Genomic DNA, 144,179 nt, shown 5'->3' with positions numbered 1-144,179 from the left:
GATGTTTTCAGTGGAGGTATGATGAGGGTTGCCCCCACCTGTGACATTATCTTCTCAATTTGGAACCCCTTGTCAGCCATTACTCCATCTTCTGGTTGAAGTAACTGCAAGATCTGTGATTGGCGAGTTATTTCTATATCGGAGATGGAGCCTGTGTACAATTTAGATACAAATGTGATAACCCCACATGGGGCAATGCTAATTAGACCTTTAAAGGTGGTGTGGTTTTTATAGTTGGAAAATGTTTCCGACTGTAGTAAGAGAGAAGATGCTGTTTCACAACGGATCTCGGTGCAGTCTATTATCACTATCACCTGAGGGCAGTAGAGCTTAAACTTGTCAGGCATTGTGGCCTGCACTTGCTCTCTCGTCATCCACAATGGTAGCGAGCCAAGAACCTGGTAAAGGTAGCTTGTCCATGTTAAGATGATGCGACTAACCGTAGACAAGCTGACCTCGAAGATGGATGACAGGGTTTTCTCCTGAAGCCCAGCTGCAACACGACAGAGAAACATGAACAGTTCATCAATGAGCGGAAGTTTTCGCTGAGGGCTCGGTGTCTCTTGTGCTGTTCGCTGTGCCTTGGACCAGTACAAAAGCCTTGAAGCAGAAGGGTAAACTGACTCCCAAAACAGAGTGAAGACCTCCTTTGAGCTGAACCTAGTGTAATAACGAAAGTCCTCATCTGTGACACAGAACTTGAAAATCAGAGGCTGCTGCTGCTGCTTAACTGTCAGCTGCTGGATTTCACGTTCTAGTGACAAAACCTGAAGCTCCAACTCTTGAATTCTCCTTGTGGCAGCATCCAGTTTACCTTTAAAGCAAGAAAAAACATACACCTTAATGTTTATCATTGAGTCATATACTAGTTTTCACTTCGTCTTCATTATTGGATGTTATTTGTTAGTGAGCTTGACAGTAATTCTTGGCTTTTATGAAATGAAGAGACTACAATAACTAAGATTACAATGTAATTTCTGTAATGGTTCTCAATCATCCAAATCATTATCATATTGTGTGGTATTATTCAGAGTAACTGAGTTTCCTGTAAAAGCATTTTACAGTAAGCACAGCTGTTCTGCCGATGAACCCTATAGTTACAAAGTAATTTATTGCCACATAGAAAAACCTGTTAATCTGTTTTTGAATTACTAACCAGGAGAAGGATGGTAGGCATAGTCATGATCTTTTGCTAATCCACCCACAGGCAGTGCCTCCTCTGTGAAGTCTCCTACAGGCATCTCCTGAGATTCATCTAGGACTGCAGCCCTAAAATGCTTCCTTGCTCTCTGGTAAACCGGCTGTCGAGCTTGTGAGGCTCTTCCTAGAGATGTGAAATAGATACACATAAATGTCAAAATGGATATTTAGTAATCATTTCTCAGAACCCAAAAAGTATGTATAATACCACCACAAATGCAATTATAACAAATGGCAATTTAAATGCCAACAGGATGATTTATTATAGTTTTTATATTTATATTTAATACTAAAAAGTTGTATAAAAAAAAAAATGTACACAATTTTTTTTTCTTCGTTTATTTCATACAAGCATAATTGTATGTAAACTGTAAATAATGTAATAAATGATGATTTATTGTTATTTTAAAGAACTACCAGGCTTAATAGTGTCCTACCTTTACCCCAGTCATTCCAGGGGAATCTAGACGGCGTTGCTCCTTTCTTAATCCTGGTTCGTCCACTGGCTGATGTACTTATAACCTCTGGGGTAAAGTGCTGACTACACATGTAGGTGCTCCCACGGAGGATTTTAAAACTTGGTCCCTCGTCTCTTTTAATTGCCCTAACCCAACGGGCACGCATTTCAGCGTCCACTGGAAAATCGTGGAAACTTAAATAGGGAAATTTATGTTTGTTGTTTGAACAACAAGGAACACTACAATAGCGTCTACAAGATGACTGTGCCATGCTTACTGAATGGGAAACTGTTGAAAAATTAAAACAGGAAGAAATAAATGATAAATCACATACAAAAATGTAATATATGGCCATATATGTACTTATATTTTAAATAGCATGACATATATCTATACACATATTTGACTTATCTGAGAACACAATATATGACTGCAACATATATCTATACATATATTTGACTTATCTGAGAACACAATATATGCCTGCAACATATATCTATACATATATTTGACTTATCTGAGAACACAATATATGCCTGCAACATATATCTATACATATATTTGACTTATCTGAGAACACAATATATGCCTGCAACATATATCTATACATATATTTGACTTATCTGAGAACACAATATATGCCTGCAACATATATGAACATTTATGTGTCCAAACATGTGAAGAAAATATTTGAGTTCATCCATATATGATACCATATATCTGCATATATTACAGTATAGTATTGGTTTCTCGCATATATGGACAACATTAATTATAAATATGTGACATACATATTTGTTTTCAACATATTTAATAAATGTATGTAAACATACACTGTAACCCTTTACTGTAAATTTACAACGAATATCTTACAGAATTGTACTGTATTTCCATAATACAGTATTAAGCTGTATCTTTTACAGAACAGCTGTAAATATACAGCACATTTCTGTTTTCGTCCTGATAAATTCGTTACCATCATACATAGTTCCCACATGACGTCACAACATACGGGCATTTGCCGACCCGGCGCCATTTCTGAGGGCAGAACACAACATTCTTACAATGCAGAACATGAGAAGAAGAAGCTGAAACGGAAATTTTGTGATTAAAAAGTGAAAATGGTCATCTCCTGCTGGGTCAATGGATGTTCCAATCGTGCCGGAGGTTCAGTTAAATTTAGTTTTTTAGCATTTGCCGACCCGGCGCCATTTCTGTGGGCAGAACAATAGTAGAAGAAGCTGAAGCGAGTTAATTTCGTGATAAAAAGTGAAAATGGTGATCTCCTGCTGGGTCAATGGATGTTTAAATCGTGTCGGAGGTTCAGTTAAATTTGGATTTTACAGTATACCGTCATTAGACTTCATGAATGTGAGAAGACTAACGTCAAGCTTTTGTCAGAACAACGACGGAGGTTATGGCTGGCGAGGATAAACAGGAAAGAAACTCCCTCAAAACACGCAAGAATTTGTTGTTTTTTATTGCGAGTGTACACAAATATAAGTTAACACTTTGCAGTTTGAATTATGTCCTGTGAACAAAATGACGAGATATTAAAAACATACAAAAACAACATTGTTTCCACTGTTCGATCGCGCCCGCGACTCTCTCACTCTCTCTCACACACACACATTCCAGCACGGCAATCTCAGATTATGTCCCTAAAGAACCCGCGTATAAAGTAATTCCACATTACATTAATTAATTTGCACGCGAGTTTTATTTATTTTCATACCGTGTATATTACCGTGTATTCATGCACATATTTCCAGGCTCGGAATTGCTCACATGTATTAAAACTCCTAGCCAATACCAGATAATGATACACATGATAATACTGTATCTGCTGCATAATCAGTGCTCAGTGCTTCCTTTGTTAGCGCATACGTATCCACACCATTTATGACTGAAATTTTCGCATTGTACCTCTCTCTGTCTTGTGTTAATAGAGTCTCTTTATAATCCCTGTCACTTTGTCTCTTCATGATTTTCGTAACATTATAAATGGAAAGAAATATTCAAAATTTGCTTGTAAAACTCATAGACAGTATGGTAAAACATTGTAAACACAGCAGCTTTTGCCCTCAAAATGGCGTCTCCGGGGAGGTCACGTGACATTAATTGGCCTGTGGGAACTATGTATACTGACTGAAAAGGCATTGCATTGTGGGATTGATTTCTTTCGCGCTCAATTCAGTTCAAATGTGACGCGTCATGCGAGCAGACAGTAACGTTAGGCAGCTACAACAGGCAAACTCGTTTTGTCAGCGGGATTCAACTGAACAAATAATCATTCCTGTTATCAAGATAAACAATGTCTGCGAATCTGTGAGCAATTTTAAAGCTTTTTTGAGGTTCGGTTCGTGTTTCAAACATTAGTTGCCTGTGACGCAGCAGAAAATGGACGATGTTAACGGTAGCAGCTACCTGAAGACAGATGGAAGAATTTGTCATTGAATAATCTAACCTGCGCGTGACGATAAGTGGGATTTAGAGTTTGAGAAGATGGAGAGTGATATGGTAAGCCAATATATAAGTTTTTTTTTTTTTTTTTTTCGTTCGCATTTCTACATTGTTTTCACGTATTTGGTTTGATTTTGCGAACGCGGTTTACTACCGTGGCCGCGCAAGCAATTCATTGACTCTGTTCACCTGTTTACCAAGTAACGTTAAATTCGACATTTCATATAATAGGCAACCTTTACCATGCTATTTGAATGACGTGCATTTGATATATATTTTTTTCGTTTTAGGCTTTGTAATCTGATGGCCATTGTTAATGTAAGTGCTTTTAAGTAGTGTTACAGTTATAGTCTATGTGGTAAAAAAAAAAAATGCTGTCAAATTCTGTCAGTTCTGTGATCGTGCTTTTGAATCGTTGTCAGAATTTTGCTAGCACATGAAAATCCATGTTCCTAATGCTGTTTTCAAATGTAGTAGGCCTATTCCTGATTGCCATCCCATGGTCCTACAACTACTCCCTAATTCAAAGAAGTTAGACGGTGTTATCCTTCAAGCAGATAAGTAGAGATTATTCAGCAAATCTCATTAATTTGTAATATGTTTTATGTTTTGGTTCTGTTGATCAAGGTTGTGCTGTCCTTTTTAAAAATTGTTTCAGGAATTTGCATCGCTGATGTCCAGCAATCTACATTTGCCAGAAAGTCCACGACTTATTTCCTGGTATGTAAACATTAAAGGGGTAGATGAAACCTAAAATGAAAAGCCATCATTTACTCACCCCACTGCAAAATATGTTTTTCTTAATTAGTGTTTTTATTTTGTTTCCAGTCCAGATATCTACAATTCTTACATGAAGAAGCATTTAATAGACACGTAAAAATTGTCTTGTTTTCTGAAAGATTAAGTCAAAATTAAGTGAGTTTATGCTTAAAACAAACAAAATTATATGCCAGAGCATTTTAGCATTCTAACCAATTTTAATTTTTAGTTGAAAAATTTAATTCATAGAACTATGAATAGACAACTACATCGAACCACAGTGGAACCCACAGTAGTTATTTTAATTATTAATATTATTTATTTATTATTTTATTTTTTATTTTTTTATTCCATTACAGGTCAATCTCTAAGCAACCAGTGCTGGATATTAAGTTTGGAAGGTCAAGGTGTGTGTGAAGGATCACAGCCTCTTCATCACTGGCCTGGCAGCGCTGTTTGCCTCCTCCAGCTTGCAGTACCAGGAAGAGGCAGCACCTTGAGTTTGTTCAGAGGTTAGTCATTGGTATATTTGCCATTCATATATATATATATATATATATATATTAGACTGAATTGTGTCACTAACCTTGACTTGACAGTATTTATTATGTTGACTACTGGTATGAACAATATGGCCCTGGTTTCCATACAGGGCTTAGCTTAAGCCAGGTCTAGGCCTTAATAAAATTTGGGTATTTAAGCAGCTTTTATAATAATGTATCATTAAAAAAAAAAACATTACTGGTGTGCATCTTGAGATAAAACAGTGGCAGTCATATATTTTAAGATATGTCAGTGCAAGTTGTTTTCAGTTGAAGGATTAGTGAAAATTCTGTCATTAATTACTCACCCTCATGTCGTTCCAAATCTGTAAGACCTTCGTTCATCTTCAGAACACAAATTAAGATATTTTTGATGAAATCTGAGAGGTTTCTGAACCACCCCTAGACAGCAATGTCTTTGCAACTTTTAAGGCTCAGAAAGCTAGTAAAAACATTGTTTAAATAACCGCGGGGTTGTTTCCGCGGGGTCTTAAAAAGTCTAAAATTCTGAACTTTAAATTTAAGGCCTTAAAAAGTCTTAAAAACGGCCAGATTTTCATCCTAGGTCTTAAATTTCATTTAGTCAGGTCTTAAAAAGTGTTTACCCTCGTTTATTTCCAGAAACGCTGGCCGCAGAAAGTTATTACAAAGTAGCAAAAAAGTATCGAGTTGTAGCCTACAAAGCGGAGCCCTAGAGCAGGGGTCTCCAACACGTCGCTCGCGTGCTACCAATAGCTCATGGCTTGATATGAGCTAGCTCATCAGAGGCCGTTCACATATCGCGTCTTTTGCACGCTCAAGTTTGTTCAAATGTAGGTGCGCGGCAAGCGCGCTCATAATTGAAGCGACGCGCTAATTTTTTTAACAGACGCAACGAGATGAAAAAAAATCTAAACTTTTCAGAATGCCGCACCGCAGGTCATGTGACAGGAACCAACCAATCACCCCTTTCCATAATAACATTGAAAGCTCAGTCAACATGAAGGATGGGGGTGCACCCAAACACTACTAATAAATATAAGCTAATGTATAAATGTCAGTCAGTAATTTATCTTTTTTGACTCATTCTTTTTATAAAAAAAAATATTTAAAGGCTGAAATATGAGGTTTATCTTTGTATAAAACCTTTTTTGTCAAAACTTTATTTGAACTTGTACATATTAGTAGATAACATGTTGCAAGACACTCTTTTAAAATCTGGCCATCACTTTTAATGGTATTTTAATGTTCATGTAAACAAAGTGCATATTGATGCTAATCAATTTGTTGTTTGCTGTTTTTCGACATAAAACTTGTTGAATTGACTTCATTCTGTAGTATTAGTACTTTTTGAACAGGATTCTGTGATAACTGTGATCATTTTGGTCACTTTAAACATCTCATTATTTCATCTCTAGTTATGATCAACTATGATCAACTAAAATCAACAATAATTGTGTTTTTACAGTATAATATGCAAAAGTACAATTTTCTATTAAAAAAAATCTACCTCTCCCTCTCTCTCTCACACACACATCAGATAATCCTAGATAGATAGAAAGATAGATAGATAGATAGATACTCTAATGATCCCGAGGTAACTATCTAACTTGGATAATGTGTCGTGTAGGTCTTAAATTTCAATCTTTATGGTCTTAAAAAGGTCTTAAATTTGACTTACTGAAACCTGCAGAAACCCTGTCCATGTAACTAGTGCAACCTTAAAGGAGAACTTTTTTTGTAAATTTGGAGTGCTGTCAATACAGAGAACAACGACAAAAATCGGTGTTGCCTACACCGTGCTATCCTCTTTTTAAAATTTGCACCCTGTTGACTTCAATGGGGCAAGTTTTAAACCTGCTTTTAGCCTCTTAACATCCTTGATGTGTCATACAAGTGCCCAGCCATGTGAGTGATTCCTTCAGAGTGAACACGGGTGAATCTGACTGCAGTAGATGTGAAAGATCTTGTTGAAACATCTACAAATGTCCGTATATAGGTGAAAATGCCCCTTGAAATCAATTTAAGGTGGCAAATATTACCCCTTAATAAAAAATGTTAATTTCTGTCACTGCTGTAAACTGACCACTGCATAGAATATGAAAAATATGAATATCTTTGTCAGTCAGCTGTCAACAGGCCTAAACAAGCCATGGCACCAAGCACAGAAACACAATCAGTAAAATGTTATCTAATTATTATCAAGAAAACTTGGAAAATATCGATCGAGACATATTTTGTCAATATTGCACACCCCTAATGCATGGTATTAATTTTGATTTCTTCGGGTCTTAAAAAGCCTTAAATTTGACTTTAAAAAATGTGCAGAAACCCTGCTTCATAATATTTAGGTTGAACCACTGTAGCTATATATTTACCAATGTTTTTACCACTTTTCTGGGCTTTGACAGTTGCAATGATATTGATATCAATGGAAGGACAAAACTATTAGATTTCATCAAAAATATCTTCATTTGTGTCCCGAAGATGAACAAAAGTCTTGAGGGTGAGTAATAATGACAGAATTTAAATTTTTGGGTGCAAACTAGGGCTGGGCAAAAAAATCGATTTTTCGATTAATCGTTTTTTAAAATGTGGTCGATTCAAAATCGATTCTCAAACGCCAAGAATCGATTTTTTTCCATCTTTATTTATCTATTACCCAAGTATTAGTTTTCCTCCACTGTTCATAGGCTTGCAAACTCCATTTTATAGCTAATGCTGTGAGATTTTATGTTAGTTTTATCTAAATCATAAAATAACCTCAACTAGTGCTGCACGTTTAATCATATCGCAATCGCGATGTCAAGCCTATATGCAATTAGGCTATATGACGCAAAATGCTGCGATTTTATATGAAATAAACAAATTTGGTTGTTTAACGCAATTAATGCAGCATCTGTTCATTTTTTGTCATCCTTTGGCAAGTGTTACATGACCCCGCTCTTATTCACGCAAATGCTTTTAAACCATTCATGCACGACAAGACAAAAAAGAGCTCGCTGCCTGTGAATGTCGTGACTGTGACACAGAAAAAGTTGCGATGATATCGTGCGTGCAAACAAGACAGCCCAGAATAGAGTTATCTTTCGCGCTTGAACGAACAATAACACACACAATTATGTCAAAATGTCTTTTTGTTGAGTATTTTCATAACATAAGAGCAGTCTTGTGATGAACGTGAAGAGTTGTGACTCGTGAGAGAATGAGGCGCGTGTGAGATCCGCGTCTCTGTCAACAGCGACTGGTCTTAAAGTAGCCACTAATTATCTCTGTCGTTAAAGTTAATCAAAGAACAAAGGGAACAGAGAAAAACACTCACTGCTCTTGACTAAAGAACTTTTGTAACTTTGATTAGTCTATATATAATTTATAATTAATGCAGCGCAGACTGTTTGATAACTTTATTCAATTTCTGTATATTGCCTAGTTGTTAGACAGGAAGGGCACAGATAAAAATTACATGCAATGTTTTTATATGGGTTTATTTGAGGATTGTTAACCTGTTTGATTAAGACATGCGACTGTTCTGACTTGTCCAATTTTCAGCATCAATAGTTCATCTTGCATCAAAATCCTGTCTATTCATTGTATGCATTTAAAATATAGAGTTGGGTTCTGTTTTAATGTACCCCAATTGTACCTAAAATAAAAAGTTTAATATACAGGTTTGTAGCTCTTAATTTCTTTTTATTAATTAAACACTTGAAAACTTATGTTCACTTTTCTTTTCTTTTTCTTTTTTTAATAAATATAGGATTTGTATTAAATATTCATTGAGTCGAATCGAAATCTAATTTAGAATCGAAATCGAAAAATCGAATCGAGAATCGAAATCGAAAATCGAATCGAGAATCGAAATCGAATCGAATTGAGAGCTTGTGAATCGAAATCGAATCGAATTGTAACATCTGAATCGATACCCAGCCCTAGTGCAAACATGCATTTTAGTCTGGTAACTCATGTTGTCATATATGCAATAAACATTGCAAGGCTTGCAATTAAGTTAAATTATTTCTGTCACAAAGGTTTGGGCTGGATTCTGGCAGTGTGTGCTCTATATAAACGGAGAGTCTAAAGACTGCCTTTCCACTGATACTCTGATGGGACCTGATGAGGGGATGATATTGTTAATGAGCTGGGTGATGAGTAGACAAAAGTTGTAGAATAAAACTTTAAATCCGGCAACCCCACTTCCAAAAATTTAGTTAGTTGACAGTGTGCATGTAAACAGACACATTGAGTTGATGTATTTTACCAGGGCAGAAAAAATATCAGTTATTGATCACAACATCCAACATTGCATTTTTTTTTCACAACATCCAACATTGCATTTTTTTTTTTCATGTTGTTCAGTTTTAGACAGCTTTTGTGCTCTCTCTTTGTCAAAATATATACACTCAGTTAATAATATTTAATTGTTGTTTTTTTCTGCCTTTTAGACGCTTTCTTGACATCAATCCTGAACGTGGATCAAAAACAAAGAAAGGACAAGTAACTTCAAAGAAAACTGGCCAAGTTGTGCAGAACAAGAACACCACTGTAAGCCTACAGGTGTCCTCACTTCTGCGAAACCTTGCAGACTTTGAATGGGATTTCGTTTGCACTTTTATGGACTTCAAAAAAGAAACAGCATTTCACTGTCGTTATAAAGCTGACAGTGGAAGAGCCAGGACATTTTTTAATAGAACTCTGATTGTATTCGTCTGAAAGAAGAATGTCATATACAGTGCCCTCCACAATTATTGAACCCCCTGGTAAATATGATCAAAATTGGCTGTAAAAAATAAATCTGCATCGATTATCCTTGTGATCTTTCATTCAAAAAATGTGCAAAATTCTAACCTTTCATTGAAGTAAAAGAATTGAAAGTGGGGGGAAAATCACATTATGAAATAAATGTTTTTCTCCAAAACACGTTGGCCACAATTATTGAAACCCTTTTATTAAATACTTTTTGCAATCTCCTTTTGCCAAGATAACAGCTCTGAGTCTTCTCCTATAATGCCTGATGAGTTTGGAGAATAACTGACAAGAGATCAGAGACCATTCCTCCACACAGAATCTCTCCAGATTCCCAGATCCATGTTGGTGCTTCTCCTCTTCAGTTCAGCCCACTCATCAGGTCAGGGGACTGAGACGGTCATGGCAGAAGCTTCATTTTGTGCTCCACAACAAATTTTTGTTTTGATTTTGATGTTTGTTTTGGATCGTTGTCCTGATGGAAGATCCAACCACGGCCCATTATAAGATTTCTAGCAGAAGGCGTCAGGTTTTGATTTTTTATCTGTTGATATTTGATAGAATCCACAATGCCATGTATCTGAACAAGAAGTCCAGGACCTCCAGCAGAAAAATATGCCCACAACATTAAAGATCCAATGGTATATTAAATTGTACACATGGGGTACTTTTTATCCTTGTGTTCACCAAACCCATCTAGTGTGTTTGCTGCCAAAAAGCTCTGTTTTAGTCTCATCTGACCACAGAACCCTGTTGTTTGAAGATCCAGTCGTGTCTGACAATTAAATTTGCTGGAATTTGTTTTTGGATGAGCGAGGAGTTTTTTTTTTAAACCCTCCCAAACAACATGTGGGGATGTAGGGGTTGTTTGATAATTTTTTTTTTAGGGTTTCTGACCCTAAGACTCAACTAATCTCTGCAATTCTCCATCTGTGATCCTTGGAGAGTCTTTGGCCACTCAAACTTTCATCCTCATCATCCATTAAGACAGTATAGACACACGTCCTTTTCCTGGCAGATTCATAACATCTTTAGTTGGTTATAACTTCTTAATTATTGCCCTGATGGTCAAAATGGGGATTTTCAATTTTTAGCTTTAGCTATTGTCTTACAGCCACTTTCTAGTTTGTGATGCTCAACAATCTTTTGCTACGCATCAGAACTGTATTCTGTGGTTTTACTCATTGTGATGGATGATTAAGGGGATTTGGCCTTTGTGTTTCCTCATATTTAAACTCCTGTGAAACACGAAGTCATAGCTGGACAGTTTCATGTTCCTAGTCACCCTGGTGTACTAAAAAAGGTAAATATTAATGGGAATATACTTCAGAGATATTTTACTCGTAAAAAATTCTAGGGGTTTCAATAATTGTGGCCAACATGTTTTGGAGAAAAACATTTATTTCATAATGTGATTTCCCCCCACTTTCAATTCTTTTACTTCAATGAAAGGTTAGAATTTTGCACATTTTTTGAATGAAAGATCACAAGGATAATCGATGCAGATTTATTTTTTACAGCCAATTTTGATCATATTTACCAGGGGGTTCAATAATTGTGGAGGGCACTGTATATGCATGTATACATATATGCGTCATATATGCATGTATACATATATGCGTCTTACATATATTTCACATTTATGTGCATATACGGGAAAATATATGGCACTTACATGAAAACGGCCATTTTTGATATATTTTGAAATATATGTTTCATATATGTATATGTGTTTTACATATATGAATTTTGCATATATTCTCATATATGCAGCAGACATACATGGGCACTAACATTATATATGTAATTTACATATATTGACATATATTACATTTCTGTATGGAAATGGTTTGACATTTAGCTTTGATAAAAATTGAACACTTGTTAGTAAACTTGTGGCAACACAGGCTGACCGCAATTTATCTTGCTAGTCTAACTTTCCCCTCCACGACAGTTACACGTTAAAGAATGCTATAAGTTACTGGAAATTATCATTAACGTTATCAAAATACGCTAAATATAAGAACCAATAACGCTAAATACGTAAACATTATTATTATAAACTTTACCTTTCGTGTTGTTAGTTATCACCTTTTGTATTCTCCTGAAGTAACGTTAACCAGCGCTCGCAAGTTAAAACGGAAGTACGTATACCCTGCTTTGCGGAAAAGCGGAAGATCCCCTTCGTTACGGGGAACTCCCGCTGCGTCTAATATAAACGCTACGGGGAATGCCTTCGGCATGCGTTATCTGAAGTCACTATACAACTATTCCAATCTGGATTGGTGTGCGTCATCGTGCGTCATGACGTTGCATGTGACGGTGACCCGGACGCTATATAAGGGTCACAGGAACAAGGAAATGACAGCTTCTGTTCTTCAGCAGCGTTCTATGTCAAACTGTACGTCTTATTTGGTGTTGTCTGTGAAATCTACTATGGCGAAGGCAGTGTGCGTCTCCTTGATTTAAGAAAAATTAAAGAAGCAAGGATGGCGCACACTTGCTTTGTGGTGTTGGGTTGTGAGCGGAGCTTGCACGGACAGTTCTCGAGGGCACTGTCTATTTTGTGCAAACTGAAAGGATTCTGTGACTGGGATCTCGCGTTTGCCGAGGCAGCGCGTAGGTTTATGTCTGCATTGCAATACAGAATCTATAGTGGCTCGGATCTCGCGTTTGCCGAGGCAGCGCGTAGATTACGGCTACTCTGCAATAAAGATTCTGTGACTAATCTCGCGTTTGCCGAGGCAGCGCGTAGATTAATGTCTGCATTGCAATACAGAATCTATAGTGGCTCGGATCTCGCGTTTGCCGAGGCAGCGCGTAGATTACAGGTCTGCAGGGTGTAGACTCTGAGTTTACTCTTCCGCTCCCGCCTGAGCCTGTTTAAAAAGAATAAAATAGGCTTGCGTTCCTAGTGCATCAGCTCGCGTCTGTCGAGGCAGCGCGTTGTCTGTTTGCATTGGGTTCGCATGTGGAGCAGTGTTTACAGGTCTCGCGCACGGTTCGGAAGCCCGCATCACTGCGGCTTCTTCCGACCGTGTTAAAGACCCGGTGTTTGATTTATCTGATTCTGAGGAGTCAGATACTATCAACACTGAACCACGAATATTCACCACATTATGAGGAGTTGCTGGAGAAAGACTGGGGCTGTAATGAAATTAAATGTTTGGTAATTTAATAAGAAGGAAGCATCTAAAAAGAGTGCTTCCTGCAAACCCAGTCAAAATCCTTGTGTCAGAGTCTTCCTTTTTCAAACGATCTCCATACTGAGGTACTGAGATTGTGGAATAATTGAAGAAGAAAATTAAAGGGGAATTTAATGATGCAGGGGGTAGAAGAATATTTCTCCCAGATATCGTATTACCTCTGATGACTCAGACACGTCCCTCCAAAATTAAAGTGGAGCTAATATAAATATTATCTCGAATTTGGTAGGGAAGGCTTATATGGCGGCATGTCAAAAAAAAAAAAAAAAAAATGCATACCTACATATGGTAGTCCAGGTCCCCCGGGGACAGTCACCAGCTCCTCATATTCTGGGAAGTCACCTCTTCCCCTCCCCTTCCCCCTGTACAGGGCTCGGGGTCAGAGGAGACGTTCTCATAAAAAAAATAAAAAAAAGCCCCGAAGTCAGGTCTGAGGACTGCCTTTCGGGCTAAGAAAAAATAAATAAATAAACTATGAGGTCCTGGCGTAAAAACGCGGACCCTTATGGGCACTTTATATTATTTTCGGTTAGTTCCTGCCGATCTATCACTTCAGGTCACCGAATCTCAAAACCTGAGGTCAGTCTCGAGGGACTGATCTCCTTATTAGATTATTCATCGGTTACGTCCTGCCAGTAAACTGCTTCAGACCACCGATAAGCACATTATATCAGCTGAGACTAACCCAGAGAAATTGATTCCTCTTGTAGATTGTTTAGACGCCTGGTCAGGCCTTCCGAATAAATGGACCCTGGGTATAGTTAAAGGATATAGAATCCAGTTTAAAGTAAGACCACCCGATTTTAACGGGGTATTTCACACACTGGTTTTCTCACATCAGCGCCAGGTGATGGAAAATAAAGTTGAATCTCTTTTAGCAAAAGCAATAGAAATTGCCCCTAATCAGGAGAGGGATTCAGGTTTTTACAGCCGTTACTTCATTGTTCCGAAAAAGGATGGTGGACTTCATCCTATTGTAGATCTTAGAGTATTGAATAAATCTTTGAGGAGATTTAGTTTCAATATGCTCACTATACCCAGTATCATTCAGCAAATCAGATCTGAAGACTGGTTTGTGACAATAGATCTCATGGATGCTTATTTTCATAACTTCATCATCCATTATCATAGGAAGTTCCTTAGGTTCGCTTTTGGGGGGAAAAGCTTACCAATATAGGGTTCTTCCTTTCGGCCTAACTCTATCCCCTTGCACTTTCTGTATGGATGCTGCCCTTGCTCCACTGAGACTTCAGGGGAACCGCATCCTAAATTATTAGATGACTGGCTTATTCTGGCAGAACCAGAGACGCTAGCAATCCAACATCGAGATGTTGTTTTGCGTCATCTTCAGTGCTTGGGGCTAAGGCTCAATGTCAAGAAAAGTTCTCTGTCTCCTCTTCAAAGAATAAAATTTCTTGGAGCTGAGTGGGACTCGCAATCTATGCAAGTTCACTTGACCCAGCCACGTATTTAAAGTATCGTGGCTGCAGTTAGAGCTATCAGGTTAGGCCAGGCCATCACTGTCAAACATTTTCAAGGAATTTTGGGCCTTATGGGGCCCTACAGTGGTGGCTCGGGACCAGGGGGTTTTCCCCAAGGGGCAACCCCTTCCATATGATTAGAGTTACGTCCAGGTACCTTTGTTCTCTAGTCATATGGAAAGACATACGGTTCCTGTCCCAAGGCCAGGTGCTTGGAGCTTCGTGTCCCAGAAAAATTCTGACCACGGATGCTTCCCGCAGGGGCTGGGGTGCGGTCATGGAGGGCCGGTACACCCGCGGGGTCTGGAAGGACCATCACCTCTCATGGCACATCAGTTGCCTGGAGATGCTGGCAGTATTCTTTGCCCTCAGGCATTTCCCTCCAGACCTCAGAGGCCATCAGGTCCTTATTGGGTCTGATAATATATCGGTGGTTTTCTATATCAACCATCAGGGGGGCTTGAGGTCTCGTCCTCTGTGCAAATTGGCCCATCATATTCTATTTTTGTCTAAGGACAAATTTCTCTCTGTGAGGGCTATGTATATACCTGTGGTTGATAATGTGGGAGCAGACACCCTGTCGAGGCAGGGGCCCAGGCCAGGGGAATGGAGGCTCCACCCCGAGGTGGTGGAGCTTATATGGGAGAAGTTCGGCCAGGCGGAGGTAGATTTATTCGCTTCTCATGAGAATTCTCATTGCCCGCTCTGGTTCTCTCTCTCGCATCCAGCCCCGTTGGGTCTGGAGGCCATGGTACAGACGTGGCCGAGGCAACGTCTGTACGCCTTTTCCCCCGGTCGCTCTACTCCCTGGAGTTCTGGAGAGGGTCAGAGGATTTTGAGTAGATCTTATTCTCGAAAAACCACACTGGCCTTCTCGAATAGGGTGATCTGGTGGCCGAGGTCATCAGATCAGCTACCTCCAGAACTCCCCGGCTCAGGAAGTTTTAATTGAGTTAGCTGGACCCAGCCTTTTACTGCCCTATGGCTTCAGTACTGGGATTCTTCTATACTCTAATCGGGACCTCTCGTCCACGCTCAGAGCCGCTATGGCGCCTACGGCCTCCGTATGCTCTCAGGGTGGTCCACCCGGGTCGTCCCATGACCTCCATATTTCCCTGTAGCCTTCTAGGATGAATCCTGTTATCCTTGCAGGCTGACAGGTCTGTGGAAAGAAAAGCCCCTGTCGGTTCTGCGGGATACGTGTATATATGTTAGATTAAAAGAAAATCTACATATTTTGGAAATCTGTTAGCTTTCTAGTAGGAAATTTCCCCGGTCACCAATAAGGGTACCGGAGGCTATCTTATGATTTCCTCTGGCTCTTCATCCTTCATCCTTCGTTGCTATAAGTGTGACAGGAGAGCCTTCTAGGCTTTTAGGGTTATCCACTAATGGTGCCTTGGAGTCAGTGTCCTGCCTTTTTAGGCATATGTATATATTGGACCTCACTTCTGAGGCTGTTAACTCAGCCTTTTTCTTACACCAAAAAAGACAAGAATAAAATTCTTAGTATAGTGGGTTCTATAAATTCTCCCCTGTCCTTAGCAATGATCCTCACCTTCAGAGTGCTTTCTGCCTCTGTATGCTGCGTCAAAATCTGGATGAACCCTGTCTCTGCAGGCTATCATATTAAATTGCTTAGAGCCTTTATTCGGCTCCGCAGAGTATATCTATATAGGGTATTAAATGGGAGTTTGTTAGCTTTCTTTGAGATATTTCTCCCCGGTAACCAAGGTACCGGAGGCTATTCTAAAAATTCCTCAGGCTCTTCATCCTTCGTTGCATGTGCGGTGTAAGCAAGAGAGCCTCTTAGGCTTCCAGAGATGATCCACTAAAAAGGTGTTAGGAGTTAAGTGTTCTGCCTGTCATTAATCAGGCCTATATACTTGGACCTTAATATCGAGGTTGTTGATGCAACCTTCCCTTTGTACACCAAACAAGAAAGAATAAAATTCTTAGAACAGTTGGATCTTTCACTCTCCCTTGCTTTAGTGCTCTTGAGTGTGCCAGATGTTTCACACCAGGGGCGCCTGTTCTCGGTGGGGGCTAGCTGGTACTCGTTCCCCGTAGCATTTATATTAGACGCAGCGGGAGTTCCCCGTAACGAAGGGGAACGTCTCGGGTTACTGGATGTAACCCTGGTTCCCCCAGAGAGGGGAACGAGACGCTGCGTCCCCTCTTCCCACCTTCGGGGCGCCCTGAGAACAGCTGCTTTGAACCTTTTTCGAAGCTGTCATTTCCTTGTTCCTGTGACCCTTATATAGCGTCCGGGTCACCGTCACATGCAACGTCATGACGCATGATGACGCACACCAATCCAGATTGGAATAGTTGTATAGTGACTTCAGATAACGCATGCCGAAGGCATTCCCCGTAGCGTTTATATTAGACGCAGCGTCTCGTTCCCCTCTCTCGGGGAACCAGGGTTACATCCAGTAACCCGAGACGTTTTCTGACGTCATTGTGAAAAGGGCCTAGTGTACGGAGTTCAGGTTAGACAGTAAAAGGTTTAACTTGTTAAAAGATTGTGACTGTTAATTGTTTTCCATGTTCAATATATTTGTTTTATTTGTAATAAATCATTATGGCAGTGCAGTATTGTCTTAATTATTTTTTTATTGCTTAAGAAGTGGTAGGTATATCGTTGGTTTGAGGTGATAAATATTCTACAAAAGTGTCGTCTTTCTGGCTCCTTCAGACACAGAAACCGCTGATTAAAGAGATTCATATATGCTGTGTGTGCATACTCTGTAGTGAAAGTTTATCTAGCCCTGTACAGCCTCCTTTTTTAACTTATGAAATCATTAATTAGCCTACTCAGTAGGGACATACAGTTGCATGGAAGGGCATATTCAGGTTACCATATTTCAGCAATGACACATCAGAAAATGTTGTAATGCAGGATTTCGTTTAAGAATTAAATTATCTATACCTATACGTGCTCGTTTTTTTGAGAATTTGTGAAATAATAAAGTAATGACATCTACAGTATGCTTTGTAGGCACATAAAGTTGCATGTTCTGGGTAACATATTTCAACAATAACACATCAGAAAATGGATTAAAATGTGTTTGTGTGTATTATATATATATATATATATATATATATATATATATATATATATATATATATATATATATATATAGAGAGAGAGAGAGAGAGAGAGAGAGAGAGAGACCTATATAAATTATATATATATATATCCATTCATACATACATACATACATATACAGTATATCTTTAATCTGTTAGACTGGAGTAATGGATAACTTCTAATAAAGAACAAAAATGACGTAACATTAAATCTCATTAAATTTCTCCATACTTTTAAAAAGACATTTAGAAAGAAATGGAACTTAAATACAAAATGAGTACTCTGGTTGAATTTACCACGTAGCTTACACCATTTATAGAAGCAGACAAGAGTATTTTGTATTTTTATTTAGTTAGAAAACAGCCAGTGTGTGATTTATATTTCAGAGGAAAAAAAAAACCTCATTTTATTTAAATTAATATTTTTTTTGTGTATTTTCAGTCCATCATATTATTGTGTATGGTCTATGTTGGTTGACTATTTAAAATTATTTTCAATTAAATAAAATGTTCAAACTCCCAAGCTTTGTTTTCATTGTATTATTTATTTTTTGTTTTAAGCTTTGTTCAATTTATAATATTATTAATCAATTTTAATTATATCTTTTCAATTAAATCGTTTAAAACAAAGTCTTTATAATAACGTTGTTTTAAACTTTAAAACGTTCCGCGCATGCATTGCCGCGCCCACTTCCGGCACCAGACTGTTACGGTACGTTCACACGGGGCGTCAGCGTCAACGCTTCCCATTGACTTTGAATGGGTGACGTCAAGCATTGCCGAAAAGAATTGTGGATCCGTCGGCGGCGCTTCACTGGCGTTGCTCGCGGCAGAAGTTGAAAAATTCTCAACTTCTGCCGCGAGCAGAGAATTTTTCAACTTCTGCCGCGAGCAACGCCAGTGAAGCGCCGCCGACGGAAGCGTCAGCCAATCAGATCGCTCTATGCAAATACAGTAGCCAGGCGACAGCCAATCACGTTCATCCTGTTCAAGAGCAGCAAACTGAGGATAAATTTTAAAATGGAGGAGAAACTAATTATTGCGGTGGGCAATCACCCGGTCCTTTATGACCATTGAATGACAATGAAGCTTGTTGTTGAGTTCCTGTCTAATTTCATTGGCTGACGCTGCTATGACCATGGCGTCAGTGCCAAACTTCAGCCACGCCTTCCGTCAAGCGTTGACGCTGACGACCCGTGTGAACGTACCGTTAGGCTGGCGCTGTCATCCTCACACTGCTATGACGTATGGTTCTGCGGTTCTGCAGTCAGACATCTCCCTCTGTCACTGGCCTGTAAATCGGGTTGGTCCGGTCGGAGATCCTTTATCGTTTTTTTTTCTTCCAGCGAACGTCTTTTGAAAGGTTTTTATTTGTAAATCAATGACAGAATTTGGTTTAACTTCTGCCATTCTCTCTACGAAAATGATCAGCCTAGCAAGGTTTTGACGGAGTCGGAGTGACGGGTGTCGCCCGCGCACTCGCAGTAGTGGCAAAGAGCGTTGAGTTGTTTTGTTTAAGTTTATTTAGATAGGGACAGATACAAATAACAGATAAGCTTAACAGTCATCCGATGTATGTATCATAGTGTTTTTAGCTAAAGCTAATTCACGACACTTGTCCCTAGTAGGGCTTTTTGATAAAAAATACAGTTTTACAGAGGAAAAAAAGACAAAAAAGACAAAAAAATATATACAGAGAGGGCAAAGTGTAAAGACTAAATATGAGAACAAGATTGTTCCTGAATTAACCACGATTTGGTGTTTTTTTAAAAGGTGGCTAATGTCGGTATGCATTTCAAGTGGTCTGGCAGAGAATTCCATAATTTTGCCCCTTTTATTGAAAAGGCAGCCTGGGCAAATGATGTTCTGCGAAAAGGAATACTACAATTGCCTTTTGACGCTGATCGGGTGGTGGATCTGGTACTTTGCTATCTTGTTATTGTTTTACAAAGCGGTAGTGGAGCAGCGTCATTTAGACATTTGAAGACCAGTTTAACCATATGCAGGGAGATAAAATTAGCAAAACTTAAAATCTTATATTTACTTTGAATTAGGCAGTGATGGTACCTTATTCTTTTCTTGTCCAGGACTTTCAGGGCTCGGTTATAAAGACACTCTATGGTTTTGACTGATGACTGATGAGCTTGGGACCATGTGGTTAAACCAGTGGTTCCCAAAGTGGGTGACAACTGGCTAGGGGTGCCACAGAATCTCAGCTTTATTTTCCAATTTAAACAGCCTAAAATAACTATCGTACCATATAATAACCTTTTACAGCCAAGGTTATAATCGTTAACGAAAACGAACGAAAAAACACGCAGCGTATTCGTTCAGTTGCATTTCCTTTCCCTGCTCTCCCTCCGTCTCTCTGTCACCCATGTGTCTCTCACATGCGCGCATGCACACACACACACACACACACACACACACACACACACACACACACACACACACAGCCCCTCCACTCCGTGCACACCGTGTCTCCATGAGAACGAGTGTTCGTTCGACGTTGAAAGCAAGTTCGCGGAAGGTTGGTATCTCTATCTCGTGAACACCTTTACACAATCACACATTAAAAAGTGGTATAAAAATATTTTAAATTCTGAATATAATTTTGTCAGTGTGTTATTGTCGACCCGAGAAGCGATTGCGCCTTCTTTAGAAAGTTAACTAGTCGCAAGTTTGAGGAAAAATGCACTTTTTGGTTGTGGTTGTCGATGTCAAAACACTATATAAGCTGTGATTCAAATATTAAATAATGTTATGTCATTATGTCTTTTTGAATCTTGCCCCTGACAAATAACCCAAATTACAAAAAAAAAAAGACTAAAACTAACACTAAAACTAATAAAAACTAAACGAAAACTAAGCATTTTCAAAAAATAAAAACTAAACTAAACTAGCAAACCCACTTTAAAAACTAATTAAAACTAAACTGAATTTGAAAACAAAAAGTCAAAACAAAATAAAAACTAATGAAAAATGCAAAACTATAATAGGCTAACCCTGTTTACAACATATTTTAAAATCATATCAAAACACCAACATATGCAAAAATATTTGGAGTTGTTTATTATTATTTAAAGAGTTAAGTATCTTTAAATCTTTTTTGTTCCAATGATTCTCACATACAGTAGCCTTATTGGTTAAAATCAGTCTGTTTACGTGTGTCCAGTTATTAATGGACTGATGATTCATCTGAAGGGGTTGTTTCGCCTCATATTATGTCTGTTGTGATGCATTCATAATAAATTCATGCTGCTGTTTATGCTTCATTTGTTGTTTGCTCATCTGGATATAATTGTATATATGTATGTACATATGTTCGTTTAGTTTAATTGGGTTAGGGTGCCGTGGAAAAAAAAAACATTACAAAGGGGTGCCATGCTTTCAAAAAGTTTGGGAACCACTGGGTTAAACCATAAGATATATGTGAGAGAATCATAGAATTTAGAAAGATAAAAGCACAGTCAAGAGTCAGGCAGTTTCTTATCATCATAAAACAGCTCAAGTTGGCCTTAATGGTTTTACAGATTTTCTTGATATGACTTTTAAAATTCAACTGATAGTCTATGGTTATTCCAAGATACGTCACTTCAGGTACTTGTTCAATAAGTTCCCCATTAATTTTTACGTTCAAGAGTTGTGTTAGAGGTAGTTTTTTAATAGAAAAACAGACAGAGTTTGTTTTTTTGGTGTTTAAAGTTAAACAAGATGAGGCCAGCCAAGATGATATTTTTTCTAAGTTAGCATTTAGTTTGTCAGCCACAGAAATACAGGTATTACCAGATGCATACACCACTGTGTCATCTGCATACATCTGTTTTTTCATACATTTTGTCATCTCCTGATTAAAAATCGGTATTACTAGAGCATTTTTCCACCCATCTGTTAATTGCCCGGATTTAATGGAAATATTAACAAGATTAGTGAGAGGCTGGACCAGAATGCTACTATATTTTTTTAAGAAAAGCTGTATCTAAATTAAAAATATCCTTTGAGGAGGTGGTGTTTAAGTCCTGTATAGCTTTCAGAACAGTTGTCTGACCGACATCCCTGAGCTGGAATGAGTTATCTTGATCTTCAAGCAGGTCTACTGTTGTTAGGTCTATATCATTCCAGCATGGAAAGCTTGATGCAAGGTTGTTAACAGATTGTAAAAAGAAGTTGTTGAATTCATTAGCAACTTGTGCACTATCAGTGATAATGTATTCACCCATTATGAGTTCATATTTGTTTTGGGTGGCATAACCCTTTGGATTTAGTAGGCTGTTCAATTGCTTCCAAATTAATTTGCCATTCCCTTTAGCCTCTGATAGAGCTTGAATATAATGATTTGATTTGGACATTCTAAGGTCTTTAACAACTTGGTTACGCAAGCTTTTAAATAATTTCAAATCAGTGTCCCTTCGGGTCTTGATAAAAAATTTCAAGGCAAAGTCTCTCATTTTCATCAGTTTTCAAATATTATCGTTCATCCATGGTAGCTGAAATTTTCTCTGGGATTTTTTTCGCTTTTTAATATATTTATCAACAATACTCTCAATAATGGACATAAGTTTATTACAGCAGTCATTTACTAGATCATATTGTTGGAGCTCATCCCAGTTAACATCCTTTAACTCATTCTCAAATTCAGTCAGCTTTTTACGAGGGATTTCAAGTTTAAATGAATTCTGATTTGGATTTAAAAACCTAGTCATTCTTTTCTTTGTCAGTTTTCTTGCAATTAAAATCATATTATGGTCGGATAGACCAGTAACTAAATTATGTTTTTATGATTCTGTCAGGTTTGTTCACGAAAATTAAATCTATTAATGTTTGAGTATTCCTGGTGATACGTGAAGGGGCTTCAATCATTTGAATAAAGTCATGTTTGGATGCAAGGTTTTTCAGTTTTTTCCTACAGTGTTTGTTAAGCCAATTTATATTAAAATCTCCGAAGACAAGCACCTCATTCTTGTGCTTAAAATTCTTAAACAGCGCATCCAAGTTATCGCAGAGCATTTCAGTACACGCCGAGGGAGGATTATATACCACTAAAATATAAAATTGCATACTTTGCGACAGGTATTACATTAACCCCCTGGGGTCTGAGGGGTTTTTGGGGTCCTTGAGATGTTCTGACATGCCCTGACATTTGTGCTTTTTTCAGTTGCTTATAAACATATTAATGGCAAAGGTGTAAATTCACTCTATTTAGCACAAACAGGGCTACCATAATATGTGAACAACTTGCATGTACATGTTTGTATTTTTGATAGAATAATGTTTATGCATGTTTTTTTCAAAAACAAAAAACTAAAGTTTCTGAAATAAGGCCATAAAACATATTCTAAATATATGTAAATAAGACTTCTGACTAATGGATGACGTTGCCTAGAATTTTTTCTTCAAAATTATGTGAAAATCATCCTGCCTAATCATTCACATAACACAATACATTGATTTAAATCTTGTAAAACACTTTTTGTTTGGAAAGGCCATATGCGGGTGGGCGTGATTCACACCTGCGGAGACAATGGGGCCCGCATAATGAGGCTGCATACGTAATGAGCCTTTCATTCAGGTGTGTGACTCAGCCACAAGAATGCAAGGACAATATATAACTGGTTTGTTGTTTTTTTCCACAAATTTTGCTTGCAAATTGTACAATATCCAAGGTAAACATTTCTAGAAATTGTGCAGTTAATTGTTCTCATACTGTATTTTCAGATTTGGAATATATTCTCTTCCCAAATGTGTCACTAATAAAGCATAATAAAATTATTTAAAGAGAAGGCTTATAATGACCTTTTAAGATTTTGTTTACATCTATCCTTATATAAATATATATATATATATATATATATATATATATATATATATATATATATATATATATATATATATATATATATGTTTTTTTTGTTTTGTTTTTTTAAGGTTATACAATTACAACAACATTTAAAATTGTAACAATATTTCCAGTGTAATCTTTCTTTGTATTCGCGATTCATATTTAAACAGTATTTTTGCCAGCTGTAGTAGCTCCACAACAGCGCGCATCTGTGCGTTCGTTCGTTCATTCATTCATACACAGAAACGCGATCAATATTTAAACAGTATTTTTGCCAGCTGTAGTAGCTCCACAACAGCACACATCTTTGCGTTCATTCATTCCGATTAGAACAAAGCAAACAGAACTGACCTAATTCCTCAGCGGGATCCGTTTGCTCCTCGAAATGATACTTCCAGAACTTCTGAGGTAAATTTTTGCAGGATTATTATCAAGATAGTATTATTCCTCACAGCATCGTAAAGTACATAAGTCTGAAAGTGAACTCGCGGTGTGTGTTATCCAGCTGATGTGGGCGTTTCACAGGTTTGTTTGGATCGCCTCACATTTGCGTTTGAATAGCGCGCGCTCTCCGTGGGCGGAGCACATTAAAACTTAATGAGCTGAGATGAGAACGACTGACATCTCTCTCTTTGCATGCATATTACATAAACTGTGAATATTTGTTTTTTATAAAAATTACTTCATTTTAAAGAAGAGAATTCAAGCTTCATGCCTGTGTGACTGTATGCCTGTTTGACTGAGTATTCGCTGAGTTACAGTTCATTTTCGGACGCGTTTCAGAATTGACTTCACTGACGGAGAGTAGGCAGAACTTGCATCATGTTTATTTTTCTTTATTTGGCGAAAAGCACAACAATTTGTTTTTATTATGAGCATACACAAAAAAAATACACACTAAACAGGATCGATTGATGTATAACACAAGCATATAAGATAAAAATTAATTTTTATTATTATTTATTTTTTTGCACTCATACGGAAAAAAAACGAGCCTGTCGCGCCGGCGCGACAGCTGACCTCAGGGGGTTAATACATAGACATTCAGTAGACATATCAACAGTTGGATAAGTTTCCTTTGCATTGAATGTGTCCTTAATGTATATCAATACACCCCCACCCCTACCCACATTTCGATCCCTTCTAAAGCATATATACCCCGGAACATCAATTATGCTGGTTGGAATTTTATCATGTAGCCAAGTTTTACTAATACAGAGAAAATCGATACTGGACTCAGACAACAATATCCTGATCTCATCTCGCTTGGGAAATAAGCTTCGAATGTTTAAATGTTTAAGACCTCCCATAATACCTTTAGGTTTTACCGTGGAATCCCAAATCACTTTGGCATGATTAACAGTTTGAAAGAATAAAGTCTGTCTCTGTTTGGTCAGTGCTTGTGTTTGGAGTGGTCTTACTTTGGCAGGGAGAGTAGTTTTTCCTCGACAGCCAGTACTGTTAGCTGAGCGGCCCAGGGCACTGACCATGCCTAGTCCGTTATCCATCGCCGCACCGGCCTCCGTCAACCTCTCTGCCCGCTCCGTCGCTCCCCCGACGTCGCAGAGCTGCACATTCAGGTCCCCGTGCCAGGCTCAGTCCTCGCTGGTGGATAGAGACTGGAAACCTGCGGTAAGGAGCGGATCGGACCGGTGTCATTCAGGGTAGGAAACTCCACTCGCTGGCGGGGAAAGAAGCCCGCCGCGCCGCCAACAGGTGTATCCAAAGATGCATCCACAAGACCTGGGCCTGGATTGAGCTGCACTTCTTCCGCGAGTAGCACCAGGAGAAAAAGGTATGATACCGCATAAGATTTGTTTGCTTTAATGAGGGACATAGCTTAGTGTTTGAACATTTCTTATAAACTCTGGTTGAGTTCTGGGTTTTAAGGATCCAACCATAGAGGCAAAAAGTGTAAAAAAAAGTATAAAAAATACCGCTGTAGCGCAGATGAGCAGCAAGCGACTCAGGTGGCATTGTTTGTTTGTGTGCTGTCTCTGGCGTTCAAGCCGTTTTTGTTCAAGACGCACACATATGCTTTGCTTTTTGCTAAATATCAGCGGTGATTGCCTCGGTATGTAAAGCTTGATCAACCGATATTTGAGATGCGTTGAGAAATGAGTTAATCCAATAAAAAATGCAACAAGTGCAGCAAGCACGGAGCCCCACCAACCGTGTATGCACACTGTCACCATGATACTCTGTGTATGACTGTGTATGAATATCAATAACGGTGATAATGCAGTAACACACACAATCAGTTACACAACTGGAAAAATGTCAATTTAGTGAGTGTGTGTGTTTATGTAATTACACACTTCTGATAAAAATGAGAAATTGTTAAATGGTACCACATTTTCTTTTACAGTGTGTCAGGGTGTGCGTGTGTGTGTGTCAGTCAGTGTGTGTTTGTTTTTTAACGTGACACAGAGACACTGAAGAGTTATTATAAAGTGTAAATCCAGCACAGAGGGGTTCAGTGAATTTGTGTGTGAATGTGTGTAAGCGTGTGAGTGTGTGTGTGTCAGAGACGCTGTAGAAGGACAGAGTGCTGGCCGACACGTCCACAAACACTCCTACTCTCTTACAGGATCCTGGATCAGCAGAAACAGCAGTGGAGTTATTATTGTGATATACAGTGAATCCGTGATTAGAGCAGCTCAGACACCAGGACTTCTCATTCCCTCCAAACACACTGTCTAAATGCCATCCTTTCCTCTTGATTCCTTTATATGACACTGATATACCAGCATCTCCACTCCATTCAGCCTCCCAGTAACAGCGTCCAGTCAGCCTCTTTCTACACAGAACCTGAGGATAATGCTCAAATCTCTCTGGATGATCAGGATACGACTGACTCTCTTCCACACACGTCACCTTTCTGTTCTTCCCAGACAGAACGAGATCAGTGTTTGCTGTGTTTGGATCCAGTGTGAGATCAACAGCATCTGAACACAAGTGCACACATTACAACAGCAACATTTACAACAACACACACTAAAACTGTGTTTGAGGACTTACATCTGTGTAGTCTTGATGTCATCATGAACTCTTTAACTTCTGAACCGTGATCCACACTAGAAAACACACACACACACACACACACACACACACACACACACACACACACACACACACACACACACACACACAAAACAACATTATAGAAAAAAAGGGGAAAAAAACACTAAATTATATATGAGAGGGTCGCCTTTATCTGAACTATAAAAACTTTCAGAGAAAAATTCAGTCAATATACCAATGCAAATGAAAAGGGAAATGTATTGCATTTGGGGTAAAATTTTGTCATTCTGACATATATGTTGGGGTATGATTTTCAATTTGAACAGCTACAATTATTTTGACAGACATATTTGAACACCTAAACCTATTTTGTATTTAATTTAGTATTTTTGGTTTGTTATCATATTTCATGAAGACATTGATCTGTCTGTGATCAGAAAAGGTGGTTGAGCTTTGATGGTAAATGCACTAAAGTTGGAGGGGCTTATATTTGTTATTGTATTATCTACTGCGAAGACCCTAGAGTTGTAAGTGAAATGTCCACAGGAATCTATTATAATTCTACCATTTAGAATGTAAAAAACAAAGTTTTGACAGATATGCACCAATGTTTGTTGACTCCAGTTTCCTGGTTAATAAAGAAGTGTCTCTTGACAACCTCAAAAACTATTAAAAACTCTCAGTCTCACATGCACACCAGACAGGATGAGTCTTACTGATCCACTTACTTGAGTTTGTCCAGTGTGCAGTCTGGATGCTTCATTGCATCAGAGAGCAGCTTCACTCCTGATTCTCCTGGGTGATTGTAGCTCAGATCCAGCTCTCTCAGGTGTGAAGGGTTTGAACTCAGAGCTGAAGCCAGAGCAGCAAAACCTTCCTCTGTCACCATACAGTGAGATAATCTACAACAACAATAAGTGTTCATGTCAGTGTGCTTCATTTTTAGAGAATATACACTACATTAAATACAGGGCTCTTCCACTGGCAGATTGCTGGCTAAATTCGACCCATCAACTATCTTTACAAGGACCTTTGATTGATTGCAATTAGGGATGTCGCAATTACCTAATTTCACAATTGACAGATTAAAATTGTCATGTTACTAAACTGTAAGAGAAATGCGCATGTAAAACTCAAAATGAAAACATGGTGGAACAATGAAATCTCCTGGACCTGTATTCACAGATGTTAGTTAAGCTATTGGGAGCATTTTGGCAATCGAAAAATGATTCAGGAGTAGTTGATGACAGGTATGCAATATGCAAAACATTCAGATGAAAAGTGTCAGCAAAAGCGGTGAACACATCTAACATGTACAGCACCTGAGGGATCATCACCATCCACACCCAGATGAAGGTAATAACTTTACAAACATAATAAATAGCCTGTTACTTACTCCTATCCAATAATCGCAATAAGCTATGCACTTTGTTATTTAGATAACAACAAGATCTCAACGTTTAAATTAAAACAATAAATACCATTTTAACACATTTTGACACTTTAATGCATGTGACAGATCGCTATAGCCACATATCTGTTTAAGTGGAAACATGGAGCGCACCTGAACTGATCATCTCTGTATCTGTGCATCTCTGCACCTGACCTGATCATCTCTTTATCTGTGCATCTCTGCACCTGAACTGATCATCTCTGTATCTGAACTGATCAGCTCTGTATCTGTGCATCTCTGCACCTGAACTGATCATCTCTGTATCTGAACTGATCAGCTCTGTATCTGTGCATCTCTGCACCTGAACTGATCGCTGTATTACTAGTTTGTCATTAACGCTACCTCTGAAAATCCTCCTGTCTGCCACCGGAGGTCTTCCTCATCTGAGTATTAGCACTTGGACTACAAATCTCAGAACTCGCATACCAGGACTGATTGCACAAACATTTGTTCTTCATTTTATGGACTATTTAAGCATAAAATGGAGAACAAATCTCACTGTGAATCTCCCTAGGCAGTGGCAGCGCTAAGATGGACACCCTCTGGAAACTGGTCATATCCACAGCAAGCAACAGAGCAAACATGCTTCTACCTCATCTGTTCCCCTCACATTCCAGTCATCCTTTGTCTACCTTGTCTTCAGAGACACAATCACGTAATCAATAACTGTCATAGTAATGAAGGTGGACTGGTTCTTAGGTAGATTTGGTCATCGCCATGGAGACAGGAACCCCATTAAATGACTTTAATGTCCATCAAGTTCACTGGTTACATTGGTAAGGATGGTCACTTCCATCCTAGAGAGAGAGAGAGAGAGAGAGAGAGAGAGAGAGAGAGAGAGAGAGAGAGAGAGAGAGAGAGAGAGAGAGTGAGTGTGTGTGTGTGTGTGTGTGTGTGTGTGTGTGTGTGTGAGAGAGAGAGAGAGAGAGAGAGAGAGAGAGAGAGAGAGTGTGGGATATAGAGTGAGTGAGTGAGATAGAGTGAGTGAGTGAGTGAGTGAGTGAGAGTGAGAGTGTGTGTATGTGTATGTGTGTGTGGTCTAAAAGGAAAGGAGAAATAAATTATATAAATTAAGTGAGTCTAGAATAAACATGATAACATTACCACTTGCAAATTACCAGATACCATAGCAGATGTAAAGCTGTACTCAGGACTGTAATACAATATACAGATAATGTGTATCCTTAAACTTGTTAGCTTTATGAACCAAATACACATGCATATGCATAGGTCAATATACATTAAGTGTACATTTGACAAATTAATCACACTTATAAACTAACATTTGAATAAGGTGTAAATATGTCACAATGGCATTAACAGGCTCACATAACGCTTATGTTTACACGAACATTCGCTCGTGCGGAGCCGCAGGTCTTCCTCGCATCTGTTTACTGTATCTTACATATAAACAACTCAGCGATTGATCGTAATCAGCAGCAATAAACAAGATGAATAAACACTTGCTTTTAGTCGTTGACGCACACAACTCTGGCAGGAATTACAAAAAACAACACACAAACCACCTCTCTATGATAGAGCGAAAACTAAACTAAAAAGTTCTACGCACGGTCACCCGACCAATGCTGCAGTTTGCAAATGCTATCATTGTTTTTTGGCAAGGTATACACCCCTAGTATTAGAAAAATCATGATAGCAGTGCAGTGGTGGTAGCGAAATCACTTTTTTGAGCTCATGAAGTTACTAACCCCCTAAAATAAATTCCGTTTTTGAAATCTGGTGTATATCTGGTTTAGGCTCATGCTAGGGATATTGTCAATATTCTATAACATGGTGCTTGGTATCGTTGGAAAGGGGACCTTTTAGGCTTTCATTTAAGCTCAGTACTGAATCTGTCTGACAAACACAGAGGCCACAAGACTTCTTTAAACCTGAAATAACACATTTTTTCACACTTTCCGCCTAAACTGTATGCTTTCTTTTATCCCTGTGGCATGAAAGAACACCATGGACACAAAACTTGGGGGTTGGGGTGCTACCATAGAAACCGAAAATTGTCGGGCCAGCAGCATGTGTCCAAATTTCAATATTAACCGTTCTATTTAATCAGAAACGATCTGAAAACAGGGCTTTAAGTGTAAAATACCAAACTTGTCCTTTAATTTAGCTTAAAAACTTTTACATAGGAGTCTTAGCTTAAGAGCGATTCGGGGCCGATCTGAGAGCAACTCTGAGCAAGGAAAAGACAAAAACTTTCATCTTAGTGGGGAGGCGGGGCTGACCCCGTTGCTATGTATGACACAATCTTTTGAAGACTGTGATTGGCTGGTTGTCCAAGAATTAAAAAAAGAGTGATTTTAAGTATAGGGTCTATTCTAAGCCTTCACTTTGAAATTACATGTGACTGTACATTACACACTGCTGCATTGTTGCATTTTCCCAGTTGCCAAATATCGTAATGTAGTGATTACTTTCATTTCTGGCGCTATGGCATTTTGCGCTGTGTCGGAGATGTTAGCGTGTCTCTAATAAGATCTGTCACAAACATGATCCCTGCACGATCTAATCTATAGTGCCTTATTAACTCACTGTCATCCATTGTCTGCAACACATTTTTTTCTCCCTCTTCATCTTTCTGCCATGTTCTCCTCTGCTAAAGAAACTCTTTAGCCTCTGAAAAGTCCTCGTCCGTACTCCTTATAATTTTGACCTTAAGACCTCTTTTAAGGGTTAAGATGCTTTCTGAATTACTTTTTTCTTTACTGGGATTTTTTCTTTAATTTTAAGAGTAAACGCCCACATTTCTAAGAATTTTCTTAGAATTTTGTCACTAGGAGCTACTCTTTGCATTAAGATTCTTTGTGAATACGGGCCCAGGTATATCTGGCCTGTACTTGAACTCAATCTTTTGATCTAGATATACTTAAAAGAATAATTAAGAATTCAAAGTATACTTGTCTTGTAGTTGTGTTAACTCTTTTGATTGAGTAGTCAATTAAATATACTTTTTTTACATACAGTAGTTCTTCATATACAGTCTTATGAAACTTACATTGTTTGAAAATATTGATTAGAATATTGATATAAAAAAGATATGTTTCTAATTCTGCATATCTGAATTTTTGTGTAGGCTAGTTCACTGGTAGTGTATAGCAATTTACTCTAATTCTACTTTTTTTGTTTAAAATGTTGCCTTTCTTTATGAAACTTACTGACATTCAAGTGTTGATTAAAAAAGGATGCATGAAGCTAATAAAATGTTTTTAAAATTAAAGTACAGTTAAAGGTATTTTTCAAGTGCAAAATTAATATATAAATAGTAAACTATATGTATAATCAGGGCCGGTTCTAGACATTAGGAGGCCCTAGGCAAAATTCATGTTGGAGGCCCCCCACCTCCGATAAAAAACACTTGAAGCAAATCTAATTCCTAACCTTTTTATTTATACAACATTTAATTTAAATGTTTTTGCGGGTTGAGCTTGGTACCTCTAGGGGGGTCCGGGGGCATGCTCCCCCGTAAGAAAATTTTGTACATTTTAAAGATAAATTCATTAATCTGGTGCACTTTGAGTCCCCCGAATCTGCTGTTAAAAATAAATAATCCACCCGCCAACCTCCCGAACCTATATGATATTCTCTGATTTAGATATCTGCATCTGATCATGACATTTCAATTATTAAAATTCTCAGTGTTAAGCATGGTAATAGGCTATGGTAAACATATCACACTGAAGTAGGCTGATTTAAAATTCAAATTTATTTAAAATAAAAGTTATTTTGTCAATTACATTTCTAGCCTATACAGAGGCTTTACTCCCTTCAAACTATTTACTATTTTACATAATAGTAAAAAACACATTACTATTTTTAATGTTTTTGAAAGAAGTCTCTTGCTCATCAAGCCTGAATATATTTGATCAAAAATACATAAAAATAATAAAGTGAAATATTATTAAAATTTAAAATAATGGTTTTCTATTTTACTATACTTTAAAATATATTTCTGTGATGTCACGTGATCCTTCAGAAAACTTTATAATATTCTGATTTATAATCAAATGTTAGAAATGGCACTTAATATTTATTTTATAACCTGTGATACTTTTTTTCAGGATTTTTTGATCATTAAAAAGTTTTTAAAAAAAGTCTTCACTATAACTTTTTTATATAGGCCTAGGCTATTTAACACCCTTGCTGAATATTCCTGTTTTTTTTTTTCTGTATTTTTTATCAAATAAATGCAGGCTTGTAGAGCATAAGAAACTTTTCAATTTCCAGGGTCCAGGGTATGGGTCCATACTTTTTACCGGTACTGTATGTACATATTAATCAAACTTTATCTAAGGTAATCTCTTTTTTGTTTAATGAAGATGGTATTGTTGTTGTTGTTATTTTTATGTTTTAATCAATTTATTCACATTTCCAGAATACCACTTCAGTAGATGAACATAAGTGCTTTTATCATTTTTTTCATAGCTGTGGTATGGATTTCCCCTCCCATTTAATCAATACTGACTGCAGATATTGTCATATTATTAATATCAGTTGTATGATATTATGTATTGCATTGTTACCTTAAATATGCTATAGGCTACACAAATCAAGTGGAAGAGAAAGACACGATCGCTACTGAGCAGAATTTTTTTTTTCTAAACTAACTGATATTATTGGTAAGTAGTTTATGATGTCAGGGTAGCCTATAATCTAATCATCAGCAGAATTTAGAAGATAGACCCATAGATATGAGATCCATTATTTGAAACATTTAAAAATGTTGTAGTGTTGTAGCTTTTTAGTCTGCTCCCGACGCGATATTATTCATTGTACGCGCAAATTCAAAGCGTCGCGTCTGGGCACGTTAATGACGCTCGCGCTCTTTTAAACTCGTAGTAATAAAGCGGTGAATGATTTTTCCAGAAATGACGCTGATCTACAGGACAAGTTTATATTTAGAATATACAATCACTCCAAAATAGATGACGACAACTCACACACCTGCATTACGAGCTGTGCTTCTTGCCCATTTAGGCTTTTGCTTCGCAGCACCTGATGGATGCGTTCGTTACACAAACTTTCAGAAGCCGGCACCCGCTTTGAAACGGAAACATTAATTGGTTTAACTGCAGATGAGTGACAATTCAACAATATAATGAACAATGAGGCTATAGTATTTCTGCCCGTCTTGACTGGTGGACTATATAACCTATATAGGGGGATGTTACGGTTATGGAGGCCCCTCCTCAAAGCCCGAGGCCCTAGGCAATCGCCTGCTCTGCCTATAGCTAGCGCCGGCCCTGTGTATAATGTTATGTTCACTTAAAGAAAACTTACAAGTATACTTGCAGTAAAAACTACGAAACTAGTAGTTTACTGAGAGTACACATCAGTTTGTACTTTCATAAACTAAAAAATGTACTACTTGTATTAAAATTGTAAACTACTAGTATACTTATAAGTTCACGTGTAGTACAGATGCTTTACAAATGAGAAGCCTAGTTGTGTACTTAGTTTACTACTCTTACAAATACTAAAAATACTAAAAGTGGGCCAATTTAGTCCCAAGCAGTATTGAAATAGTACACAAGTTTACTACAAGTACACATTGATATTAGTATACTTACTACATAAAGTATACTTAAAAAATATACTTGAAAATTACTTAAGTATACTTCATAAAATGAACATGAAGACATGCACTTTTATGATGGATAGATGCACTTTTATGATGGATAGATGCACTTATGATGGACAGATGCTCTTTTATATTGGATAGATTCACTTTTATAATGGATAGATGCACTTTTATAATGGATAGATGCACTTTTATAATGGATAATGGATAGATGCACTTTTATAATGGATAGACAATAATAGATTTTTACAGCGATTGATTCCTGCCGGTTCCATAATGAGACTGGCGCGGCCAGAGACATTTTGGGTGCTGCGGCATATTAAATATATTATAAATAGTTTTTCCACGTGAGAAATACAATGTGTGGCGAGAGGGCGTGACAAAAGACAGAAATGAGTGACAGTCACGTGACACTTGAGAGCCCTGACTGCACTGTAGCAGTTACTGTTACTCGGTTTAACCTGCAAGCTAGCTAGCCTGCTAGATAGCTAGCCTGCTAAAAACACCAAGCTTACATTAGCTACTGCTACTATTCCCCACCAATTCACAAGCACAAGAGAAAAAGTATTTTGTACTTACATTTAATACCCCTGGAACTCAATGGAAGTTGATTGAAGATGGCATAGTTGGTAGTGTTGTTATAACCAGTCAACTGAACCAACAATCTTTTCACAAAACTGACAAAACCAAACTGTCAAAATCCATCAACATTCCGTGCATGAGCTACTTTCTGACATTCTAACTGAAAGTGGGTGAATATCAAAATACATGATAGAAACATTTTGTTAAACCACTTACAAGTGTTATGTTGACAACACCATTGACCACTATTGAAACAATTACTTTTTATTACAACTGTACATAAATAAATAGGCCATTTGGCCCTGGACTAATAGGGTATTCTATTTGTCCATTCTATTGGCTCTATTCTATTTTGAAGACTTGTGCTGGCTGCACAAGACTAATTTAAGGCTCTCACAAATAAATAGTATGGGTATATTATACATTTTCTGAGTCATCGGAGTGCCTTGAGTATTGAAGTTGTTGAGTTTTGTGTCCATGGTGTTCTTTCATGCCACAGGGATAAAAGAAAGCATACAGTTTAGGCAGAAATTGTGAAAAAATGTGTTATTTCAGGTTTAAAGAAGTATTGTGACCTCTGTGTTTGTCAGACAGATTCAGTACTGAGCTTAAATGAAAGCCTAAAAAGTCCCCTTTCCAACGATATCAAGCACCATATTATAGAATATTGACAATATCCCTAGCATGAGCCTAAACCAGATATACACCAGATTTCAAAAACGGAATTTATTTTAGGGGGTTAGTAACTTCATGAGCTCAAAAAAGTGATTTCGCTACCACCGCTGCACTGCTGTAGTGATTTTTCTAATACTAGGGGTGTATACCTTGCCAAAAAACAATGATAGCATTTGCCCCCCGTTGATACCGATGGACCCCCCTGGCTCATGGACTATATTTGTTGGATATATAATACTGGTGTCCAGCAGATGGCGCTGCTGACCTCCTCTTCTAAAGTCATACTTACACACAGCGAAATCTTCTAGACAATCCCCGCAGGCCTTCTACAGCCACAACCCATTCCTCAACAATCTTGGTCACACATTGCTATTGATTTGGTCACTGATCTCCTGGCTTCCCAGGGAAACACCAATATACAGTCATGAATGTTTTTCTAAGGCATGTCGATTAACACCTAAACAGTAGAACATTTCATCCACTACATGTTTCGCTATCATGTACTACCTGAAGATATTGTCTCAGACCGGGGTTCCTAGTTCACATCTCGGGTCTGGACGGCCTTCCATCAATTAAATTTAAATATAAGCCTCACCTCAGGATATCACTCACAATCGAACGTCAAAGAGAAAGCCTAAACCCAGAACTCACAAGGTTTCTTAGACCCTCCACTGGCATTACCCCTTTCCAATGTGTCCTGGGACTTCAACCACCTCTATTTCCCTGGTCATGAGAACCCTCTGAGGTACTGGCCATTAATGACTGGCTCCGATGGAGCAAGACAGTGTGGAACCAAACACACGTCCAGCTTCAACGTGCAGCAAATAGAAGAAACAAGCTTATCATCACCGTCATTCCAACCCCAATTACGCATTTTTTTTAATTATTTTTTTAACCTTGATTTTTCACTTGATTCTGTGAGTCGGAGTGAACACCTGCAGTAGTCACCAATGCAGTCACACACTTTTGTTAAGTAACAAATTACACGCTAGTTAGGGCCCAAGCCCTGAAAGGGCGAAGGCCCTATTGTTTTCCTTAGGATTCTTTATTAGGGCCCAAGCCCTGAAAGGACGAAGGCCCTATACTGCCGTGCAAAGGCAAAAGACCTTAACTTCAATTTTGGTCAAAATTAGTTATTGCCATTTTTGGAACAATGGACATCAGTTTTATCATGTGGAAAAATATCTTGAGTCAATTTTGTTCTTTTCTGCTAAAAATAAGATGTTGTTTTTGTCATAACTTCCAAAAGCAGAGGGAAAGCAAAGGCAGAAGCCCTTAACATCAGTTACGGTCTTTTAGCTTTGTTCCGCTGCACTCCGGAATGCTGGAATCAAGTTACAGTTGGAGTTTTACCAACGTTAAATTTTTGCCGCGCTGAAGTTACGGTGTAATGTTAATGCCTATATGTAATTGAAAACAACGCGAGTGGGTTGGGGACGCCTCACGATAAGTAAGGGGAGGAGAAAACATTACCACGCAAACAAACAAACCCAGCAGATATAACTTACATTGCAGCTTACCTTTTTTTAACATGGTCAAACTCAAAATCCATGGAAAACGACATCCACTGAGAAGACAATCCATTGTTTAAATCCATCATGTGCCGGCTGGCTAACCTAATCTATCAAAGTGCAAGTTGTCCGGAGGTTGACATTTTAAGTGTCGCTGTGGGTAGGCTATTAGTAGGCAGACGTCAGGTTAAACAGTTCAAATTAGGGTGACCTAAACGTTCTGTTTTCCCAGGACATGTCATGGTTTCACGTCTTGTCCTGGCCGTCGTGGCTGTTTTTTTTATTTTTTTTATAAAGTGACGAAAATGTCCTGTTTTTTGGGCCGTTATAAGCATATACTTTAAATTTACTGGCGCTTATCTTTGCACACACAACATATGAAACCGGCTAATCAGCGCGTTCCTCAATCCGCAACGGCAAGCAGAGAGCACGTCAGAAAACAGAGGCGCCTGTGTGTGTGTGTGTGTGTGTGTGTGTGTGTGTGTGTGTGTGTGTGTGTGTGTCAAATCAAATCTTTCAAATGTAAGAAATATTTGTGAAAGGTTACTTTAACTTCTTCTTTAGTGTTTAGTGTTTTTACTTAAATTAAGAGCACTGATAAAGTTTTTAAAACGATCCAGTACAGTAGCCTTCTCATTATTTTTTATTTTATAATATTCTATTGATGTAATATTAAGCCTTCTAAACAGAACTCACTAAATGTTATTTTAAGACTATCATCGTTATCATAGAAATGTTTTATAGAGTGATAAAAGTCAAAATGGTCAATAAATTAGAAGTTAAGGTACTTTGTATGAGCCATTATTGTTTTGCAGATTATGCAAAGGCAGAATGCAGTAACTTCCGAATAAGGGTCAAAGGTCAAGTTTGAGCTCAATTTTTTTTTAATGTAGATAAATATATTCATTATGACAACTACTTGGCAAATTTTCAGTGTCCTACCTATCATACAATTGGCTGGACAACAAAAAAACTTTAAAGTCATTTTTCTCAGTTTCACACTCTGGTGAGTTAAGGTCTTTTGCCTTTGTAGGGCAGTATAGTTCCCTTTCGTTCGGTCACTCCTACTGTAGGAGTTACCAACAAATTGGGATCACGCTAGGGAGACCAATTGCCTTCGAGTGAAACTAAAAAGAGCCAATGAACATTGGCATGCAAGTTTTGCATTCCGCGCCCCGCCTGCCAGAGCAGGTATAAAGGCGGAAGCGAGAGCATACACAACTCGCTTTCTGCTTCGGAGCCGACCAATTGTGTCCTCTGAGTGAATGAGCGTTTGGATAGTGTTTTCCCCGCTGTGTTGCCGCGTTGATCCCTGTGTGCTTCAGCACACTAAAGAGAGCGTTTCTGAAAGAGCAACACGAGTGAAGATCACGTCCTTTTCAGGATGACGTTTCACCCGTGTGTTTCTGGATGTGGTCAATATCTGCCACCGGTTGATGGTCATGATCGTGAATGAGTCATGTTCCCACTGAGGGGAAGACTGAGACTGAGAACCCTCAGACGAGGGGGAGTCCCTTTAGAGATTCCCCGATCTAGTTCTTCTTCTGGTTTAGTTCAGAAGAAGGCTACTTCGGCTAATCCCATTGGTGGTCTGAGGATTACAGTGAGTAATGACCTGTCGGGTGAACAGCCGGGCAATCTCGTATGGGTCCGGTTATTTTCTTCGGGGCTCCGCCGGAGGATCAGATGTCGATTGCTGCATCGGAGGGAGAGCGGTCATCTTCTGGTGATGACGACTCAGCTGCATTGCCCACCTCGGGTGTGGTAGCGTTGTCCAAGCCGGACCCGGAAATGGCTGCTATGCTTGCCCGGGCGGCTGCGAGTGTTGGGCTCGTGTGGAATCCTCCACCGTGTCCCGAACCCTCGCGGCTCGACAATTGGTATCTCGCAGCGGGCTGTGCTGGTTCTCAGCGTGCCGCCCCAGTGCCTTTCTTTCCGGAAGTGCATGATGAGGTGACGCGATCGTGGACGGCCCCTCTGGCGGCCCGACACAGGTCAACTCCCTCCTCCTCCCTCCCTCAACGCCAATATGAGGGAGTCGGACAAGAGTAAGTTCCTGAACTCCCCCATTTCCCACAGTGGCCTCTTCGGCAACACGGTGGAGAGCTACGCCCAACAGTTCTCCGCCGCCCAGAAGCAGTTGGAGGTTATAAAGCACATCATGCCCCGGAGACAGGCTGCTGCTGCTGCTGCCCAGCGCTGCTGCGCCGGCCGCTCCTTCGACTGCTCGTCGCTAAAGGCGCCCTCCTGCTGCCACCCCCGCCCCTGCTCAGCCTAAGCAGCAGCCTCCACCTAGGCAGCAGGGTGCCGGCCGCAAGAGAGCTGCCCAGCCCGCTCGGAGTTCGTCTAAACCCCCCGGCAAGAGGAGAGGGAAGCGACCCTGAGACGGGCGACCCAGAGGACGTGACTGCTGCTCTTCAGGAGTGCGTGTCTGCACCACTCCTTCCCCTGGAGGAGGGCTGGGTGGATAATCTTTTGTTTCGTTTTGTTTCTGTTCCGTCGTCCTGAACTACCAGTCTAGACCGTGTGTGACCCAGAGGAAGTCGAAACTGCTCTTTTATTGAAGTTCTGGGTAGCACTGACCGATTGGCCAGCGGTACCCAGAACTTCAATAAAAGAGCAGTTTCGACTTCTTTAATAAATCATAAGCACCGTCTCAGAACGCCCTGTTCTAGATCGCCCGCACTGTGACGTAGAATTGCGCTAAGCCCCACCGATGTGATTTGACTGACAATCTGGTTTTGGCATAGACCCCGCCCTCGGTGATCTGTACACCATCCTCCATTACACAGCCGGTGTAGAAGTTTTTTCTTCAAAATGATGTGGAAATCATCCTGCCTAATCATTCACATAAAACGATACATTGATTTAAGTTTTGCGAAACACTTTTAGTTTGGAAAGCCAATATGCGGATGGGGCGTAAACGATCATGCATATTTAGTAGTTCACACCTGATTAGACAATGCCCCTGCATACTTAATGAGCCATTCATTCAGGTGTGTCACCTATAGCTAACTTAAATATATAAGCTTCATAAAAATGATCATTCTAGAAGAAAATTTCAGATGGCATTTAGAGGCTTTTGCATCTGAACTCTTCATATATATACACACACACATATGTATATATATATATATATATATATATATATATATATATATATATATATATATACACTACCAAATTGGTTCACAGTTGGAGGCATCGCAATTTTTTTTTTTTCACAAATTGTGCTTGCAAATTGTATAATATCCAAGGTAAACATGTCTAGTAATTGTGCAGTTAATTCTCATACTGTATTTTCAGTTTTGGAATATTTATCCTCTCCCCAAATTTGTCACTAATAAAACACAATACAAATTAAAGCTGCAAGCAGCGATGAAAGGGCCCTCGCACCCGTGCCATCAACACTCGGTGGCTTTAGGAAGACAGAGCATGGTTGGGAAATGTACATTTAAGGAGGTATATATAGTAAGAGTATGTCAAAGTCAGTTACAAAATGTTTTGTATAATGGTGATAATAGCATGCTTCATGACTCAGCTAAGTGTTGCTAGCATGTTTAGTCTGTTTCTAGCATGCTTAGTACACAATAATTATGTGGTTAGTACTGCATTACGGTGTTAACCATGTCAGTTTCTGTTGCCAGTAGGTGGCGTTATGGCTATAACTGAATATGAGCATGGATGTGTGTTCAGGACAGAACTCTTATCAAACGTGTGAAGTTTGGTGCAAATTGGACATTGCCTTCTTGAGTAACAACAAAGTCATGTTTCATTGAATTAACATTCTTTAGCACTTAGCTAAGCATTGTTAGCATGTTTTAACATGTTTCTAGCATGTTTAGAACTCAATGGCATTTTTAACATGTTGCTAGAACGGCATAAAAGTGTTAAACATGTCACTTCCTGTTGCCAGTAGGTGGCGCTATTACTATAACTGAATTTGAGCATAGACATGTGTTCAGGCCATGATTCTTATCAAATGTGTGAAGTTTGGGGCAGATTGGACATTCCATGCCTGAATTACAGCAAATTCCTATTTAATTGCAATAATAGCATGCTTTAGCACTTAGCTAAGAGTTTGCTAGCATGTTTTAGCATGTTTCTAGTATGTTGTTAGCATGTTTAGCACTTGCTGGCACTTTTTTATATGTTATTAGGAGTCCATAACAGTGTTAAACATGTCACTTCCTGCTGCCAGCAGGTGGCGCTATGACTGTAAGCATGATCATGTGTTCAGGACAGAACGCTTATCAAAAGTGTGAAGTTTGGGGCAGATTGGACATTCCTTGCCTGAGTTACAGCAAATTCATATTTAATTGCAGTAATATCATTCTTTAGCACTTAGCTAAGTGTTTGCTAGTATGTTTTAGCAAGTCTCTAGTATGTTGGTAGGATGTTTAGCACCTACTTGCATTTTTTTATATGTTATTAGGAGTCAAGAACAGTGTTAAACGTCACTTCCTGTTGCCAGCAGGTGGCGCTATGACTATAACTAAATATGAGCATGGACATGTGTTCAAGAGATAACTCTTATCAAACGTGTGAAGTTTGGGGTAGATTGTACATTGCCTTCTTGAGTAACAACAAAGTCCTGTTTCATTGAATTAGCATGGTTTAGCACTTAGCTAAGTACTGCTAGCATGTTTTAACATGTTTCTAGCATGTATAGAACTCAATGGCATTTTTAACATGTTGCTAGAACGGCATCAAAGTGTTAAACATGTCACTTCCTGTTGCCAGTAGGTGGTGCTATTACTATAACTGAATTTGAGCATAGACATGTGTTCAGGCCATGATTCTTATCAAATGTGTGAAGTTTGGGGCAGATTGGACATTACATGCCTGAGTTACAGCAAATTCCTATTTAATTGCAGTAATAGCATGCTTTAGCACTTAGCTAAGTGTTTGCTAGCATGTTTCTAGTATGTTGCTAACCTGTTTAGCACTTGTTGGCTCTTTTTTATATGTTATTAGGAGACCACAAGAGTGTTAAACATGTCACTTCCTGTTACCAGTAGGTGGCGCTATTACTATAACTGAATTTTCTCATGTAGATGTGTTCAGGACAGAACGCTTATCAAAAGTGTGAAGTTTGGGGCAGATTGGACATTCCATGCCTGAGTTACAGCAAATTCCTATTTAATTGCAATAATAGCATGCTTTAGCACTTAGCTAAGAGTTTGCTAGCATGTTTTAGCATGCTTCTATTATGTTGTTAGCATGTTTAGCACTTGCTGGCACTTTTTTATATGTTATTAGGAGTCCATATCAGTGTTAAACATGTCACTTCCTGTTGCCAGCAGGTGGCGCTATGACTGTAACTGAATATGAGCATGGTCATGTGTTCAGGACAGAACGCTTATCAAAAGTGTGAAGTTTGGGGCAGATTGGACATTCCATGCCTGAGTTACAGCAACTTCCTGTTTCATGGCGAAACATCGAAATTTGTCAGGCCGCCGAGGACCCGCCCTTTGACGAAAACTCAAGATCTTCGCAATTTAACGTCGCAAAGGCCTTAAGATTACACTCACCAAATTTGAAGATGATCAGATTAGAACTGTAGGAGGAGTTCGTTAAAGTACGAGGCCTGAAAATGGCAAAAACTGCACAAAAATCTGAGAGGAAGTTCAAAATGGCTGACTTCCTGTTGTGTTTAGGGCTATGCTCCAAGAGACTTTTTTGTAGGTATTAGGTCATTACATGTATGTACCGAATTTCGTGCACGTACGTGGAACGTTGCGGGAGGCGCACTCCGTTGAACTTTTATAGGTGGCGCTATCGAGCCATTTTGCCCCGTCCAATTCTGAAACCTATATCAGATGTAAATTTTCGCCAGTTCTGACGCGTGTGCAAAGTTTCGTGAGTTTTCGAGCATGTTTAGGCCCTCAAAAATGCAATTAAATGCGGAGAAGAAGAAGAAGAAGAAGAAGAATAATAATAATTAAAGCTGCAAGCAGCGATGAAAGGGCCCTCGCACCCGTGCCATCAACACTCGGTGGCTTTAGGAAGACAGAGCATGGTTGGGAAATGTACATTTAAGGTGGTATATATAGTAAGAGTATGTCAAAGTCAGTTACAAAATGTTTTGTATAATGGTGATAATAGCATGCTTCATGACTCAGCTAAGTGTTGCTAGCATGTTTAGTCTGTTTCTAGCATGCTTAGTACACAATAATTATGTGGTTAGTACTGCATTACTGTGTTAACCATGTCAGTTTCTGTTGCCAGTAGGTGGCGTTATGACTATAACTGAATATGAGCATGGATGTGTGTTCAGGACAGAACTCTTATCAAACTTGTGAAGTTTGGTGCAAATTGGACATTGCCTTCTTGAGTAACAACAAAGTCATGTTTCATTGAATTAGCATTCTTTAGCACTTAGCTAAGCATTACTAGCATGTTTTAATATGTTTCTAGCATGTTTAGAACTCAATGGCATTTTTAACATGTTGCTAGAACGGCATCAACGTGTTAAACATGTCACTTCCTGTTGCCAGTAGGTGGCGCTATTACTATAACTGAACATTCTCATGTAGATGTGTTCAGGCCATGACTCTTATCAAAAGTGTGAAGTTTGGGGCAGATTGGACATTCCATGCCTGAGTTACAGCAAATTCCTATTTAATTGCAATAATAGCATGCTTTAGCACTTAGCTAAGAGTTTGCTAGCATGTTTTAGCATGTTTCTAGTATGTTGTTAGCATGTTTAACACTTGCTGGCACTTTTTTATATGTTATTAGGAGTCCATAACAGTGTTAAACATGTCACTTCCTGTTGCCAGCAGGTGGCGCTATTACTGTAACTGAATATAAGCATGGTCATGTGTTCAGGACAGAACGCTTATCAAAAGTGTGAAGTTTGGGGCAGATTGGACATTCCATGCCTGAGTTACAGCAAATTCATATTTAATTGCAGTAATATCATTCTTTAGCACTTAGCTAAGTGTTTGCTAGTATGTTTTATTATGTCTCTAGTATGTTGGTAGGATGTTTAGCATCTACTGGCATTTTTTTATATGTTATTAGGAGTCAAGAACAGTGTTAAACGTCACTTCCTGTTGCCAGCAGGTGGCGCTATGACTATAACTAAATATGAGCATGGACATGTGTTCAAGAGATAACTCTTATCAAACATGTGAAGTTTGGGGTAGATTGTACATTGCCTTCTTGAGTAACAACAAAGTCCTGTTTCATTGAATTAGCATGCTTTAGCACTTAGCTAAGTATTGCTAGCATGTTTTAATATGTTTCTAGCATGTTTAGAACTCAATGGCATTTTTAACATGTTGCTAGAACGGCATCAACGTGTTAAACATGTCACTTCCTGTTGCCAGTAGGTGGCGCTATTACTATAACTGAATTTGAGCATAGACATGTGTTCAGGCCATGATTCTTATCAAACGTGTGAAGTTTAGGGCAGATTGGACATTCCATGCCTGAGTTACAGCAAATTCCTATTTAATTGCAGTAATAGCATGCTTTAGCACTTAACTAAGTGTTTGCTAGCATGTTTCTAGTATGTTGCTAACCTGTTTAGCACTTGCTGGCTCTTTTTTATATGTTATTAGGAGACCACAACAGTGTTAAACATGTCACTTCCTGTTGACAGCAGGTGGCGCTATTACTATAACTGAATATTCTCATGTAGATGTGTTCAGGCCATGACTCTTATCAAACGTGTGAAATTTGGGGCAGATTGGACATTCCATGCCTGTGTTACAGCAAATTCCTATTTAATTGCAGCATTTGCATGCTTTAGCACTTAGCTAAGTGTTTGCTAGCATGTTTTAGCATGTTTCTAGTATGTTGTTAGCATGTTTAGCACTTGCTGGCACTTTTTTATATGTTTTTATATGTCCACAACAGTGTTTAACATGTCACTTCCTGTTGCCAGCAGGTGGCACTATGACTGTAACTGAATATGAGCATGGTCATGTGTTCAGGATAGAACGTTTATTAAAAGTGTGAAGTTTGGCGCAGATTGGACATTGCCTTCTTGAGTAACAACAACATCCTGTTTCATTGAATTAGCATGCTTTAGCACTTAGCTAAGTATTGCTAGCATGTTTTAACATGTTTCTAGCATGTTTAGAAGTCAATGGCATTTTTAACATGTTGCTAGAATGGCATCAACGTGTTAAACATGACACTTCCTGTTACCAGTAGGTGGCGCTATTACTATAACTGAATATTCTCATGTAGATGTGTTCAGTACAGAACGCTTATCAAAAGTGTGAAGTTTGGGGCAGATTGGACATTCCATGCCTGAGTTACAGCAAATTCCTATTTAATTGCAATAATAGCATGCTTTAGCACTTAGCTAAGAGTTTGCTAGCATGTTTTAGCATGCTTCTAGTATGTTGTTAGCATGTTTAGCACTTGCTGGCACTTTTTTATATGTTATTAGGAGTCCATAACAGTGTTAAACATGTCACTTCCTGTTGCCAGCAGGTGGCGCTATGACTATAACTGAATATGAGCATGGTCATGTGTTCAGGACAGAACTCTTATCAAACGTGTGAAGTTTGGGGCAGATTGGACATTCCATGCCTGAGTTACAACAACTTCCTGTTTCATGGCGAAACATCGAAATTTATCAGGCCGCCGAGGACCCGCCCTTTGACGAAAACTCAAGATCTTCGCAATTTAACGTCGCAAAGGCCTTAAGATTACACTCACCAAATTTGAAGATGATCAGATTAAAACTGTAGGAGGAGTTCGTTAAAGTACGAGGCCTGAAAATGGCAAAAACTGCACAAAAATCTGAGAGGAAGTTCAAAATGGCTGACTTCCTGTTGTGTTTAGGGCTATGCTCCAAGAGACTTTTTTGTAGGTATTAGGTCATTACATGTATGTACCGAATTTCGTGCACGTACGTGGAACGTTGCGGGAGGCGCACTCCGTTGAAATTTTATAGGTGGCGCTATCGAGCCATTTTGCCCCGTCCAATTCTGAAACCTATATCAGATGTAAATTTTCGCCAGTTCTGATGCGTGTGCAAAGTTTTGTGAGTTTTCGAGCATGTTTAGGCCCTCAAAAATGCAATTAAATGCGGAGAATAATAATAATAATAATAATTAAAGCTGCAAGCAGCGATGAAAGGGCCCTCGCACCCGTGCCATCAACACTCGGTGGCTTTAGGAAGGCAGAGCATGGTTGGGAAATGTACATTTAAGGAGGTATATATAGTAAGAGTATGTCAAAGTCAGTTACAAAATGTTTTGTATAATGGTGATAATAGCATGCTTCATGACTCAGCTAAGTGTTGCTAGCATGTTCAGTCTGTTTCTAGCATGCTTAGTACACAATAATTATGTGGTTAGTACTGCATTACTGTGTTAACCATGTCAGTTTCTGTTGCCAGTAGGTGGCGTTATGACTATAACTGAATATGAGCATGGATGTGTGTTCAGGACAGAACTCTTATCAAACATGTGAAGTTTGGTGCAAATTGGACATTGCCTTCTTGAGTAACAACAAAGTCATGTTTCATTGAATTAGCATTCTTTAGAACTTAGCTAAGCATTGTTAGCATGTTTTAACATGTTGCTAGAACGGCATCAACGTGTTAAACATGTCACTTCCTGTTGCCAGTTGGTGGCGCTATTACTATAACTGAACATTCTCATGTAGATGTGTTCAGGCCATGACTCTTATCAAAAGTGTGAAGTTTGGGGCAGATTGGACATTCCATGCCTGAGTTACAGCAAATTCCTATTTAATTGCAATAATAGCATGCTTTAGCACTTGGCTAAGAGTTTGCTAGCATGTTTTAGCATGTTTCTAGTATGTTGTTAGCATGTTTAACACTTGCTGGCACTTTTTTATATGTTATTAGGAGTCCACAACAGTGTTAAACATGTCACTTCCTGTTGCCAGCAGGTGGCGCTATGACTGTAACTGAATATAAGCATGGTCATGTGTTCAGGACAGAACGCTTATCAAAAGTGTGAAGTTTGGGGCAGATTGGACATTCCATGCCTGAGTTACAGCAAATTCATATTTAATTGCAGTAATATCATTCTTTAGCACTTAGCTAAGTGTTTGCTATTATGTTTTAGCATGTCTCTAGTATGTTGGTAGGATGTTTAGCACCTACTGGCATTTTTTTATATGTTATTAGGAGTCAAGAACAGTGTTAAACGTCACTTCCTGTTGCCAGCAGGTGGCGCTATGACTATAACTAAATATGAGCATGGACATGTGTTCAAGAGATAACTCTTATCAAACGTGTGACGTTTGGGGTAGATTGTACATTGCCTTCTTGAGTAACAACAAAGTCCTGTTTCATTGAATTAGCATGCTTTAGCACTTAGCTAAGTATTGCTAGCATGTTTTAATATGTTTCTAGCATGTTTAGAACTCAATGGCATTTTTAACATGTTGCTAGAACGGCATCAACGTGTTAAACATGTCACTTCCTGTTGCCAGTAGGTGGCGCTATTACTATAACTGAATTTGAGCATAGGCATGCGTTCAGGCCATGATTCTTATCAAACATGTGAAGTTTGGGGCAGATTGGACGTTCCATGCCTGAGTTACAGCAAATTCCTATTTAATTGCAGTAATAGCATGCTTTATCACTTAGCTAAGTGTTTGCTAGCATGTTTCTAGTATGTTGCTAACCTGTTTAGCACTTGCTGGCTCTTTTATATATGTTATTAGGAGACCACAACAGTGTTAAACATGTCACTTCCTGTTGACAGCAGGTGGCGCTATTACTATAACTGAATATTCTCATGTAGATGTGTTCAGGCCATGACTCTTATCAAACGTGTGAAGTTTGGGGCAGATTGGACATTCCATGCCTGTGTTACAGCAAATTCCTATTTAATTGCAGCAATAGCATGCTTTAGCACTTAGCTAAGTGTTTGCTAGCATGTTTTAGCATGTTTCTAGTATGTTGTTAGCATGTTTAGCACTTGCTGGCACTTTTTTTATATGTTTTTATATGTCCACAACAGTGTTTAACATGTCACTTCCTGTTGCCAGCAGGTGGCACTATGACTGTAACTGAATATGAGCATGGTCATGTGTTCAGGACAGAACGTTTATTAAAAGTGTGAAGTTTGGCGCATATTGGACATTGCCTTCTTGAGTAACAACAACATCCTGTTTCATTGAATTAGCATGCTTTAGCACTTAGCTAAGTATTGCTAGCATGTTTTAACATGTTTCTAGCATGTTTAGACCTCAATGGCATTTTTAACATGTTGCTAGAATGGCATCAACGTGTTAAACATGACACTTCCTGTTGCCAGTAGGTGGCGCTATTACTATAACTGAATATTATCATGTAGATGTGTTCAGGACAGAACGCTTATCAAAAGTGTGAAGTTTGGGGCAGATTGGACATTCCATGCCTGAGTTACAGCAAATTCCTATTTAATTGCAATAATAGCATGCTTTAGCACTTAGCTAAGAGTTTGCTAGCATGTTTTAGCATGCTTCTAGTATGTTGTTAGCATGTTTCGCACTTGCTGGCACTTTTTTATATGTTATTAGGAGTCCATAACAGTGTTAAACATGTCACTTCCTGTTGCCAGCAGGTGGCGCTATGACTATAACTGAATATGAGCATGGCCATGTGTTCAGGACAGAACTCTTATCAAACGTGTGAAGTTTGGGGGAGATTGGACATTCCATGCCTGAGTTACAGCAACTTCCTGTTTCATGGCGAAACATCGAAATTTGTAAGGCCGCCGAGGACCCGCCCTTCGACGAAAACTCAAGATCTTCGCAATTTAACGTCGCAAAGGCCTTAAGATTACACTCACCAAATTTGAAGATGATCAGATTAAAACTGTAGGAGGAGTTCGTTAAAGTACGAGGCCTGAAAATGGCAAAAACTGCACAAAAATCTGAGAGGAAGTTCAAAATGGCTGACTTCCTGTTGTGTTTAGGGCTATGCTCCAAGAGACTTTTTTGTAGGTATTAGGTCATTACACGTATGTACCGAATTTCGTGCACGTACGTGGAACGTTGCAGGAGGCGCACTCCGTTGAACTTTTATAGGTGGCGCTATCGAGCCATTTTGCCCCGTCCAATTCTGAAACCTATATCAGATGTAAATTTTCGCCAGTTCTGACGCGTGTGCAAAGTTTCGTGAGTTTTCGCGCATGTTTAGGCCCTCAAAAATGCAATTCAATGCGGAGAAGAATAATAATAATAATTAAAGCTGCAAGCAGCGATGAAAAGGGCCCTCGCACCCCAGCCACCGCCACCCGGCGCCTTTAGGAAATGCCTTAAGATTACACTCACCAAATTTGAAGAGGATCAGATCAAAACTGTAGGAGGAGTACGTTAAAGTACAACATCAGGAAATTACGAAAAATGTCCAAAATCTAGGAGGAAGTTCAAAATAGATCACTTCCTGTTGTGTTTAGGGCTATGCTCCAAGAGACTTTTCTGTAGGTATTGGGTCAATACATGCATGTACCAAATTTCATACCTGTACGTGAAACCAGGAGCCGGGGCAAAATGTGGGGGCAATAATTTACCGAATTTGCCCCCCCCAATTCTGAAAACCATATCACATGTAAATTTTCACCACTTCTGAGGCGTGTGCAAAGTTTCATGATTTTTCGAGCAAGTTTTGTATTTGCCACACTTCCTGCTACCAGCAGGTGGCGCTATTGCTATAACCAAATATGAGCATGGTCATGTGTTCAGGACAGGACTCTTATCAAACATGTGAAGTTTGGGACAGATTGGAAATTGTATGGCTGAGTTACTGCAGGCTGTCTGTGGTTGCCTAGCAACATCGGAACTGCATTCAACATTAATATTGAACTTATCTGATCATATCACCAGAAGGCCGAAATTGGGTGAACGTTTGTCAGGCCGCCGAGGGCACACCCTTCGACGAAAACTCTAGATCTTCGCAATTTAACGTCACAAAGGCCTTAAGATTACACTCACCGAATTTGAAGAGGATCAGATCAAATCTGTAGGAGGAGTTCGTTAAAGTACAACATCAGGAAATTACGAAAAATGCCCAAAATCTAGGAGGAAGTTCAAAATAGCTCACTTCCTGTTGTGTTTAGGGCTATGCTCCAAGAGACTTTTCTGTAGGTATTGGGTCATTACATGTATGTACCAAATTTCATACCTGTACGTGAAACCAGGAGCCGGGGCAAAATGTGGGGGCAATAATTTACCGAATTTGCCCCCCCCAATTCTGAAAACCATATCACACGTAAATTTTCACCACTTCTGAAGCGTGTGCAAAGTTTCATGAGTTTTCGAGCATGTTTAGGCCCTCTAAAAAGCGATTCACTTTGGAGAAGAAGAAGAAGAATAATAATAAACGGAGCAAAAACAATAGGGTCCTCTCACCATCGGTGCTCGGGCCCTAATAATAAACAGAGCAATTCCAAGAGGGTCCTCACACCATCGGTGCTCGGGCCCTAAATATAGCTGCGAGCAGCGATTACGGGCCCAAGCCGGTGGCACCGCAACCCTGTTGCCTTTAGTTACCTAAAGACACCGGGGTGGCGGTGCCACCGGCTTTGGCCCTTCATCGCTGCTCGCAGCTATATTTATATATATATATATATATATATATATATATATATAAAAGACAGAAACCTTATTACCTTATTCTGATTTTATGATACACTCAAAATATTCCACAACAAATCTTTTAAATTTAATGTAAAAATAAAAACGAAAGTAAGCACTGTTGGGCTCACGTAACCCTCTCATTAGAATCAAAATGTTTCAGCATTTGCGATGTATTTGGATGCTAAACTATTCTTTATTATAGGCTTTGTTCTTCACTCGTGTTCCAAAATCATCCTCTTCACACGCGCAAAAATGTGCTTGAAACATCACAGTGGTGCGGTGCTTACTGTGAATGTACGAATTGTACTACTGACTATTTAGAGCAGTGTAATTTTTATATGTTAGGTTAACTATTTTATTATTATATTTTATTAAGGCTATAATGAACAGGCTGCGATGTCAAGATTGCAATGCTGGAATGTGTGTTTGTGTGTGTGTGTGTGTGTGTGTGTGTGTGTGTGTGTGTGTGTGTGTGTGTGTGTGTGTGTGTGTATATGTGTGTTCATGTTTTTCTATCCCGGTGGGGACTTCAACCTGAATGCACACAGACTCATGGGGACTCATGTCACAGTGGGGACCTAAATAGAGGTCCCCATGGGTAAACAAGCTTATAAATCATACAGAATGAGTTTTTTGGGAAATGTAAAAATGCAGAAAGTTTTCTGGGATAGGTAGGTTTAGGGGTAGGGTTAGTGTGAGGAGATAGAATATACAGTTTGTACAGTATAAAACCATTAAGTCTATGGAGAGTCCCCACAAAGATAGTAAACCGTGTGTGTGTGTGTGTGTGGCGTGGGCGCGATTGAACAGTGGACACATAAAAACATACTCCGTCATTATACAGGACGACATTCAAACTGCAAAGTGTTAACTTATATTTGTGTACAGTCGCAATAAAACACAACATTGTGCTTTTGTAAAATAATTTCAAGCAATCCACCCCCCGAAAGGCGCTCATTTTAAAATTAAACTAAAATGCTCATGGCTGCACGGGCATTCATAACGGTGCGCATCCACGGCGAGGAACGAGCAGAACAGAGTGAACGTTTTTCAGTTAATTCCTACTTCCATAGGAATTCATTTGAAAAGCTCGCTCAACCACTATCAATGTCAGTGCGGACGAGCATATTTTACTTTCGTTTTTAAGTTGGCGATTCAAAAGCCCCCAGCGGTGTCACACATAGATTAACCAGTGGTAAAATATTCTCACCGTCACATACCTAGTATATTTTTATGTAGATACAATAGGCCTACCTGATTTTGAACACAAGAGGACAGTATAGCCCTATGTATGACTTGAATTTTATGGGACTAAATAGTACAATTACTATTTTTAAACTTATAAATAATTATTAAATTGAAAAAAAAAAAAGAATAAAATGGGTTTAGTTGTGATATTTGTATACTTTTATATAGAATGTTCTTTAATTACATGTTTAGAAGATGAGGCTTTTAGTTTCCTTTTTGTACATTACTTTAGTCCCTCACTATAGCAAAACCGTTTGAGATGTTTAATATCCGTTCACAATTTAGCATCTTTAATGTATTTTCATCATTTTGAAAAAGTTTGGTGTGATTAAAATAAACCAGTTAGGAAGAGTAGCTAAAAACTCAGAGTCTGAAATATCCAAAAAATCCACATTCAAACCAAAACATCTGACTTCCTTTTGCTCTGAGCTAATAACTGTAAATTAGAAAGTTGTCTGACTCGATGAGCCCAATATATATACTGATTTTTGGAACTGTTGGTAAAACTAACCCCCCCACTTTTGTCAAAAGCATGTTGAAAGTGACACACTTCCTGCTGCCAGTTGGTGGCGCTATAACTTTGGCTCACAATAGTTACATCCATCTGATCGGCCTCTTACCACGAACACACTGGTGAAGTTTCATGAAGATCAGTTAATGTATGCAGAAGTTATACCACTTCGTGTTTCTCTTTTCTCGCCATCATTTCGTTTCCTCGCCACGGCCAAACCGTTCGAGATATCAAAAATCCGTCCGCAATTTAGAATCCTCAATGTCTTGACTTAATGCACACCGAGTTTGGTGGGGATTGGATGAATTCTCTAGGAGGAGTACTTCGCATTCCACAGCAAGCGTTTTCCAAACAACCCATAATAGCCGACTTCCTGTTGGGCTGGCGTAAAACTTGACTGGGGGAAAGTTGTTCGGCCCGATGAGATCTATATGTGTACCGAGTTTCATATTAATTCATGCAAGCGTGTTTGATCTATGGACCAAGTTTTGGGACCCCTTTCAAGGGGGCGCTGTTGAGCCCCCCTGCCACGCCCGGGTACCAGCTTCAGCCCGTCCCTGATGGCAGGGGGTTCTGACTTGTGTGCAAAGTTTCAAGAGTTTTTGAGCATGTTAAGGACCTCAAAAGCCCCTGAAACCTTGATTAACAATATAAAAGCAATAGTCAAATCCCCCCTCCCCTCACACACACAGAGACACAGAGAGAGGGAGAGAAAATTCTTCAGAAAATCCACATTCAAACCAAAATATCTCTCTTCCTGTTGGTCGGAGATAGATCATGTAAATTAGAAAGTTGTCCGTCTTGATGAGAACAATACACATACCAAGTTTTGTTGCTGTTGATAAAACTAACCCCCCCACTTATGACTAAAGGTGGCGCTACTGAGCCCCTCACCACGCCCGTTTCTGAAACTTTGCACATGTCTACGGGCTAATAAATGTGATGTGTCTGTCGAGTTTCATGCAATTTCAAGTATGTTAAGAGTCTCAAAAGCATAAAAAAAGAATATTAAAGTTTGATGCGTTGCCACGGCAACAGTATCTAAGATATCAAACCGTTCGAGATATCAAAAATCCGTCCGCAATTTAGCATCCTCAATGTCTTGACTTCATGCTGACCGAGTTGATCTATATGTGTACCGGCCCTATATCTATATCTATATCTATATCGGCCCGATGAGATCTATATGTGTACCGAGTTTCATATTAATTCATGCGAGCGTGTTTGATATATGGATCAAGTTTTAGAACCCCGTTCAAGGGGGCGCTGTTGAGCCCCCCAGCCACGCCCGGGTACCAGCTTCAGCCCGGCCCTGATGGCCGTGGGTTCTGACCTGTGTGCAAAGTTTCAGGAGTTTTTGAGCACGTTAAGGACCCCAAAAGCCCCTGAAACCTTGATTAACAATATAAAAGCAATAGTCAAATCCCCCCCTCCCCTCACACACACAGACACAGAGAGAGGGAGAGAAAATTCTTCAGAAAATCCACATTCAAACCAAAATATCTCTCTTCCTGTTGGTCGGAGATGGTTCATGTAAATTAGAAAGTTGTCCGTCTTGATGAGAACAATACACATACCAAGTTTTGTGATTCTAGGAAAAACTAAGCCCCCATTTTTGACTAAAGGTGGCGCTACTGAGCCATTCCACCACGCCCGTTTCTGAAACTTTGCACATGTCTACGGGCTAATAAATGTGATGTGTCTGTTGAGTTTCATGCAATTTCAAGTATGTTAAGAGTCTCAAAAGCATCAAAAAATAATATTAAAGTTTGATGCGTTGCCACGGCAACAGTATCTAAGATATCAATAATCCTTTCACAGGTTTACATCTGCCGTGTGTCTACATTGTACACATAAAGTTTGAAGCAAATCGGGTAAAAATAAGACACTGATTTCAAAGCATTTTGAAAGTGATGTACTTCCTGCTGCCTGTTGGTGGCGCTATAACTTTGACTCACAATAGTCACATCCATGTGATCGGCCTCTTACAACGAACACACTGCTGAAGTTTCATCAAGATCAGTTAATGTATGCAGAAGTTATAACACACTTCCTGTTTCATTTTTTCGCCATAAATTTGTTTCCTCGCCACGGCCAAACCGTTCGAGATATCAAAAATCCGTCCGCAATTTAGCATCCTCAATGTCTTGACTTCATGCACACCGAGTTTGGAGGCGAATCGATGAATTCCCTAGGAGGAGTACATTAAATTCCACAGCATGCGTTTCCAAACAACGCTAAATAGCCAACTTCCTGTTTGGCTGGCGTAAAACTTAGAGCACGAAAGTTGTTCGGCCCGATGAGATCTATATGTGTACCGAGTTTCATATTATTACATGCAAGCGTGTTTGATTTATGGACATGTGTTTGGATCCCGTTCCAGGGGGCGCTGTCGAGCCCCCCTGCCACGCCCGGGTACCAGCTTCAGTCCGGCCCTGATGGCCGCGGGTTCTGACGTGTGTGCAAAATTTCAAGAGTTTTCGAGCATGTTAAGGGCCCCAAAAGTGCCCGAAAGGTTGACAAAATAATAATAATAATAATAATAATAAATATAGCTGCGAGCAGCGATTACGGGCCCAAGCCGGTGGCACCGCAACCCCGGTGCCTTTAGTTACCTAAAGGCACCGGGGTGGCGGTACCGCCGGCTTTGGCCCTCCATCGCTGCTCGCAGCTATATTTATATATATATATATATATATATATATATATACATACATACATACACACACATACATATATATGTATATATATATATATATATATATATATATATATATATATATATATTATTGTTCAAAAGTTTGGGGTCAGTAAGATTTTTAATGTTTTTAGGAGAAGTCTCTTCTGCTCACCAAGGCTGCATTTATTGATTAAAAATACAAACAAAAACAGTAATATTGTGAAATATTATTCCAATTTAAAACAGCTGTTTTCAATTTTTAAATATTTTACATAGTAATTCATTTCTGTGATCAAAGTTGAGTTTTCAGCATCATTACTCCAGTCTTCAGTGTCACATGATCCTTCAGAAATCATACTAATATGATGATTGATGCTCAATAAATATTCATTATTATTTTCAATGTTGAAAACAGTTGTGTACAGAATTTTTTTTTTTCAAAATGCCTTGATGAATGTAAAGTTCAAAAGAACAGCATATATTTCAAATATATATATTTTTAACATTATAAATGTCTTTACTGTAACTGTTGATCAGTTTAACTAATCCTTCATAAATAAAAGTACTGATTTATTTTATTTATTTCCCCAAAAAATAAAATTTTAATTATTACTAACCCAAAACTTTTGAGCGGTAGTGTTTAACGTTACAAAAGCTTTAGATTTCAGATAAATGCTGTTCTTTTGAACTTTCTATTCATCAAAGACTGTACACAACTGTTTTCGACATTTAAAATAATAATGAATGTTTCTTGAGTATCAATCATCATATTAGAATAATTTCTGAAGGATCATGTGACAGTGACGACTGGAGTAATGATGCTGAAAACTCAGCTTTGATCACAGGAATAAATAACAGTTTAAAATATATTAAAATAGAAAGCAGCTGTTTTAAATTGGAATAATATTTTACAATATTACTGTTTTTGTTTGTATTTTTAATCAAATAAATGCAGCCTTGGTGAGCAGAAGAAACTTCTCTGTTATGTGCGCGCCACAGACTGCACGCACGTCCGCTTAGAGTTCCGCCTTTTGCCTTCCGTCAATATTACGTTATTAGAAAAATATTTTTTTAGAGAATCGATTTTTTGACATTTGTGAATCGATTCAGAATCGTCCACGTCCGCATCGCGATGCATCTAAGAATACATTTTTTCTCCCACCCCTAGATTTCATACAACAGGTTAATAAACAGTTACAATTAAGTCACTTACATTTTAGATGCAATGTTGACTGTTTTTGTTCTGTTTCAGCAGCGAAAATAGTTAAACAAAGATCACGGCAGAACCATCACGCATCACGTGTTTTCTCATAACTGAACGATTCAGCATTTTTAACGAATCGGTTGACTCAAAGATTGAATGATCAATCCATAAACATCTGTCTTAATCATGATCGACTCATTCGAACAAATCGTTTGAACGAATGAATCAATGACTCGCTTATTAAGATGGATGCCTGGCGACACCTAATGGCGGTTTAGTGTTGTTTAAAAGCATCATTCTTTCCCACATGTGTGTGATTTGTGTGTGCAACATTATCATTATTTTTCTTACACTATTATATTAGCGATTTAAAAGCACCCACTCGTGTCACACGTCGATTAACCGGTGGGAAAATATCCTCAGACCTAATACATGTATATTTAAATACAATATTGGCCTACCTGGTAAAAAATTTATATACTATTTTGATGTCCTTTTGGACACAAGAGGGCAGTATAGCCCTATGTTTGCTTTTTTGTTGAACCAAATAGCACTAAATAGCCTGTTTTAACTTTTTCATTCTTCTTGAATTGCAAAAACAGAATAAAATGGGTTTAGTTGTGATATTTGTATACTTTTATATAGAAATAAATGGTATATAATTACATTTTTAGAAGATTTTTAGTGTTTCCTTTTTGGACATTATTTAATCCCTCGCCATAGCAAAACCGTTTGAGATATTTATTATCCATTCACAATTTAGCATATTTAATATAGTTTCATCATGTTGAAAAAGTTTGGTACGAATAAAATAAATAGTTTAAGAGGAGTGGCTAAAAATTCAGAGGCTGATTTTGCAAAAAAATTCACATTCAGACCAAAATATCTGACTTCCTGATGGCCAGAGCTATTGAATGTAAATTAGAAAGTTGTCCGGCTTGATGAGAACAATATACAAACTATTTTTTCTTTACTGTAGTTAAAACTAACCCCCCCACTTTTGTCAAAAGCATGTTGAAAGTGACACACTTCCTGCTGCCAGTTGGTGGCGCTATAACTTTGACTCACAATAGCTACATCCATCTGATCGGCCTCTTACCACGAACACACTGCTGAAGTTTCATCAAGATCAGTTAATGTATGCAGAAGTTATTCCACTTCCGTGTTTCTCTTTTCTCGCCATAAATTCGATTCCTCGCCACGGCCAAACCGTTTGAGATATCAAAAATCCGTCCGCAATTTAGAATCCTCAATGTCTTGACTACATGCACACCGAGTTTGAAGGGGACACGGTGAATTTTCTAGGAGGAGTATTTCACATTCCACAGCAAGCGTTTTCCAAACAACCCATAATAGCCGACTTCCTGTTGGGCTGGCGTAAAACTTGACCGGGGTAAAGTTGTTCGGCCCGATGAGATCTATATGTGTACCGAGTTTCATATTAATTCATGCGAGCGTGTTTGATATATGGATCAAGTTTTAGAACCCCGTTCAAGGGGGCGCTGTTGAGCCCCCCAGCCACGCCCGGGTACCAGCTTCAGCCCGGCCCTGATGGCCGTGGGTTCTGACCTGTGTGCAAAGTTTCAAGAGTTTTTGAGCACGTTAAGGACCCCAAAAGCCCCTGAAACCTTGATTAACAATATAAAAGCAATAGTCAAATCCCCCCCTCCCCTCACACACACACAGACACAGAGAGAGGGAGAGAAAATTCTTCAGAAAATCCACATTCAAACCAAAATATCTCTCTTCCTGTTGGTCGGAGATGGTTCATGTAAATTAGAAAGTTGTCCGTCTTGATGAGAACAATACACATACCAAGTTTTGTTGCTGTTGATAAAACTAACCCCCCCACTTATGACTAAAGGTGGCGCTACTGAGCCCCTCACCACGCCCGTTTCTGAAACTTTGCACATGTCTACTGGATAATAAATGTGATGTGTCTGTCGAGTTTCATGCAATTTCAAGTATGTTAAGAGTCTCAAAAGCATAAAAAAAGAATATTAAAGTTTGATGCGTTGCCACGGCAACAGTATATAAGATATCAATAATCCTTTCACAGGTTTACATCTGCCGTGTGTCTACATTGTACACATAAAGTTTGAAGCAAATCTGGTAAAAATAAGACAGTGATTTCAAAGCATTTTAATAGTGATGTACTTCCTGCTGCCTGTTGGTGGCGCTATAACTTTGACTCACAATAGTCACATCTGTGCGATCGGCCTCTTACAACGAACACACTGCTGAAGTTTCATCAAGATCAGTTAATGTATGCAGAAGTTATAACACACTTCCTGTGTCCCTTATTCGCCATAAATTCGTTTCCTTGCCACGGCCAAACCGTTTGAGATATCAAAAATCCGTCCGCAATTTAGCATCCTCAATGTCTTGACTTCATGCTGACCAAGTTTGGAGGCGATTGGATGAATTCTCTAGGAGGAGTACATTAAATTCCACAGCATGCGTTTCAAAACAATCCATAATAGCCGACTTCCTGTTGGGCTGGCGTAAAAAGTAAAAGTACGAAAGTTGTTCGGCCCGATGAGATCAATATGTGTACCGAGTTTCATATTATTACATGCAAGCGTGTCTGATTTATGGACCAAGTTTTCGGACCCCGTTCAAGGGGGCGCTGTCGAGCCCCCCTGCCACGCCCGGGTACCAGCTTCAGCCCGGCCCTGATGGCCGCGGGTTCTGACCCGTGTGCAAAGTTTCAAGAGTTTTCGAGCATGTTAAGGGTCTCAAAAGTGCCCGAAAGGTTGACAGAAAAATAAGAATAATAATAATAATAATAATAATAAATAATCCTACCGAAAACAATAGGGCCTTCGCCCTTTCAGGGCTTGGGCCCTAATAATCCTACCGGAAACAATAGGGCCTTCGCCCTTTCAGGGCTTGGGCCCTAATAATCCTACCGAAAACAATAGGGCCTTCGCCCTTTCAGGGCTTGGGCCCTAATAAACAGAGCAATTCCAAGAGGGTCCTCACACCATCGGTGCTCGGGCCCTAATTATTTAAAGAAAAAAATTATATTTACTTGTTTACATCTACCTTATAAATATATATTTTTTATTAAAAAGGTTACAATTACAACAATTCAAGTGTAATCTTTCTTTTTAAAAACTTAAGTATACAAAACGTATTATTTGATGACTTTATTTTTGATAATTTTTGATATTTTTCCTCATCTCAGTATAGCAATAGAGTTTGCTAAAAGCTGTTCATTCAATACAGCAGTATTTGAAAATCGATAATATTTTGTAAAATTACATTTATATTTGCATTTATGTCAAAACCTAGACACTTTATTTCAACACATTTCAGTCGATTTTACTCATCTCAGTATAGCAATAGTTTGCTAAAACATCATCATTCATTCACACACGCGATTTAAATTTAAACTCTTTTTGTGAGCTGTGGTAAACAGCGCGCATCTCTGCCGTTCATTCATTCATAAACAGAAACCCGATTCACGTGAGAAGGAAAAAAACTTACTACAGCATTCCTCAGCTCGCTCCTCGATATACCCGCACTTCTGAGGGACATTTTCCATTATTATTATTCCTCACAGCGCTGTGAGATGGTGTAAACAAGTAGGCTACAATGATCTGATTCAACTTGTTTTCTCGAGCTGATATGGGGGCGTTCACAGTTTGCGTGGATTGCCTCAGCCATTTGCGTTTGAATAGCGCGCGCTCTCCGAGGGCGGAGTCACATTACAAGTAATTAGATGAGATGAGAACGACTGACATCTCGCTCTTTTCTTACAGATTACATGAACTGAGAATATTTGTTTTTTATATAAATTACTTCATTTAAAAGAAGAGAATTCAAGCTTCATGCCTGTGTGTCTGTATGTCTGTTTGACTGAGTATTCGCTGAGTTACAGTTCATTTTCGGACGCGTTTCACAATGGACTACACGGACAGAGAGAAGGCAGAACTCGCTTCCTGTTTATTTTTCTTTATTTGGCAAAAAGCACAACACTTTGTTTTTATTGTGAGTATACACAAAAATAATACACATTTAACAGAATCGATTGATGTATGAAACTCCTATGGAAAATCAAAGTCAACAGAGTATTTATGAGTTTCTTTTACACTGATAAAAAAAAAGCGAGCTGGTATCGCCGGCGATACCGTCGACCTCAGGGGGTTAAGAAAAAAAAAAAAATCGTTTGTACTTAGCAAACGTTATCACAGTATTTGTGTGTGTGTGTGTGTAGTTTCAAAAAATTGCGCGAACGTTATCACAGTTCGTGTGTGTGTGTGTGTGTTGCACATCCATAATTGCAAAGGGGACGCGATTAAAACTTTGTAAGTACATAAATGTATCAAATAACCATTCCGTTTAGTCCATTCTCATTTGTGTTTATTCTGTGCCGGACTCGCTTCATCATCTGGGTCCAGCAGCAGGGCGGGGATATGCAGCTCATTTACATTTAAGGTGGTACACACCAAACGTGTTTGTGATGCGGTTGCGGATGAAATAATAGCCCATCCGCGCATCTCTAATCCATATCACTTTTAGAATTGCGTTTGAGAAGCTGGACATCTTGTTGGTTTTATACAAATTACTTAACCTGTTAAGCTTCACCAGTGCGTGGGCGCACTGAAGCGTTTTTTTATTTATATAGTTCAAAGTTACTATCAGATTTAATGTTATACCTTGACAAACTATACATCATTAAAAAGATATAATACTCAAGTTTCAGTATTTGACCACTATTGTATTCTGAGAAACTTATAGTGACAGTTATGTCTTAATTTGTGTCAGGAGTTATGAAATGAAAAAATGAGTCCATACCTTTAATATGAATTATGCGCGTCAGTCGCTTCCATTCATAAAAAACTCCCGTGCTGTCGTCATGACAGCGATACACAAAACAACGTCCTTCAGGGCTTTTAGCTCAAAAATGTGCAAACTTGGAGAAATATTGATATATTCTCATAGATTCACGTCATATTTCTAAAGACAGGAATAATATTTATTGAATTTATACCCAAATGCGTCGATGTAATCATTATGATCGCTTCTTACTGAGATGTGCAGTGTTTTCAATTCATACCAATAGCCTGAGGGCGCTATATGCACAAAAAATAATCCATATATGGGACATGAAGAAGAGCCATAATCATGTGACATTCCAGGACGTCACTGCTACACACAAAGCTACAGAGATCGCTGTAATATGCAGATAAAAGATGTTTTGAAGACAATAAACATGTTTGCTATGATATTTGATTTGCCTGTGTTCTTCAAGCCATGCCAGGTATTTTATATTTTATATTATATTTATAATGTAATGCTAATCGATATAGACTTTATCATCGTGCATAAAACTATAAATAATGTTTTCTGTCTGATTTTTTTTTTATCTGAAGCCAAATTATAAGACAGAAGATTATTTAAAACACTCGATTGCGTTATGAAGTAAGTTTGGAGCACAAACATGGTTTTAATCTCATAAATGGTCGTGTATTGATGGTGTGCTAAGCTAACATGCTAGCTAGCCCAGGTGCACCTGCCACCAGGGGTTATTCTTTTATGAATTTTGTTCTAAATAAGAATGCTTACTGATATGTTTTAGTGCATTTGACCACTATTTAGTGCACTTCAAATGTGAAGTGAGAACTTTGATAAAAGAAATTAGGGATTAAAACCCTGTGAATAGCCAGTCGTTAGTAACTATAATGCAGACAAAAGAAATGCATATTTCGAGCCATAACCAGGCTGGAGAGGTGTGAATGTGTGCAGGGGGAGACTGAGACTGAATGGGGCTCGTTTGCACCACAAAACAATAGAGACAAAAGACTGAATGGATGCTTAGACGACGACTAAACATCAGTAGCATTTTTAGAGTAGCCTAATCAAAATAAAGTCATGACATGATCTTGAAAAACATTTAACTAAATACAGAGTTTTAGACTTATTATCTTCATATTTTAAATATAACATGGTCACACATGTGGCTTTAGCTGTAGTGCATTTCTAGATTGCTCCAGTGCCAACTTCAATTTTATTTTCATTAATATGTTTCATAAAAAAAAAAATTCTAATAACTTTACAAAACTTTGAAGCTATTTAAAAAAAAAAAATCATTATGACAATAATTAATTCTACATTTACAATAAACTACCATGTGTCAGCTTTCAAATGAGATCATACTTGTGCTTTTAGTGCAAAGGGTTCATGAACTGTATCTGTTTCAGTTTGGGTATGTCATTTCTGGGGATTTTTCAAAAGTGGGGTTGCAGCTTAACAGGTTAAACAGAGAATATTTGTTTTCAGTTTGAATCCGATCATTTAAAAGTACACACTTAAATGTTTATAAAGGTATATGGCTCATAAATGTGTGACAAGTATTCGCTGAGTTTTGTTTCAGTTTATAGATGTGCTCAAGAAAAAAAAGTTCACTGCGACGGAGAGGCAGAACGCACACCCTGTTTATTTTCTTTATTTTACAAATGCACAATGTTTTGATTTGATTGTAAGTGGACACATACAAAAGTAGAAATATCACAGATTCTTTTTTTATATTTCTTTTTTCTGTATGACCATAGTGCTACAATGTGGAGAAAATCCAGCAAAACGCCGACCTCAGAGGGTTAAGAATGTGGCTCCCGCAGCGTTCCCCTCCCTCCGTTCGGGCACGCTTTCCCAGTGTTATCCAATATCTCACTGAATGGGTTATCACGGAACAACAGTGATGGATACTCTCTGTGTAAGCCCTCTCCTATCGTCCTTCCAGGCAAGAAGGTGTAGAGGCTTGCTCAGGGCGCTGGATGGGGTGCAGCAGCTGTGGCATTTTGGTAGGGATTCCTATTCGTCGTTCACCACGACTTACGTCGTAGTGACCGAACGATAGGGAACGTCTCGGTTACATATGGTAACCCTCGTTCCCTGAGGGAGGGAACGGAGACGTACGTCCCGTCGCCACATCTGCCACTACCTGCCGGGGCGACCAGCTTTTCAGGCTTGGCTCCTCAGCAAAAAACTGAAGTGCAATCACACCAGCTGCTCGTTAAATACCCGCGCTGCGAGGCTGCACAGCTGATGCAAATGATTGCACGCCAATGTGCATTGGCTTGTTTTAGTTTCACTCGAAGTAGATTGGCCTCTCTAGCGAGATTCCTATTCGTCGTTCACCACGACGTACGTCTCCGTTCCCCCCCTCAGGGAACGAGGGTTACCATATGTAACCGAGACGTTCTTGACCCTATGCAGTCAAGCGATATATTGACAGTCTTTCCACGTTTCAAAGACGTTAAAGGCTTGTTAAGTAAAGTCTTTATAATCAAATATTTAAGGATTTTAAAAAATGCATTGCTGTTGTCTAAAAATAAGTTTCTTCAGGGTTTATATCGAATAATGATTCTCCATTTGAGCAAGACTTTGTTTTGATGTTTGGAGAAGGAGTGTCAGGCAAGCTACTGGAGAAGTGGACGACTGCATTCAAGAAAAAAGTGATTCAGCAGTGCAAAAAGCTTCCAACCACCAGTGATGTTGGAGAACTCCTGCTAGCAGCCGAATCTCCTTCTGATGACTCCGAAGAGGGTGTTAATTTTGGTAAGATGTTTAAGATTAATTTAATACTTAGGTAATTTTAGTAATATTCGTTTAACACACTGCCTCGCCAAAAAAAAGAGTCGCTTTTTTTTCACACTCCATCAATTAGGATTAAAAGAACTGTTCCCAGACATATAACATGATAGAAACATAATAATCACTGCAATGATGATCCAATCATATACTCTTTAAGGATTTGCCTATTTAAATCCAAACAGTGACTTTTTTTTTTTGGCCATGCAGTGTATTTTAAGGAACATAAGGGTGATGTATTTAGTCCCTATAAATGTTTTTACAGGGTATCTGCACATTTTTGATCAACAAATTTAATGACTTTTAAGACCTTTTTAAGACCTTCAAGAATAAAAATTAAGACCATTACCATGGAAAAAATATATATAAAAATGACACTCTAGGGTGTTCAGGTTAACAAAGCACATTTGTATTTGAGCAACAGTGCAAATAGTCTTAATAGCCTTTGGTGGTCCAATGCATGCTTTCGTCAAACATGACAACGAAGCTGCCTTGATTCACACTTGACAGAAGTCCCCTTTTTATGTACTGAACAAGTCCAAATCGAGTAAGAGAAGAGGTTTTGTCCCTGCCACAACTAAATGTTTTTGCACATTCCTCAGGGAACATTGCCCTGAAGTGCTCATGTCTTCGTTGGATGTATAGGAGTGATGTCGGCTAACCGTGTGCAAAACCCACAGCATTTCAGCCTTCAGTGTATTAGTTGGGGAGAATGTAAAATGGTGCCCCAAAGACACCAACGCGGCTGTAATGTTAGCCTCAGGGCCGTAGCCTAGCCATCATTTCAAAAGTGAGGGGGACAGAATAACTACCAATTCTTTTTTCAGACTTGTTGACAGGTTTTTCCTTAATTGGCTTAAAATGCTATTTATTTTTAAAGCAATACAACAGAAAGAAAGAAATGCAGATGTTCAGTATACCGTATACTTTATAGGCTATAAAAAAAGTATACTTATACTTTATATACTTATGGTAAAATCCTGATCATGTATTTTACTAGTTAATAAAGCTAACTAAGCTAATAAAAAGAAAATTTTGTACATTTTAAAGATAAATTCATTAATCTGGTGCACTTTGAGTCACTCGAATCCACTGTTAAAAATAAATAATCCACCGGCCAACCGCCCAAACCTAACGTTATATTCTCTGATTTAGATATCTGCATCTGATCATTGCATTACAATTATTCAAATGATCAGTGTTAAGCATGATAATATGGTAAAATCACACTGAATTAAGCTGATTTAAAAATAACATTTACTTAAAATAAAGTTGTTATTTTGGCAAAATTACATTTCCTTAATAGCCTAGCAGAGTCTTACTAAAACTTTCCAATTGCAAACCTTTTAAAACTACTTCAAACTTTCTAGTTAGGCTTTTTCAAGAGAACTTAGTTTGTAGACAACAAACAAGCAGACAGTGGACAAGCAGATAGTGGCTGTTAATGCATGAAAATACAAATTCAGCATTAACAATCACCATGTTTATTCTAATTTGAAGGGCTTCGATAATATATCTGTGAAAATAAAAGATATTATGTAGTGATGGGGACGAGACTGCCTATGCCGAGTCCGAGTCAAGACCGAGTCTTTGAAGGGTCGAGTCCGAGTCGAGACCGAGTCCGTTGGTTTTCAAATTCAGTCGAGTCCGAGTCAAGACCGAGTCTTTGAAGCCTTTATATGATATCTATGCTTTGAAGGGTCGAGTCCGAGTCAAGACCGAGTCTTTGTAAGAACAAGTCCGAGTCGAGTCCGAGAAAGCAGAAATCGGTCTCGAGACCGGACTCGAGTACTACATCACTAATATTATGAATAAAAACAGTTAGTGAATATTTTAAATTTACAACAAAACTTAATTATTCAACAAGAGAAATAGGCTGAGTTATCCGCATTGTGAAACACAATTCGAATACCACATGAATTATAGATGACAACTTACTTGTAGTGCTTGACTTTTTCGTGAATAAGGAGTGAAGAGTTTTTTTGCCGTTTTGAACTCATTGCGACCTCTATGAAAATTATTCGCCGCGGCCGCGCAGTTGCGTGCATTTGGGCGTGATGCACGAGTGACTGATTACCATGGAAACGTGAAAGTCACGTATGTAGATAGACTATCCTTGACTCTTTGGATTAAAAATCTCGATGTAGGCAAACAGCTGAATGGGGACAGTTGTTGCCTGACTGTCGCGCTTGTGCTTCCCCCCTTTCATATGCGCGTCAAGGGCTTTGCAGCCCACCGCACTTCGTATACCGTCGTTTTTTTGTAACCAGCCGCTATATTTCTCATCATCGAGCCAGTTATCATTAAATTTGCACTTCCCTATCTTAGCTCGCGTCTGCCACTACACTTCTTCGTCTATTTCTATGACAGGCCTACGGAAAACACGTACTGCCCCCTAAATGGTGTGTGATGCCTGTGCAATAGGCACATGCTACTTTTTACTGTCTTTAGACAGGGACGTGCGCTGGTGAAATGGAAAATACCGGTAGTTTCTCCCGACAAAAGGAGAAACTCCGCCAGATGAAATTTAATGCCACTCTTCAAAAATTAGTGAAATTTAATACATTTTAAGACCTTAAAAAACGTATGTTTTATTTAAGACGTTTTAAGACTTTTTAAGGATCCGCGGGGACCCTGTTTTAATAATTATTCTTAAGTATCAGTTTTCATTATTGATAAAGTTTTGCTAACATAATTAATATTGTCTAAACATTTTGGGACACTGACCTCTCTTCTATACTACTGCTGTTGCATCTGATCCCACCTTCTGCCCAAGGCCGGAAGAGACCAGGAAAGGTGTTTGCTTCTCAAGCAGAGAAACATCTTGTTGTCTTCAAGAAGGTTTTTTTTTTTTTTTATCGTAGTTTTCTTTTATTTAATACATCAGTGTTGGTTCTCTTCAATTTGCTTGGTCTTCTCTGAGTGGAAACAAACATTGAGGAGAATCTTCGAAACATCACTGCTAGTGCTCAGCCCTATCTCCTAGCTGTGGGACTTCAGAAGAAATCAGTTCACCAGTACTTCATCATTCTCGATCAGCATGCCATTCCATGCAAGTCAACCTCTTCTCTTGGTGCCTTTAACGAACTGTTTACGGCACACTTTGTTTTTGGTACCTCTTACAACACTATGCTACACAATATGTACACTTTCATTCAGACCACTGTGTACAACATAGATGTTGGCAAAGTGAAAGAGAGTCCTTGTGTTGCTGAGGTCAGAGCAAGGCTGCTTAGTTAGGTCCCTTACGTTTTTCTGCCCCCAGTGTTTTGTTTGTTAAGCTGATTTAAATGCTTCTTAGGCACTTCAGATTAGTTCATGGTTTTGTTCGTGGAAAGAATCTTTGCCTTAAATGCATAGAAGTAGGTTATGGTTCTGTGTTTGGTACTTTTTCAGGTTTTAGGAAACATCTGCACGCAAAACATGCTGAGCAAAGTGACAGTGAGCAGAATTTTTACACCATTGATAGCCATGAAACTGCCAAGGCAGATGGACAAAGTAGTTCTGAAATATTTGGCAGATTGTTAACGTCAAACAAGAGCACTTTCAATATGTGTGCGTCTGCTGTTGCACAACTAAAAGTTGCTGGATTAAGTCAATCTGCTATAAATGGTTTTGTTTCATCTATGGAGGAAATGGTTTCTGAGATTCATAGTCAGGCCCAGGATGCAGCTTTGCTCTGTTTGCCTTCACAGGACACTGCTACTAAAAGAAAGATAGAAAATTCATTTCAAAACTTGGAAAATCCATTTACTTTGTTAAATTCTGAAGCCAAACGAAAGAGACTCTTCATGGAAAAATGGGGAATTATTGAACCAAGCAAAATTGTGCTTGCCACAAGATTTGACAGCAGGAGAAATAAAACCACAGGAACATTTGTGACCCGCTCTGGTGAAATAAGTTGGAAGTTGCAACATTCCATTTTAAGATATGGGCCGATTACTGTATGTGGAAAAACAATGAAATAATAGATTTATTTATGCTAATTTCAAAGAACAGACATTCAAAAATAATCACCCAAAGTTTCATAGTCCAGATAATTGAGTAAAGGTAAATGATTATTAAAGTTTACAAAGTTTTACTAAATTCACTGGAAATGAACATTGCTTTTCTCAACTCCACTCATCACCTCTGAGCATTTCCCGGGTATCCCCTGAAACGTCACTAGGGGTGGCACGGTTCACAAAACCCACGGTTCGGTTCGTATCACGGTTTTAGGGTCACGGTTTTCGGTTCTGTACGGTTCTTGTTGTTATTTTTTCCTTTTAATCTTTAACACTCAACAACAAAAATGTACTTCAGCATATGACATATAGCTTAATTATCTAATTATTTATTTATTTATTTCATAAATGGGGCGTGTTTGCAAAACGCAGTTTCTCATTTCCCATTTCGAAGTAATATATTGAGCGGTTACCATGAGGAAACTTTCAGTGGCCCTGGAGGTCCATCCATCTGTAGTGAGAGCTACGTGGGCTGTGTCGGACAGTTCTTTGTCAATTTCTCCTTGTGTCTCGTCATCATAGGCGTAATTTGCGGGTGGGACATGTCCCCACCACTTTTTGCCAGGGTCGATATTGTCCCCATCACTTTTGAAACATCTCGCGGCACGGATGTACCAATACAAATAAATAAAACATCTCCAGTTAAAGGCACACTGTGGAGAATTTGTGTTTTTGTCAAACAGCGACCCCTAGAGTCTATGGGAATACTTGCACTGTCGTAAATACCCCTCCACCCCCCCACCCCCCCCCACCCTCCACACCGGTACCTGCGTAGGGCATGGAACAGGCACACATACACTCCGAAGACATGATTATTGCAATTTATCATAATAGTTTGCAAATTGTGCTTGTTTATTTACAACCTCTACGTTAGGCTTATTTATGTCCTGATATTTATGTGAGATATTGAAAACTGTTCTCATGATAATCGCAGGAATCAACGTCAACAGCGTCGTCTGATATCCTTCAGGACTACGTGATAAATACACCTCACAACACCTGAGTTCAGCTGGCAAACTAGTTCGTGAGGCAAGCTAGGCAATAAAACAATGCAAAAAACACGTAAGAGAACGAGAGTTTGTTGTCTGTTAATAGCTCTGATAATCGAAAGTTAGCTAGACATATGTGGAAATTATTGGACTGGTCTAATTATCAGCAATGGATGAATGAACAGCATGTAAAAAAATGACATACTACAAGCAAGCGCAACAACATACAACATAGAATGCAAACAAGTTTACAAATAAGAGATTTATTTACTGGCCACTTCATGCGTTTTCTCAGATCAGATAGCTATCAGATTTTTCAAAACGATTCTATTTACACCTGGTCACATAAATGTGTTTTTGCGAAACGGATTTAAATCCGATCTTAAATTCTCGCGCTATATGCGGATTTAATGGAGTGCACGTCACGAAAGCAACAGATATGAGCTGCATTTTATTGATCATCAGCTAAAATTTGAAAATCAAAGACCGCAATAAGAGAGAGCAGTAACAGCCCTGGTAAGATCATTTAATTTCTTTGCTTTTAATGATGATGATGATTGAGTGTTCAGCGTCTGCAACTTACTTTCACTTTGATTTGCGATAGTTTGCACGTTGGCTTGATGAATTGATGCTCAGCTTCTCATCTGCGGTGATGCGTGTTCCAGCGCGTCGTCATATCTGGCAATAACATATAGCCTATAACACGCTCTCACACGGTTTTTATATTATTTATTTTTTAGCATTTTTGGGAGGAGTACAATTTGCATATGTGGTTTCAACAACCAGATGCACACTTGTCCAGTTTCGTCTGGAATGCATCTCAGACCTCCTCCTGAAGTGGTTTGAGCGATCGGATTCAAATCCGTCTTGAATGCGTTTCGGAGGGCATTTACACCTGGTATTTTCATGAGAAAACGCATGAAGTGGCCAGGTCTAAACACAACAGCCCCCATGACAAAAACATACGTGCATTGTGCTCTGGTTACTACCCGAACCCCCAAGTTACATAGTGCCAGTAAAAGCGATACAGACCCCGTCAGGCTCTGGCAGACGTGTCATTCAACCTATTGTAAGTCGATGTACCATCACAAGGGTCTTGGAAATATATTATGAAGGTTGAAAAGTTACACGGTGTGGCTTTAACTAGCAAAGTATTAATTTAGTTTGTTTGTTAAATAAGAAGCAATCTAGCGCTGAAATGTTTTTTTTTTAATCAAGTTATCAAAGTGTTTGTTGCCGCTGCGATCAGTGGTGCTGATACAGTGTTCTCTTGTGACTCGCGCACACGCCGCACAGTCTTCACTCAGACGCGCACTTCAATCTGTTGAGGAGACTCTCTATTCGTTCCGGTGAAATTACAAAACAAAATTCACACAAATCTGTCCCTGCTTGATATACAACCACCGATAAACATAATTGGTTTTGTATAAAAAAATATATACGAGTGCGGATTAGAACTCAGAACCTCTGACACGCTTGACAAAAGTTCTGCCACTGGACCATTAAAGTACATATGTGAAACAGTTGATCTATTCACGTGAAAAAACAACATATAGTGGAGTAGATCTCATTAAATGTCTATTTAAATAAATTGCTGGACATCGTAATGTTATTCTACATACATCTGATTTATGATTTAGCATTGTATTAGCACGGGCACAAGGCTACATTGCGCATGCATCGAACCGTGCGACGCACACACGAGACAACCGACAATCCGAACCGAGACAAGCGAACCGAACGGTTCTGATGTTTCATGTACCCTAAACGTCACTATCTCTGCTCTCCAAATATGGTGTTACACGTTGTATGGAACCAATCAAAAAGCTTAGAAATGTACACAAACGCTGATCATTTGTCAAAGGGAAGCCCTGTTTCGACTGACCGGCACGTGATTGGTCCAGCCATCCTCCTGTCAGACTCGCAGCGCTCTGTGTAAACAAGCTAGCAGATCTCCTCAGAAAGATTAAAGAGTGGCTAAGGCTAGTCAGTGATTTTTTGGGATCTGGAGACGTGTCATCCTCTGATGACAGCGACAGCGAAAGTGACAGCCCTGTGGATCACGACGATGATGAAAATGATGAACAGCCTGTGACTGATGTCGGGGAAGTTAATAGGGTTATGTCTAGTTGTGAAGCAGTTAGTAGTGAGCGAGATGATGAGTTAGCAAAAATACATGCATTTTGCTGTAAAGGGTGTAAACTCAACGATGGAGAGCCGTGTTTTCAGTCATTTGATGAAGATTTCGTCTATGAGATAAGTCTGTCTATGGCCTCTCTCATCGAATACGAGAAAGACCTGGTCCTGTTGGGGAAACTGAGTTGCCACTTTCATAATTCCAAGATGACAAGATTCTCAAAGAAGAAAGTGCAGCAAGAGCATCTACACCAAATGACAGACAATTACGTTAATGGCAAGACAGCCTGTCGAGAGACATTCAAGTTTTTACATTGGTAAGTAACTTTAAAAATGTAAGCAGCTCTTAACTCAGAACAAGCTATTATGGCGAAATGCATTGCTCTGCATTTTAGTGACAGTGGGTTGTTCTTGTTTTTATTTTAGCATAAGCCAAAACAAGTTGACAGCTCTCCTGAAGCATTACAAAGAACATGGGTTGACCCCCCGTGTAATTTATGGTACTATAATACAGTACTAATGGCATATGTCTTATGCTCAAGTGCTGTGTGTGTGTGGGTGTGTGCTTCTGTGTTACATGGGTATCTGCATTAAGGGTTCCTGCAGGTTTCAGTAAGTCAAATTTAAGACCTTTTTAAGACATTTTAAGACCAAAAAGATTGAAATTTAAGACCTACACGGCGCATAACCAAAAAAAAAATAATTAAAAGAATTCTGAAAAAAAAATTTTTATTTCAATGAATTCAGTAATTGAAAAAGCATTAATTTAATTTACAGACAAAGCAATCACATTAGTAACCTTCCACACACAACAACATGCCAAATGCCCAAAACCTTAGGCCTAAAATGAAAATAGGCTAAAACAAACTTGCCCTCTAATAATATATTTCATCTCATATTTATTTACATTACGAAGCAGCATATTAATAGCCTAATAGAGATTGAACAGGCTCAGAGATTATTTTAGAAAATTGTAGTTTGCATATTATACTCTAAAAACACATAATTATAGCTGATTTTAGTTGATCATAACTAGAGATGAAATGGCATGAACATTTATTTTCACAATTATTATGAAATCAATTTACTGAGTTTGTCGAAACCCCGCAAATAACATATAAAATTATCAATATGCAAGTTTTGTTTACATAAACATCAAAATACTATTAAAAATTAAAGCTGCAAGCAGCGATGAAAAGGGCCCTCGCACCCCTGCCACCGCCACCCGGCGCCTTTAGGAAAGGTTTTAAGATTACACTCACCAAATTTAAAGAGGATCAGATCAAAATTGTAGGAGGAGTTCGTTAAAGTACAACATCAGGAAATGGCAAAAACTGCACAAAATCTGAGAGGAAGTTCAAAATAGCTGACTTCCTGTTGTGTTTAGGGCTACGCTCCAAGAGACTTTTTTGTAGATATTGGGTCATTACATGTATGTACCAAATTTCATACCTGTACGTGAAACGTCGAGCCGGGGCAAAATGTAGGGGCAATAATTAAGCCATTTTGCCCCACCCAATTTTGAAAACCACATCACACGTAAATTTTCACCACTTCTGAAGCGTGTGCAAAGTTTCATGATTTTTCGAGCACGTTTTGTATTTGCCACACTTCCTGCTACCAGCAGGTGGCGCTATTGCTATAACCAAATATGAGCATGGTCATGTGTTCAGGACAGGACTCTTATCAAACATGTGAAGTTTGGGGCAGATTGGAAATTGTATGCCTGAGTTACTGCAGGCTGTTTGTGGTTGCCTAGCAACATCGGAACTGCAAGCAACATTGATATTGAACTTATCTGATCATGCATATATCACCAAAAGGCCGAAATTGGGTGAACATTTGTCAGGCTGCCGAGGGCACACCCTTCGACGAAAACTCAAGATCTTCGCAATTTAACGTCACAAAGGCCTTAAGATTACACTCACCAAATTTGAAGAGGATCAGATCAAAACTGTAGGAGGAGTTTGTTAAAGTACAACATCAGTAAATGGCAAAAACTGCACAAAATCTGACAGGAAGTTCAAAATAGCTGACTTCCTGTTGTGTTTAGGGATGCGCTCCAAGATACTTTTTTGTAGCTATTGGGTCATTACATGTATGTACCAAATTTCATACCTGTACGTGAAACCAGGAGCTGGGGCAAAATGTAGGGGCAATAACTATGCCAATTTGCCCCACCCAATTCTGAAAAGCATATCACACGTAAATTTTCACCACTTCTGAAGCGTGTGCAAAGTTTCATGATTTTTCGAGCACGTTTTGTATTTGCCACACTTCCTGCTACCAGCAGGTGGCGCTATTGCTATAACCAAATATGAGCATGGTCATGTGTTCAGGACAGGACTCTTATCAAACATGTGAAGTTTGGGGCAGATTGGAAATTGTATGCCTGAGTTACTGCAGGCTGTCTGTGGTTGCCTAGCAACATCGGAACTGCAAGCAACATTAAAGGGGGGGTGAAATGCTCATTTTCACTCAATCTCCTGTTAATCTTGAGTACCTATAGAGTAGTATTGCATCCTTCATATCTCCAAAACGTCTTTAGTTTTATTATATTTATAAGTTAAAGATTGGCTGTACCGAGTCTTTCCGGAAAAAAACGAGCGGCTGGGGGCGGGCCGTGTGGGCTGTGCTAACTGATCTAACAACAACACAGAGAGACATTTGAAGTAGTTTACTCACCGTGACTGCTCGATCCTTAAGCATTAGACGATCTGCAAATAAGTCGATCTGGGCTTTGTTTATAAAACAATCATCGTCGAAATGCAGGGAACAAAGAGTCGTGCACAACCTCCGTTGATGCTTCGAAAAAACAAACTCCATCCACTATTCCCTTAACGCTGGATTCTTTGGGAATCTGTGCAGGGTTGTCTTGCCCTGCCAACCAAAAACCCACTTCTTTGGTGACATTGACTTCCCTAAAAGCCGAGCAAAGCGCTTTGAGGTAACGTACTGCTTTCGCTCTCTTCTCTCTCTGGTCTGCGAGTGCGCGCGCGGCCGCGGAGAAGTGCCCTTAGGACCCATATAAGGAAATTCCGCTCTATCTTACGTAAGACAAAGCCATACTCGAAAAAAACTTTCCGAAACTTGTGACAAACCGGAAGGAGTATTTTTGGAACAAAAATACTCCTTCAAACGTACAACTTAACTTTTGAAACTTTGTCCATGTTTAGCATGGGAATCCAACTCTTTAACATTGTAAAAAACTCAGTATGCATGAAACAGCAATTCACCCCCCCTTTAATATTGAACTTATCTGATCATGCATATATCACCAAAAGGCCGAAATTGGGTGAACATTTGTCAGGTCCCCGAGGGCACATCCTTCGACGAAAACTCAAGATCTTCGCAATTTAACGTCGCAAAGGCCTTCAGATTACACTCACCAAATTTGAAGAGGATCAGATCAAATCTGTAGGAGGAGTTCGTTAAAGTACAACATCAGGAAATTTTGAAAAATGCCCAAAATCCAGGAGGAAGTTCAAAATAGCTCACTTCCTGTTGTGTTTAGGGCTATGCTCCAAGAGACCTTTTTGTAGGTATTGGGTCATTACATGTATGTACCAAATTTCATACCTGTGCGTGAAACCTAGAGCCGGGGCAAAATGTGGGGGCAATAATTTACCGAATTTGCCCCACCCAATTTTGAAAACCATATCACACGTAAATTTTCACCACTTCTGAAGCGTGTGCAAAGTTTCATGAGTTTTCGAGCATGTTTAGGCCCTCTAAAAAGCGATTCACTTTGGAGAAGAAGAAGAAGAAGAAGAAGAATAAACGGAGCAAAAACAATAGGGTCCTCTCACCATCGGTGCTCGGGCCCTAATGATGGCCAGATTTTAAAGGAGTGTCTTGCAACATGTTATCTACTAATAGGGGTGTAAATCGGACAGTTCATCACGATACGATACGATATCGATTCTCTCAGCCAGCATTACGATATTTTCCGATACTTCAAAAAATTCCACGATACGATTCGATTCGATTCGATTCAGGGCTATATCGATCGATTAATCAATATTTAGATATTATGTTCACACAACCAGTTACGTTTTTATTAACTCACAAATGCAATCAAAATATATAACATGAACGTTTAATTAAACTCTTTGAAAATTGCACACCCTCTCCCAATTTGGACATTTATAACAGAAGTGGTAATTTGAAGTACTCCATTCTTGTTCATTTTCATAAATCATGTTTTTTATTATTATTGTGCATTCCAAGTAATATCAATCAAACTGCAGCTGGGTTGTTTTGATTATTAATAATAATAATAATAATAATAACTTAAAAAATACAGGTAAATTACAAAATTAAAGTTAATTGAAAGTATGCTTTAATATGTTAAAAGTTTTTTTTTTTTTTTTAGCAGAGCAGATACATTCACATTTCATCTTTCTGAGTCAAACAAAACCAAGTAATTGCTATGATAAATAATACAACACTCGGTTAATCTTCATAACGTTAATCTCCTCAGCTGACATAGACGCCTGACAAACTTTGTTGTTGTGATAACGTACGCAGTACAGGGAGCTTTTCCCTCACCACTAAAAGAGCTGCTTTAGTAAGGTTCCGTGAAAATGTTTCAGGTTTTATTTTCCTTTTACGCCCTGAAGAAGATATCACGAGTTCATTGAAATTATCCATCCTCGATCACTTTTAGTCAGCTTTGACGAAACTCCTCTTAGCCAGCGCGTCTTTTCAAAGTGACATCTGACCTGAATACTGCGCGCTGAGTCGCTAAAACGGACTTATCGTGTTGTGTTCACCAACAAGGGTGCGAGTGCTAGTCTGTTTCTGCTGTAAAACATGAACTCGCGATGCCTTGACAGCGGACAATACCGGCTTGTGTGAAAAAAAACTTGTTTAGGGTTTAGTCAGTCTTTTTCAGATGAGGAGATTAACGTTACACACCGGCAGGCGGTTGGTGAGTAAACGAAAATGTGCGCTTTGGCGGAAGGATGTTACATGAGAATATGGAGAGTGTCAAAATAAAGGTGTATATCGATATTTTAAGTGTGGAATCGATGCATCGTATCGTTAGACATTATATCGATGCATCGATCCATATCGATGTATCGTTACACCCCTATCTACTAATATGTACAAGTTCAAATAAAGTTTTTACAAAAATGGTTTTATAAAAAGATAAACCTCACATATTTCAGCCTTTAAATATTTTTTTTATAAAAAGAATGAGTCAAAAAAGATTAATTACTGACATTTACAATGCACATCCGCTTATCTAATATTATTAATAACATTTGGTCTGATTTTCCTGCGGCGTCTGTCGTTGCTAAGCAACCATACAACGCACTCTCCACAGCAACAAGGAAGATGTTGTATCTGGCTGCGGGTGGAAAAAAATTGCGCGTTGTTTCAATAGCGCTTGCCGCATGCCCACATTTTAATAAACTTGAGCACGCAAAAATACGCGGTATGTGAACTGCCTGTTGGCGAGCGACCTCATATCAAGCCCCGGGCTACTGGTAGCACGCGAGCGAGCTCCGCTTTGTAGGCTAACTTGTGTTGTGTTGAAGGCATCACGTGTTCACAGTACTGTGCACTGTGACCCGGGGCTGCGTTGCATTCTCAATTATTGGTTCCGCCACTCTTTATATATACTACGTTATTTAATAAAAATAATCGTGGTTGACAAATGAAACTTTTGAGGAAAAATACAATACGGAGAAGTTACATACAGCACAATTTTTAAGACCCAGACATCAAAATTCAAGACTTTTTAAAGACTTTTTAAGGTATTATTTCCAAATTAATAAATTCAATGCTTTTAAGGCTTTTTAAGACCCCGCGGGAACCCTGTGCATATAATAGTGAATGTATCTTTTACAACTAGTTTTCCCCAGTCTTCTGTGTTTTTCAGAATGAGCAGTGACCATCCTGGCTGGGTATTTTACAAGGCCTTTGCCACCTCTGATGAACAAGGAATATGCTTGCTCCAAGGGGACGCACCACCAATCCAGAGACCCCCTGGCCTGGATTTGAAAAGAAAGACTTCTGTACCAAAATATCTGTGAGTTTTGCAAAGAAAATACAAGGACATTCATGCCCAAAACCGCCAGTTGAGAAAGTAAGTTGTCACTCTCCCTGCCCAGCTAAGAAGAAAAGAGCTGAAATGTGAATTTAATGTCCAATTTGAATCTGAGTGAGTGTATTTATTGTGTATGGATGTGAGTGAGTACAATTATTGGGTGAGTGTATTTATCTGCAAGGAGAATCCATTACAATGTGTTTGATTTGTTTTAACCCAATATTTAACTGTTGGTATCTCCGTTATGAATTTGTTACACTGTTATTGTCAACTAGCCTACACAAAGATATGATTGCATAGGCTAGCATTATTTGTTCTCTGTTTACTTGTCTCTCTCCGTCTCACTTTCTCTCTCAAACACACACAAACAGACACACACACACACACACACACACACACACACACACCTGCCCTGTCCCAAATGGAACCCTAAGCACTCGCGAACTTCCTCTGAGTCCGCACTTTCGTGAAGTAATGCCGCTTTGACTGTCGGGAAGAAGTCTGCTGCAGAGTCCGCATCAGCGCGGGCTCTGCAAAAATGCGAGCACCCTTCTGAGATCTAAAAATGAGAAATGGGACACACTGCGGTCTCACAGACTTAACGGACACGCGCACGCATCAGCCATTGTAAGTCCACGAGACCGAAAGTGCACATGAAGTGTGCCATTTTGGACAAGGCCACCCTCTCTCTCAGGCAAAAATGTAGCACCTCTGTTCAATTTTTCTGATTTTAGTCATTTTTTGTAAAAGTGCCTTTTAAATTATTTATTAAAATAAAAACTTTTAAATAATTTGAGCTTCAGCCTGGTTTAATAGCATTTATATATATTATATATTAACATATATATATATATTATATATTAACGTCTTTGGTCAAATTAAGCTGTAAAATAAATAGTTTACCCCTTTAAATGCAATGGATTTTGAAAGATATCAACAAAAAACGGGCAAAAAACTTTAAAAGCAATTTTCTCAGGTTTTCAATTGGAAAAAGAGGGCAGACAACTATAATTCAAATGTGTATATCTTTACAACCATTCAAGGTATGACTTTGACTAGGATATCATTATGGTCTCCTCTTTCCATTAATACCAAAATCTCAATTTTTAAATTTGGGTCACTATGACTCATTTTGCTGGATCAGGCCACATTTGATCAAGTTGTTGTAACTAATAAATTTGCTTATATTCCCATTTAAGAAACACTGAAGGCAATTTTACAAAATCTGCAACTTACTGATTTGTTTAAACCCAGGCATGTTCCAAAGGAAGGCATTTATGTTAACTTAAGTGATGCAGCACATTTTAAAAGTAATCTTATTTTATACAGAAAAGGATGCCTTACAAATGCTATTTTATGATGATTTTGAGACCGCTAATCCTTTGGGATCTAAAAGGGGCATACACAAATTGGGTGCTATCTATTTTACATAAAGAAATTTCCTCCCAGGTTTTAACTCCTCATTGGTGAATATTCATTGATGTGCCCTCTTTCATGCACAGGATATTAGGCGCTATGGTTTTAATTCTATACTTGAGCCTCTAGTTAACGATTTGAAAGTACTTGAGATTGAGGGTGTTAAGAATCCAGTAACTGAAAGTTATTAACTGAAATTATTAAGAGATAATCTGGGCTTGCATAGCTTGTTTGGGTTTCTCAAGTCATTTGGGGCTCGATATTGCTGTCGTTTCTGTCTTCTTGAGAAAGATCGCTTTCAGTCTGTGTTTTTGTGAAGATAATCCTCAGGTTGTACAAAGAACATCTGAGATGCATGCTCTGCACTGTGAAACTTTACAAACTAATTCTACACTACCCATGTTTATGGTGTCCAATGGACATGTTTGTTAAATTCACTCAAGTATTTCAACACAGCCAACAATTTCGCTGTGGATATAATGCACAACATTCTAGAAAGAGTTGCTCAGCTAGAGGTAAAACATGTTCTGCAGTACATTCAGTGTGATTTTCTGAGCGGTGATGATTTTACTGGTAGATTACATGGCTATAGTTACAATCAGCAGAGGAACCGTCCTCCAGTGGTCAAATTGTTCGATGGAAGCAACGATTTGGGTTTAAATGCAATCCAATCTTGGTGCTTGTTGTTCAATATGCCCCTATTATTTGGTGATTTAATCCAAAGAGATGATAAACACTGGCATCTTTTGCTTTTACTTTTGCAGATTGTCAACATTGTATTTTCACCAGTCCGAACAGAAGGCATGACCATTTATCTTAAGTTTTTAATAATTGAACATCACCAGCTATTAAAAAAATTATTTCCCGAAATAAATCTTCTGCCAAAGCATCATATAATGATACATTACCCACAGTGTATAAGAAAAATTGGACCAATTCTTCACACGTGGTGTATTCGTTATGAAGCTAAACACAAATGTTTTAAAACACAATTAAAAAGTTTCAAAAACATCACCAAAACTCTAGCCACAAAGCATCAATTTTGAATTGCGACGTATTGGGAGTCTTTTAGCCAGTACAGATTGTCTCTTGGCCCAGGAAAGATAGTAGAACTCTGTGAACTTAAATGTGGCCAAGAGATTGCTTCCAAACTAGGAGTGGTAATGTCAGAAGTTGTCTATTCTGTAAAGTGGATCAAACACCACGGCACAGAGTATCGCCCTGACTTTAGTATCTGTACAGAAGTAGCATGTGAGATGCCAGTGTTTTGTAAGATCAAGACTATTTCTGTGAAAGATGAAAATGTGCTGTTGTGTGGAACACTAATGGAAACTATGTTTTGATGACCATTACCCTGCATTTACAGTCAGACTGCATCCAGACAGAGTTTTTAAGGATGAATCTTAATGAACTGTGTTCTTTCAAACCATTTGATCTTCAGATGAAATATGGTACAACAGATTCTGCACTGCATGTAGTGCCGTATTGCCATTTAATGCAGATGTGATGTATTTTTGTTAATGTATGAGTGTTTCCTGAGCCTGAATGTTGTTTTAATAAAAGTTTTAAATGTGACATTTTTTAAGTAGTTTTCTTTGTTTTGAAAACTTGTTTTAAGAGTTAATTTGACATTCTAGAAGAGTACAAAGAGAAATACTGACACTTATTAACCGGTTGCACCACAAATGGTTTTTAAGAATTTTACTCGAGTGAGAATTTTTCATATATATATTTTTTTTTAATAAACTCTACATTAGTGAAAAATTAACACCAATAAGAGTTAATTTCCTATTTGTGTTAAACTGTGGTAACACCAAAAAGAGTTAATTTCACCCAGTGTTAAACTGTGGTAATACCAAACAGTGTTAATTTCCCCCTAGTGTTAAACTGTGGTAACACTAAACAGAGTTAATTTCCCCCAGTGTTAAACTGTGGTAACTAGGGTTGGGTACCGAAACCCGGTTCCAATAGGGAACCGGTTCCGACGTAAACGGTAGTAACCAGACCGAATAAGAACGAAACTTTCGGTGCCTGATTTCGGTGCCTGACGTTTTTTTTCCGCCCCCATAAAACATCTCGCGGCACGAATGATCCAATAATAAAACATCTCCAGTTAACCAGCAAAGCATTCATTTAGTTCGTTTGTTAAATAAGAGACGATCTAGCGCTGAAATGTGTTTTTTTAAATCAAGTGATCAAAGTGCTCGTTGCCGCTGCGATCAGTGGCGCGGATACAGTGTTTTCTCGTGGCTCGCGCACACCGCACTTCACTCGGACGCGCGCTTCAATACGTTGCGGAGATCGATCTATTTATGAGGCGCCGTCTATATGATTATGTGCGCGGAGAGTTTGTGTGTGTGTGCTCGCGTCTCAGATGAGTATGTGCGCGGAGAGTTTGTGTGTGTGTGTGTGTGTGTGTGTGTGTATGTGTGCTCGCGTCTCAGATGAGTATGTGCGCGGAGAGTTCCGCGCGTCTAGTGTGTGTAGAGTTTGCGTGTGTGTGCGTGAGCGACTTTAGAAGTTGTGCATTTCATATATATTATTTTGAGCATTCAGCAGTATACATGTATGTGTGACTACCTAGTATATGTGTATGCAAGGGTTTCATATGTGCGTGAATGAAGTTTGATTTAAGCCCTAGATGGCGCCTCATAACCTATCTATTCGTTCTGGTGAAATCTCAAAATATAATGGACACAAAGTGTCCCTGCTTGATATACAACCACTGATGAGCATAATCTGTTTAAAAAAAAAAAAAAAAAAAAAACAACTACAAATGCGGATTATAGAACCCAAAACCTCTGACACGCTTGACTAAAGTTCAAGTTCAGCTGCCAGTGTTCCTCTTCGGGTAAGTCTAGTATTTTAATGCCAACTGCAAATCTTGCATATCAAGTATGAAGTATATCAATATCAAGTATATTTATATGAGGCTATACTGTGTGTGTTAAATATTTCTGCTCAGTGTCAGATATTTCTCTGTTCTGTAAAAGTCATAATATGAGAAGACAAAATTTTGATCTTAACTCAAGTGTTTTGTGCTACATCAGTAGCCTTTTAAAGGGCACAATTTTTCATTTAATCAGAAAATCTTTTTCAGAAAATCACACACACACACACACACACACACACACACACACACACACACACACACACACAGAGGTATTATTTTTTTGATAAAGTGTGTGCAGTTTAGTTTTCTTAAGTACCGTTTCAAGAACCGTTTAAGCACCGGAACCGTTTGAAAAATACCGAGTAGGTACTGGTATCGGATAAAACCCAACCGATACCCAACCCTAGTGGTAACATTATTATTTTTTATTATTTCACTATATATACAGGTATATATATATATATATATATATATATATATATATATATATATATATATATATATATATATAAAATTTGCATTCTTTCTTGTGGCTCAGTGATACACCTGAATGAAAGGCTCATTATGCAGGTCATTGTCTTCTCAGGTGAGTTTTTTTTTTTTTTACCACGCGGTGGTAACGGACTAACTACCGCCGGTGGTTGGGGGGTTATTTAAAAAATAAAATAATAAAAACTCGTTTTATATTTCCACACAAACACGCGTGATATAGCCTACCACTCTGCGCTTTGAGAGGGATGTGGGACACGAGCAGGAAAGAGACCATCGATCTCTTTTCTGATATCTTCTACTTATGTTTTCTACTTGATGTAAATTGGTCTGAAGAGCGAATTTTATCCTCCACAAGGGCGAGATATTTAGGCTATGTTTGAGATTGCGCTGCCAGAGAAAGTGAAACTAAAAATCACCCGCGCGTGTGAAACGCACTTTACAACTAAACTTGACGTCCCTTACCATGTCTAATAACAAGCACAAACTGTGTTAAAAAGAATTTGACATGCAAGTACAAATGTAGGCTATCTGTCCTACAGCGTTTTCTACTTTACCACAGTAAAGAATACAAATATAATAGGCCTAATTAAAAGTGAACCAATGAAAAAACGTTTATAATCCCCTTAGAAAATGGGTGAGACGTGAGTCAAGATTTGGGAAAAGAAACAAGAGATTCCATGCAGGGATGAGTCACGATTTTTGAATATTCGATTAGTTTATTTAATTATAGAATATCGAATAGATTATGCGATTATTCTCTAAAATAAAACTCGGTAACGAGTTCATGTAACCAGAGACGCTGCCAATAACGCACATAACAGCTGTCACAAAGAACCGGCAAAAGTAATGATTATGAATGTGTCAAATATATCAATGAGACATTTTAATGGAATAACTAATGGAATAATATTGTTAAATTCGCTGATAATCAGGTGACCACCAGATCGCAAACCAGAATTTAAAGCCGACAAAACTATGGGTTCACGCATAACTCTCTCATTCGTCATGACGTTATAACATTTCGTCTCGTCTCGTTTATCGCAAACCAGAATTTAAAGCCGACAAAACTATGGGTTCACGCACAACTCTCTCATTCGTCATGATGTTATAACATTTCGTCTCCTCTCGTTTTGGTCAACGAACATGAAAAGACATTTTAGCATAGTTTTTATTTTGTAAACCACATTTAGTCTCGTTTTTATTCATTGTCACATGACCAGCATTTACGTTGCGTCTCGTCTCGTTTTCGTCAGGTGATAAAGGTTCGTTGACGACAATATTTCGTCATAATTTTCGTTGACGAAGGCAACATATGTAATTACACCTTTGCCATTGATATGTTTATAAGCAACTGAAAAAGCACAAATGTCAGGGCATTTCAAAACATCTCAAGGACCCCTAAAACACCTTAGACCCCTGAGGGTTCAATACCTCAATTTGTTGAGTTGACAGTTTGGACTCTTAAGTCCAGTAGAGAGCAGCTTCACTCCTGAATCCTGCAGGTCATTGTTCCTCAGGTCCAGCTCTCTCAGGGAGGAGTTTGATGATTGTAGAACTGAAGCCACAACTTCACAGTGCTGATCACTGAGATTACAGTCTGTTAATCTGAAAAAAGAGAGGACACTGATTAAAAGGCATGCTGGTGTTCCCACCAGATCGCACGACTTCCTTGGTTAACCAACTTCAACATAAAATATCATTCTGATTGACATTCTGGTCTTTTGTAAGGAAGATTCACCAATTAAAATAGACATGACTTCATATTTCATGAACATTATGTGTATAATGTTTTATTTCTTTGTCTTTGACTATCCTTTATAGTGAAAAAAAAGTCTTGTTAGTTGAATTGAAGTGTCATTTGAAATCATTTCTTTATTTTTGTTGGACTTTTTGCCTTATTCATTGATAGTACTGTGACACAAAGATGGAAGAGAAAGGAACAGGATCAACCTTGAATCAGACCGAATCTCTGTTATGTATTTTTCAATTTTAATTGTATTCCAATTTTTACAATAGACATTGTTTCAATGCTGCAATTAACATCTGATTAGTGATTCTAAACCCTGCTTTTAACCCTGGGTAAAGGAATGTTTCACATTTGCAAGTTAGAAGTGGGATTAGCACCACTTCTTACACAGAGTAATGAAACCCTGGTCCGGAACAGGATTAGAGTCGCTTTTGTGCTGTTAATCCCGCAGTTTTAAAACTGTGATTTCTAGACCAGGAAAAGGAATATATTTTTCTAAAAATGCTTATTCTTTATCAAGTAAATTTAGCCTGGCAAGCCAGACCTACATCAAGATGTTAGGTCTGGCAACTCACCATAGACACGGCTCAATCCGAGGGGCGGGATAAACGCCTGTCTTCAAATTCCCTCTGCACGCAATAGGACAGTGCTTCAACCAACCAGAGCGTTTTCCCAACAGCGGAGATAACGTTAGTTGATAGATTCAACTTTTGTGCCATTCTTTGCTCTTTTCTCAAAGAAAAACTTAACTCCAAGTCCTCCAGAGTCACGGCCAAAGCCAATTTGAAAGACTGTTCTCCGGCAGCAGCAGCTCTTCTTTGTTTTCAAGAAGCAGGGGGAACCGTCGCAACTCTGTCATCATTATGTTAAGCCTGCCCCGCCTACTCTATGCACGATGTGATTGGCCTGACCCAATTTAGGTTTTTCCAGCACGAAAGTCAACAGAGAGTTGCTAGACTACCCTGGCTGCAAAATAATTTATTTATTTTTTTTTTTTTTTTTGCAAAATAATTTTTGCTGCCGCTAGGGTGCGTCTAGATTTCTAGGCCAAAGTAAATTATGAATAATGGAAAAGTCATGTCAAGTCAACTTTATTTATATAGCGCTTTTCACAATACAGATTGTATCAAAGCAGCTTCACAGTATTAAATTAAAATAGTACATCAGTGTTTGTTTCTAGTGTAAAAAACGCCCACGTTTGGTAATGCTGATCAATAGTATTGTTGATTGATTAATTAAATTAAGTATCCCCAATGTAAATTCATTGGTTGAAAAGACAGTAATTGCTGAAGAACATTTAGCTTTTAAAACTTCAGAAATGTAAATACTTGGATTTCAATTATAACTAGATGAAAAAGTTTGTAGACAAACAAAATTGGCATGAAAAAGCCTTGCCAGAAAGTTTGAAGAATTTTTAAAAGTTTGAAGGTTTTTAGTTTTAATTAGTTTAAGTTTAAGTTTAGTAGTTTTAAAAGTTTGAATGTTTTCAGTTTTAATTAGTTTAAGATTTAGTTTAGTAGTTTTAAAAGTTTGAAGGTTTTCAGTTTAGAAATATTATGGAAGCTTAAATGAGTCTTTATTGATTAGAAATAGTACATAGAATGGCAGCTGATGGAGTCTAATGAGCCTCTCCAACTGTCAAAATTTGAATTTAGGCAGTTGAAGTTTAAATAGTCTTGGCTCAATTTGAACATTCCGCAATGAAAGTCTATGGGATTTTTCCAAGTTTTTATCAGCAATTTTAGAAAAATAGCAAGTCTGATCAGTCTAAATAGATAAAGCAACTCGAGTCAGAACAGTTTGAAGGTCTAGTCTGAGATTACGGGTTGTAGCTTGAACAGTTTAGGAGGAGTTGCGTGGAGAAATAATCTTAAGTACAATATCAGTAAGTTGGCTTTTCCAAGACAACTTAATTACAAATTAAAATAATTATATTAAATATTTTAATCTGTAGACACTTCAAATTTATGTAAATTGAAAAGCCATTACAACACATTCAGCTAAACTATTAGCCTACATGAGAGGTATTATGTTCATATTTCAAATCAGTTGATATTATGTTCATATTTTCACACTCACAGAGCTTTTCTGCAGTTCCTCAGGGCAGGTAACAATCTCCTTCGACCCTCTTGACCCTGTGATGATTGGATGTTGTACTTGTTAAGGTCAAACTCATCCATCACATCTTCTGACATCAAGATCATGTTTGCCAAAGTTGAACATAGTGCAAGAGAAAGGTTTTTATTTGTTTCAGATTGTAAAAATGGCTGCATTTCTTCAACAAGAGAACTATCCTTCATCTCAATCAAGCATTGTGACAGATTCATCCATCTTTCAGGCCTGATATTGTCTTTTGGACTTTTTTTAGATTTTTTAAGGTTTTGGATTATTTTCTTGGTGCTCTCTGGGTTGTTCTCTGTGTGAATCAGCACATCCTGTAAGAGTCTCTGATTGGACTCCAGTGAGATGCCATGAAGGAATCGAAGGAAAAGATCCAGGTGTCCATTTTTACTCTTCAAGGCTTTAATTGTCGCTTCATTCAGAAACACATCCAGAGAAACAATCTCACACTGACTTCTGGAATTTCTTGTCAGGAACATTTTCAGAACTTCACTGTTCTTGTGTAAATAACAGAGAAACACATACAGTGCTGCAAAAAACTCCTGAAAGCTGAGATGTACAAAGCTGTAAACCTTCCTGTGATAAATCACAGATTCTTTCCTAAAGATCTCAGTGCAAATCCCAGAATACACTGAGGCGTCTTTGACGTCTATGCCGCTCTCAATCAGGTCCTCCTCATAGAACATGACATTGCCCTTCATCAGCTGATTGAAAGCCAGTTCAGCAAGTTTCACAATCACTTCTCTGTTGGACTGCAAGACTTTATCTGGATCTCTCTCTTCGTACTTCTGGTTCCTCATATGAGTTTGAATGAGGAGGAAGTGTATGTACATTTCAGTCAGAGTTTGAGGGATTTCTGCACTGAGATCTTGTTTCAGGATGTTTTGAAGCACAGTGGCTGAGATCCAGCAGAAGACGGGTATGTGGCACATGATGTGGAGGCTTCTTGCTCTTCTGATGTGTGAGATGATTCTGCTGGCTTGATCCACATCACTGATTCTCTTCCTGAAATATTCCTCCTTTTGAGGGTCATTGAATCCCTGAATTTCAGTCACACGGTTGATGTAGTTTGAGGGGATCTGATTGGCTGCTGCTGGTCTGGTGGTGATCCAGATGAGAGCAGAGGGAAGCAGATCTCCTTTCATGAGGTTTGACATCAACACACCCACTGATGAAGACTCAGTCACATCAGAAATGTTCTGAGCGTCTGAAAACATCAGTGTAATTCTGCTTTCATCCAGACCATCAAAGATCAACACAACTGTACATTCATCATAAATCTTTGAGTCCAGATGTTGAAGTTCAGGATGAAAGTCCAGCAAAAGTCTGTGAAGACTGTACTGATGATCTTTAATCAAGTTCAGCTCTCTAAATGGAAGCACAAACATGAAATCTACATCCTGATTGGCTTTTCCCTCGGCCCAGTCCAGAATGAACTTCTGCACAGAGACGGTTTTTCCAATTCCAGCGATGCCTTTAGTAAGAACAGTCTTGATTTTGTCTTTCTTCTCTCTTCTCTTCTCCTCATATCCTAGTTCAGGTGAAGGATCAAAGATGTCATTGCAGTTGATTGGAGTGTCTTGGAGGGTCTTGTAACTTTTCTCCATCTGTAGCACCTCATGTTCTTCATTCACCCCTTCACTCCCTCCCTCTATGATGTACAGCTGTGTGTAAATCCTGTTCAGGAGGGTCTGATTCTCTTGTAGTTTGATTCCCTCAAATAAGCTCTCATACTTGTTCTTCATGTTGATTTTGTGCTGGTCTTTGACTCTCTGCAGATCATCATGCACTGGCTGGTGAGAATCGAGCTGCAGGGCTGCTTCTGTGTCATGATGACTGATGTGTTTCTGACAGGTGGAGGATGAGCTGGTCTGACAGGACACATCTCTGATCTGGTCAGCTCTCCCACCACTGAAAACACATCAAGAAGACAGAGACACAAAAACCTCTGTTAAAATAAATATAAAAATCTGAAAAATGTAAAAACTGTCTTCTTAATATATTACATGGAGATCCTCAAGGTTCTGTTCCCGCACAGATTTTATTTACCCATGTTTCCAACAAACTGTAAATTAATTATGCACATCAGGCATTTGGGGGCAGACAATGACCTGCATATTAAAAGTAATGAGACATCAATATTTCAGTAGTCAAAATGTTCGAATAAAAGAGAAAGGTGGCTAAAATTCTTGACCAGATTTAACAGAAACCATTATTTTAAAATATCACAGAAACACTGACATGAAGAAAAAGCAGTGTTCATGTGAAATGATTACATGTAATTGATTTACTTGTAAATGGCGACGGATGATCCTTAAATCAACAGTTATTCTGAAGAATATGTAAAGTTTGCTGTTGAAGCTAAAGGCAAAATAATTATCATGATAATCAACAGCTGGCTTACTTTTCCATTTGTTGACATGACAGAGTTTGATTCAGATGGGAAATATCGTATTAAGTTGGGTGTCATCATATTAATCATCATATTTATAATGAAACCATTATATTTAAAAATATATATATTAATCATAATAAAATATCACGATTATTGTTAAAGCCAATATAATTTATGGGATCTCCTTCAAAGCTTTCAGAATCTTTAGTTTTTAAATATTTTGTGTGTGTTTTTAAAATGAACAGTTTAATTTGAATGACTGTATATTATGGAAGTAAAATAATGTCAAATGTTTTTGAAACAAAAAGCCTGTTGAATTGCACTACTTGAAAAAAAATAGGCATTGCATTAACCATGCTTGCATTTTAATGCATTGTATTTTTAGGGCTTGCCTTTTTATGGGCTGAAATTCAACATGGTTGAATATTTAAGCTTTGAATATTTCAATTAAAAACATTTCAAACACATTTTCATTATTAAAAATTCACTAATCCATATTCACCTTTCATATTTCACTTCCAAAATATTCAAACTGTTTAAAAATACAACCTATAATATTCAACAGGCAATTTTCGGTCCATTTTATTTCGCTTCCACAAATTCAGTGGTTCAAATTCGACAGTAAATTCAAAGGGACTGCAGGAAAAGCAGTAGTATGGATACTCTCCATCTGCTGTTAGTCGACCTCACCAGCAGGTGGTGCAAAAGCACGTGTTGTTGACGAAGAACAGCAACAGTTAGAGCAAGCCATTCATTCATAAAACTCATTTAACAGCAATGCAAGTGTATTTGTGATTATTATGACGGCGGTTTTATGTTAAATTCAGTGTCTTCATGGTTGCTTTCCCTGTGTAGCCTACAAGAATCTTTCTCTACAGTGAACAAGATTATAATGTTATTCCCCGATGCGGATATACAGATCCAATGTTACATTTTTGAGGTTGACATATATTTCTCTTGGTTGTTTAGTTGCCTTTTATATTGCAGCGATCTGCTGCATGCAGGCTAGGGTTTCCCTCAATACTTCAGGATTCTCATGCTGAACATATAAAACGCTTAACGTAGCTTAATGGACTAATTACAGTGATAGGCCTATAAAAGACCAAACTTGCAGGCAAGCAGATGGACTCAGAATAACGCGCAAAGTTTAATGCTGAGCGTTTCCCAGTGATAGACTGGCATAAAGTTGGCTTGACATTCGCACATTTAAGTGTATAGGACTTTGTTATACACGTTTCTAACTTCAATAGCAGTTGTATAGAACAACTTACAGTCATAAAACCAACTGTAAAGTGTTCATTTAGTGTCAGGCATAATGCACAGTGCGCACCCTTTGGATTTTTGATATTTATTCAAATAAATTTAATTGTTCTATTGAAGTTAGAAACTTGTATGCCAATGTTGTATGCAACTTTTGAGACGGTCCCTAAATGTGCAAATGTCCAATGTCAAGCCAATTTTACATTTAGTCATTTATTTAGCAGACGCTTTTATCCAAAGCGATTTACAGTTAAACTAACAATAGGAGGACAACAATATGCAAGTGCTATTCTTCCCAGTTTAAGCTAATGCAATAGGCATAGCCTACTATACTATACTAATTTATATATAGAGAGAGAGAGAGGAAGAGAAGAGAAGAGAAGAGAAGAGAAGAGAAGAGAAGAGAAGAGAAGAGAAGAGAAGAGAAGAGAAGAGAAGAGAAGAGAAGAGAAGAGAAAGTGTTAGTATTGATCAAGTGTTGATTTTATGCCAGTATATCACGATACGTTCATATTCTTAGTCCATTTTGCATTAGTCCATTAAGCTATATAGCCTAGTAGCCTACATCCTACATCCCCAATAAGGTGCGAGTTTGGTCTTTCATATCACTGTATTAGTCCATAAGCTACGTTAAGCGTTTTGTCCCGACGGAAGGGGAATCCTTGAGTATGAGGTATTGAGGGAAACCGATTATAATCCTGTTCATGGTAGAGAAAGCTGATGACATGTAGGCTACACAGTAGGGGTGGGGGGAAAAATCGATTCTTCGATGCATCGCGATGCGGACGTGGACGATTCTGAATCGATTCACAAATGTCAAAAAATCGATTTTCTAAAAAAAAAATATATTTTTTTTCTAATAACGTAATATTGACGGAACGCGAAAGGCGGAACTATAAGCGGACGTGCAGTGCGCGGACAGTCTGGCGTGCACATAACAGAGACGCGCACATAACAGAGACGCGCACATACATAACAGACTCATGATGGCTGAGCGCCAAATTCGAACGGCACCTTCTTCGTTAAAAGCTAACGTATGTAAAATTGGCAATTTCATTGTTACCTATTTAGTATTTTTGTATGAGAGCTGCTTTCTGTATTGTTTAGTTTTCACATCAGTACACTGTGTAAACCGTTCTGTTATACGTACGTTATACTGCAATATGTGCAATTTCAGTCACAAAAAGTTACATTTTGACTGTGCTCTCTGCAGATGTTTTTGATTGTAGTATACAGCAAACATTTCAAGTCATAACTCTTTATTATTTAGTTGTGTATAAGAGTGGCTTTGTATGTTACTAATTGAAGCTACAGTAAGTTGTTCAAAAATGTTCATTTTGTCTTCTTAATGATTAAATTGGACAATTTTCTTCTAGAAAGACAAGGTGTTCAGGTGGAGAAAAAACTTTTTCTTTACCTTGACATGTTTCGACTGCAACCTGCAGTCTTCCTCCACCTGAACACCTTGTCTTTCTAGAAGAAAATTGTCCAATTTCTACAGTATGTTGGTTCTGATCTACTTCCTAAAGGAAATAAGCCTTTCATTTATTTGTTATTGTTTAGTTCAACTTGATGAGTCACAACACAATGTGATGTATTCATTTCTGTGTTCTACAGAACATAAGCTACATACAAATAATTCTGAAGTTTTTTTAATACTGCAATCACTATGTAGTGTATTTTCGTTTACTGTTGTGAAATGGAGAATCGTTAATAATCGAAAATCGACTGTAATCGAATCGGGACTTCAATAATCGTAATCGAATCGGGAAATCAGACAGATTAACCACCCCTACTACACAGGGAAAGTAACAATGAAGTTATTGAATGAAACATATACACAGCTTTTGTGTCTTCGTCATCTTTTCCACATATATACTGACACAGGTAATCATTTTCATTTTATGAATGAATGGCTTGCTCTAACTGTTGCTGGTCTTCGTCAACAACACACGCTTTTGCACCACCTGCTGGTGAGGTCGACTAACAGCAGATGGAGAGCATGCTCGGTAATCTACTGCTTTTCCTGCAGTTCTGTTGAATTTACTGTCGAATTTGAACCACTGAATTTGTGGAAGCGAATTTGCAAAGCTAAATAAAATGGACCAAAAATTGCCTGTTGAATATTATAGGTTGTATTTTTAAACAGTTTGAATATTTTGGAAGTGAAATATAAAAAGGTGAATATGGATTATTGAATTTTTAATAATGAAAATATGTTTGAAATGTTTTTAACTGAAATATTCACAGCTTAACCCTCTGGGCTTCTTCGTATTATAGTCACACTTAGCTTCCTCCCGCCCGAAAACGGGCGAAGCCTTAAAATCTTACTTTACTTTTTCCCAGGATAACCAATCAAATATATTTTTGTTCTATAATGTTTTCTGATTATTATTTAGAATTTTTATGATATTTTGCATTAATTATTTAATTTTTATGAGCTATTTTTTCCATTAGAATTAATATATTATTTTTTTATTTTTTTTATTTTTTTTTATTTTTCAATAAATGCAACATTTCACATCAAAATACAGTGCAGGCCTAAAAAAAAAATTTTTCAACTGAGAAGAGCGCCATCTAGTGGCTTCAAAATGTATTAATTTGTGTCATGTCCTATAACCGCCTATAGGCGGCCTATAGCTTTTTTATTTATTTATTTGATTTATTCCCATTCGGAAAGAAAAAAAATTATTACTAAGCAACCACTGAATGGAACAACACAAATTATATATCATTTTAAAGCTTAGGATCTCAGCTTTTTAATGCATCTAATTACATTTATTAACTCCTAACGAGTGCTGAGTAATCCCTCTAAAACCGAGTGTACCGCCAGCAGGCGCCACCTAGCTGCGAAAATATTCTTTACCATATTTTTAAAAAATCTTGCCTTGATTAACACAAAGTTGATGTCATTTGAAAGCTTAGAGTCTTAACTTTACAGTGAATGTATCCACTTTGAAAAACTCTTAAGTATTGCTGAGTTATTTGCTGATAAATAGAATTTCTTTTTTTTCATAATCTATAAAATAATGTACTACAATGTGTCAAAAACATCATACAGCTCATGAAACATTCTCAGATAATTGAAAATGGCACTTCATTTTTTACAGCATATTATTACAATTAAAATGAGCCCAAAATTAACATAATCTATTGCTTTTATGACAAGATATTCTTCATGAAGAAAAAATTGCCCATGAGGGGGTGTCAAAGACTGTACAAAAAGGCTATCTCTTTTCCAAATGCTGTAACTTTTGATTCCTTTGTCCAAAAATTATTATTTTTTATCCAGATGCAGCTAACATGTAGGGGGACTTCACTAAAAAAGAATTTTCCTTCACTAAAAAAGAATTTTCCTCCTACCTTATTTCCTTCCTGAGTTATTCCATGACAAATAAGAAAGATATGCAAAATCATAATAAAAATTATATATATTTATTGTCTTTTATCCGCTGTTTCTTGGCAGGACAATGTCCAAATGTAATGTAATTTATATTTTCAAAAAATTTAAAAAGAGTTCTTTCAAACGATACCTACCTTTTGACTCTCCTTGCTATAGTTTGGGAGTTATTATGATTATATCATTTTTATATAGTTTGGGGCAAAATGTGCTGTTTCAGTCTTACCAGTTCATTTCTCTCTGTGTGTGTGTGTGTTTGTGTGTGTGGGTGTGTGTGTGGGGGGGGGAGGGTGTCTTATTTGCACTCTTGATGTTCTAGAGTGTCACCCCTTCATTGCTGTACACTTTTTTTCAGCACAGTGGCTGATCTGTAGCTTGTACCACCAAAAGTTTCTCTGAGTTTTCCTATTTTTTCGTATTTCCCATTCATTTCCTATGTCGCCCGTTTTCGGGCGGGAGGAAGCTAAGTGTGACTTTTTTTTTTACGACCCTTTAACATATCAGAATCATCTCCTTGATTTTTTTGTGTGTTCATATAGGTAATAAAACAAAAGTCACCAAGTTTCACCCCCATCCGATGAAGCAAAAAAATTAAACAATTCGAAACGTTCAAGTTTTCGCCCGTTTTCGGGCGAAGAAGCCCAGAGGGTTAAATATTCAACCATGTTGAATTTCAGCCCATAAAAATGCAAGCCCTAAAAATACAATGCATTAAAATGCAAGCATAGATAATGCAATGCCTATTTTTTTTTCAAGTAGTGCAATTCAACAGGCTTTTTGTTTCAAAAACATTTGACATTATTTTACTTCCATAGTATATTATTAAACAAAAATGCATTTCCTTTATTTATTAAAATAAACAGAACTAAAGTGATTGTTTTGAACAAACTAACTTAGATATTATGCAAAACACATGACTTTATTGCTAAAGTATTTGTATCGATACTGGGGGCCTTTTGCCCCATCCTGGTGAGTCTTTTAAATCTTATATGATGTGGCAATAAGGTTTATTTATTTATTTATTCATTTTTTAACCCAGACTCTGTATAGTCGGGGGTAAAATGCTTAAAAGTTATTGCCGCCTCATGCATGTATAAGATTTTTTACCAAAACAAACCACTTTAATGATTTATTTTCCCACAAAATGTATTGATCCATCAATATTCAATAAAAACATGTATTTTTTCTGCAATCATACACTATGCATAAAGAGCAAATGGCTCTGAATAGAGAGCGAGATTCCAGAGGATTTTTCCTACATTGAAAATTTTTTGGCGGCCGCCAAAACGATTTTTTGTCCCGCCAAAGCCTTATTTGATCTGTATTGGGTTTTGTGAGTGAAGCAGGCTACTGACGTGACGGAGAGAACGATCACAGCGCCCCACCCCCCGCGGGCACTCTCCGTCTTCAGTTCTGTCTTTGCTCTCTCCCTCGCATCAAAATCAACTGATCCTAAAGGTCGGAAGACCGAATCCATGTTTCACATGGTGCATTCGGAGAATATTTTTGCTGAATTAGCGCTGGGTGTGAATTGCAGTCAAAAAAAGTTGCCTTATCTTCTCTTAAAACTTGTGACAAGCATTCCGCACATGCAGCTGACATAACTTTAAAAAATCTATCCAGTTTGAAGTGTTTTTTTTTTGTGTGTGTGTGTGTGTGTGTGTGTGTGTGTGTGTGTGTGTGTGTGTGTGTGTGTGTGTGTGTGTTGACATATCTTTCGTGATGTCCTAACAGCCAGGATTCCCACACAACATGTCCGCTAAAGTCCGATTCGCGACCTAATGACTCCTTTGAGCCGATTCATTATAATGTTCATTTGCTGCGTTCACACTTCACACCAAACGCGAATAGAGCGTCAAATTCACGCGTATCGCGTCTACTTCGACGCTTGAACATTTTGAATCCATTTGCGCGTCCAAAACGAATAGGACGCGCGTATAAAGCGAGCGTTGGAAGCGAAATAGCACCAAACTATAACGTTTACACACTGACCTGTAACGTTAAATCTTTGTCTGGAGCTGAAGCTTTTCATCGACCTTCTCAAAATAAAATGATTAATATAACCCTCCAATGCATAGTTAAGGCCCTTTTGGTGACTTTGAGATGATATATAATCTTTCTGTCTCCAAAAATCATCAGTTGCCTCCTGTGAAATGTCTCCAACTGTGACAGCTGCCACAGCGCCTGTTACCGAATGTTGACTTTGTCCGAGTGAGTGGAGGGGGCGTGGCTTAGCCATAGGTCAATTGGTCTGCCCGTCAGTGTCTGAACTGGTGTATAACAAATCATTACTTAGAAGAACATACACATCTGAAATGAGAAAGTAAGTGTGCTTACCTTTTAGCAAGAGTGTTTAGTAAAATTTAAACCCCATGAAAAAATTCATAATCAAATTACTAAGCAACCACTGAATGATATGATACAAAATAGGTATCATTTTAAAGCTTAGAATCTCAGCTTTTCAATGCACCTATACATTTTATTCAACTCCTAAAAGGTGCTGAGTTATTCCTTTAGAACGGATTATACCGCCGGAGGGCGCCACCTAGCTATGGAAAAAATGTATTGTCATATTTTTCAAAACTACTGCATTGATCAACACAAAATAGGCATTATTTGAAAGCTTAGAGTCTAAACTTTACAATGAATGTAGCCATTATGATTATCTCCAAAGTAGTGCTGAGTTATTTGCTGATAAAATGATTTTTTTTTAATACATAATTTATGAGGAAGAGGAAATTATTATGTACTGCAATGTGTCAAAAACATCATACTGCTCAGATAGTCATGTGTCATATGTCATTTGAAAGGTCTCAATGAGTAGAATACAACAAGCATAATTGTTTCAGGCTTTTACTAAACTTGAGCAAGGTTTTTGTAAAATAAGCCCCTCAAGAGACCCATGGCTAAACCATATATGGATGCTGAATTTTAGACACATTTCCGCTTGTAACTTCATGAAACATGCTCCGATTGTGGAAAATGACACACCATTATTTACAGCAGATGCTTACAATTAAAATGAGTCCAAACTCAACGTAATCCATCACTCAGAACTAAAGATACTCCTCATGGAGTTCTAATACACAAAAAATACACAAACGCACGTAGCCAAGCGAGGTAGCTTAGACTTGGCCTTTTTACTCGTATCTTCATGAAACATACATCGATCATGAAAAATGACACATCGTTATTTACAGCAGGAGCTCACGATTAAGAAGAGCCCAAACTCATCAATCATATCTAAAGATATTCTTCATGGCGTTCTAACACAGAAAATACCAAAGACGCACCTAGCCAAATATATACTCATGAAGCACTCGCGTTTGGTTTTCACTTATAACTTCATGAAGCATGCACATATCGTAGAAAAATGCACATCATTATTTTCAGCAGACTCTCACGATTAAAAAGAGCCCAAACTCAGCATAATCCATCACTCATATCTAAAGTTATTCCTCGTGGAGTTGTAACACACGAAGCCACAAATGCGCACATAGATCTTTATTATAGATGTAGCACTTATGTCGCGTTCTAACTCATAACTCAATGAAGCATGCATCAATTGTGGAAAATGGCACATCATTATTTACAGCAGATTGTTAAGATTAAAAAGAGCCCAAACACACCATAATCCATCACTCAGCTCTAAAGATATTCCTTATGGCGTTCTGACACAAAAAAATACCAGAGGCGCACCTATGAAGTAGCAATAGCAGTGATGCTATGTTGTTTTGATGTGACGTTTCAGCTCATAACTCAATAAAACATGCATGGATTGTGAAACATCGAACATCTTTATTGACAGCAGATTCTCACGATTACAAAGAGCCCAAACACAACATAATCCATTGCTTTGATCACGAGATATTCCTCACGAAGTGATGCATACTTGGCTAAAAAACAAGTCTCTCATCCTTCTGGGGAGCAAAGTGTTTTCCAATTTTCCCGGAACCGTCCGCGCTCGTTTTCAAATGTGGAATAACAAAAAATATGTATCATCTTAAAGCTTAGAATCTCAGCTTTTTAAAGAATCCAACCACTTCAATCAACTCTGAACAAGTGCTGACTAGTCTCTCTAAACCGGAGTGTACCGACCGCGTGCGCCACCCATGGCGCCACCTAGCTGCGAAAATATTCATTATCATATTTTTCAAAAATATTGCCTTGATTCAAACAAAATTGGTGTCATTTGAAACCTTAGAGTCTGAACTTTACAGTGAATGTAGCCAATTTGAAAAACTCCTAAGTATTGCTGAGTTATTTGCTGATAAATATTTAAAAAAAAATCATAATCTATAAAATACTTTTTTGTACTATGTACTGCAATGTGTCAAAAACATCATACATCTCATGAAACATTAAAAAAATCGTTGAAAATGGCACTTCATTTTTTACAGCATATTAATACAATTAAAATGAGCCCAAAATTAACTTTATCTATTGCTTTTATGATAAGATATTCTTCATGGTGAAACACTATCAAAAATGCCCATGAGGGGGCGTCAAGGTCTCAACAAAAAGGCTATCTTTTTTTTCTTGCTGTAACTTTTGATTACTTTATCCAATCACCACAAAATTTTATCCAGATGCAGCTCATATGTAGAGGGACTTCCCCAAAAAAGAATTTTCCTCCTACCTTATTTCCTTCCTGAGTTATACCATGTCAAACAAGAAAGATATGCATTATCATTATAAAAAATATATATATTTTTTGTCTTTTATCAGCAGTTTCTTGGCAGCAGAATGTCCAAATGTAATGTAATTTATATTTTCAAAAAATTTGAAAAGTCTTCTTTCAAACGATACCTACCTTTTGACTCTCCTTGCTATAGTTTTGAAGTTATGAGTCTGTAGTTTTGTGTATGTCACTCAGAATACTCATTTTTTTTATTGCTTTCCAAATGTGCGAGGACTAAACAAAAAGGCTACCTTTGTTCCAAATGCTGTAACGTTTGAGTACTTTATGCGATCACCACAAAATTTATTCAGATGCAGCTCACATTTAGGGGTACTTCCCCAAAAAAGAATTAATCTGCTACCATATTTCCTTCCCAAGTTATTGCATGTCAAACAAGAGAGATATGCAAAATCATAATAAAAATTATGTTTTTTTTTTGTATTTATCAGCAGTTTCTCGGCAGGAGAATATCCAAATGTAATGTAATTTATATTTTCAAAAAATTTGAAAAGAGTTCTATCAAACGATACCTACCTTTTGACTCTCCTTGTTATAGTTTTGAAGTTATGAGTCTTTACTTTTTTGTGTGTCACTCAGACAAAACAACTCCAAAAATGGCCTCAGGGTTTAAGGGGTTAATAATCCACAGTATGTATAGGCCTATGACAATGTGTAGTAAATTACCTATAAAATCATTTAGTTTAAAGTTAGATTGGAGTGAGATGAAACTAGATCAAAGCACAAATCAAGCTGTTGCTAGCTAGCTGCTAATTTTATATGGTAAAAAATTACACTATTACACATCTTAAAGGTGAACTAAGTAACTTTTTTTACCTTAAAGGGTTAGTTCACCCAAAAATGAAAATTCTGTCAGTAATTACTCACCCTCATGTTGTTCCAACCATGTAAGTCTTTCGTTCATCTTCGGAACACAAATTAAGATATTTTTGATGAAATCTGACAGAATTCTGACTCTTCCATAGGCTTCCAGAGTGACCGAAACTCGCCGACCCAGAATAGTTATTAAAAACATCGTTAAAATAGTCCAAGTGACTCCAGTGGCTCAATCTTAAGTATATCAAGCGATGAGAATACTTTTTGTGCGCAAAAACAAACAAAAATACCGACTTTATTCCACTATTCAATTCCTTCTCTCTGGGCCTCGTAGTGTTTTTGCGTAGCGCGTCTGTGTTGCACGTCACCACGTAGGCTCACAATTGGCCGAAGCAGGTCATGTGTGTGATGCGTGATGACGTGCAACACAGACGCGCTACGCAAAAACACTACGAGGCCCAGAGAGAAGGAATTGAATAGTGGAATAAAGTCGGTATTTTTGTTTGTTTTTGCGCACAAAAAGTATTCTCGTCGCTTGATATACTTAAGATTGAGCCACTGGAGTCACTTGGACTATATTAACGATCTCTTTAATAACTATTCTGGGTCGGCGAGTTTCGGTCACTCTGGAAGCCTATGGAAGAGTCAGAATTCTGTCAGATTTCATCAAAAATATCTTAATTTGTGTTCCGAAGATGAACGAAAGACTTACATGGTTGGAACAACATGAGGGTGAGTAATTACTGACAGAATTTTCATTTTTGGGTGAACTAACCCTTTAACTGAACAGTTTCGGAGTCATTGGAATGGTTATATTACTTATTTCGGGTTGAATGGTGGTCGTTTCGCACCCCCCTGGTGCCCGTGAGCGGAACATACGCACTTGCAACTTTGAGCCGCCGGCCGCCGCGTCAGGAAGTCTCGCGTGATATCAGGTCTCGCGATGTAAACAATTGCTTTACGGCCAAAAGAAATCTGCTAAAATGCTGTCATTATTGCGCTCCCTCACGCTGTCCGAACCCGAATGAAGAAGACGTTTTAAAGAATGTCCCATCTGCTTTGATGTCGTTGATCTACTAGCCTCTGGTGTCTGAGAATCGCCAACGAGTTTTTACAACAGTGTTGTCAAATATCTATTCCGAAGCTGTGGGGGGAGCTCTAGAGAGAAACCTGCGAGCAAAAAGCGAGAATACAGCGAAGAAATCCCGAAGCTACTGAGTGCTGCTTTAACGCTAAGTTTTTAATGCTACTTTTTAATTTATATGATTATACTAAAATAATCATCAGGTCTATCAAAAAAGGATTTTATCTTTCAAAACAATGAAAGCCAGTCGTGAAAAAAAAAAAAAAAATCACAGCTTTTTTTGCAAAGAGGGCAAGAAAGGATGACAGTGAGAGTGACAGGTTGTCACATGCCTGTCCTGTCTCGTGTAGCACATGTGGTGTTTGTGTTCCTGTCTCTGTTTTGACCCCACCCTCCTTGTTATCTCATTATTGGTTTCATTTGTCCCACCTGTTGTTCCCTCATTATCTGCCTAATTTGTCCCTTTGTGTTTGCAGTCTTTGTCGGATCGTTGTATTGTTTACGTCTCCTGTTCTCCTGTGATCCAGTGGTATGTTCATTTTGTAGTTGTTGTGTTGTTTATATATGGTTTTCCCCCTCGTGGGTGTTTGTTTTACTTTGTTCTTTTGTTAATAAATCATTCTTTCTGCACTTGAGTCTTCACTTAGTTTTCTTAGGGTGCTTTCACACTTGGTTCGATTGCCTGTTCTGAACCCGAGTTCGATTGCTCCCCCCTCCCCCTGCCCCCGATGGACTGTGTTCACATTATATTATTTGTATCTGAAACGCAGTACGCTTGCGTCATCAAGCTGCAGCTGGCGCGTACTCGTGTTGCTTGGTAACCGCTATGAAAAGGCGTCAAAATGGATAGAATTGCTCGCTTCACATTTGTTGTTCTTTTTTTAAACCTTTGGTTTTGTTTTCAAAGAAAAGATACAGAAACACACTTGCGTCTGTCTGCCGCAAAAGTATTAAAACCGTTCCAAAGACAGTGGGATGTCCGCCGAAGACAATTTTTGTGGAGGCAAGCAGAAATCATCTCTCTGCTTGCAGTGCGTCAATCACGCTTTTAGTCAAGGTAAGTGTATAGACCCTTTTGCAGTTGTTAAACACACGCACGCAGGCACGCACCAGTTCGGAAAACAGCGTTCACATCATCCAAACGAACCGAACTCTGACGTCATTCGAACCCGGGTGCGCACCAAAAGTGCTAGTGTGAAAGCGCCCTTAGTTATCACGTCACACAGGTAATATCTGTGTCTGATAATTGCATAGTCTATATTACAGTGATCGTTTTTTCAGGAATAAATATAATAAGAAAAAAAATCACAAACTGTTTCTTTCTATTTATTTTAAATTTAACATGTCAATATTGGGCTTGCGGATCATGTGGGTACTAGGGTACTCTTTGCTGTGTGTGGATGAATCATAACTACAATGTGTGTGAGTCATTGATGTTTATTTCCTATTTTGAGGAGTTACTTTAGAATATTTTAACTGGGACGGACCACTAGTGGAAACTTTTTAATTTTATTTACATTTAATGCAAGTTCAGTGTAACACTTTATTTTTACTTCTGTTGTTGCTTGCTTTCACTTCAGCAATAAAACCCTACATGTATTTTATCAAAAGAGGCCAGTAGTCCAAAACATTCATGAATTAAAACCCCTCAAGTTTTTAAATCACCAAATGGAGTTTGAATGTCACCTAGCGGCCATATTGGCTACTGCGCCTAAAACTCCCAGAGCATATTGATAGTTTGAGACAAATTTGAAAGACAACTTGGTTGGATTTACCACATTTTCAGTTTTAGGTGCCCAGGCACAGGTTTTATATTAGCCTAATAGAAAAGAAAAATAAATGTAAAGCAGCACATTAAGTTCAGCAACCATTTAAGTCTGGATATGTAATTTTCCAGTCTATGTTTAAGAATAGGATTGCCAGGTAAGAGGCGAATGAGGCTAACTAGTTATCTGGATTCTAAGACTATCATAGAAATATATTAAATTTGAGTACATATTTATATAGCCTTTTTACCCTTTATTTTAACAACTATTTGTGCGTCCATACACACACTTGTGTTTGTGTGTGTTATTGCCAGTGTTGTAGCCTAGTTTTTAGGGGCGATAAATATTATATAATAATTAGTGCTGTCAAACGATTAAAATATTTAATCGCGATTAATCGCATTAATGTCATAGTTAACTCGCGATAAATCGCAATTAATCGCACATTTTTATCTCTTCTAAATGTCTCTTGATTTCTTTTTGTCCCATTATTTTTTCTCATTTTAATGCTCTTATCAACATGGAAAAGTGGATCGGCTTGCTTTGTGCAAATGTTTCTTATTGAAAACAACATTGGCATATACTGTAGTGTTCAATTTCACACTAACATTCTTACTTGGAGCAAATAATCTCTCACACAATGTAACACTGTCCATCAATAAAAGGGTGAAAGAAATACTGACGAGGTCCTGATATTGACGAGGGGGCGGAGAATTCGCATCAGCTGTGTGTGTGCTTGGCCACCAAGTGGTATGTGCTGCGATGAAAGCTCAGTTCACAACGACAAAACACATAGATCACTTTGGTCTTGTCAATTGAACCATTTGGCCACTTTTTTAAAATTAAACTTTCCACTCAGAATCTTATTGGCATCCATTTCGGCATCTCGCGCTCATCATTCATCCACTCAAAACGTAACATTAAAGGGGGTCGCACAGTGGACGAGAAGCGCAGCGCAGCGTCTAGTATTTAAATTCGAACACATTATTCTCTATGAGTGTACACACACCGGCGGCGCCATTCAGCGTTTTTATTGCTGGCCATAAACTGAGAAAGTGCACGTCCGATGTGCGATACAAGTTGTCCTAGACGCGGCTTCTCGTCCACTCTTTGGCCGGCTCGCAAGCCCAAACAAGTGTGTGCGGCGTGCCTGTTGTTTTGTTTCCGGTCTAGCTAGATCCGGTGGTGTTGTAGTTTTACTAACGTTACTATTTGTTGCAAAAGCATGTGAAAAAAAAACAACAAAGTTTGCTAGGCATTAATCGCGCGATAAAAAAAGACGCCATTAAAATGGGTTTGTGTTAACGCCGTTAATAACACGTTTAAGTGACAGCCCTAAATATAATATAATATAATAAGCGCCATCAGAATCTGGACCGGCCCTGAACTTCATCATACTCACACAGGGTCAGAGGTCACAGCAGGTCCATCACTGAACCTATCGGGAGTATCCATGGAGGCGTTACTCTTCATAGACACACAGCTGAATCCTGGAGATGGTCCATTATTGAACCTATGGGGAGTACCCATGGAGGCGTTACTCTTCATGGACACACAGCTGAATCCTGGAGACGCTGCTCTGTGAACAGACGCCTCCTCCTCTCTCTCCTCACACACACTCAGTTTACAGGTCCGGTTCTCCTCCTCCTCACACACACTCAGTTTACAGGTCCAGTTCTCCTCCTCCTCCTCCTCCTCCTCCTCCTCCCACACACTCATTTTACAGGTCCAGTTCTCCTCCTCCTCCTCTCTCTCCTCACACACACTCATTTTACAGGTACGTTTCTCCTCTTCCTCCTTGATGTGAGACTTTATGTAAAGGCCTGTATGTGGAAACAGAAAACATGCACAAAACACAATTTAATTTTTACGCATTTTATTTAAGTGGCATTTAATTCATTTTAACTTAACATCAACAGTTTTTCTCCAGTTAATAGTGTGTGTTTGTAGAGCGACATGTCGGCCACACTTTCAAACACAGCATCCTCGTTTAAACACTGGATTCACCTTCACTTTAATGACACTGCTGAACTCTTGCAGGTGTTTTCAACAATTTGTTTTTCGTCTCGCATTAAGCAAATATGATGTTATTGTTATACGGCCACACTTTCTTTCCCCAGTATTATTACTGCGTCACTGAACACACATTACAATATTATAAAAAATAATTAAATACGTATTTAAAGTCAACCGAAGATTTCAACATTAAAATAATATTCTCCTGTTAAAGGAAAAAGTAAGTGCAAGTTTAACCATTTTCGGCCATTTTATAGTTGACGTGTTGTGAAGCAGGCCTAGATGGGTCATTCTACAGAAACGTCCACTTTTGTTATGGCAAGATGTCTTAAAATGTATTTCTTTTTCTAACATTTAAACTTACACCACATTATTAGACTACCCTTTGACTTTATGAATATGCATAAATGACAGCTTAATGATTTTTTATATTTTTTGTACATTTATTTAAAGACCGCATGTACCATTTTTTTGTCACTGGTGTTACCCTACTTCTTTGGCAATATTAAAGGTTTTTATTGAGCACATGTAGTCAGAGTTACCGAAAAATAATAATAATGCAACAAATAAGGAGATTATGTTTTATTTATTTTAATTAGGTTTGTTAAAAGTGTGCTTGAATGAGGTTAGTTCATCTGTGCTACCATCTATTTGCTATAACAATGAAAATATTTGAAAACCAGTTAAAATCAAGTAATGATGCAATCCTTTAAATCTTAACTATTGAGTGTAGCAGAATTAAATGGATGTAACATTATTACTATGTCACATGTGACATTGTATTTAATGTGACAGAAAAAAAAGACAGTAACACCAGTGACACAATGAATCACCAATGGCATGCATAAGACCAAAGATCATCATTCTTCAACTATAATTAAGTATATGAGACTAAATTGTTACATTTGGCATATAATCTAAGTGAATAGCTTTGAATAAAGTTTATCTATAAATGGGAGTCACTGGTGTTACTGGTGTTACCCATAAGAAAGGTGACACCAGTGACAGTAACACCAGTGACAATTTTCATGAAAAATTCATTTTACAAAATGGCTGCTGCAAGGTAACAAACCACATGTTGTCAATCAGAGTATACTAACTAAATTAAGTAGTTTAATCCATTTGTATTCTCATTTTTTTTACAAGTACCTAACAGTAAAGTAGGTCATACCAGTGACTTCAACTAAAAGCTTCATATGAAATCATGAGATAAATGAGAAGATTTCTGCTAACTGAGAAGAGACAGTGGATCTACCATGGGCTTTTCTTCATAGATATTCAGGAAATTGGAAGAAGGAAGTCAAGTGATGTCATCAGTGTGATTTTTATTTCAAAATAAGAGATTTTTGTTTAACGGTAACACCAGTGACACAACTCCAGGGGACCACTACTTTCATTATAAATTTTATAATATTTATTCTGCATTTTTTGTATATCATTTACATAATATATTTGATAGTTACGTATACATTATTGCATTTTAAATGGTGTAAAAATCTGTTATTGACCTCAAAATAAAGGATTTTCTCTCTGGACATGACTGTGGGGACGAGCACTTCTGTGGTGCTTGGAATTCTAAATAATTAATAAAAATCAAATATTGCCACATTGATGGCTCAAGAAGGTGTAATTGTTCAAATAACATATTGTTTTATTTTAAAATGTAAAGAAATTGTAACCCTAATAGTCTAGATGGAAATAGGGGTCCACGCGCACCCCCCGGCTTTTTTTATGCCACCTGATTTTTTAAAATCTTTAAAGTGTCTATTTCCAGAATCTGCCAGGTACCAAGCTGAAATAATGTCCCAAAGGCTTCATTTTTAACCCTTTGCGGAACCCGACCGGAACCCGAAAAAAAAAAAAAATTATATAGAAAGTGGCATAACATTTGAAGTAAACGACATACAGAGACAAATGAACACATTTTCCCATACAATTCTGACCCCAGGAATTTAATGGAATGGTTATTTTTAACATTTGATAACATATTGACCCTATTTCTGGACAAAAATAGCAAAAAATGGCCAAAAATGTGTAGAGGATCAACTACATTTTCATTTTCTGAAGTGCATAGGGTGATTTCTTTTTCACAAACTGTTATTTATTTATCATTGAAGTGTCTATTTTAAAATTAAATTGGGTACCAAGCTGAAATAAAGTCCAAAATGCTTTATTTTTAACCCTTTGCACCAAAGCCGAAAAATCGAATGTGATTTAAAGTGCCATAACTTTTGATGTAAACAACTCACAGAGACAAATGGACACCTTTTTCCATACAATTCTGACCCAGGGAAATTGTTATTTGTTATATTTTACAACATCTTGACCATCTATGGTCAAAAACAGCAAAAAAGCTAATTTGACACCATTTTCACCATCTAATAGCAGGCTGAAATGGGGTTTATTTTAACCTTTTACTGCACCTATCCTGAACCTGAAGAAATTGAAAATAGCTTTACTTTTGAAGTAAACAAAACAAAACAAAGCAAATTAACTTAAAAAAAAAAAATCCAAAAAGGTCCAAAAAGTTGACTAACTGCCAGTTTGGGAATGTTGGGGCTTTGCAGTTGGCAGTTGTGGTACCTACAGATCGCCATCTCACACTGCTCTCTCTTTTGGAACAATTTCAGTACGTATTTGAAACTATAATTAAGATATACCTTTGTAGTCATAACTAAGTCATAAGTCATTTTTCAACAGTTTTTACTATAATCACAGGCTTTCGGAAAGCGAGAAGCTATCATATCTGCACAGTATCCGAGATATGAGACTCTGTTAACACTAGAACTACCGGAATTCCATAACTACTAGAACGACCATAGCGGTCATTCTGACCGTTCATACTTTGACGTTCATATGGCCGTACTGAACGTCATTTTCGTCATGTAATATCTATTGTACATGTTAACCTTCTCTTTTCCAATGAAGCTTTTAATTCCTGTCGTCATAGACCTTAAAACAAGCACAAAAGAAAGATTGCCCCGACAGGTGCTGCCTCTATTTGAGGAACATTTTGCATCAAAATAATATTTTTTTTCACCGCACTCACCACGTGAATAGACACGCACAAAAGTTAAGAAACGTCAAAGCTTCATACAGTTAGTAGGCCTACAGCCCTGTTTGTAAATAAGTTCAATAATCAATACAAAATCTAAAAATAAATGGATCTACAATGATAGGTAATGATAAACAGGACACACAATTTTAATTCAAATGAATGTGAAAATGTACACACGCAAACAGGCTAAGAAAAAAACATGAACATTAGCTAAACAAGAAAACGAACTGCTTCAGAACGATTAGTTTCAGTGAACAAAAAATATTAACGAACAAAATCAGGTTAACTGCCCATTTGAACGGCGCAAACATACCGCATCATTGACGCTTACGCACATTCCACACGGTAAACACCGCCTTTCGCGTGCAGCTCCCACACACGTTGTGACATTTGATACATCTCCTTGGTTTTATTTTGTTTGCAGTTCCTCCAGTTGTATGGCTTTTGCTTCCATGTGGTCGGAGTGAGGTTCGCTCACCAGTCGTATGATGAAGTCCCTCTGCGAAACTTGCAATGTAGCGGACTTATGATATCTATAACGCGTGCGGTCAAAATGACCGTTATGGTAGTTCTAGGTAGAAATAGTCAGAACTGTTGTGTGTTTTATGATTTTAATAAAATAACAGTGTCAGAATAAAATATCCACATATTTAGGAAAAGTCAGAGTCCTACAGCCACATTTATTTTATTTTAACAAAGTTATTACATTGTAAAATTTAAAAACGGTCAAAATGACCGCCTTGGGAGTTCTAGTGTTAAGCAGCCAGTTCACCATACCGTAAGATGGATATTTTTGAACAGATTCCATTTACATTAGAGGACTTGCCTTTGGATACAATTGGCTATCACCAATACTGCTATAAAAGCTTTACAGGGAAAACAGATTGTTTACAAGTGTCAAAGGCTTCTACATCTGGTGAATCATCATCATTGAAAAAGGACTCTCTGCGCCATGTCAAATCTCTGTCAATTCAATCTGAAGGAGCTCCAAGAAGGTGTTCCTTCTTGTTTCCCAATCAGTGACAAAGCAAAATCCAAGTTCAAGGGCAAGGCTGAAGAGCTTACAAAGTTTCAGAGTTGGAAACACAAGGAACTAGCCTGGAAAGTTATTGAACCTAGGGCACAGGAATTAAAGAAAGAGGCTCTTTATTGCAAGGTGTAGGACAAGGACCTTTTTGCAATGGAAGCTAAGTATCATCTATCATGCAGAAACAACTTCAACACAGAGTACCAAACCCATGAGCGTGGAAGGGAGAGAGCAGAAAAGGCAGCAGACAACATTGACAGCCTGCAGGCCCAGAAGATAGCAGCACATAACAAGTCGTATTGTGTGGTAAAGGATTACATTCTTAGGAATGTGATTGAATGCAAAGAGGTTGTCCAGCTAAGGAACCATGTACAACTTGTACATGAAGACATTGGAAAATAACGGTCATTGGAATCGAGAACGGTCACTTCATATTGCATAGCTAATACGCAGTGGGAAACTCCTTTCCTCGAGCTAATAATTTAAAACACAGTGCAGCTGCACAGCGAACACAGCAGAGCGTCTAGCTCGCCCATTGGCTGTGCTGCGGCAACTGCACAACCTTTGGCGCGCTCTGACGTGTTTGGCGCCAAGTCATCTGATTGGGTCGCACGTCAGAGCGTGCCTAAATGGGCTTGGCCTTAGTCTATAAAGGAAGCCCATTCTGGCCAAATAGCAGGTTTAAATCGACTTAAGTGACAAATCCCAACAGATTGTAATAGTGCGGCAGGCTACTCAATACTCGTTCCCTTACTCTCAGGGAACCGAGGTTACATTAGTAACCGAGTACGTTCCCTTTCGAGATCGGTCACTTCGTATTGTAACGCAATGTAAAATGCTGCACTATTAGCAAGTGGCTGCATACAACTGGATCCTAGGGAAGCACCCCGAGGCTCACAGAAACAAGCCATAACAAACCCCAACATAGTGACAGTAACCAGACATGACTCATGAGTCGGGTTTCATGAATAAGAAGAAGCCGAGAAGCCTCTGAAACGTCCTGAGGGGCATGCACGCACCTACCCTGAAGGACCCCTTATAGAGAGAGCCCACTCTGGTGTGAGCCGCGCTCTCATCATTGTAGAGTCGATAACTGTGCCCAGAAAGATTATGTTCTGGCTGGGTAACAGTTTGCTCTTGGAAAAATTTACCCTGAGCCCCAAGCATTCTAATAGATGAGGAGCATGGATCTGTGTGTCAATAATTTGGTCTTCGACTGACACATAATGAGCCAATTGTCGAGATAGTTCAGCATGCGCACTCCGTTGCATCAGGGGAGAAAGTGCTGCGTCCATGCACTTTGTGAAAGTACGGGCTGCTAGAGACAGACCGAATGGTATGACCGTGTATTGATAAGCCTCCCCCTCGAAGGCGAATCTCAAGAATGGCCTGTGATAGGGCGTTATCTGAATGTGAAAGTTAAGCCCAATTTATACTTCTGTGTCAAACTTACGCCGTAGCTACATCGTAGGCTGTGTTTAGCGCTTACCCTTCGGCATACCCTGACGAGCACCTCTCCAAAAATGTAACACTTGTCAATTCTATGCGGACGCAAGCGCTGTGATTGGTCTGCTAGAACCCCTCCCTCGGGTTTCACATGGTCCCTCTAATTCTATCGCCCCCTTTTATAGCAGATTTTGCAAGTGAGCCACACCGCTTCTCACCGAGGTCTCGATGACCACCTGAAACCGTGAGGGTCTGCGAGGGAATTGGAGCAAGTAACCTCGCTTTATAATGTACTGTACAAAACCCATTTCGACACTCCAGGGATGGGTTGTGAACCGCTCTGGATCTCCAGCCAACAGCAGTGGGCGGGCATAGATGGGCGGCAACTGCTTCTTCGAGCAGAGCCAGCTTCTCATAACCTTTTTCTGCTGCGCCGTCAACAGATGAGAACATGGCGGAAGTAAAAGCACTCGTGCGTGCTGAGTACGGTGCACACCATGATTTTGTGAGGTGAAAAAATGCGCTGGCTTGTGACAGGGGCCTGCTGGCGCCCAGGCAGAAACCATCCTTCCAGCCTGCTTCTGGGTGGCTCCTCAGGCGAGGCCCATTCGAGACCGAGGTCTAAAACGGCCGCAGTGAGGATACTCAGCATCTCAGCAACCGAATTAGTTCCGGTAGCAGCAGCGCTAGCACCAGACTATGAGAAGGCGCGTCCGCAGTGTTGAGATGGGCAGGCTCTCACAGTGAGATCAGCCCGCGGCAGAGAGTGCAGCTTCAGTGTGGGTGGGTCCCAGGCACGTGGCGTACTCTGAGTGCCCATCTTCCTTGTGTATGCGTGCTCCGCATGAGGTGCACGAGGGGCGAGGCATTTGAAACAACATTCGCTAAATTTGACTCTTTTAGAACTGAGTGTCGCAGCGGCGAACACAACAGTAGCAGTAAAAGGATATAGCGTTTTTCTCGCCGGATGGCCTCAGGAGAGCAGCGACAGAAGAGAAGCGGCTATGAGGTGAGTTGAAGTCGCTGTCTACTGTATGCAAGGCTTGCTCTAGCTGTTATTGCTTGTTTCGACAGCGAAAGCTTCAGAGGAGGTCAGAGACGCAAAGAGTCGCTAAAAGAGATAAAATCTGCTATTTGGCCAGAATGGGCTTCCTTTATAGACTAAGGCCACGCCCATTTAGGTGTACTCTGACGTGTTGGGCGCCAAGTCATCTGATTGGGTCGCACGTCAGAGGCGCTTGGCCATAGGTTGTGCAGTTGCCGCAGCACAGCCAATGGGCGAGCTAGACGCTCTGCTGTGTTCGCTGTGCAGCTGCACTGCGTTTTAAATTATTAGCTTCAATATTCTCAAGGAAAGGAGTTTCCCACTGCGTATTAGCTATGCAATATTTGCAATACAGGCTGCAATATATGTTTGATGACCAGCTGACCTTCACAGATCACATTTCAAAGACAGCTTTGCACTGCACAACATCAGGAAGATCAGGCCTTTCCTAACTGAGCATGCAACACAACTTCTCATCCAGGCCCTGGTCATTTCTAGGCTTGACTACTGCAATGCTCTTCTGGCTGGACTTCCATCATGTGCAACCAAACCTCTACAGATAATCCAGAACGCTGCAGCTCGTCTTGTCTTCAACGAGCCCAAGAGGGCCCACGTCACTCCTCTGTACATCTCTCTGCACTGGCTACCTCTCGCTGCTCGCATCAAGTTCAAAGCATTGACCCTTGCTTACAGATCTATCACAGGCTCAGCTCCCTCCTACTTTCACTCACTACTACGAGCCTATATCCCTACCAGAAGCCTACGATCGGTCAACGAGCGACGTCTCGTGGTTCCATCACAGAGAGCCACAAAATCACTTTCCAGAACATTCTCATTCACAGTTCCCTGCTGGTGGAACGCTCTCCCCACCCTCATCCGGAATGCAGAATCCCTGACAACCTTCAAAAGACAGCTGAAAACCCATCTCTTCCGTGAGCACTTAACCGCATAGATATAAAAAAATAAAAAAAACTCCCCTTTCCCTCTAAAACCTCACTTATCGGGCTTATGCTACTCTGAATAATGCCTGAACTTCGTATCTTGAGCACTTCTTGCGTTGTTTTCGTTTTTGCCTCTTCATGATGACTCGCTTAATCTAGTCCTAATTTGTAAGTCGCTTTGGATAAAAGCGTCTGCTAAATGACTAAATGTAAATGTAAATGCAATATGAAGTGACCGTTCTCGATTCCAATGACCGTTATTTTCCAATGTCTTCATGTACAAGTTGTACATGGTTCTTAGCTGGACAACCTCTTTGCATTCAATCACATTCCTAAGAATGTAATCCTTTACCACACAATACGACTTGTTATGTGCTGCTATCTTCTGGGCCTGCAGGCTGTCAATGTTGTCTGCTGCCTTTTCTGCTCTCTCCCTTCCACGCTCATGGGTTTGGTACTCTGTGTTGAAGTTGTTTCTGCATGATAGATGATACTTAGCTTCCATTGCAAAAAGCTCCTTGTCCTACACCTTGCAATAAAGAGCCTCTTTCTTTAATTCCTGTGCCCTAGGTTCAATAACTTTCCAGGCTAGTTCCTTGTGTTTCCAACTCTGAAACTTTGTAAGCTCTTCAGCCTTGCCCTTGAACTTGGATTTTGCTTTGTCACTGATTGGGAAACAAGAAGGAATATGGAGGTAGATTTGTGTCTTTATTATTCAATCAAAAAAAAGGTTGCTTCAATCAAAAAATATATTTTCAATCAAAAAAAACCGTTTCAATCAAAGAAAAAAAGTGTTTGAATGCAAAAATATATTTGAGACTCAAAAAAATGCATTTGAACACTATTTTTTTTTGCTTGAAAATGTTTTTTTTGATAGAAGTGAAGGTTTTTTTGTTTGAAGCAACTTTTTTGATTGAAGTATTGTTGTTTTGTGTTTGGGCCATATTATGGGTAGGACATTTGTGTCTTTATAATTCAATCAAAAAAGAAGTTGCTTCAAACAAACAAAACATATTTTCAATAAAAAAATCACTTCAATCAAAAAATAAACCTTTTCAATCATAGAAAAAATGTTTTTGAATGCAAAAAAATATTTGAGATTCAAAAAATTGCACTTGAACACTTTTTTTTTGATTGAAAATGTTTTCTTTGATTGAAGTAATCTTTTTTGTGTTTGGACCATGTTATGGGTAGGACATTTGTGTCTTAATTATTCAATCCCAAAAAAGTTGCTTCAATCAAAAAAAAAACATTTTCAATCAAAAAAAAATAATTTCAATCAAAGAAAAAACTGTTTAAATGCAAAAAAAAAAAAAATCATTTGAAGTGTTTTTTTTTTATTGAACTTTCTTTTTTTTTGAATGAAGTGAAAAAAGTTTTGAAGTCGTTTTTTTTTTAAATCATTTTGACACAAACGTACCGCAGTGGGGGCGGGTGCTTCCCCATTGGTCAGACATGCTTGAGTGACAAGTGTCTACACCAACGACGTCTTTCTGACAAGCAAGTCATGGTCGCCACTCGCCAGCGAGCCAGGAAGCAGTGGTGGAGTTGTTGGTAAGTAGATAAAACCGTATTAAAATGATTGGTGTCACGTTATTAGCCTACTCTGTTTGATATTTCGATTAAACATACAGCTTGCTAACTTAGCTCACGTTGACTAATTTGTGTGATGGTGTTAGATATCTGACGCCTCATATTGTCAGGCAGGCTAGCAGGGTGCGCTAACGGCTAATTGAATTGTTTATTTCACTTAAGTAACGTTACAGAGGCTTGCTATGTGCTAGTGCTATATTGTGTTATAATACGTAACGTCATTAGTGGTCAAACAACAGTCCACAGGCCAACTGTTGCCCACAGCGCTGCCTGTTTAGCAGCAACAGGTCATGCAGAGCCTGAGTCTATCTTCTCACACAGCCCACAGGATTACAGCTATTTGACCGTCCCGCTCTCTCTCTCGCTCACGGGTAGTGGTCTCCCCACCATCACAGTCAAATGCTCGCAGACACAGAGGCAGATGCTGTTATTTTGAGAGCGGGGCTTACATATGCCGTCCCGTACGGAAAATAATGTTGCATACCACCGGTAACATGAATATATATTCCGTTGCTCGGTGCGCAAACTAGCTGTGTCAGGCATTATTTATAAGTAGCCTAATGTCCTGCACAACTCCACATGGAAAACTGGCAGTTCAATGAAGTGATGCTTATTGTCTGACATAGTGTACAAGTAGTTACTAGCTTAAAGTATTGTGCCAATAATGATCCTTCTGGTAAATTTGGCATTCAGTTGAGACACAAAAGCTCTTAGTTTAATGAAAATCTTTGGAAAAGAAGACAAGATGGTTTGTTTAATTAGTATTCATTTATTTAGATTTCTAATATCATATAGTATTGTCCTGTCAACCCATTACAAGTCTTGCCTTATTCAGTGTTGATTTATTGACATGTTTATGTAAGATGTTTTATTAGAAGGTGTGTGAGTGAAAGTTGTCTGAAGTTGTATTTTTCTATTTTATTGCAATGCTGATTGATAATGTAGGACTCTGGTCCTGGCTTGGCCTAAGTTTTGGTGTCTCTAGGTGCTGTGCTCTGTAGGCATGACACATTAATTTCTTTATGTGATACTTTATTTTTTGCATCAAATTATTTGAAGTATTGATAAGCAGTATTGATATCGATACAGGTATTGCTGCACTCTCAATTATAACTGCTCAATAGTGTCGTATGGTTACTTTTATTATACAAGCCATCAATTTTGATGGCTTGTTAGTGTAACCGTTAAGCATAATGGCATTAATGCTATATATAGCGTACATTTAGCCAGATATTTTTTTTTTTTTTTTTTTTTTTTTTTAAAGTAGCTAACTAGCTAAAGCCTTAAGTAGCTGAAATTAAGTTGTCTCGTGTCTCTGTCTGCAGCAACACACACACACACACACACACACACACACACACACACACACACACACACACACACACACAGACAACGATAGCTACCTACATTAACTGCAACATCTTTCCAGGCAGCAGATGGACTAATTGTTTTTCCTGTTGATCAAATTATGTTTTTTTAGGCCAAGAACTCCACTAAAACTTTTTGGAACAGGATTGCTTAATAAAGGTAAGAATGGATGGGTAGATTTTATTTATGGTTTTGCTCTTTTTATGTGTCCGGTGTATTGTAGGTCATAACCATTTTCACAACAGCCATCTTTTCTCCCTCCCATTTAGAAAGACCAATACTACACATCACCTCTTGTGCATGTCTTCATGGCAAGGCGATTATCACATACTCAGGTTACACTCCACTTGCTGTTAACTGGATTCACACTTTTTAATCTTTTTAAAAATATATATATATATATATTAGTCTTTTTAGACTCTACCTGCTTCATCTAAAGTGATTGATGGTGTTATTGTTGATAACAGTGGTTAACTTAGGATCTAATCTCTCATCCCAGTATGACGAGCAGGCAGCCACTGCCGCTGCGCAGACTTTTCTGTCAGTGCTTAATCGCACCATAGAAGAACCCAGGCAGAGGAGTCAGGACATGCCTACTCCTTCAACTGTACAAAACGAGAAGTGCATTTATTTTTCAAGTCAGCCATGCGGTATCAGAGCTGAGGGTGTAGCAACAATAGTCTTGACTCAAATGCACGACTCAAACACAGCGTTAGGCAGGGTAACAGTCTTTACTGGAAAAACAGGTTCGGTACACAAGTAATCCATCAGCGGGGGCAAACAAACCAGACAGGGATCAGGCAAAGGCGAGGTCAACCAGAACACAGGCAGGGGTCAATACCAAGGAACTAGAAAATACTACAGAGCAATAAAGGCTATGAAGTAACGCACGGGGACAAAAAGACGAACTGGCAACGGACAGGGGAAACACAGGGACTATATATACACACACACAGAACAGGTGAAAGTATTGAGGGTGGGGACAGACAATCAAGGAGGAGGACGAAACCACACGAGGAGGGAAGGGGAATCTGAAACGAGAGGAGAAGTCAATACAACAAGATGACACAGGAAACAGAACTATAACATGGACCGAGTCATGACATGCAGGTTGTAGGGGATTTGTGAAATGTTATTCCACATACACAGCCATCCCATGCAAATTTAATTTTTTACTGACCCCTTTTTGTAAAATATTACAAATCTATTTTACAAACAAGGGTCTCACATTTTTTTACTTTTTTGCAGATCATTCCCTGGATTTTTCAAAAGAAAATCTGCAGACAAACACAGAGACAAGAAACATAAACCATGGAAAGGATTTGACATGGCTTTTTTCTTATTGAGTGACAAAGCAGAAACAACCCCGACCACACAAGATGAACTGGAGCTACTATGTGTGTGTTGCTGCAGACAGAGACATGAGACAACTTAATTTCAGCTACTTAAGGCTTTAGCTAGTTAGCTACTTTAAAAAAAAAAAAAAAAAATATCTGGCTAAATGTACGCTATATATAGCATTAATGCCATTATGCTTAACGGTTACACTAACAAGCCATCAAAATTGATGGCTTGTATAATAAAAGTAACCATACGACACTATTGAGCAGTTATAATTGAGAGTGCAGCAATACCTGCATCGATATCAATACTGCTTATCAATACTTCAAATAATTTGATGCAAAAAATAAAGTATCACATAAAGAAATTAATGTGTCATGCCTACAGAGCACAGCATTTAGAGACACCAAAACTTAGGCCAAGCCAGGACCAGAGTCCTACATTATCAATCAGCATTGCAATAAAATAGAAAAATACAACTTCAGACAACTTTCACTCACACACCTTCTAATAAAACATCTTACATAAACATGTCAATAAATCAACACTGAATAAGGCAAGACTTGTAATGGGTTGACAGGACAATACTATATGATATTAGAAATATAAATAAATGAATACTAATTAAACAAACCATCTTGTCTTCTTTTCCAAGGATTTTCATTAAACTAAGAGCTTTTGTGTCTCAACTGAATGCCAAATTTACCAGAAGGATCATTATTGGCACAATACTTTAAGCTAGTAACTACTTGTACACTATGTCAGACAATAAGCATCACTTCATTGAACTGCCAGTTTTCCATGTGGAGTTGTGCAGGACATTAGGCTACTTATAAATAATGCCTGACACAGCTAGTTTGCGCACCGAGCAACGGAATATATATTCATGTTACCGGTGGTATGCAACATTATTTTCCGTACGGGACGGCATATGTAAGCCCCGCTCTCAAAATAACAGCATCTGCCTCTGTGTCTGCGAGCATTTGACTGTGATGGTGGGGAGACCACTACCCGTGAGCGAGAGAGAGAGCGGGACGGTCAAATAGCTGTAATCCTGTGGGCTGTGTGAGAAGATAGACTCAGGCTCTGCATGACCTGTTGCTGCTAAACAGGCAGCGCTGTGGGCAACAGTTGGCCTGTGGACTGTTGTTTGACCACTAATGACGTTACGTATTATAACACAATATAGCACAAGCACATAGCAAGCCTCTGTAACGTTACTTAAGTGAAATAAACAATTCAATTAGCCGTTAGCGCACCCTGCTAGCCTGCCTGACAATATGAGGCGTCAGATATCTAACACCATCACACAAATTAGTCAACGTGAGCTAAGTTAGCAAGCTGTATGTTTAATCGAAATATCAAACAGAGTAGGCTAATAACGTGACACCAATCATTTTAATACGGTTTTATCTACTTACCAACAACTCCACCACTGCTTCCTGGCTCGCTGGCGAGTGGCGACCATGACTTGCTTGTCAGAAAGACGTCGTTGGTGTAGACACTTGTCACTCAAGCATGTCTGACCAATGGGGAAGCACCCGCCCCCACTGCGGTACGTTTGTGTCAAAATGATTTAAAAAAAAAACGACTTCAAAACTTTTTTCACTTCATTCAAAAAAAAAGAAAGTTCAATAAAAAAAAAACACTTCAAATGATTTTTTTTTTTTTTGCATTTAAACAGTTTTTTCTTTGATTGAAATTATTTTTTTTTGATTGAAAATGTTTTTTTTTTGATTGAAGCAACTTTTTTGGGATTGAATAATTAAGACACAAATGTCCTACCCATAACATGGTCCAAACACAAAAAAGATTACTTCAATCAAAGAAAACATTTTCAATCAAAAAAAAAGTGTTCAAGTGCAATTTTTTGAATCTCAAATATTTTTTTGCATTCAAAAACATTTTTTCTATGATTGAAAAGGTTTATTTTTTGATTGAAGTGATTTTTTTATTGAAAATATGTTTTGTTTGTTTGAAGCAACTTCTTTTTTGATTGAATTATAAAGACACAAATGTCCTACCCATAATATGGCCCAAACACAAAACAACAATACTTCAATCAAAAAAGTTGCTTCAAACAAAAAAACCTTCACTTCTATCAAAAAAAACATTTTCAAGCAAAAAAAAATAGTGTTCAAATGCATTTTTTTGAGTCTCAAATATATTTTTGCATTCAAACACTTTTTTTCTTTGATTGAAACGGTTTTTTTTGATTGAAAATATATTTTTTGATTGAAGCAACCTTTTTTTTGATTGAATAATAAAGACACAAATCTACCTCCATAAAGGAACACCTTCTTGGAGCTCCTTCAGATTGAATTGACAGAGATTTGACATGGCGCAGAGAGTCCTTTTTCAATGATGATGATTCACCAGATGTACAAGCCTTTGACACTTGTAAACAATCTGTTTTCCCTGTAAAGCTTTTATAGCAGTATTGGTGATAGCCAATTGTATCCAAAGGCAAGTCCTCTAACGTAAATGGAATCTGTTCAAAAATATCCATCTTGCGGTATGGTGAACTGGCTGCTTAACAGAGTCTCATATCTCGTATACTGTGCAGATATGATAGCTTCTCGCTTTCCGAAAGCCTGTGATTATAGTAAAAACTTTTGAAAAATGACTTATGACTTAGTTATGACTACAAAGGTATATCTTAATTATACTTTCAAATACGTACTGAAATTGTTCCAAAAGAGAGAGCAGTGTGAGATGGCGATCTGTAGGTACCACAACTGCCAACTGCAAAGCCCCAACATTCCCAAACTGGCAGTTAGTCAACTTTTTGGACCTTTTTGGATTTTTTTTTTTTAAGTTAATTTGCTTTGTTTTGTTTTGTTTACTTCAAAAGTAAAGCTATTTTCAATTTCTTCAGGTTCAGGATAGGTGCAGTAAAAGGTTAAAATAAACCCCATTTCAGCCTGCTATTAGATGGTGAAAATGGTGTCAAATTAGCTTTTTTTGCTGTTTTTGACCATAGATGGTCAAGATGTTGTAAAATATAACAAATAACAATTTCCCTGGGTCAGAATTGTATGGAAAAATGTGTCCATTTGTCTCTGTGAGTTGTTTACATCAAAAGTTATGGCACTTTAAATCACATTCGATTTTTCGGGTTTGGTGCAAAGGGTTAAAAATAAAGCATTTTGGACTTTATTTCAGCTTGGTACCCAATTTAATTTTAAAATAGACACTTGAATGATAAAGAAATAACAGTTTGTGAAAAAGAAATCACCCTATGCGCTTCAGAAAATGAAAATATAGTTGATCCTCTACACATTTTTGGCCATTTTTTGCTATTTTTGTCCAGAAATAGGGTCAATATGTTATCAAATGTTAAAAATAACCATTCCATTAAATTCCTGGGGTCAGAATTGTATGGGAAAATGTGTTCATTTGTCTCTGTATGTCGTTTACTTCAAATGTTAAGCCACTTTCTATATAATTTTTTTATTTTTCGGGTTCCGGTCGGGTTCCGCAAAGGGTTAAAAATGAAGCCTTTGGGACATTATTTCAGCTTGGTACCTGGCAGATTCTGAAAATAGACACTTTAAAGATTTAAAAAAAATCAGGTGGCATAAAACAAGCCGGGGGGTGCGCGTGGACCCCTATTTCCATCTAGACTATAAAGTGTTTTTTAAGTGTAATATTTCTGTAAAGGCTAGGGACAGAAAAATGGACATTTTCATAGAATGACCCAGATACGAAAGCAACTTTCCACTTTATCATGTGTTTGAGTTTGAGTTCGTCATAAGGTGTGTTTAGACGCAAATACTCTATCGATATTAGAGCTATGAAAAGTTTAACGAACTTACTGTCACATGTGAAGCGATTGCTGATTTTCTATCTTCCGAAATGGCGTCTTTACACTCATCGACTGCTTTCGATTTCACTGTGAGACGACAAAACATCCAGCAGCTCCTTTCACAGACTCAGACTCTTTTCACACTTCCAGGTTTTGACACGAGGAAATAATAGGCTTGTTTGAGATGCGCCTTGCCTCGACTGAAATGTATGCGAGAGTAGGCGGCTGCAGTGAGAGGTATGGTATGGCAAGCCAAAGTATTCATAAACGCCTGGTCAGGCGTCTGATTGCACACTGACACGTCAAAAGCGTGCGTTTTGACAGACAAAACGCGCGTCCTCGACGTGTGATCTGCTATTTAAAATGCACGTTTGCAACGTGCGCTTTGGGGTCACCGAAAACGCGCGTTTTTGACGCGCGTTTATAATACCAAAAATGGCCGTTGAAAACGTGTGTTTTGACTAGGACAAAACGCACGCTTTTGACGTGTAAACAGTTAACCCAAACAGGCAGTACAAACGTGTGTGAAGTTTCCAACCAGGCGAAAAGGACGCGTGAAATACAAGTTAAAATCAGTTTGAACGGGTCAGTGTCATTGGCTGCTGAAGGCTTGGGTCTAACCATTTCTGTGGGCTTAGGGGGGTTTAGCTACTGTTCATAGTCTAGACTACCACCATTTAACATGCCATAGATCAGGTTATTCAGCCTATCTATTTTGTCCTTTTTTGTAGAACTTATAGAAATAATATATTTAAATTGCAGTTTTATCAAAATTTAGATAAAAATAAAATTGCCTTGTTTTTCTTCGCTCATGCCTTTGTCCCTATGTGGTTTAGGTCTCTTGTATTATCATCAAACCCAAGCAAAACAGCATGGAATTATCAATGGCAAATTTTACAGAGGAGGGGTAGTGATGTGACATTTGAACCGAGGCGTCGGAGCGTGTGTCGAGAAAAAGTGGGTGTGCCAGATGAAGCCGCGATTCGAGGCTTGTGTTGTTAACGTGAAAATCACGTGACTAATGACAAACGAGGCCTCGGTTTGTGTGGATACGTCATCGGTTCGGTCTGAGTGTCGCTTCCGGATTAAAGCCGGTTCGAAACTCGCGCCACCTTGTGGTGTTGCAGGAGTAGTAGAAGCAGTTGTAGTAGTGTTAAAGAGACAGAGAGTTAGAAAACTATCATTGTATTGTGTCATATGTGAGGGCTGTATATTATTACATTCAGGTTAGAATAGTTATATTATTATTATAGTAGGCCTATATTATAGTCTTGTTATATTAATTAGATAAGATTATTTGGATTGCTCTGGATTTTTGCATCTGGACTGGACTGCTTTTTGATTTGGATTGCCCTTTTGGAATTGTTTGCTTTTTGTAACTCTTCCTTTTTTCCTGGTAATGGAGGACCTTTTCCAAGAAAGAGGGAATCCTCCCCTGTCTGGGCTCAACAGAAGCATCAGTGTCCTCATTTGTACCACTGCCATTTTTACGTTCCCCTGCATCCTCTGTTCCTTGTGAAAGGATCTTTTCCATGGCTAGAGAGATTTTGTCCAAGAAGAGGAATCATCTAAACCCCAACACACTTGAAATAATTCTGTTTCTCAATAAAAAAATCTATTTTTATTTTCCTTCCTTCCGGACTATTCTGTTGCAGTTTTACTTTAATCTGTTATCTATAATCTGTTAAATTAATAAATGTACTTTATTACACTCCCTCTAACATAAGCACTGCACTCAACACAGTGTCACTGTTGTTGTTCATACTGTCCCTATCCAAACAATTTATGAATAATTAATGAACTGTGTGTGTTACTCTGGACAAGTAAATTCAGACAGAGAAAGATACATATTTTATATTATACACAGTAATGGACAAATGTCTGATCATGTCTTTTTATTATTGCAAATGAAAGGTTACAAACATCAACAGTGAGTACAAAATAAATAAATAAATAAATATTTTTTATTTATAAAAATATTTTTATAAAATATACATTTAAATATAAATATATTTACATTACAAATAAATATTTTTATTTATAAAAGCATTTTTATAAAATATATATTTTTTTAATAATTATTATTATTTTTTTTAATAAAATTAGGGAGGGAGGGAGGGAGGGCGCGACACTGGTTCAGAATGAATTCATTTTTTGTCTGCTATTTCTTTGCACAGTAGCTAGGTGTCACTAGTGAGCAATGATGAATGAAGCTTCGAGTAATGAACCTTTAGCTGAAGCAATGGCCTGCGAGGTCTCAGTGGTTCAGGAAGCCTCATTTTGCCATCACTACACACAGTTAATTCACATTTTTTTCTGATTTTTTACTGAAAAACATGCAGTTAATTATATGCATGATTTGGTGTGACTATACGTCACTACATCAGCAACTACACAGTTACTGTCTGTTAAATAAAGCAACATGCAGCATATCATCAGTGTTTCTCTGCTCATCCTGGACTGAAGCTCAGGCTCTACTCTTCAACACAACGGTGACACACGAAACACACCATACAGAAACACTTTAAACCCAAACAGAACATTAAACACTATCAGGATCTCAGCATCTTCACTTATTACAATCCAGACTTTATTTCTTTCATACTAACTTTCTTATTGAGAATTAACAGAGGTTTAGAAGTTGAAGCTTTATTGAAAAGAATAAAGTTTGATGTCACCATGATGAAGATTAGTGTTTGTTTTAGTTGGGCTCTTGACCTTTTAGTAGTGTTTAACAAGTTTTTCTCTGGCTGCATTAACTGTGTGTCTTTGATGCATGGTATGGTAGGAATCCAAGAAAAACTCAGATCAGATGATGTTGGTCTCTTTTTAGTGATAATAGTCATCATGTAGTGTCCTGCTTCATTGATACCACCTGAAGTGTAAATCTGATTAAGTAATTAAATATTAGTTGTTAATTTTTGCATGGTAAAACTGCTATAGAAGATCCTGCAGTGTTGTGATACTCAGATTTTATGATGTCATTATACAGAAAATGTTTTGACAGGATTATATAGACTCACTCAGACATCAAGAATCAGCGTATGAATCACAACAATGGTGACAACGAAAAAAAATCTGAACTACTATAAAGTCACAAAAAGGCTTTGTTGGTTGTCACCATTGTTGAGATTCATATGTTGATTCTTGATGTCTATACTACAAAAAAAAAAAAAATTAACCAGCTCAAAACTTTTTCCATATAATATATATCTTTTTAAATTTCAGATTATTACAATATTGTTGCCAAGTATCATGTGAGAAATTATGACATTATAGACTTTGTATAAAGCTAAATTCCATCTACATGTTATGTAATCTAAACTAATATATTCAGAGATTTGGCTGTCATATCAGTGAATCAGATCATCACGATGACTGTAACATCACTGATGAATGACCAAGATCATCTGATATTTCTCCTGCATTTATTGCTATAACAAATGTGTATTAAATACACAGTTAAAGCAGCCAGAGAAAACTAAAGTTAAAAACTCATGGGTCATGAGCCCAACTAAAGCAGACACTGATCTCAATCATGGTGATATCAAATTTATTTTAAAGCTGTCAGCTGCGGCTGTCAAACAAAAACCGTAAAAATAAAGTAAAATATCCTATTTTAGAAGTGCAAAAAACTTTTACAGAAATTTTCCTTAAATGTTTTACAGAAAAACACTGTTATTTTACAGCTATTTCCTGAATTATTACGATTGTAAAAAATTATATGCATGTGAGAAATTATGACATTATAGACTTTGTATAAAGCTAAATTCCATCTACATGTAATCTAAGCTAATATATTCATATTTTTGACTGTCATATCAGAGAATCAAGCCATCATATGATGACATCATCAAAGAATGACCAAAATCATCTGAAATTTTCTCCAGCATTTATTGCTATAACAAATGTGCATCAAAAACACAGTTAAAGCAGCCAAAGAAAAACATAAGTTAAAAATTGAAGTCATGAGCCCAACTAAAGCAGACACTAATCTCAATCATGGTGACATCAAATTTATTTTAAAGTTTTTTACAATTTATTTAAATTAGCATATTTTACTTTAATTTTAGGGTTTTTGTTTGGCAGCCGCAGCTGCCAGTCATTTGACCCTTTTTTTACGATTTTTTTACAATGAAGGTATTTGATCATAATAATGTAGGAAATACCTGTGAAATAACAGTGTTTTTTCGGTTTATTTAAATTACCATATTTGACTTTAATTTTAAGGTTTTTGTTTGGCAGCCGCAGCTGCCAGTCATTTGACCCTTTTTTTACGATTTTTTTTTACAATGACGGTATATGATCGTGATTATTCAGGAAATACCTGTAAAATAACAGTGTTTTTCAGTTTATTTAATTTAGGATGTTTTACAGTTTTTTGGGGAGCTGACAGTCATTTGACCATTTTATCATTTAACTGTTTTCTTTCTGTTAAATTACAGATTATATTTGTAATTTTACATAATTTGTTATGTAATTTAAGAAAACAGAAAAAATACTGTATGAAAAATACAATAAATTTTCTGTATAAAAAGTGTGAATTACTGTAATTTGTCATTAATGTCACAATACCTAAAATAACAGCTGAATTTTTATTTTACAGATATTATTTGTAATTTTACAGTGTTTTGAGTACAATTTAAAATTAAAGAAAATGATCGTAAAAAAATCACAGTTATTTTCTGTAAAATTAGGATTTTTTTTACAGTGCAGGTCATCTCTGAAGAGAAATTCAGGGCTGCAATGCCAGAGATCTTGAACTGCATGTCGGCTGCAGAGACCGTTACCCAGCATTGCTGTCAACAATGCAGAACTGTTGATGCTGTTGTCCGGTGCTTAGACTGTGTCCCCTCAGGAAATCAGTGTTTCTGTTCATCATGTGACACCGAGATCCACAGAAAAACTGTTTTCCATGATAGGGAAGCGATGTTTGATGGTTTTTTAAAACCCATTCCACCAACATCCGTAGTGGTGGTTGATGAAAGTGGCCAATATCAACTCCGTGAACAAGGCATGTTCAGATAATGTAGTAGGTGCCCTCTGCAGTTTCCTTTAACTGAATCTTTTGTTGAGTAAATGTGTAGACATTACTGATATTACTTTCTGAAATGTGATTTACTGCAGTGTGTGTGCTTCCAGTTCCTCCATCGATAACAACGTCCATCAATAACAACGTCATGTCCGGTTGCAGAGAGTGAGAGCGTGGAACACCAAGGACGCTGAACTCCTAAAATAATTAAAGATTCCAAAGTTTTCTCTTATTGATGTAAAGGAAAATCAGTCCAGTAAAGACGAGGAAAAGGATCACTGGATGCCGAGGAAAAAAGCACCGCAGGTTATCTTTAACCCTATTGTTACCTCACCTGTTCCAGCTGGGAGAGGATCAGCTGAGAGTGAAATGGAAAGCGACGCTGCGCAGGTGAATAAAGCTGAGTTAGCTGCTTTGATCCGTGCAATAATAAAGGAAGAAATAAACGAGGCAATGAATAAATTACAACCTCAGTTTGATGTACTAAAACTTGGACTGAAGGATTGCAAAGATAAACTTGTTGATGTGGAGTCGGGTTTGTCCGGCATGCACGACAGAATGAATGAAGCGGAACGTGTGTGTAAAGCTCTCCAGAAAGAAAACAAAGAACTGAGAGACAAAACTGAAAAGTTGGAGAGTCACAGCCGAAGATTTAACCTCCGAGTATTTGGCCTCGACAAGGATATGGAAAAAGGAAAACCCACAGAATTCATGGAGTCCCTCTTCAATGATGTATTTAAAGATAAACTGCTTTGTAAACCTGAAGTGGAAATTGCGCACAGAGTGGGGCCTGTTACAAAACATGGTACGAGACCGATGATCGTCAGGATGCAGAGGTATGCGGCGAAAGAGGCTATTTTACAAATAGCAAAGCAAGAAAAAGTCCTACATTTCAAAGGGATGAATGTCAAAATCTTTCCGGATTTAACAGCAGACGTGTCCAAGAGAAGAGCACAGTTTAAAGATCTGAGAATGAAACTACATCAAGCAGGAATAAAACATGGTTTGATTTATCCGGCGACACTGATTATAACATTTAATGGAGAAACAAAATACTTCCAAGATCAAAAATCGGGAGATATCTACTATAATCAAGTGATTGGACCGACGCTGTCTGGAGTAATCTACTGATTGGACTTCGTACCAGAAATTAGTGCATCTGATGCAGGTATGATGAATTGAACTGAATTGAGAACTGCCTGATATACATTTCGAGGAGTGGGGAATTGATATATGACATGAACTTGAGGATATAATTATTTGATTCCATAACATTACATATTTTTGAAATATTTATTATTGAATGGCTAAATTCAGGAATTCGAGGAAAACAAATTATTAAATAGAAAGACAATGGAAACTAAAATACAGCTGTGTACTTTCAATAAGGACTGTGAATGTGTTGCCTAATTTGTTAGCATTAAGTGTCAGATAAAATATTTTTGAACTTAGTAAGAAATTACACATTTCTATGTATGAATTAGGCTGATAATTATGTTATGGAAATGGAAGTCAAGAGGAGTTCAGCTCACTTATTTGCAACCTTGACAATTAGAGTGGCAATACAAAATTGTTTGTCTGAATTTATGTGTCTGAATGTATATATGTGGTTTAATTTAGTTGTTTTTTGTAAATTGTTTTGCTACGATATAGAATCTAACAATATGAATCCGAAGAAATATGATTTTGAATATGTTACATAAACTACCAAAGAAAGGTCTTAAAATTGCCCATATTAATATATGTAGTCTCAGAAATAAATTGAGTGAATTAACAGATATAATGCAACCAAATAATTTGCACATATTGGCAGTGTCTGAAACTCATGTAGACTCTACATTCGATGATGCAACTTTAATGATTAATGGATATAGCATTTTTAGGAATGATAGGAATACATATGGAGGAGGAGTTGCTATTTATATTCAACATCATATACCTGTCCAAGTGATGCCAGATTTAATGTATTCTAGTATTGAAGTAATTTGGTTAAAAGTTAGTCTGAAACATCTTAAGCCAATGCTCATAGGGTGCTGTTACAGACCTCCAAATGCTAATAGTGAATATTTGGACAAAATATGTGATATGTTAGATCATATTAGCAGTTTGAATTTGGAAACTTTTTTAATGGGTGATTTCAACATAGACTGGAATTCTGCTGACTGTCCTCGGAAAATCAAATTAATGAGCACAGCAATAGCATGTGGATTATCACAGGTGATTAATAAACCGACTAGAATATGTATTAAAAGAGATGGCACTCGATCAGCTTCCTGTATCGACCACATGTTCATAAATAGACTACAAGTTTGTTCAAATTGCTTATCAGTGCCAGTTGGTTTTAGTGACCACAATCTTATTGCAATTGTAAGGAAAACAAAAGTTCCTAAACTGGGTCCAAAAGTAATAATGAAAAGGTCATTTAGACGATTCAATCATTTACAATATGAAGATGATGTCAGAAATGCAAACTGGTCAGAGGTAATTCGACAAAAGGATCCAGAGAAGGCATTTCAGTTTTTTAATCAAACTTTAATGACAATTGTAGAAAACCATGCACCAATAAAAAAGTTTACTGTTCGAAATGTGAACACCCCGTGGTTGGATCAAGAATTAAAAGATCTTATGAAAGAGCGAGATTTAGCTAAGCAAGCAGCAATTAAATCTAAATTCAAATCGGACTGGCAAATATATTGTAAATTTAGAAATTTTGTAACCAAGGTAAATAAGAAGAAAAAGAAATTGTACTATACTAAGAAAATTATAGAAATAAAACATGATAGTAAACAATTATGGAATACACTGAATAATATATTAAGAGGAAATAATAAATCAACTCCAGCTTATTTAGAACATGAAGGTGATTTTTTTACTAAACCAAGTGATATAGCGAATCATCTTAATGACTATTTCATAAATAAAATAAATACATTTAAAAATACTACACAGTCATATAAGACAGATTTATCAAATACACTGATAAATAAGATGATGGAAGATAAAACATGTAGCTTTAAATTCAAGAGTGTCAGTAGTTCTAAAGTGGAATTACTTCTGATGAATTGTAAAAATAAACCACCTGGTGTTGACTTCCTTGAATATAAGTTGCTTCAGCCAATAGTTGCAATCATTGCTCCTATTATTGCTCATATAATTAATTTGTGTTTTATGGATAATATATGTTTGCAAGCATGGAAAATATGTAAAGTTGTGCCAATACCTAAAAATAAGAAAATGCCTTTCTCTGGGTCAAACAGTAGACCAATAAGTTTATTACCAATTCTCGGTAAAATAATGGAAAGAATTGTTTATGAACAGATTCAGTCTTATTTTATGAATAATGATTTAATTACAACTTTTCAGCATGCATATAGAGGAAAACACTCAACAGCCACTGCCCTGACTCAGATGGTTGATGATTGGTTAAAGGATATGGGGGAGAGGAAAATAATAGGTGTTGTAATGCTTGATTTTACTGCAGCATTTGATATAATTGACCACGACTTACTGTTAAAAAAACTGGAATCTTATGGTTTTTCACGAACAGCATTATTATGGATGAAAAGTTATTTGTCAGATAGAAGACAATTAGTTTACTTTAATGGAAGTTTTTCAAAGGTAAGGGTTGTGGAGCATGGAGTGCCTCAAGGAAGTTGTCTTGGGCCGCTCCTCTACACAATCTTTACCAATGACCTTCCATCTGTTTTAGATAAGGCAAGCATTTCAATGTTTGCTGATGATTCCACCATATATTTAGCAGGAACTGATATTAGTAATTTAAATATAGAACTACAAAGAGAGCTACAGTTAGTGGTGGATTGGATAAGGAGTAATAAACTGATTCTCAATATATCTAAAACTACCTGTTTAGTGGTTGGAACTCCTTTTTCTTTACTTTCCAAACCGAAACTTGAACTCAGCATAGATCAAAATTCTGTTGAGCAAAGAGAAGAGGTTAAACTTTTGGGAGTGATGATTGATAATAAATTGTGTTGGGACAGATATGTTCAGAAACTGCTAACTAAAATGGGCAACTCTTTATCAGTTATTAAAAGGTGTGCAAAACATTTTACACCACAGATCGTTAAACAAGTACTTTCTGCTTTGTTTTTTTCACACCTTGATTACTGCTCTGTGGTATGGTCCAATACTTCATCAACTAATATTAAAAAACTGCAAGTGATTCAGAATAAAGCTGCACGTGTGGCTTTATCATGTGGGTTTAGATCAAATGTTGATAAAATGCATGAAAGTCTATCATGGTTCAAAGTTAAAAATAGATTGGTGTATTCACTAATGGTATTTTTATATAATGTTATAACAAACAAAACACCTGTTACTTTATATACAAAACTATCTTTTAGTACTGATTTACATCATTATCCAACGAGGCATGCAGTAGGAGGTAGTTTTATTTTACCTATAGTGAAAACCAAATCAATTCAACGTTCAGTCAGGTACAGAGCAATGTGTGAATGGAACTCTCTCCCAAATACTATTAAACAACAAAACACTCTTTATGGTTTCAAAACATCACTCAAGAAATATTACCTTCAAAGAAATTAAATAGTTAATATTCATTTAATTTAAGGAGATATTGTTATAGGGTTCTTAGTTATTTTACTTTTGATATAGATTCATTTGGAGTAGCGTTTTTTTTTTTTTTTTTTTTTTTTTTTTTTATTAGTTATTTATTATTTGTGTGATCAGTGACGTAAATTGTATAATATGTATTTTCAAATGTTATGTAATGTCTTGTGTGTAGGGTGTGTAATGTGATGTTATAAATTGTATTGTCACATGGTAGATTGTAGGACCCCAGGAAGAATAGCTTTTAGCTTATGCTGAAGCTAATGGGGATCCAAAATAAACAAACAAACGATACAAATCTGTTCCTGTGGTCCAAACCAAGACTTCAAAATTATCCCAGGAAAGCAGACCATATTGGTGACTATCAACGGTATGTCTTGTCACTTCCTTCTACCTTTTTATATCCGACCAGATGAAGTCAAGCATAATAATGGCTTACTATATTCTTTTGTCCTGTGCTGTACAAATACTGGTCAAATAGTAAACACATGTTTGTTTTAAGGTCCACACAACCTGTGTCTGCCGTATATAAGCTGTCCACTTTGTTCTTCCAGATGGACTCCTGGGATTAGTGACTTGCTTCAATACAGACACTGGCCAGCAACCACCAGCTGCCAAATGCTGTTTAAGTTTGATCTGTTCACATCATTTGAGCAGATGAAATTAGCCAGCCCAGCTTTACCCCAACAAGCATTTCTCAGAAGGCTTGAACATCGATGTCTTTGCACTGGTCGGGTAAGGGCTGTTTTTATTTCCAAAGTGTTTCAATTCCAGACTTCAAAATCTTTTATTACCCAAAATAATACCATCCTTCTTTCCAGACGGGTAGTATTTGTGAGTCTTTCGGGAGTTTGCCTTCTGCAGTTTTAAGAGAGAAGATCTGTGCCTGATGGAGCCCTTTAAATGCCCAGCATTCACACCAGACATGCCGGCTATATCTGCAGACGCTAATAGAAAACATCACCAGCTCAAGAAATCCAAAGGGGAAGTGTAATCTTCTTTTATTTTCTTTTTTAATTTGGATATAGGGTGGTGCAGTGGTGTTTGTGTGTCCATGCTGCATCTCACCTGTCACCCAGTGCTAGATGCGATGGGCTCTAGACCCCCCATGCCATGACCCTCTGAAGGAAAAGCAAGTATAGCTATTGGTTGAATGGACTGATAGTTATTTATAGAGAAACTGTACTTTACCTTATTTCTGTAAAAAATAACAATCATTTTGTGGCATCTAAACATATTTCTTTAACATCATTTTCTTTGGCTCTAGTCATTATATAATTATACTTTTATTTGAAATTCATGGAAAGTAACAAAATGTGTCAAATGTGTGATTGCTCCACATTCAAACGTAAATGCTTTTACAATTTAAAGAGTGTTTTGAGAGATATAGCACTGTTTTAAACAAGCTTGTTATATTACAGTTCTATGACAGCAATCTGGTAAATTGTTCAGGAACTTTTTCTCCCTTCTGTCGCCTGAAGACACAAACACAAATAAAGATTTAGTTATTTATTTTTGTACTTTAAACAGTGTGTTTTTTACTTCTTACACAAGTTAATTCCACATTACAGCATTCATTTCCACAGGACAAATACAAGCTGATACTCTAAACACAGTGTTCCAGATCAAATGTGATTCATACAGACTAAAATGTGTGGCACCTTTATGGTTAATTGTCATATTAATTTAGGTGAATGCGACGTTTAGTCATTATTATGTAATTGTGTTGGCGATGAATTCCTCTTATTTAACAGGACAGACGAACCATCTCTTTTTGATGGACTGTTCATCGCACAAGATGCCAAAGTATCTGCCTTTGTTGACCAGATTAGAAGCCAGATGTTAAGTGTAAGGATTTCTTTAACTCTTTTTAATTGAATGTTTTCTTGTCCTGGGATTACATGTAACATATTGTTTCTACTTTCAGAGGACAGGTCATGATGTCTGCGGACCGGCAACATTTCCAGCAGGCAGAGAAATAGCACAGAAGTCCAGGGCCAAGGTGGATGAAGAGGGCCTTGAAATAGCTGTGTGCAGACATGAGTCTCGCTGCAAGGCTTGAGCCTCTACCGTGGTGAAATATATGCCGACCCAATGTTCCTGCAGAAGGAGCTGGCACACGCTGCAAATGCAACACTCTTCTGTATGGACATTGCTTGCAGGGAGATAGCCATTGTCAAATGATAACTGAAGTTTTCACTGATGTTTTACCTTTATTAATATATGCCATGCATGGGAATAACACCATGACTAGCTAAAAATCACACATTTTTATATTCTGGAATTAGAAAATGAATATGGCTACTACCTTATCAGGACTGATATGACAAATTACCATACATATGACTACATACTGTAGTGTTACAGGAATTGTACTAGTCACGTAGATCCTGGTTTGTCTCCTTACCAGTTTTGGCAGTTTTCCCTTTACAGGCACTGGCCTTATTTGGAAAAGATGGCAGAAAAGTTATCCGAGCTCCAACCACTTCCCATGATGAAGCCTTTTCTATCTGTAATGCATGCCAAGGCTCACACTGGCAAATGTGAGGTATACTGTGTGTGAGTTAAGTGTACGTTTTAATGTTTTAATGAAACATCCTTACAGCATCAGAAAAATGTAGCTTGATTATTATCTGGGTAAATATGCACGTTTCATTAGTCAAAAGTAGTAAACATTATTGAAATACTTGAATGCAGTGGTTTTCAGACCTGTCCTGGAGGACCCCAGCACTGCATTGTGTACAGTATGTCTCCCTTATCTGACACACACAACTCAGGTCTTGCAGTCTCTACTAATGAACTGATGAGTTAATCAAATGTGTCATATAAGTGAGATATACACAATGTGTAGTGCTGGGTATCCTCAAGGACAAGTTTAAAACATATCAAAATTTGCTCATGGCACCAAATTCAATTGATGATACACAAACTAATACATAAGATGTGAATGATAAAGGTCTTGGTCGTCTTCTTGGGAGCAGGTTAGGTGGGGCGGGAGAAGCCAGGAGGGTGCAGGAAACACTGTTGGTGAAGAGCTGGAGTTTACATTTCCATATATATTTGTCTACATTTTTGCAGTGATACTGTGTTTTCTTTAATGGTCGAATTTGCTTATTTCTGGTTTTCAAGAGAGACACAGTACTCACAGTAGCAGGAAGAGCTCCAGAGTGAAATCCATGAGATTATTTACTCCATCCGAAGAAAGAAGCATGATCTGTGTCGACAAAATGGTATTTGATACTACATCACTCAACTTGCATTTTGTAATTGTTATTTTTTTTCTAAATTTTTTTTTAAACTTACAGACAGCAACCAAACAAGGCAACGCAAACGGAGAAGACTTGCTGAGCTCAGAAAGACACTCAGAGAGAAGATAGTGCTGTACAACACCATTCCTGGCTGTGAAGAGAAAACTGACACCGAAGCAGCGTGCAGTCTCTCTGATGACTTTATTCTGCCTTGGGAAGCACAAGGAGATGCTAATTAATGTGTTTTATTTTTGTGCTGTTTTGAATTCACAAAATTCAGTTGATTGTTAATAAAAGTAATAACACTCAGCAATTTAACACTGCCACCCAGTAAAAAAGGTGCAGCATACAGTAAAGAATAACACATTATATATTCTGTTGCTATCTGAAAAATGATCTGTAATGTTCCCATATGAAGACATAGGGCCAGTTGTTCAAAGGTAAGCTGATCGGATTTTGGTTATCGGATTGGATCAGATCTTGAAAATGGGTTGTTCAAAAGGGAAAGAAGGAATCTGAAATCAGATTAGATCACGGATCCAATCCTAGTTTTAATCTGGATCAAACCTTCAGTTTGTGTTGTTCAAAACTTGTCAGTAGGATTTGGATAACTTTGATCCAAAAAAACAGGATCATCCTGATCCCAACAGGATTTCAAGGTGGATTCCAGGAAGAAAATGTAGTAAAACTTTAAAATTGGTCAAATAATACATTTGTATTATTTAGTGTATATACTTTTATTTATATTTTGCACTTGACTTGTGTAACCGTTTTAACAGTGATAAAGTAGACATAGGCGACCAATTAAGATATTCAGTATAGTATAGTAAAGTAAACATATAATAAAAATTATCTTGTCCCCATGAAATAATCACCCAAACAGATTTCAATAACAAATAAAAATAATATATTAAATTTTTCTGTCATTCATCTCCGTATATTAATTTCAAAGAAACAATCATCAGAGATGAAGAAGAACCCTGAACACTCTTTATTTTGTGAACTATTGGACATTTAGCCATTTTATTTTGCAAAATATCCACAATATGTGTGTTTTATTTGTTGTGGCTCAGATGAGGGGTCATAAAATAAATTATGAATGGAAGTGGATGTTTATGTTATTTCTGTGTTTTGTCTCTAAATAAGAAGCACTTACAGTGACCCCATGTTGGCTCTTCTACCTGTTCTTCACATCGCTGGTCGCCCACATTGTGATGTTGTCCCATTTAGAGCACTGGTAATCCGGATTTGGTAATCTTGAAAACTGTGTATCTGGATCAGGGTGATCCAGTCCAATGTTGCTTTGAAAAACCGGCATAAAAGTAAGACGGATCACCTGATCCTGAACAAGAAAAAATGGGATTTCCAAATCCGGATAATTTTGATCCAGATTAAATGTTTTGAACAACTGGCCCATAGTGATAATCTGATAGTTATTGTTACTCCTGTAACACACACTCTATACTAGTGGTCATCACTTTTCTTTTATATATAAGAGCTGCAATAGCCAAACACATTTAAGAAGAAAACCATATCTATTCTGAAATGGCAAAATCCAACCCAAGCATGAAATAACTCTGCCTACCAGTTAGATATCCTTTCAATATGTCTTTAATAAAACTAAAAAATCTTAATACTGGGATGAGCATTTCTTTAACTTTCTGATATATTGTAGTGTGATGTTTCAGTTGTTGTCAATTATGTGTATTGGCTGCATTATTATATGCATACTTAAGGGATGATACAGTTAGGATATTGTTATATTACAGTTTTTCTCGATTGTTTACACACATTTTCTGAAAGCATGCCTCATATTCTCAGAACTCTACACACAAATCCAAAAACACACACACAATGGGCAAAACCCCTCAATTCTCCTGCAAAATTAAACTTTACATTCAAAACAATGTTATTTCTTCTCAAATGACACACACAAACCATCATATGAATAGACATTTATAAGAACCAGCTGAACACTGATGTGCTCAATGTAAAACACTATGGTGAATGGAAAACACTTATTCTCCATTCATCATAATGATTTAGGCCTTTTTTTGTTCAGTGTTACACTTTCTACAGACAGTACATACATAAGTGTGTTGTAAAATATCTGAGAATATTGTTTTTATACTCAGAACACACAAATACACGGTAACAAATATATTTTACTGTATTTTTCCCACAAAAACAATGTACACAGTGTACATCCCAACCAACACAAAGTAGGACATACAGTGGTCTACATACAAAACAACAGAAGAATTGACTGTATACAGTTACAGTAAAAAAAAAATAATCCAATGTTGGCATCCATTGCCCCATTGAAGAGTTCACCTGTTGCCCTTTTATGCTAAAGCTCTGATTGCTAATTGTAAAACTGTGTGACGGGTGTTTGCCCATGTGATGAGTCAGTGTGTGTATCTGAATGGCAGTGTGTTCCTTGTGAAAACAAGAGATTTTCTGCATGAAAATTGTGCCAAAAGCAGAGAATTGTGTGTAGTGTTTTGAAAAAAGTGTGTTTTAGATCTGCAATTTGAGTGTAAAGCAGGAACTGTGCTTGTAGTTTAGCAGAATTGGCTCAGGGGGTTGGTGAATGAGTTACATGTTGTGGTCATTGTGTCTCAAGTACCAGAAAATGTGTGTAAACAATCGAGAAAAACTGTAAATTGGCCAGATTAAATAGATCATTAATAGAATAAAACTTTTTTACAAGATAATAGACTTACCTATTTGTATGCACAAATAGGCCTAACCCCTAACCGTTCGGTTAGAGTAACTGCTTCATTCGACTGAATGGCCCAGAGAAGCGATCATGTGTCAGAAGTGAAAGTGAAAGAAGGAACTTCTGCAGTTTGGGGCGTTAAAAGTGCCGACGCACCGACTCTTTGTGTAAAGCTGAAGCGAGTAAACGTTCAAAAGCGGTGATCAGAAAGAGCTTTACCCAAAGCTGAGTGTTAGAGCTATACTTTACATATTATACAGTGTGCAGGTGAAAGATGCTGCACACATCGACAAAGACGCCGACCGGAGGATTCTCTTTTGAGAACACACGCAGGTGAGACATCTATAACAACATGATCAAGACGTAAACAATAAATAATATGATCAAGACATTACTACAATTTACATTGATTGCCAAGCGCTAATATGCTGACGAAGCCAAAACGATTGCAAAACATCAAAGTGTTTTGACACATGAATGAGTAGGGGAGCGCGGGGCACAACCTAACGCGGGGTTGGTTGTAACACGCTTGTTTTAAATACTTCCGCACATGCTTGGATGACGGAACTTTGTTTATTTACTAGTTGCCATATCAACAACACTATATAGAAAAAAAAAATCCGCCAAAATTATTTTCTTTTTGGAAGATATTCATAGACATTTATTAAACCATAGCAAAAGTAAATTTCTTACTTAAGTTAATTTTTCATCTCTATTTTTTGTGTTTATTTAAAATAAGACAAATCTGATATTATTTTAATCTCCAAGATGAGACAGTTGAGATAGTTATTTAATGCTTTGCTAACTAGCAGAAGACACTAGCAGGGTTTAAATCCCAGTTGTGCAGGCGGGGCATGTTGTCACACTGCGTTACAATGTGTCCCTATTAGAAATATGCTATTATATTCTATACTTTTATTAATTTTATTGAGAAAACGTGAGAAAAGGGTGAATAAAGACTGAGAGTCAATGTCCAGAAATTACTAATTATTTATTTGTTTTGAACTATGTTGTATAGCTGTGTTTTTATGTGTTCGTGGTCAAAACTCAAAAATTAGTTTATATTTAATTATTAAAAATTGCCATTATTTTATATGAAAAAGTTTTTTAATTGTATTTTATTTAGAAAATATTTTAGTTTGTTTTGTATATTTTTTTTATTAGATCAGATAACATTTTAAGCTGTCATATGTTATGTTACAATGTGCCCCACACATGTTACAATGTACTCCACCTATGGGGCATGTTGTCACATTTCACTTCCATTTTTCGGGCTATATCAAGAAAAAAGTATATACTGTATTAATAAAACAAAAACACATAATTGTACTAGACATGTGGGAAATTAATGTGGGGAAAAAATAAATACTCTGAACCATAAGTAGATTTGCACAAACTGAGAAAGTCCAAAAGCGTTAGGTTGTGCCCCGCTCTCCCCTAAACATGGCCTACTCCTAAAACAACATAATAGTAACAAAAAGTAGGCCTAACTTAATAATGCCATATCTTTTAATTGTATTGTATCTGTTTGTTTATTCATTTATAGAAATGCTGTTCTGGAAGCAAATTTATCAGAGAAGGGTTACAGTGCACCAAACGCCAGGAAGACTGGCACCACCATTGCTGGCCTGATATTCAAAGTCTGTTTTGACGCTGCAAAAGCATGATTTGTGTTGTTAATTACTGATTAAATATTTATAATTTAAGTCTATCTTGTAATTCATTTCCATATCATTTAAGTCTATATTGTAATTCAAGTAATTGCAAATAAACTTAGCTATATTAAATTAATATGATGGTATGCAATATTTAGTTATAATAAACCAAAAAATCAATGGATTCTATTTTAGGATGGAGTGATTTTAGGTGCAGACACCAGAGCCACGGATGATATGGTCGTAGCTGATAAAAACTGCATGAAAATCCACTACATAGCTCCCAAAATCTAGTGAGTGAATCTTTTGGTTGCTCATCATCATAGTTCAAGTCTCTATCTAAACTAAATTTTATAGTGCCTGTTTTTATTGTTTTCTTTTTCTTTGGTTCTTCTTACCACAATAGCTGTTGGTGCGGGTGTTGCTGCTGATGCTGAGGTCACTACTCAGATGATGTCTTCAAATGTAGAACTGCATTCGCTGAGCACAGGACGACCTCCTCTTGTGGCCATGGTGACCCGACAGCTCAAACAGATGCTGTTCAGGTCAGTGGCGGATACAGAACGTCATTAATAGGTGGGCCTGGTGAATATACGGAGGGGCCTCGAGTTTTTTAAGCTTATACACACCTGATTCCCGGGCTCCGTATTAGAGCTTTCACACTGCGCGCGGATCCGTTCCATGTGCGGTGCGTATCAGTGCAGAGATCATTTCCGCACAGAGTCTATTTCTGCTGTGCTGCACGCGCTGAATTAAAGTGACAGCGCATGATTCGAGGTCAAAATGAACACAGATTGACATGAAAATATAAGAATCTCACCATAAACGAGTTTAATTAAACAAAATGTAGTAATCTCACCATAAATGCATTTAATTTAATTATACTCTTTTTTTCACAGTCATCTTTTTTACTTTAAGACCGGGGTAAAGCAAGTAAAACTACAATTTACCTCAACAAGGCGACATAATGAACAACAACACTCGTCTCATTCATAGAAGTGAAAAAACAAGTTCTTTGTGACATGCAAGATTTATTGTATTAAAACTTAAATGCAAAAGAAAAGGCATGATAGTTGGCTGTTTTTGTGAATTTTAAGTATTAATTTAAAATGTTTGCGATTTTAATATAAGTAGGCCTACTACATGGTTAAATATTTTACCATTTGCTTGAGCAACTTAATAGCCTATATAAATCTATAGAAGTAGCACTGAATAATACTGTGTTTAAATTGTGTTAAAACGTCTATTAAAGAGTATGTGTATGCTACAAAGAGAATCGCAATGCTGACACAATTTTTTTTTTTTACTTTTTGTTAATAAAAGTTGCTGATAACTTCTGGATTTGAAATACAAATAGTGAGTATGTATTAGTTACGCCCTGCAAACGCAGCATATGCGCGTGCTGCTCCTGCGCCGCATACGCACTGCACACGGAGTATGTTGTTTCACTTCACAGTGTAACAGTGTAACAGTGGCGTTGTGTGCGCCACTGTTAAATCAGTGCGCGCACGGAGAGCGTGTGGCCGACCCGTGCAGAAAAAAATTTCACAGGAGAACGAGCTGATTCTGTGTTTTAAAATGATTCATGACAGAAGAAAGGCAAACAGGTATGCTATGGAAATATACTCAGCTGTATTTCGAGACACAGAGCCAGAAGTACATTCACAAAACGTAAACAAACGCCAAAGGAGACGGTGAAACATTACAACACAAAAAGTGGGCAGAATAACACAGATAAACAGCCTGCAGATTATACGCCACACATAAAATAAGAAACAACAACAGGTTTCATAAAACTCGTTAAAAATAAGAAACAACAACAGGTCTCATAAAACTCGTTAAAAGAGTTGCTACACCCAAACCGAACATGAATAGGCTAGGCTTTTAATATTAATAAAATAACTCGAATCAGACCTCACTGAAAAAAATAATAGTTGAATTTACTAATTTTTTTATGGTAAGTGGTTCCACACAACTGATTTTAGCTACATTTAAACAAATGCATTAAGTTGAACTAAAATGTAATAAGTTCAACTTAATGCATTTGTTTAAATGTAGCTAAAATCAATTGTGTGGAACCACTTACCATAAAAATTTTAGTAAATTCAACTATTATTTTTTTCAGTGCATCCTTTCAGAAACAGCAGTAATGCCACGGCGGGCCAGCAAAAAAAAAACAAAAAAACACAGTGCTACCTGAGCTCTAAACCAGGCGGAGTCTTCTGGGCTTTGAGTTGAAAACGTTGATTATGTCATCATAATCCGAACTGTCAATAAGTTCTCTTTCAAAGGACAGAAGTGCCAAGTTGTTCAGGCATCCAGTCAGCATGGATGACCTCAGGCGCGTTTGGATCCTGTTGGTTGCGGAGAAAAGTCTCTCTACGCTGCAGGATGTTAAAGGCAGTGTTATGATGGCCCTCAACAAACCATTGATGTTGGGGAAAATGTCGGCAGGGCAGCTATCCAGTATTTCCATTAATGTGGGGAAGTTCTCCTTATCCATTTTCCGTCTGATGTGCTGGATGAATACAGCATGTTCAGCATCAGCAATGTCAATGCCATACAAAGCACACGGATCATTTAAAATGTTTTTCACTCCAAAAGTGGCAGATCCAGGTGCGAAAGAGGCAGACGCTTTCATTACACCGTAGGTGTCGTCTTTAAACCTGCAGTTTAACTCAGTTATCTGTCGGTCAATGATGCAGTTCCACAGGGCCTTTAAATCCTCATTGCTTCTGACAGCCGAGGTCTTTCCCAGCGTTGTGGTGACAACAGAGTCATGAAACTTTGAAGGCAGCTTGCGTTCACGAGAAGCAACCACGTCCCAGTTAGCTATCTCGTGCTTTTCCATCAGCTCTTCTGTCCGTCTGAGCACTTCAACAAAGTCACCCTTCGAATCCTCTCGGAAAGTTGCAAATGTAGCTTTAAGTGTTTCAATGAGTGAAATACAGTCCGTCACACATAGCGTTGAACTCTGCAGCCCCTTGGTGGCAAAATCGCTGTTTTCAAACAGTTTGCAAAACGTTAAAAGCATGAAAACAAACTTTTTCGTTTGCACCTGTTGCAACAGCTGGTCTGCTTCGATTTTACTTTGTCCACTAGTTTCGGAAAATCCAGCCAGACTCTCCAGCAGTACATCAAGCAACTGCAAAATCTTATGCACTGACCCTGATTTTGAGCTCCATCTGGTATCACACGAACGCTCCAGCTCCATAACCTGGCGGTTGGGATGCATCTCCTTTTGTACCTCCATCAAACAAGAGTGCCGATGGGCTCCGGTAAAGAAGCTGTGTATTTGATTCACGGTGTCAAAAAAAGTACTCACATGTCCTGACGCTTTAGCGGCGGTGCAAAGCACTAAGTTTAGCCGATGAGAGTTGCAATGCACATAGATGGCTTTAGGAAATGTTCCTTTCAAAATAAACTGTACCCCTCCCTTGTGCCCCGACATGACCGATGCTCCATCGAAACAGAAACCGACGCAGAGAGCAGGATCCAGTTCCAGTGGTTGAAGGACCTCCAGGATTTTCTGTGATATCCCTTGCGCTGACAGATCTGCGGCCTCAACAAAGCCAACCGCCCGCTCTTTGATGATTCCTCCATGTATGAATCGCACACACACTGCAACTAGCTCACGTTTAGCTAAATCCTTATACTCGTCCGCAAGTATGGCAAAATATTGCCCATGCAGTTCCGTCTTTATTTTAGGAGTAGGATCGATGCTGCAAGCTTCAAGCAGCTCATCCTGGATGTGGTGGCTCATGAATGTGGCATTTCGAGGCAGCTCGTTCAGTCTATTTTCAATTTCTGGAGCATATTTTGACATGAACTTGAAGAGCTCTAAGAAATTACCTTTATTAAGTGCATCCTCGGTTTCTCTGTGGCCTCTGAGTGGTATTTCCAGCTTGGCACATAACATGGCAATGTCCAACACAACTTTAATATGCTCCCTGTTTCGCTCCACAAATGACGGGGTGTCACCGTGCAGCTGGTTCAAAACTGTCCCGCGGCTTTGCGGTGCATGACTGACCATGTAAGATTTTTGCTTAGTTAACGCCATAGCATGGGGCTTGCTTGCTTCATGTTTGTCACAGGCTTCTCTGAGACGTTTCCAGTTCTTGTAGCCATCTTTAATAAAAGCAAACTCTGTGTGCGTCTCCGGAAAATGTTTACACGCCTTGCAAAACACTGCGTCCCGTTCTCTGCTGTATTCAATCCATTTGAATTTCTCATACCAGTTGCTGTTGAATGAGCGTGGTTTTCCACTTATGACAGTAGCTGGAAATGTTGACAGCTTTGGCTGAGTGGCAGGTTCCCCCAATGCCGATAGATCCGATGGCGTAGCGGTTGTCTCTTTGGATGCTGGTGGCGGTCTGTGGCGGTGGAGTGCAGTGTCAGCCTTCATGCTAACATTAACGCTAGCATGACTTGATGAAAATAAGCCGCTAACGTTAAGTGTCTCACGACCATCCTCCTCCTCCTCAGGTATGACATGATGGTCCAGAATTATATCGTCATCTAGACGTGGTTTTTTAAAAAAGTGGGTCAACGATAGCTGTTTTTTAGCCATCGTTTTTTAGCTCTGTTAGGTTCCCGCTGCTACCTAAAAACGGTTACGGAAAACTTTCGGTCCGAAACGCGCCCGTGCCCGCGGTGTTGCGTGATAGCGTCACTGGACTGACACGTGATATGCCGACATAATATTTTTATTTTGTAGCTATTTTTCGTAGCTACTGTACATAAATGTCATCAGGAAACTATTAAAATGAAATTATTTATTAATTCGTTATTATTAAAATTAAAAAAAATTAATTGTTTTTATTAATCTGATTGGGTGGGCCACTGGTCAATCTGGGTGGGCACGTGCCCACCCAGGCCCACCCATAAATCCGCGCCTGGTTCAGGTGAAAGTGTCATAGTCGTTCAATCTGATTTAAGTGATTAAGGCAAAGTGATTGATACATCAAAATACATCATTCTTTCTTTATTTAAGATATTGCTCACTAGTTAACTGATAATATTAGTTTATCTTAAAGAGCTATTTAAATATATATTATCCAGGTCCAGGACTAGGGCTGACTGTTTCCCATTTTTTTTTTGTAGGTATCAGGGGCACATTGGTTCTTCTCTAATTGTGGGAGGTGTGGATATTAACGGCCCACAGCTCTATAGCGTCTACCCTCATGGTTCCTATGATAAGCTTCCTTTCCTTACCATGGGTACTTTATCCCCTTTATTTGAATGAACACAATCAAACATGTTTTTTCTGCACTTATTTATCAAAACTATATATTACAGGGTCTGGAGCAGCTGCTGCCATTTCTGTATTTGAAGATCGTTACAAGCCAAATATGGAGGTCAGACAACTGTTAAAGGGGTCATATAATGCCATTTTTGTACAAGCTAATATGATTCTTTAGGGTCTAAATTAAAAGTTTGTAATATACTTTAATTAAAAATTCTCATTAGTATTGTAAGAAAACACTAATGTCACCTGGTCAAAAACAGCTCTGTTTTCAGCACGCCGTTTCAGTGCATGTGTCTTTAAATGATAATGAGCTTTGCTGACCCCGCCCCTCTGTTCTGTGGGTACACCGTTTCTAACACAATAACCACGTGTTATTCGTTATAAACGTGGGATTATGAATTATATTGAGAACGTCGTACATAGAAAACATGCCGTAATGTACCCGGAGTGTAAACCTTTGATGCATTCATCATGAAGCGTGCAGCAAGGTTTGCAAATTTGCAAAGATTAATATAAATATTAATATAAAGGTTAATAAAACATCACACTCACTTCTGGAGGTTCAGCAGGAACACGTTGGTACCGATCCGTTTTTTCTCGTTTGTAAAGCTGTCTGGTGTGAAATGATTCATGCAAACAGGAAAGCGCAGACGATCGTGGGGAATCCCTGTGAGGGAATCCCCGCGTCAATCCTTTGGGCATATCCCTTCAAAAACAAAAATCAGCCACTGCATCTTCAACCGCTCGGATTTAGGAACATCCAAATGACTGCTGTGTTCCTTATTACACCAAAGAACAATCGCAGACGCCATTATGCTCATAGACAGCGCTCCAGTGAGGGTATCAACAATGACGCGCGAACTATGATTGACAGCTCGCTCATGAGAGGGCGGGTCTGTGTTGAAACGCTGCAGCTGTCAATCACAATCGTGGGAGGGGCGTCCGACCGTGTGACGTCACACGGTCGAACGGCTTGATTTCAGAGAGAGTCAAACATATAAGGAGATTAAAAAAAAACCACTGGATGGATTTTTATCATTTTATGATGGTTGTGTACAGGCACTGCCAACACACATTTCAGTACAATCAACTTGTAAAAGTGCATGTACCATTATATGACCCCTTTAAGACATTCTTATTGATATTTTCCAACATGGTATTGTATATGCTGTTATTGTAGTTACATTTGCATTTTAACTAGGGGTCTACGGACCCCTGAGGGCCCTTCAAAGGGGAAGTTGCTTGATGCTCGAGGACAGACCTCATTGGTCCCTGCAGAAGCTCAATGAATGAACCTCAATCATTCTCGTGTGTCAAGCAATGTTTGATCTTACTTTTACCAAATTCAATCTGACATTTATTTTTATTCTTTGCTTCTTACCCTCAATGTAATCTTTATTGTTGAATCCCACTTCCCAAACACACGTTCTGTATTTGTTCTTGTCAATTCCACACCTACATAAACGCTTGGGAAATGTAAAGCTAGAGGAAGGAAAGCAGCTGGTGAGAGATGCCATCACTGCAGGCATCTTCTGTGACCTTGGTTCTGGCAGCAATGTAGACCTATGTGTGATCACAGAGAAAGCTGTGGATTATCTGAGGGGATATGACCAGCCTGTTCAGAAAGGACTGAGGTAAGATGAATGTGGAAGTGTAATGTGGAAGAATGCAGTAACATTAATTCTTCATCATTTTAAAATGAGAATTTGTTTCAATGTATCCATTTTCCTGGGTTTTTCCAGAAAGCAGGGTTACTCCGAACTCTTGGTTGATTACATTTCTTACTCAGTTATCGGTTCCAAAACACGGCCAGAAGTAAGTTCAGTCAACTCAAGAATATGTTCACTGTGAACACACTCATACAGGAAGGTGCATCCTAGTATAGAGCTCTGCAGTGATTATTATTTTTGTTGGCCAACCCAGAAGTTAGCATCACCCTGGTTCCCTCAACAAAAACTCAATAGGATGTTTTCATTGGCTTTTTTGTATTATTGCAGAAAATAAGCTCTGTGAAAAAAAAAAGAAGATTCTTACACTTTTTGTTCATCATGATAATCTTCACAAATTAACAACTTTCTAATTGTCAGAAGGCTATAAACAAACTACACCACATCGCAGGACCTCAGCTTCACCATCACTAGCTTCCAACAAATTGACAACTTCCAACTAGCGAGTAGATGATTTTTCCAGTACAGTGTGATGACATTTAATGTCCCTGACAACCTTTGTAGTCCCATTCACAAAGCCACTTGTTAGCAACGCCTTTTTCAAGACAAGTAAAAACTTTTTAAAAAATTGCAATGATAACCCTAATCCCTAACCCTAGCCACAGACCTTATTTCTGGCAAAAAAAAAAAAACTTTAAAAATCTATTGACTTCAGGACGGTGGAAGCAGAAGTGCTAAAATGCTAACTCATTTCTGGGTTTTGGCCTACAAAATGTCATCCCTGCAGCACTCTCTATTCACTTACTTGTGAACTATTCTATGTCATTTTTTAGTAAACATAGGGCCAGATTTTTGGGGTTAAAAAAAACACTGTCAGGATTTACTAAAGACAATAAATTTGTAGACATTTTTAATGAAACCGAATGTTAAGGTTTCATTATAATACTATATATTGCTATATATATATTTACCACGTAAACTTATGCACGACCTGCTTTCTGGAATATACCCCTAATCAACTCTCATCCTGATCAATCCTCTTTTAATAACCTTCTGAGTTTACAACTGCACATATTTATTCATAAAATCTCTTAACATTCAAAAACATGTTCTCTCTTTCTTCTAAATCACCAGGGAGGGTACCTACAGATACAAGCCAGGCACTACTGCTGTGCTCACACAAACAGTTATTCCATTACCACTGGATGTTGTGGATGAATCTGTTCAAGTGATGGACACTGCACTGTTAGAAAAATCTGTAGAAATTACAGTATTACTGGCAGCTACTTGCCAGTAACTTACTGTAGATTTAAATTGATGTTATTTACTGGCAACAATTTGTTCAAAATTAAATGAACATTAAACATTAACAAGTCTTTATCTTTACAGAATAAAACTAAAATAACATCCTCATGCAAAGCATTCTGGGAACCAAAATCTGAAGGAAAAAAACAGAAAAAGGTTGATGAAGATTTCTGGTTCCCAGAATGCTTTGCATTATATTGTTATTTTATAATTTTATTCTTTAAAGACAAAGACTTGTTAATGTTTAATGTTCATTTAACTTTGAACAAACTGTTGCCAGTAAATAACATAAATTTAAATCTACAGTAAGTTACTGGCAAACAGCTGCAAAACTACAGCAAATTTTTTACAGTGTGAATGAGAATATATTCGCAATTC

The 144,179-nt window shown here is 38.1% G+C and overlaps 2 protein-coding genes, 2 long non-coding RNA genes and 1 pseudogene across 7 annotated transcripts in view; 2 read left to right on the top strand and 3 right to left on the bottom strand.

Moving 5' to 3' along the window:
- The window catches only part of LOC308688139 (uncharacterized protein), a 13,051-nt gene extending 766 nt beyond the window's left edge, over positions 1 to 12,285 (bottom strand). Inside the window, exons 1-4 of one of the 3 annotated variants that reach the window (XM_081361057.1) lie at positions 12,214 to 12,285; positions 1,638 to 1,946; positions 1,157 to 1,324; positions 1 to 814 (exon numbers count right to left, since the gene is read on the bottom strand). The exon at positions 1 to 814 is cut by the window's left edge and continues 338 nt beyond it. In XM_081361057.1, coding sequence (XP_081217183.1) covers positions 1 to 814; positions 1,157 to 1,324; positions 1,638 to 1,929 — 1,274 coding nt within the window. In that variant the 5' untranslated portion in view covers positions 1,930 to 1,946; positions 12,214 to 12,285. Of the gene's footprint in view, positions 815 to 1,156; positions 1,325 to 1,637; positions 1,947 to 12,213 lie in introns of those variants that run through there. The other 2 variants (XM_081361055.1, XM_081361056.1) reach the window with 2 other exon arrangements.
- A 13,741-nt stretch (positions 12,286 to 26,026) lies between these two features.
- LOC308688123 (protein NLRC3-like) lies at positions 26,027 to 118,611 on the bottom strand. The gene is made up of 7 exons (XM_081361030.1): positions 118,345 to 118,611; positions 102,094 to 102,514; positions 85,230 to 87,182; positions 82,835 to 83,008; positions 27,516 to 29,037; positions 26,785 to 26,840; positions 26,027 to 26,711 (listed from the first exon to the last, which is right to left on the bottom strand). The coding sequence occupies exons 2-5, from the start codon at positions 102,459 to 102,461 to the stop codon at positions 28,986 to 28,988; spliced, it is 2,547 nt and encodes an 848-aa protein (XP_081217156.1). The 5' UTR covers positions 102,462 to 102,514; positions 118,345 to 118,611; the 3' UTR covers positions 26,027 to 26,711; positions 26,785 to 26,840; positions 27,516 to 28,985.
- LOC308688310 lies at positions 111,725 to 113,804 on the top strand. The gene is made up of 4 exons (XR_014029872.1): positions 111,725 to 111,778; positions 113,298 to 113,344; positions 113,455 to 113,520; positions 113,685 to 113,804. It is a non-coding gene; the product is annotated as an uncharacterized lncRNA (long non-coding RNA).
- Positions 118,612 to 129,452: 10,841 nt separating the features above from the next.
- LOC308688328 lies at positions 129,453 to 131,374 on the bottom strand. The gene is made up of 3 exons (XR_014029877.1): positions 131,260 to 131,374; positions 131,103 to 131,170; positions 129,453 to 130,977 (listed from the first exon to the last, which is right to left on the bottom strand). It is a non-coding gene; the product is annotated as an uncharacterized lncRNA (long non-coding RNA).
- A 2,826-nt stretch (positions 131,375 to 134,200) lies between these two features.
- Positions 134,201 to 143,929, top strand: LOC308688303 (proteasome subunit beta type-7-like; annotated as a pseudogene). Its single transcript has 8 exons — positions 134,201 to 134,259; positions 135,473 to 135,566; positions 135,777 to 135,874; positions 135,988 to 136,126; positions 140,685 to 140,800; positions 140,880 to 140,938; positions 142,312 to 142,463; positions 143,631 to 143,929. The product of its transcript is annotated as a proteasome subunit beta type-7-like (transcript).
- The last annotated feature ends 250 nt before the right edge of the window (positions 143,930 to 144,179 follow it).

The sequence above is a fragment of the Scardinius erythrophthalmus genome (assembly GCF_964197995.2).
Source record: "Scardinius erythrophthalmus genome assembly, chromosome: 1".
In the NCBI taxonomy this organism is placed as follows: domain Eukaryota; kingdom Metazoa; phylum Chordata; class Actinopteri; order Cypriniformes; family Leuciscidae; genus Scardinius; species Scardinius erythrophthalmus.
This window is presented reverse-complemented; position numbering and strand designations above follow the sequence as displayed.

Bases quoted from the DNA above. Each gene is read 5' to 3' on its own strand.
- LOC308688123 (XM_081361030.1), bottom strand. From the start codon at position 102,461: ATGAGTGTGTGTGAGGAGAGAGAGGAGGAGGAGGAGAACTGGACCTGT. The intron at 87,183-102,093 runs GTGAGTATGATG...ATGTGTTTTCAG, and splicing joins GCTGTGACCTCTGACCCTGT to TGGTGGGAGAGCTGACCAGA. The intron at 83,009-85,229 runs GTGAGTGTGAAA...CTCTTTTTTCAG, and splicing joins AGGAACTGCAGAAAAGCTCT to ATTAACAGACTGTAATCTCA.